This window comes from Podarcis muralis, chromosome 2, assembly GCF_964188315.1.
Source record: "Podarcis muralis chromosome 2, rPodMur119.hap1.1, whole genome shotgun sequence".
Lineage (NCBI taxonomy): Eukaryota > Metazoa > Chordata > Lepidosauria > Squamata > Lacertidae > Podarcis > Podarcis muralis.
In genome coordinates, this window is record NC_135656.1 from 117,493,444 (window position 1) to 117,615,339 (window position 121,896).

General features: G+C 47.3%; 6 protein-coding genes across 8 annotated transcripts; 2 read left to right on the top strand and 4 right to left on the bottom strand.

Moving 5' to 3' along the window:
• Positions 1-3,731: 3,731 nt before the first annotated feature.
• Positions 3,732-14,269, bottom strand: LOC144326142 (zinc finger protein RFP-like). Of its 2 annotated transcripts, none has more exons than XM_077922334.1 (6): positions 13,724-14,269; positions 12,757-12,852; positions 11,659-11,886; positions 9,990-10,012; positions 8,631-8,749; positions 3,732-5,174 (listed from the first exon to the last, which is right to left on the bottom strand). In XM_077922334.1, exons 1-6 carry the CDS (start codon positions 14,147-14,149, stop codon positions 4,657-4,659), a joined length of 1,410 nt encoding a protein of 469 aa, XP_077778460.1. In that variant the 5' UTR covers positions 14,150-14,269; the 3' UTR covers positions 3,732-4,656. The 2 variants fall into 2 exon arrangements, with proteins under 2 accessions (XP_077778460.1, XP_077778462.1); XM_077922336.1 differs by lacking the exon at positions 3,732-5,174 and adding an exon at positions 6,389-8,227 and having other exon boundaries at positions 13,724-14,259.
• Positions 14,270-22,935: 8,666 nt separating this feature from the next.
• On the bottom strand, positions 22,936-33,468 carry LOC114592304 (zinc finger protein RFP-like). Of its 2 annotated transcripts, XM_077922257.1 has the most exons (7): positions 32,930-33,468; positions 31,964-32,059; positions 30,866-31,093; positions 29,197-29,219; positions 27,838-27,956; positions 27,402-27,434; positions 22,936-24,381 (listed from the first exon to the last, which is right to left on the bottom strand). In XM_077922257.1, exons 1-7 carry the CDS (start codon positions 33,353-33,355, stop codon positions 23,861-23,863), a joined length of 1,446 nt encoding a protein of 481 aa, XP_077778383.1. In that variant the 5' UTR covers positions 33,356-33,468; the 3' UTR covers positions 22,936-23,860. The 2 variants fall into 2 exon arrangements, with proteins under 2 accessions (XP_077778383.1, XP_077778388.1); XM_077922262.1 differs by lacking the exon at positions 27,402-27,434 and having other exon boundaries at positions 32,930-33,458.
• Positions 33,469-58,148: 24,680 nt separating this feature from the next.
• Positions 58,149-78,603, bottom strand: LOC114592393 (zinc finger protein RFP-like). Its single transcript, XM_077922465.1, has 7 exons — positions 77,510-78,603; positions 76,572-76,667; positions 75,381-75,611; positions 74,109-74,131; positions 73,371-73,489; positions 72,975-73,007; positions 58,149-59,570 (listed from the first exon to the last, which is right to left on the bottom strand). Exons 1-7 carry the CDS (start codon positions 77,693-77,695, stop codon positions 59,053-59,055), a joined length of 1,206 nt encoding a protein of 401 aa, XP_077778591.1. The 5' UTR covers positions 77,696-78,603; the 3' UTR covers positions 58,149-59,052.
• Positions 78,604-79,779: 1,176 nt separating this feature from the next.
• On the bottom strand, positions 79,780-89,184 carry LOC114592217 (uncharacterized). The gene is made up of 4 exons (XM_077921794.1): positions 89,121-89,184; positions 86,174-87,102; positions 83,941-84,064; positions 79,780-82,880 (listed from the first exon to the last, which is right to left on the bottom strand). The coding sequence occupies exons 2-4, from the start codon at positions 86,879-86,881 to the stop codon at positions 81,871-81,873; spliced, it is 1,842 nt and encodes a 613-aa protein (XP_077777920.1). The 5' UTR covers positions 86,882-87,102; positions 89,121-89,184; the 3' UTR covers positions 79,780-81,870.
• Positions 89,185-92,540: 3,356 nt separating this feature from the next.
• LOC114592159 (uncharacterized) lies at positions 92,541-98,661 on the top strand. Its single transcript, XM_077921228.1, has 3 exons — positions 92,541-93,450; positions 94,619-94,739; positions 96,236-98,661. Exons 1-3 carry the CDS (start codon positions 92,692-92,694, stop codon positions 97,783-97,785), a joined length of 2,430 nt encoding a protein of 809 aa, XP_077777354.1. The 5' UTR covers positions 92,541-92,691; the 3' UTR covers positions 97,786-98,661.
• Positions 98,662-106,585: 7,924 nt separating this feature from the next.
• On the top strand, positions 106,586-121,087 carry LOC114592363 (uncharacterized). Its single transcript, XM_077921027.1, has 4 exons — positions 106,586-106,689; positions 111,296-112,302; positions 113,933-114,062; positions 117,886-121,087. Exons 2-4 carry the CDS (start codon positions 111,499-111,501, stop codon positions 120,348-120,350), a joined length of 3,399 nt encoding a protein of 1,132 aa, XP_077777153.1. The 5' UTR covers positions 106,586-106,689; positions 111,296-111,498; the 3' UTR covers positions 120,351-121,087.
• The last annotated feature ends 809 nt before the right edge of the window (positions 121,088-121,896 follow it).

The following is a 121,896-nucleotide window of genomic DNA, read 5'->3' on the forward strand; positions in this document are numbered from 1 at the left end:
TTCCATATGGATAACAAATTCCATATGTTATCCGGCTGCCTCAAGAAACCAGCTGTTGTTGTTAATTCAAGAAAGTTCCCTATCGAGGCTTCCTGTCCCAGGAGGGGACAAACAAACTGCCCACCCCCTGCTCTGGTGCCCATGATAAAGGCAGGGAGGCAGAGACACATTATCTCCGCATTGCAGATCCTCATAGCAGTAGAAGTTGTGGCCCTCCAAGAAAGCTGAATGTTGGGAGATCCAGGACAGATAAAAGCATTTCGTTGTGCAACACATAATTGAGCTATGGAACTCACTGCCACTGGAGGCAGAGATGGCAACCAACGTAAAATCATGGAATTGCAGAGTTGAAAGGGACCACAAGGGTCACCTAGTCCAGATCTGTGCAATGCAGGAATCTTTTGCCCAACGTGGTGCTCAAGCCGGTGACCCTTAGCTTAAGACGACTGTGCTCCACCCACCGAGCTGGGGAGATGACAAGGGGACAAATTCATGGAGCACTAGGCTGTGAATGGTTCTTAAGCCCAATGGCTCTGCTCTGCCTCCACAGTTCAGAGGCAGCAGGCTTCTAAATCTCAGATGATAGATACTGCCGGGGGGAAGGGGCAAGGCTGCTTTTGCTCTCTGGTCCTGCTTGGAGGTTTCCCACAGGCCTCTCTTGGGCGCTGGACCAAATGGGACACTTTTTTGTGTCCTTCCACAGGGTGAGTGGAAGCTCACAGGGAACTTATGATGACACACAAACGTCGCCAGCATCATGTAGGGGATGGAGGAAGGGGAGACGGCCCTTAGGCGGGGGGGGGGGGGGAGGAGGTGTATTCATTCTGTTTTTTTTTATATATATAAATTTTTATTGAGTTTTCAGAGTTTTGTAACAACAAAAAGAACAAAACAAAAACAAAAAAAACAAAAAAGAAAAGAAAAAAAGAAGAAGAATACAAATAGATTCTTTCATCACCCTCTTTCTTGACTTCCCCCCACCCCACCCCATGCATCCCAATTCTCCTGTATAATTCAGCAAGTTCTTATTTCACTCCTTCAACCTGTTCTTATTATACTTAAACTTAATTCCCTTTGCTAGGCCCAATTTAATTATCTAGTTCTCTTATAAACATTAAATCCATTTTCTAAGATCGATCCAGGTTCTTATACCATAAATTCCACTTTTTCATATTAGAATCTAAATTAAGATAATAAAACCCAAAAATCATAAGATGAAGTGAGATTTCCCCCCCCTCCTCCCCGCCCTGGTATCTGTCCCTTCCCAGATCCCTGTCCTCTTGTAGCACTCTTAGCCCGGATTTCTCACATCAGAGGCTTTTAAGTCCCTTTGAGTCTCTCTCCGCCTGTTCTGTTGGTAGTCCTTCTTGTGGGTATCCAAGTCTCGAGGGATGTTAAACACAGTCTCTTCACCTTCTCTCCAATCACCTTCCAATCGGGTTTGCTGCCAGAGTTCTAACAAAAGTTCCTTGAAATCACAGTCAACAAGGCCAGAAAAAAGGAGAAAGTCACAGTTATGTTTCTTTATTCCTTTGACTTTAACTCCATGATGTCCATGGGCTTTCTCCTTTGCTTTTCTTCTCTTGTAACTTGTAATCCAAAAGAATTCTCTGTTCCCTGGCTGCACAAGTTCATATTCCTGCACTTTTTCCCCTCCAGACTCCTTTTCCACCAACTCCAAAGATATTTTTTCTGGTTCAATTGTAAAATCTTTCAAGGTCAAGTCCTCACTCCCATCCGCAGGGTTGTTTATTTTAGAGATCAAGGTCATCAGCTGCTTTTCCATAACCATCTCTTGCTCTTGTAGAGTTCCCACAAGACAAAGAGTTCTTTCTATTTCTGCTAGTAGTTTTCCTTCCGCAACCATTGTAATATCACTGGTTTCCCCTAGGGGGATTTCCATTTTTCAAAGTTCCTCACCAACAGTCCTGTACTTTATTGTTACTTGTTGTTACTTTATTTCCAATCCCTTCTAGTTAAATGTAACACCTCTGTGTCGGAGAGATATAAGGATACAGTTCTTATCTTGATCTAGCCGTTTGACAGCTCAGTTGACAGCTGTCAAACTCCCGTTCTTTCACGCTAAGTTAATACAGGACACACCAGGGTCCCGGAGGGGGGGGGGGTCCGTAAAAACTTTCCAAAAAAAAACAAAAAAACACACCTCTTCTCTCCAGCACCGCTTTGAAATAAAAAGTAAAAGCTTATTCTCACAAATTTATGGAATCTCTTGTCAGTCCAAAAAGGCACAAAAAGATTTTTTAATCCGATCTTAGGTTTTCGTTCCTTGCTTCCAATTATCTGCATGAAAAAGGGGGGGTGCGGACTTCCCTTTAGCACTACCCCCCCGTTCGTTCCAGATTAAGGATATTAATTTCTTCTAAAGTCCGAATTTCGTTCTACTTACGGGGTATTTGTTTCCAGTCCAATTGTCGGGAAAAAAGTTGACGCTCTCCGGTAATGGCTTGCGGCTTCGCTCCGCTGAGGTAGCGGTCTACTCTCAGCACCACGCCACTCCTCGTACCTTCTCCGCAGCCTTTAAAAAGGCTCTTCGACTGTCAAGAAGGGCGTTTGAGGTGCCCACCGAGTCACCAAGTCCACAGGCATCCGCGCCTGTGGTTTCTAAGGGTCCCCGCGTCGCCGGCACGGTAAGACCCGTCCTCAGCAGAGCCGATTCCCTCCGGAGCTCGGAGGGAATCCGCCATTAGCCGATCGCGTCAACCCGGAAGTCCTCGGAGGTGTATTCATTCTGACATCTGCCACGACCACGTGGAAAACGCAGGACTGGTCAGTAGATTGATAACAGATGAAAATATAAAGTTATAATGTGTTAAGATATTGGATTAAGATTAAAACAAAGAGGGAAAGGATTTGCTGAACTAAATAATGTGAATTGGAATACAGAAAAGGGAGGTGTGAGGGAGTCAGGGAAATAAGTAAAGGAAGTATAAGGTATGAAAAGATGGATTTGTTTTTAAGTGTTTTTTTTCTTTTCTTCTATATTTCGTATTTTGAAATTTTTTCCTTGTATTTTTGTATTTTTCTTATTTTGTTTTTCTTTTTTTATTCTTATTTCGTGTGTCATATATTATGTAACCTTTTTTGTTTTGTAAAACCTTAATAAATATATTTTTTTTTTATAAAAGTAGTCAGCGGCCCTGATAGTGGAGCCAGAGAGAGTCCGGTCTGATCTTTCAGAGGGGTCAATTCCATAGGCATTTGTTTTTCTAGCTCTTAGTATCCCAGGAGAGAAATCAGATGCAGCTGGTGCTGAAAAGTCGCTCCTTGGGGGAGCATTGTGTATTTGGGGGGGGGCCCTGAGGAACACAGGGATGGTGTCCTGAGAAATGTATAGGGCAGTACAGCCCATGGGGCCCCCTCTGGAAGCTGCCGGACTGCAACTCCCATCCTCTCTGACCCCTGGCCATACTGATGGGTCAGAGGGGAGTTGGAGTCCAGCACTATCAAGAGGACACCCCATTAGGTGCCCCGATATACAGAATCCAGCTTGTAAATAAGGAACATTAATGCATCCACTCGAAACACATTTAACAGGAGGAAATGAGAATGCAGTTTCACCAATCAATGAAAAACAAGCCAAAATAGGTGACATAAAAGGAAAGGGGAATGGGAAGGGAGGAGGAAAGGAACAAGCTCAGGTACTGTAGCAAGGATATAAGGAATACCTGTTGCCCACTCAAAATATGCTCAAGAATCAACAGACACGGCAGTGGAGAAAAAGAAAGTAAAAATTTATTGCTGAGCAATAAAGAGCCAGTGGAACGTTTTCCAGAGCCTGGGCCCAGAGTCCTGGGGGCTTTGGGTTTATATACCTTGTTCCAAACAGCATTAAACATTACATATTCATATATTGCAGCAAAATCAAACTAATGAACAGGGACGAAGCCCTTCCTATGTCCAAGTAAATAAGGAACGTTAATGCATCCACACGAAACACATAGAACTGGGCCGAAGCCCCACTCAATGCAAGGAGGTTTATTTCTGTCAAAATGTGGAGATGGAGAGGCTGTATTTGCAGAGGGCATTTGAAGCTGACACCTTGTTCAATTTCTTTTTCATTTTCTTCCCATCTAAGGTCTCCAGAGCAAGGAACTATCCTGCCTGACGTAGGTAAAGGGGTTCATTTTTCAGTCATCTATTAATCCAATGGTGCATGAATTTTCACAGCTGCATGAGGTCTTGTGGGGAGAGGAAGGTTTCCTAGAATTGCAGAGTTGAGTGTCCTCTGGTCCCACCCGCTGCAGCGCAGGAAACTTTTGCCCCTCGTGGGACTCAAACCCACATCCTGGGGTTAAGAGTCTTGTGCTCTGCCAAATCAGACATCTCAAAAGGAAAAGAAGGTTGAAGGTAAGGGAGCCCCTTTGAGGATAAGATTATTTGTTGGGACTATTAAAAGTGTGACTGTCTCTCTAAGAAGTGAGCTGCAGAGGGAATTCTGGGAAAAGGAAGGAAAATGCAAAGCAAGAGCAACCCATTTTTCTTTTGTTATTTCTGCTGATTTTGACTGGAATGAATCCTCTCAAAGGGCCCTTGGAAAACTGCCCAACCTGCTCTTGGCGGGTAAATGTCTTTTATGTCAGTCACTCTGGTCTGGAGAGAAACTCCTGCTGGGCCTGAGAGGCAGATTTAGTCTCCTCAGGAGATACTGAGGTGGGTTTCATATTCCCACAGACAAAAGAAAGGGAGGAGGGTCTCTCCAGAGAACGAGGCTCCTGGGAACGTGTAGAGTTCGGCTCCTGAGTCGGCGTCAGAAAAAGACACACGTCCCCCTTCATAGTCCAGAGTCACCCGGATCCTCCTGGGCTCCCAAAACAGGGACAGAAGAGAGTGAAAATAGGAGGTGCAGGCAAAGTATTCCCCTCCCCACTTCTCCACAGCCCAGATCCCTCTCTCAGGGAATAAGGGAAAGCTGCCCTTTCTCCTCACAGACTTCCTGGCGACCCCCACAACCCACTTTCCCCCACTTCCCACAGTGACTTCCCAGAAATGTCTGCCTGCTGTGAATCCCTCACGTCCCAACACACAATGCCGCTTGTTGAATCTCTCAGGATTATCAGGAAGGGCTTGACGTTTGTCTCCATTTCTCACGCTTTTCCCATCCTCAGACAGGATGAGGCAGGGATGGGCTGTGTCTGGATCCAGAGTGACATTTTCTGTTGGGGAGAAGATGAGGGGAAGAGAAGAGAGGCAGAGTCAGCCGAGAGACAGAAATGGACACCTTGATAGATAAATAAATAACACCCAAAAACCCCAGATTCCCTTTCAGATCAAGGGGATTTCTTTGCATCGCATGCAAGACTGAGACTCCTCCTTGCAGACTCTCATCAGAATAAATATCTTCCTTGATGGTTTTTAAATCAGTTTTCTTCACTTTCTTATATTCAATGTGTATTATTCCTGCCCTCCTCTCAACCCAGGCATTTTCTAAGGGGAAAAACCACCCAGTAAAACTTTTACTCAGCTCTTCTGTGTTATCTAAGGGGAAAGAGGGGAGAATTGGAGGAGGCAGGAGAGGAGAGAAGCTGCTTTCCTCTGACAATCTCTGGGAATTGGCCTTTGGGGACCTCTGGTTGGGGTGGGGGAGGAGGACCCCCCTCTTCTAACAACAACAGCAAAAATGAATTATATTTGCATACTGCCCTTCATCCATAGGTCTCAGGGTGGTTCACAGCATAAAACTGCAACACAAAACCACATATAGGCCTCCCCTTACTTTCGCGGGGGTCACGTTCTGGGCCCTCGTGCCCACAAGTCAAAACTGTGTTAAGTGGGGAGCCTGTTTATTCCTGCTCTCCATCTCTCACCCACTTGGTCTCTCCTTGCCTTCCTCTCTACCATTTTGGAAGTTTAGGCCTTGCCGCCAGGGAAGAGGAGGCAGGTGGCAGGGCAATTTTACAAAGGACTGCTTATTCCACGCTTCTCTTTTGGATTTAATATATACCATAAGACGAGTTCCCTGGGGGAAGAGGGGGATAACTCAAAAGGTTACCAGACAGTCATGATAGGCAAGTGTGGGGTTGCCATATTTTGAAGAGCAAATAAGAGGACACATTGGCCAACTTCTACTTTTAACTACAGATGGCTATGACGACTCTCATTTTAAATACACCTACTCTATGTAGGCTATACAAGCTGTGATATATTGCTAGTAAAGGTAAAGGGTAAAGGGACCCCTGACCGTTAGGTCCAGTTGCGGACGACTCTGGGGTTGCGGCGCTCATCTCGCTTTATTGGCCAAGGGAGCCGGCGTACAGCTTCCGGGTCATGTGGCCAGCATGACTAAGCCACTTCTGGAGAACCAGAGCAGCGCACAGAAACGCCGTTTACCTTCCCGCCAGAGTGGTACCTATTTATCTACTTGCACTTTGACGTGCTTTCGAACTGCTAAGTTGGCAGGAGCAAGGACCGAGCAACGGGAGCTCACCCCATCATGGGGATTCGAACTACCAACCTTCTGATCAGCAAGCCCTAGGCTCTGTGGTTTAAACCACAGCACCACCCGCGTCCCATATTGCTAGTAGCAATGTTCTTAACTTTCAACAAAAAAAGAATAATAATAATACCTATCGCCCCCTTGCTTGCCACATGAAAGTATTTGGGCTCATGTTCACATCTTGGTGAACATAAGTGTGCACAGAACAATTTATTAAACTGTTTAACATCTGCATATGGACTCTCCTGAAGGGCAGAGGGATATTAACTCTTGCCCTCCTGGACTCCTTCTCCAAGATCTTGTAGCTGAGCCAGCGTCCTTTTAGTTCAGCCACAAGAGAAGGGTTTTTGCTAGCTTAAGATGCTGCTCTGTCGTGATTCTCTGCTGCAGATTAGTTTAGCCGGGTGCCTTAGTCTAACACAATAGAAAACTTTTCATGGGTTACTGTAAACCAAAAGAAAGAAAGAAAGAAAGAAAGAAAATTGGGATATTCTGCCAAATTTTAAAAATGTGCCCAGCAGAAATTTTAATCCTGAAAAAAGAAGACGTATCCGGGGGAACGAGGACATGTGGCAACCAGGCCTGAAAAAGTGACACGGAAAAGCAACCCAACTATCTCTAGGCAGAAATAAAACTCTTCCTTGCTCAGTCTGTTCCTTCTGGGCAGTTTCTCTCCCCACCTTCTGCACAGCAGGGCTAGAGTCTAGCTGTGGATGGTTCTCAACATAGAGAAGAGACTCTTGACCCCCCATGAAACACTAGTCCCCACCCCTCCTGTGAATTGGGGTCTCCATGTGAAATTTATCTCTCTGGAGATTTCTGAATGACTGAACATCTGAGGAACCAAAAGGACAGGCTTAATGGGCTACACTGCAAAAACTCAAAGAAAATCTTTTTACAAAACATCACCATAACATAGCATCTCTTGTTTCCTTATATCAAGCAAAAGATGAAATCACAGAACAAAGAACTGCAAAAACGACAACTGTAGGCCTAAGGAATTAAAACAACTAACGTGTTTAGCTGTGATTCCTGCATTGCAGGGGGCTGGGCTAGATGATCCTTGGGATCCTCTCAAACTCTCTTATTCCATGATTCCATGAGAATATCAGAAATGGTAAACCATACTAGGAAATGGCAAAATAAATCATTCAAAATCCACGAATGAAATGGGGCTCTGTATTGGAGGGCTGGAGGAAGGTTTAACATCTGCCCCAAGTGAACTGGTGGGAAGAAGATGTTGAAACTGGAATTTCCAAGCATGTTGACAAACCAGATTGCAGAGGAAGAAGCTGCAGAGCTTTGCCATGTACTTCCAAGGGCCTCGTGCAATGGGAAGTCCTCCCTCCTGGAATGGGGCTGATCGCATAAGAACTATGGGAACTCTGAGGAGATGGGGATGGCTGAAGCACGAGAAATGGTTGGTGAGGTTGAAACTCTGAGGAAGAGGCGGCTCAGGCCTTGCTCTGCTGGAGGAGGATACTAGTGTATAGGCAAGAATGGAACTCAGACTGGTGTGTGGGTTCTTCGCACGGACAAGCTCTGCCCCCAATCCAAGCCTTCAACCTCCCTCCCAGTTCATTCATGGGACATGGAAAGAACCCAAACGCCACTAGAGGACTGTTTCCCAGAGTGACGCCATTGATGGGGGTCCCAAAGTCTGCAGAGCAGACGATTCAACACCCATGAGATATCAGTCCCCATCCCTCCTGTGAAATTGTTCCTCTCCTGGAAATTTACTTTTCTGAAACTGTTTTCTGAATAACACAGCATCTGAGGAAGCAAAAAGATACAAAGCGTAAGGGCAACACTCTTCCACCTGAAATAAATCTCCATATAAAAGTAACACTTCATAATGTAGCATCCTTAAATTGACTCCATTCAGAGCAAGAGAACCTCCAGAAGGACAACCCCAGATTGTGTTGACTGGTAACCAAAAGGAAAAGGAGGCTCCATATCACTGAAAACAGATACACTCTGGTTCAGGCTTTCTTTACAGGATCCAGCGTCACAATATACATGGGCCATTTGGGGGGACAGGAAATGAAGGCTGGAGCACCAAGAAGGAAGGGGTCCTGGGGTTATTCAATTCCATGCAATAAGAGCCTGGCATGTTCAGTTCTGAAGAAGTAACAGAATTCCCAGTGTGAAATCCTGGCCGACCAATTTTAATTACCTTTCCATTGTTTCATTGCATCCTCCGCAAGGTGATTTAGATCACAGGATTCCAAGACCCTGTTCCTCAGTTCTGGAGGGAAAGGCAGTGGCTTCTCTGGACTCTCTCTTTTCTCATACCTGGTGAAAAGAAAAACAATGTCAGCCCATTCAAATCCACAATTTCTGTTAAAGGAAAAAAAAGGAATGGAGAGGAATTCAGCTGGAAGAAGCCTAGAGGGACAGGCAGGCACTGAGTGGGGAGTTTCTTCCTCACTACGGACTCCTCAGCCAGACCCCCAAGGGCCAAAACAGCAACCCCAGGCCTCTGGGTCTCCCCACTGGTGTCTATTCAAAGAAGAAGCAGAATCATATGGTATTAAGGGGCAGGAATTGTCTGAGGGTGGTGAGAGCACAGCACACATTTCCTTTCTCTAGATGTCCCCAGAGAAGGGGTGAGGAAGAAAAAGAGATGCACTTCTGTTGGGAAACAAGAAATGTTCCTTAAAACCTCTACTCTGAACCTGAGAGACACCTTGAATTGAAATACTGCAGCCGGAATATGGTCAGAAAATAGCCAATTCCTGCTCCTTGGTGAGAAATTGCCCCCTCCCAAGGGGCTCTATGGGGCAGGAGTTTGCTTGGGACAGCGTGGGGTGGCCGGCAGAGTGACTATACTGGTCAGTCTAGAAGGAACCAACTAAGGCAGGCACGTCCAACTCCCAAGAGACTGCGATCTACTCACAGTATAAAAAGACCGACTGTGATCTACCCATTGTCATTGCCAGGAGTTGTTGAGCTTTTTAGGGGGGAGGGTTGGCCAAAGTTGTTTGACCTTTTGGGGGGGTTCTAAAAGGAATACTAAAAGGATCGCAATCGACCTGTTGGACACGCCTGAACTAAGGCAATAGTTGCTCCCAGGAATGTCACTTGGCCTTGTTGTGTGTGCCAGTAACACAGCCTTCTCTTAGTGACACTTGAGTAAATTCAGAATATTTGTTTCTGGAGTTTGGGGATCTCTTGCTTTGATATATTAGATAACCTCTGCTCTAGAATCAGATGTTTGCAGACGTTGAGACAGATCTTCCACAGGTGCACAAACAAATCAAATGATTCATCCAAAGGACATTCGGACCAAAACAAAACAAATTATACACATGGCAAAAGTAAAACCAAACCTCACAAAGGAAATGGTGCTAATTCAGTGGGGAGAATTGGGGGGCCACAAGTTCAGAAGAGGGGCCCCTGCTTTTACCTTTGAGGTGCTGCAGGGAGTGAGTCCTACAGTCTCCCCCCTGCAGCCCCTGGAGGGCCATGTCTGAGATTCCTGCATCTCAGCTTCAAAGAGTGATGCTAATGGAAATGAGCCAGATCCACTTACCTCTGCAAGGTCCTTCTCACATCCTAGAGGGGAAAAGAGAAGGGAATTCACTGCACACCACAGGCCACACTAGGAAGACCCCCTTCTGACCCTGCCCCTCAGATGTCAGTCTGCCTGGCACACGCCAAGGTTTTGGGTAGGGATGGCGGAATCAGCCAGTTTTGGTTTCTCACAGCTTTTATTTTTCCAGTCTGAAATTATATCAAGTTCTCAATATGAAGTTCTCCACATTTCCACATCAGTTTGCAATTCTTGTTTAAAATCCTTATGAAAATCCACCAGCATTTAAGGGAATCTCACATTTATGGATTCAATAGAAGATTCCAACCCATCTCATGTCTTAGATTATAATTTATTAAATCCAATTTGCATTCATAGAATCATAGAATCATAGGGTTGGAAGAGACCACAAGGGCCATCGAGTCCAACCCCCTGCCAAGCAGGAAACACCATCAGAGCACTCCTGACATATGGTTGTCAAGCCTCTGCTTAAAGACCTCCAAAGAAGGAGACTCCACCACACTCCTTGGCAGCAAATTCCACTGTCAAACAGCTCTTACTGTCAGGAAGTTCTTCCTAATGTTTAGGTGGAATCTTTTTTCTTGTAGTTTGGAACAATTGCTCCGTGTCCGCTTCTCTGGAGCAGCAGAAAACAAGCTTTCTCCCTCCTCTATGTGACATCCTTTTATATATTTGAACATGGCTATCATATCACCCCTTAACCTCCTCTTCTCCAGGCTAAACATGCCCAGCTCCCTTAGCCGTTCCTCATAAGGCATCGTTTCCAGGGCTTTGACCATTTTGGTTGCCCTCCTCTGGACACGTTCCAGTTTGTCAGTGTCCTTCTTGCATTGTGCAATTCAGACGTAAGTAAGCCTACAGGATAATCCTACCAGGGAACTGTCCCAAATTGTCTTTCATAGAAGTCCCCAATTTTCAAATTCTACTTTCCACCTGGAAATTTAAAAAGCACCTGCAGCATAAAATGCCTCCAAAGGGGTAATAAAACAGCTCAGTGTTTCTTTGGGCTCATCCACACTTCTGCTTTTCCTGTGCCTAGAAAACAGGAGTCCAAGTGGTTTTGCCTTTGCCCTGCCGCTTTCCCTCAGGAAAAACCTGCTCCTTAGTGCAACATCAAAGCAAACATCAGTCTGGAGAAAACCTGGCTGAGGTTTGCTCTAATTCAGCAGTAAACAGCGGGTTTTCCTGGAGGAAAGGGGTGGGACAAGCAGCAGTCTGGATGAGTCCCTCTGTCTTGCTCTTTGGTCACTGTGACTGAGCACCATTTTGGGCCGATCTGTATCCATGGGGAAGGGGAACAATGAGAAGTTGTGGAGGGAATAGGGAGAGAAGCTTGGTCAAGAGACCGGCTCATGTCGGAAGGAGGCCTGAATCTTTGGTGAAGCCCCTCAAAGGGCAGGAAGGCAGCACTGCCAAGACAGAAGAGCAGAAGATCAGCTCCCGTTCCATCAAGAACACGGAAGAATCTCTAGTCTGCATTCAGGTGAGTTAAGCATCCCAGGTCTCTTGGGTCTTCCTGTCCATTACATACCTGACTAGAGGCTCCATCATCTGAGCCCCTGCACTCCTTGCATACATGAAAGGGGCACATGAAGGATTGGAGGCAGCCTTCTCCTGGAGCCTTGGGCTGTTCCTGCCATCGTCTTACTTGCGGGAGTTCACTCGCTGGCTGCTGACTTTTCTCCTCCATCTCCTGGATGATCCTTTCAAGAGAGGAGAGATTCCTGAAGAGTCTGTCCAGTTGCTCATCCATTCTCTCTGCAATCTTCTTCACCTCTTTCACATCATTCAGCAGACGTTTCACTTTTTCTTCCAGTAACTTGTGCAGTTCTCTGAACTTCTCCACAGCCTCCATCATCTCCGTTTCTCTTAATTTCTGCAAGAAAAGAGTAGGTCTGAGTGTGGAAGGTGCTCAGCCTTCAAAACCTCATGAAGAGCATGATGGGAATTCCACAGGGAGGACACTTCTGATTTTTCAGAGACATGAAACCTCCAGTGGCTAAAGAAGTAAACCTATATTTTGAGGGGAGGCCCACTCCATTGCTGTTTCCGTTGATATCTATTTCACAGAGAGGTACAGCCTAAAGGAAGGAGCTCCTTTTCTAGCCATGGATGTTCCCTGCATGTTTTGGGGCATGGCATAACCAGAGTTCACCCATAGACATAAAACACCCCTCAGTTTAGACTGGGGCCATTTAGGTGTAGGAAGGCAAGAGAAACAGAGGAGGACAAAGTGCAGAGTTCATCCCCACAGCTCCCCCGTTTTCTTTAAAGGTTCAAAATGGCCCGAGTTTCCTAAAAATGAACAAGAGCAACGTTTAGAAAGACAATTCTTTAGTAATATTTATGGTAAATCAGGATCTGGATTGAATTGCTTCCACCCTTTCAGCTCCCAAGTCCTCAGGCTTCTCCTTGATTGCTATTCACATAATAAATGACAAGGGGAAAGAAACTCAATTTAGCGGCATTCAAAGGTGAACAACTATTTTCAAGGTTGACCAAGCCAGGTAATATTCACACACAAAAATGTATTTATGAGGGTAAAGTACAGATCAGAATATTTATACAAGGAGGTAGCTACCCTAACATCTGATTCATTTTCAGAATAATAAATTACTAAACAGACTGATATGGAGAAGTGAGAAATGGGAAGAAGCTGAAATGGGCAGATTTCCCCATCCCTCCTCAGTCCTGACTCAATTCTTCAAGTGCTTGTTCCCTCCCTAATAATTAGAGTGGCACTTACAAGGAGGTCTTCTCTTTCCTTGTCCAGGGCTGCTAGATAGGCCAGAATTTCCTCTCTCTCTTTCCTCAGAATCTCCAGGCGGCGACAGATCTTTTCCTAAAGAGAAAAGGAAAAACTCAGGTTTGATTGAGACACACAGAGAGGAGGTGAATAGTATGCTAGCTTCTTGCGCCCACTGGCCTTGCTATAATAGCAGAGTAGTTTTTTCGAGGAAATAAAAGTCCAGAGGTTTTTTGGGTCCATGGCTCCCTGGACCCGCTACCTTTTTTCTGTGCCAGCCCTGTGGGGCTCAGGGACCCAGTTACCGTATTTTTCGCCCTATAGGACGCACTTTTTCCTCTCCAAAAATGAAGGGGAAATGTGTGTGCATCCTATGGGGCGAATGCAGGCTTTCGCTGAAGCCTGGAGAGCGAGAGGCGTCGGTGCGCACTGACCCCTCTCGCTCTCCGGGCTTCAGGAAGCTATCCGCAAGCCTTGGGAGCAGCAGCCTGCAGCCCGAAGCACGGGGCGCGCTGTGGAGCACAGCCCGTGCTTCGGGCAGATGTCCGCAAGCCTGTTCTGGGGGCTGGGGTCGGGGGAAGCTCGGGCTTCCCCTGCCCCAGCCCCACGCCTGGGGGGGGGAAATAATATTTTCCCCCTTTATTCCCCCCACACAAAAAATCTAGGTGCATCCTATAGGGCGAAAAATACGGTAGGTCACCCCTTGCTTACAGACTTCTACCTAGTCTTTGCAGATGCTACTCAGGGATATCAAGGGAGATCCCTTTGTCCCCCTGGAAGAGAGAAAGACTTCAATTCCCTCCTCCCAGTCATCCCAGGAGCCCTCAGGCTTCCCCTGGGCTGCTTTTTACATAATAAACAAGGATGAATTCATGCCATGCCTACATTGGACCTGAGAATTAAGAAGGAAACCTCCCAAGAAGAATCCACAGCTATTTCTCCCCCTCAAGATCCAGGGATCTCCTACCTTGTATTCCTTGGAAGCCTCCTCCAGAGGAATCACCTTGTGGTGTTTGTGCTCCTTGGATCTGTCGCACACCAGGCAGATGGGGGCTTCATCCTCCTTGCAGAAGAGCTTCAGGGGCTCCTGGTGCTTCTCACAGACTTCTCCTTTCCCTCCTTCCTCCTTTCCCTCTTGAACGCTGAGATTCTCGATTAATTCTTCTAAGTTTGCCGGTTGCCGGTTAGGGATGAGGCTCCTTCTCTGGACTGTTTTTCTGCACTGAGGGCAGGAAGCCTCTGCCTCCGATTCCCCCCAGAACAGGATCAGGCAGGATCGGCAGAAGTTGTGCCCACACTCTGGGATGGTCACTGGATCCTTAAAATATTCCAGGCAGATGGAGCACGTGGCTTCATCACGGAGATTCTCGACGGGACGCCCAGATGCAGCCATGGCTCCTTCACGCAAAAGACCCGAGTTAAGTTTCACTTACTCTCTTTTCAGCTACTGGGAGTTTCCTTTCCTGGAAATGACTCAGTGACCACGTGATCTTTACGTTTTTAAAAAATATGTCTCCAGGTCTTTGCATTTGCTGAATATTTTCTCAAGTAGCAGCGAATGCCGATTCCCAATTTTGATAGCTTCCCATTCTTTTCATTACACCTCCACACAAGCTCACACATACCTAGTAAGTTGTGGTATTCATATTGTAACATTTTCATTCGTAGGCTTCCTTGTCAGTTTTGAATTGGTGAAAATCTGCCGCTGCCCTAAATGGACGGGAGTTTTGATTTAGAAAATGGGACTTGATTCCGTGAAAAGAACTCCTAAAAGTCTCGTTGCTAATTTTAACTTAATTCATTTTTAGCATTCTGGCAAAGAGCTTCAGATTGAAAAGGACACTTTCAGCATTGCCAACCTGGAGCCCTCTGTTCGCTTCAGACTACAATTCCCATCATCCCTGGCCAGGACACCTGCAGGTATGGCTAGGAAGGCCCCCTGCCTGGAGACCCTGCAGAGCAGCTGCCAGTCAGTGGAGGCAATATTGGTCTCGATGGACCAATGAGGTGGCCTGGCAGAAGGCACCATCTGTGGTGCGGCAGACAAGTTATGGAGCTCCTTCCCTAGATAGGAATGCCTGGTGCGATCTTGGCTATTATTACTCCACATTGTGAAGTCTTCCTATATTCCTGATAAAGTGTGGTCCCTTGCAATGGCTGAAAAATCTGGAGGAAGAAAAGGATTAGATAAAATTCCTGGAGGATAAGACTTTGGATGCTTATATGATCTGCCTCCATAGTTAGAAGCAGGAATCCTCCTGAATAGCAGTTGCTGGAGACTCTAGAAGGGGAGGGGATCTTGTTCCCAGGTCCTGCTTAGGGGTTTCCCACACGCATAATGCTTAAAAAAATAATAATTCACCATCACCTGCAGGTAAAAGGAGAGAGATCAAGACGGAGAAATCCCACCAAAGGGAAGTCCTTTCCTTGGAGAAATAACCCTAATAAACTTTTCTTTGTTAGCTGAGATTCCAGATGAAAAGCAGGAGTCCAAAGGACACCAGGGAGCAAATGAACAGAGCCATCTCCCAGAAGTCCAGTTCGCTTTAGTGGAAGCCCAATGCAGTTTGGAGCAGAAAGCCCTTCTCCTCAAATCATGGGAGGAACAACCAGCACAGTTTGGGGCTGGGGAGGCTGAATGCCGAAGAGCACCCTTACGAATGCCCTGTGTGTGGGGAGAGCTTCCGGGGAGGATCCGCCCAGGCTGAACACCAGAGGAGGCACATGGGAGAGGAACTGTGCGAAGGGTCTGAGGGCAAGGAGCCCTTTCCCCAGCGAGAGATCTGGGTGCGCCATCAGAGTGGCTCATGGAAGAGAAACCATAGTTTCCCGAGTGTGAGAAGAGGTTCCGTTGCATCGGAGGATCCATACTGAGCAGAAAGCACACAAGTGCTCTCACTGTGGGAAACTAGAGAGATACATGATGGAGTCCCCAGAGGGACCCACACATGGGGGAAGCCATGCAAATGCCCGATTGGGGGAGAATTTCTAACCATCTGTGCAGCTTAAGAGAACACCAGAAAAAGAGGCCTTTGTGATTTGAGCAGAGAGAAAATGGAGGAAAGAATGCAAACTGCTTGCTCCACTGGGCGAGAGAAGCAGCTCCCAGTTGCTTAGCATTTGAAGAAATTAAACTCAGGAGTGCCTAATTCAGATGACTTGGAGGATAAAGCTCCCCACTTATTCTTATCCTTGCTATGAATCAGTCCGTTACCCCAAGGTTCCAGTACAGGTTACAACCACTAAAGACAATAATTAAAAGCAATTTAAAACAACTTACTGTAAATAAAATAAGGTGGGTCCTAACAGTATGTGGAAGCAGGTAAATGCAACACTTTTCAGCTGGCCCTCAGGAATCAAGAGATAACTGGCAAGTTTGGCCATGGAATTCAAAACGAAGCAGGGCAAAGGCTAATAGAGTTCTGTCAAGAGAACAAGCTCGTCATCACAAACACGCTTTTCCAACAACACAAGAGACGACTCTACACATGGACATCACCAGATGGGCAACATCGAAATCAGATTGGTTATATTCTCTGCAGCCAAAGATGGAGCTCTATACAGTCAGCAAAAACAAGACCTGGAGCTGACTGTGGCTCAGATCATCAGCTTCTTATAGCAAATGTGACTCATTCTCCTTATAAGTAGCAGCCATCTTCTCTCACTGTTCTCTGTAAGATTTCAGTCAGAGTCAGTACGTAATCTCAGTCAAACTGTTTGGAACCAGGTTGTTTATGAAGAAGTTTACAGTCATACCTCAAGTTTAATGTGCTTCAGGTTGAACGCTTTTGGGTTGCGCTCCACAGCGACCCAGAAGTAATGGAACGCGTTACTTCCAGGTTTTGCCGCTCGCACATGCGCTGATGGTAAAAATGACATCACGCGCATGTGTGGAAGTGGCGAATCGTGACCCGCGCACGCACCGACGCGCAGTCGCGGGTTGCGTTCGCTTCAGGATGCGAACGGGGCTCCGGAACGGATCCAGTGCGCATCCTGAGGTACCACTGTATTTTAAATCAGTAAAGCTCTAATTCTTTCACTTAAAAACTCTGCATTATTGATTTACGCTGAGCGTCAGGACTAAGGGTATGAGTCTTATGCCTACTGATTGATTTCATGTAATATGTAATTTATTTATTTTGATCCCATTATAAAATTTAGAAAATATTCATCTTTATTATTTTGTAGGCCTATATTATGATTTACTAGTGCAATTCCCTATTATCCCCACTTGCTACTATAATACTATATATAAATATTATAATTATATTAAGTATTTTACTTACAGTTTCTAAAATGTCAACCAGAAGTTACAAAAGTGGAAACCAAAAGAGGAAGGAGAAGCAGAAAGCTGAAGAAGACCTTAGCAAATGACCAAAATTAGATAGCTTCTTTACAAAGACAGATAAGGGGCCTGATGAACCCAAAGACTATACCACAGCGAGTCGTCCCATTCCTGATACAGAACCTGGTACATCTAGTTCTATAGAATCTGCTTCAATGACTGAAGCAAGAAGTATTCAGATTGACCAACCAGAAAGTAGTACAAGCACAGAAGATTTAACATCAAAATACAAACAGAATGGTGTTGGGCTATGGGGTGATTTAAGCAAGGATGACATTGTATACTGGGTAGAAAAAGGTCCGTCAGAGTGTCAGCACTCAGATGGTTTATTTGCAAAGTCAAAGAGGTCTTTTGCAAACCAAGACAGATGTTTTTCAAAGAGCTTGTTCTATCCCAAACGACTAATGGCGAAAAATACTGCAGAGAATGGTTAGTATATTCACCAGAAACTGGTTTTGTGTGCAAGCTCTTTTCAGATTCTTCCACGCCATTATCATCAGATGGATTTTCTGATTGGCGCAACACCTATTTAGTTCCAAGTCATGAAAACTCTGGAGACCATAGAACAGCTTCAGTAGCATATCTTACAAGAAGAAAATGCGGCTCAACAATTGACTGTCAACTAGCAGAACAGATACATAATGAACGGCAGGACTGGAAACATGTTCTTGAATGAGTTGTTGCAGGCATAATAACTCAGGCAGAGCATGAGGGGATGAGGAAAGATTTGGTTCTCCCCACAATGGGAATTACATTGGATTACTTGAACTCACTGGAAGGACAGATCCTGAAGCTGAGGCTCCAATAGTTTTGCCACATCATGAGAAGCCTCCCTGGAAAAGACCCTGATGTTGGGAAAGATGGAGGGCACAAGGAGAAGGGGATGACAGAGGACGAGATGGTTGGAGAGTGTTGTTGAAGCTACCAGCATGAGTTTGACCAAACTGCGGAGGCAGTGGAAGACAGGAGTGTAGGGATGATCGCGGAGTGGGGAGTGGGGTCCGGAGGGAGCACACTCCCTGCCCGCAGGCAGCCTCAGCCTGCCTGCACATGTGACCTTGGGGTGCGGAGCACACACACCCCTCACAGACAAAGCCACGGTTGTCTGAACATCGTTGTGTCTGTCTAACCTTTTGCGGTCTCAGTAGTCTGCGGTGTCCTTTCTGTAACCTTTTGTCCCCTTCGTCATACACTGTGCAAGGGGAAAATGACGTGGTGAAAACAGGTGCCAAAAGAACTTTGTACCATCCCATGATCTCGGGACCGGAAGATGTGTAAAGGTCACAGCCCAAAATGTATCTGCCTGGTTTGCATATTTGTCTCAATAAAAGGAGGCTCCACAGGGCTGGCCAGCAGCTCGCTTTCAGCTCACCTGTGCGGAGCTCACCTGCATTATCAACTCCTGCCTCATGTCCCTCACTTCATCTGGAGCCCAACGTGGGGCTGGTTTTACTCACTTCACTCGGCAAGAGCTACAGACGCGTCCCTGCATCCTTTACAGGATTCCGGTGAGTATCGGAAGGAAGGAACGTGAGTATGGGGAGTTCCCTTTCTGCGCAACAGCTGAAACATCGTAAGGAGTTGCAGTGCCTGCTTTTAAAGGCAAAGCACCGCTGTTCGTGTGCAGACTTAAATGTGTGCAGACTTAAAAGTAATTCATACCCAATGTCCGTGGTACCCTGAGGCTGGTTCCTTTAGGCTCCAGGATTGGGAACAAATAGGACAGACCCTGCACTCAGAGCCCAAAGCCCGAGTGCGAGTCCTGCAGGTTTGGCATTTCTGCCGAGATGCCATTCAGCATTTCGCTCAAATTCAGCATTCTGCTGGTATTCAGCATTTTGCTCCCATAGAAAGAAAGGCTTTGCTTTGGGTTGTTAGGCCACCATCCACAGAAGTTCAGCCTGTACTTTCTCTTATCAATCCACCATCTCTTCTTTCCACCCTGCCAAGGTTGTTGGTGACAACGCCACTGAACCTGGTTTTTAAGAAGCCAGCGTCTGAGAAGCCAGTTTCTGAGGCTTCTCAGCAATCCCCTCTCTTATCTCAGCCCAATCTTTCCTGTGACACCTCATTTCAGCCCTCAAGTCTGCCTGACTTGGCAGGCATAGCAGTGCCTCCTGAGTCGGTAAAGGCTCAGAAGGCAAACATCTCTGCTGTCCGGCAAATGGTTAAGGAGGCAAAAGCATCTTCTCACCTAACTGTGGAAGAGCTTGCTGACCTAAACATGCTGTGTCCGGTTACATGGGCACCGGATGGTCAGGGCCAACAGGTTAGCCGTTGGGACCCTCTGCCTTATTCTGTTATCAGAGAGGTGAAAAAAGCTGATAATGAAAGGATTTGACCAGTACCTATCTACGTGGACTGGAGGAGGGCGAGTCCTCAAATTTTGCCTTGATTCCTTATGATTGGAAAGCCCTGATGAAAGTCGTTGTGAATCTGGAGACACAATTGCCACAGGAACATTTTCCTGTGATTTCTACATGCGCCCTACATGCCTTTCAAGCTCATAAAAGTAGTGCGCTTACAGGTGCTTTGCGTCACTCGAGGAACAGCCAGTAATCGGGTCACCCTCTGGCCCAGGACCAAAAAAGGGGGGAGATGTTTTCCTGCTCTAATAGCCCCACGGCCAGTAACAGCTTTGAAAAACCTGCCACCAACGGCAATGCGGGGCTGTATTTAATTATGCAGGAAGACACTATTTTCCATCTACCCAGGGACGTTCATCTCATTCCCATTCAGGTCCTGGGGCTCCTTTTCCCTTGGAACTGTGGGTTTGATCCTCCACGGGTCCCACACAGTCTCTGCAAAAGGGACAACTGATTCTGTCTACATAGGCATTCTCAGAACACAAGCGTGGCCACAGACTCTGCTAAAGGGAGTCTGCTGCACAGCTACTTCTTTTCCTGTGCTTGCAGCTGCAGACACTCACCGAGAAGCGGGGTTTCCAGCCCTTCCGGCTTCTTCCTTAGTTGCGTTCAAACCCTGAAATCAATGTCTGATTTTTGTCTCAGCGTTGCCTTTAAAGTGCCTGACGCAAGAGCCTATTTGGATGGACCAATGGCCAATCTCAGGGCAAAAATTAAATGCTTTATTTGCCCTGGTATCAGATGAACTTGAAGTTCTGACTAGGTCCTGGAATCTGCTCCTGCTTGCCCAGTTAGGATTTCCCAAACCTTTATAAGTTACCCACTGCACAATTGCAGCCTCTGCTGAATTGCTAAGAGATGCAAAAGCCCCTTCAGAGGGTATTTCCATAACTGCTAGCCATTGAACATGTTTAGCTGAACTAAATTTGATCCTTTTCTAGCAAACCATATAAAAGAACTTGGAAATGGAGGATCAGGTGTCACATCCTACCTTTCTAAAACAATATGTGATGAATTTATCCAAATGATGGCCTTTAAAGTAAGAGGATCAATTTTAGAGGATTTAAAAACTGAAGGGTACTTCAGTTTATCCGTCCTGTCCCATGCTGATCAGCTCACTGTTATTGTAAGGTATGTCTCACCAGATGATGGGCTCCCTATGGAACATTTTCTAACCTTCCTAGAGATGGGCAGCCTGTTAGGATTCTTGCTCCATGTTTGCAATCATGGGATTGTTGTCTATCACATGACGGTGTATGTTTTCATTCCACAGTGTGGGAAGTGACGGAGACAGGATGTTTTGTACTACTGTGTTCCATGATGATCTTGGTTTAGTGATTGTAACATTGTGACTGGTCTGTATCATTTAGCTGCATGTTCCTTTCTGGGGCTCTAAATGGGGTCTTATTCTGAGTGTGACTTTTGGATGTGAATACAGTGGTACCTCGGGTTAAGTACTTAATTCGTTCCGGAGGTCCGTGCTTAACCTGAAACAGTTCTTAACCTGAAGCACCACTTTAGCTAATGGGGCCTCCCGCCGCCGCTGCACGATTTCAGTTCTCATCCTGAAGCAAAGTTCTTAACCCAAGGTATTATTTCTGGGTTAGCAGAGTCTGTAACCTAAAGTGTATGTAACCCAAGGTACCACTGTATATGAACTTGTCAGACTCCTTATTAGTTCCTTTTCACCTAACATAGGAATTAATTGGGATTTCAGAAAGTTAAACAAATAGTATAAAGAAGGTCATGAGCATTGCTTCAAAAATGGGGAAGAGCTGCGACTCAGGGAGACAGAGTTTGCTTGGCATGGAAAAGCTTCCAGCTTCAATCCCTTGCATCTCCCATTTCAGACTGGGAAAGGTGCCGGTCTGAAATCCAGGAGAGCCACAGCCACTCAGTGTAGACACTGCAGAGCAAGATGATACACACACACACACACACACACACGCCAGTGCATGGCATCTCCAAGTTTCACTTTCTGTTCCCACAGTTCAGGGAGGCTGGAGCTGAGAGATGTTGTGTTGCGTTTGAGAGGCCTGCTCCTTCCTGATTTGTTATCTGGCTGCCTCAAGAAACCAGCTGTTGTTGTTGTTAATTCAAGAAAGTTCCCTATCGAGGCTTCCTGCCCCAGGAGGGGACAAACAAACTGCCCACCCCCTGCTCTGGTCCCCATGATAAAGGCAGGGAGGCAGAGACACATTATCTCCACATTGCAGATCCTCATAGCAGTAGAAGTTGTGGCCCTCCAAGAAAGCTGAATGTTGGGAGATCCAGGACAGATAAAAGCATTTCGTTGTGCAACACATAATTGAGCTATGGAACTCACTGCCACTGGAGGCAGAGATGGCAACCAACTTAAAATCATGGAATTGCAGAGTTGGAAGGGACCACAAGGGTCACCTAGTCCTGATCTTTGCAATGCAGGAATCTTTTGCCCAACATGGTGCTCAAGCCGGTGACCCTTAGATTAAGACGATTGTGCTCCACCCACCGAGCTGGGGAGAAGACAAGGGGACAAATTCATGGAGCACTAGGCTGTGAATGGTTCTTAAGCACAATGGCTCTGCTCTGCTTCCACGGTTCAGAGGCAGCAGGCTTCTAAATCTCAGACGCTAGAAACTGCCGGGGGGAGGGAGAGGGAAAGGCTGGTTTTCCTCTCTGGTCCTGCTTGGAGCGCTGGACCAAATGGGACACTTTTTGTGTCCTTCCACGGGGTGAGTGGAGGCTCACAGGGAACCTATGACGACACAGAAAGGAGACCAACATCATGTAGGGGATGGAGGAAGGGGAGACAGCGCTCAGGCAGATGGGGGAGGAGGTGTATTTATTCTGACATCTGCCACCACTCTGTGGGAAACGCAGGAAAAGGAGATCAGGCTGCACCGGTCAGTAGTCAGCGGCCCTGATAGTGGAGCCAGAGAGAGTCCGGTCTGATCTTTGAGAGGGGTCAATTCCATAGGCATTTGTTGTTCTAGCTCTTAGTATCCCAGGAGAGAAATCAGATGCAGCTGGTGCCGAATGCTTGGGGGAGCATTGTGCATTTGGGGTGGGGCTGAGGAACACAGGGAAGGGGCCCTGCGTAATGTATAGGGCAGCACAGCCCATGGGGCCCCTTCCGGAAGCTGCCGGACTGCAACTCCCATCCTCTCTGACCCCTGGCCATACTGATGGGTCAGAGGGGAGTTGGAGTCCAGCACTATCCAGAGGACACCCCATTTGCTGCCCCCGATATACAGAATCCAGCTTGTAAATAAGGAACGTTAATGCATCCACTCGAAACACATTTAACCGGAGGAAATGAGAATGCAGTTTCACCGATCAATGAAAAACAAGCCAAAATAGGTGACATAAAAAGGAAAGGGGGATGGGGAGGGAGGAGGAAAGGAACAAGCTCAGGTACTGTAGCAAGGATATAAGGAATACCTGTTGCCCACTCAAAATATGCTCAAGGATCGACAGACACGGCAGTGGAGAAAAAGAAAGTAAAAATTTATTGCTGAGCAATAAAGAGCCAGTGGAACGTTTTCCAGAGCCTGGGCCCAGAGTCCTGGGGGCTTTGGGTTTATATACCTTGTTCCAAACAGCATTAAACATTACATATTCATATATTGCAGCAAAATCAAACTAATGAACAGGGACGAAGCCCTTCCTATGTCCAAGTAAATAAGGAACGTTAATGCATCCACACGAAACACATAGAACTGGGCCGAAGCCCCACTCAATGCAAGGAGGTTTATTTCTGTCAAAATGTGGAGATGGAGAGGCTGTATTTGCAGAGGGCATTTGAAGCTGACACCTTGTTCAATTTCTTTTTCATTTTCTTCCCATCTAAGGTCTCCAGAGCAAGGAACTATCCTGCCTGACGTAGGTAAAGGGGTTCATTTTTCAGTCATCTATTAATCCAATGGTGCATGAATTTTCACAGCTGCATGAGGTCTTGTGGGGAGAGGAAGGTTTCCTAGAATTGCAGAGTTGAGTGTCCTCTGGTCCCACCCGCTGCAGCGCAGGAAACTTTTGCCCCTCGTGGGACTCAAACCCACATCCTGGGGTTAAGAGTCTTGTGCTCTGCCAAATCAGACATCTCAAAAGGAAAAGAAGGTTGAAGGTAAGGGAGCCCCTTTGAGGATAAGATTATTTGTTGGGACTATTAAAAGTGTGACTGTCTCTTTAAGAAGTGAGCTGCAGAGGGAATTCTGGGAAAAGGAAGGAAAATGCAAAGCAAGAGCAACCCATTTTTCTTTTGTTATTTCTGCTGATTTTGACTGGAATGAATCCTCTCAAAGGGCCCTTGGAAAACTGCCCAACCTGCTCTTGGCGGGTAAATGTCTTTTATGTCAGTCACTCTGGTCTGGAGAGAAACTCCTGCTGGGCCTGAGAGGCAGATTTAGTCCCCTCAGGAGATACTGAGCTGGGTTTTATAATTTCCCTCCAGGTCAAAGAAAGGGAGGAGGGTCTCTCCAGAGAACGAGGCTCCTGAGAACGTGTAGAGTTCGGCTCCTGAGTCGGCGTCATAAAAAGACACACGTCCCCCTTCATAGTCCAGAGTCACCCGGATCCTCCTGGGCTCCCAAAACAGGGACAGAAGAGAGTGAAAATAGGAGGTGCAGGCAAAGTATTCCCCTCCCCACTTCTCCACAGCCCAGATCCCTCTCTCAGGGAATAAGGGAAAGCTGCCCTTTCTCCTCACAGACTTCCTGGCGACCCCCACAACCCACTTTCCCCCACTTCCCACAGTGACTTCCCAGAAATGTCTGCCTGCTGTGAATCCCTCACATCCCAACACACAATGCCGCTTGTTGAATCTCTCAGGATTATCAGGAAGGGCTTGACGTTTGTCTCCATTTCTCACGCTTTTCCCATCCTCAGACAGGATGAGGCAGGGATGGGCTGTGTCTGGATCCAGAGTGACATTTTCTGTTGGGGAGAAGATGAGGGGAAGAGAAGAGAGGCAGAGTCAGCCGAGAGACAGAAATGGACACCTTGATAGATAAATAAATAACACCCAAAAACCCCAGATTCCCTTTCAGATCAAGGGGATTTCTTTGCATCGCATGCAAGACTGAGACTCCTCCTTGCAGACTCTCATCAGAATAAATATCTTCCTTGATGGTTTTTAAATCAGTTTTCTTCACTTTCTTATATTCAATGCATATTGTGCCTGCCCTCATCTCAACCCAGGCATTTTCTAAGGGGAAAAACCACCCAGTAAAACTTTTACTCAGCTCTTCTGTGTTATCTAAGGGGAAAGAGGGGAGAATTGGAGGAGGCAGGAGAGGAGAGAAGCTGCTTTCCTCTGACAATCTCTGGGAATTGGCCTTTGGGGACCTCTGGTTGGGGTGGGGGAGGAGGACCCCCCTCTTCTAACAACAACAGCAAAAATGAATTATATTTGCATACTGCCCTTCATCCATAGGTCTCAGGGTGGTTCACAGCATAAAACTGCAACACAAAACCACATATAGGCCTCCCCTTACTTTCGCGGGGGTCACGTTCTGGGCCCTCGTGCCCACAAGTCAAAACTGTGTTAAGTGGGGAGCCTGTTTATTCCTGCTCTCCATCTCTCACCCACTTGGTCTCTCCTTGCCTTCCTCTCTACCATTTTGGAAGTTTAGGCCTTGCCGCCAGGGAAGAGGAGGCAGGTGGCAGGGCAATTTTACAAAGGACTGCTTATTCCACGCTTCTCTTTTGGATTTAATATATACCATAAGACGAGTTCCCTGGGGGAAGAGGGGGATAACTCAAAAGGTTACCAGACAGTCATGATAGGCAAGTGTGGGGTTGCCATATTTTGAAGAGCAAATAAGAGGACACATTGGCCAACTTCTACTTTTAACTACAGATGGCTATGACGACTCTCATTTTAAATACACCTACTCTATGTAGGCTATACAAGCTGTGATATATTGCTAGTAAAGGTAAAGGGTAAAGGGACCCCTGACCGTTAGGTCCAGTTGCGGACGACTCTGGGGTTGCGGCGCTCATCTCGCTTTATTGGCCAAGGGAGCCGGCGTACAGCTTCCGGGTCATGTGGCCAGCATGACTAAGCCACTTCTGGAGAACCAGAGCAGCGCACAGAAACGCCGTTTACCTTCCCGCCGGAGTGGTACCTATTTATCTACTTGCACTTTGACGTGCTTTCGAACTGCTAAGTTGGCAGGAGCAAGGACCGAGCAACGGGAGCTCACCCCATCATGGGGATTCGAACTACCAACCTTCTGATCAGCAAGCCCTAGGCTCTGTGGTTTAAACCACAGCACCACCCGCGTCCCATATTGCTAGTAGCAATGTTCTTAACTTTCAACAAAAAAAGAATAATAATAATACCTATCGCCCCCTTGCTTGCCACATGAAAGTATTTGGGCTCATGTTCACATCTTGGTGAACATAAGTGTGCACAGAACAATTTATTAAACTGTTTAACATCTGCATATGGACTCTCCTGAAGGGCAGAGGGATATTAACTCTTGCCCTCCTGGACTCCTTCTCCAAGATCTTGTAGCTGAGCCAGCGTCCTTTTAGTTCAGCCACAAGAGAAGGGTTTTTGCTAGCTTAAGATGCTGCTCTGTCGTGATTCTCTGCTGCAGATTAGTTTAGCCGGGTGCCTTAGTCTAACACAATAGAAAACTTTTCATGGGTTACTGTAAACCAAAAGAAAGAAAGAAAGAAAGAAAGAAAATTGGGATATTCTGCCAAATTTTAAAAATGTGCCCAGCAGAAATTTTAATCCTGAAAAAAGAAGACGTATCCGGGGGAACGAGGACATGTGGCAACCAGGCCTGAAAAAGTGACACGGAAAAGCAACCCAACTATCTCTAGGCAGAAATAAAACTCTTCCTTGCTCAGTCTGTTCCTTCTGGGCAGTTTCTCTCCCCACCTTCTGCACAGCAGGGCTAGAGTCTAGCTGTGGATGGTTCTCAACATAGAGAAGAGACTCTTGACCCCCCATGAAACACTAGTCCCCACCCCTCCTGTGAATTGGGGTCTCCATGTGAAATTTATCTCTCTGGAGATTTCTGAATGACTGAACATCTGAGGAACCAAAAGGACAGGCTTAATGGGCTACACTGCAAAAACTCAAAGAAAATCTTTTTACAAAACATCACCATAACATAGCATCTCTTGTTTCCTTATATCAAGCAAAAGATGAAATCACAGAACAAAGAACTGCAAAAACGACAACTGTAGGCCTAAGGAATTAAAACAACTAACGTGTTTAGCTGTGATTCCTGCATTGCAGGGGGCTGGGCTAGATGATCCTTGGGATCCTCTCAAACTCTCTTATTCCATGATTCCATGAGAATATCAGAAATGGTAAACCATACTAGGAAATGGCAAAATAAATCATTCAAAATCCACGAATGAAATGGGGCTCTGTATTGGAGGGCTGGAGGAAGGTTTAACATCTGCCCCAAGTGAACTGGTGGGAAGAAGATGTTGAAACTGGAATTTCCAAGCATGTTGACAAACCAGATTGCAGAGGAAGAAGCTGCAGAGCTTTGCCATGTACTTCCAAGGGCCTCGTGCAATGGGAAGTCCTCCCTCCTGGAATGGGGCTGATCGCATAAGAACTATGGGAACTCTGAGGAGATGGGGATGGCTGAAGCACGAGAAATGGTTGGTGAGGTTGAAACTCTGAGGAAGAGGCGGCTCAGGCCTTGCTCTGCTGGAGGAGGATACTAGTGTATAGGCAAGAATGGAACTCAGACTGGTGTGTGGGTTCTTCGCACGGACAAGCTCTGCCCCCAATCCAAGCCTTCAACCTCCCTCCCAGTTCATTCATGGGACATGGAAAGAACCCAAACGCCACTAGAGGACTGTTTCCCAGAGTGACGCCATTGATGGGGGTCCCAAAGTCTGCAGAGCAGACGATTCAACACCCATGAGATATCAGTCCCCATCCCTCCTGTGAAATTGTTCCTCTCCTGGAAATTTACTTTTCTGAAACTGTTTTCTGAATAACACAGCATCTGAGGAAGCAAAAAGATACAAAGCGTAAGGGCAACACTCTTCCACCTGAAATAAATCTCCATATAAAAGTAACACTTCATAATGTAGCATCCTTAAATTGACTCCATTCAGAGCAAGAGAACCTCCAGAAGGACAACCCCAGATTGTGTTGACTGGTAACCAAAAGGAAAAGGAGGCTCCATATCACTGAAAACAGATACACTCTGGTTCAGGCTTTCTTTACAGGATCCAGCGTCACAATATACATGGGCCATTTGGGGGGACAGGAAATGAAGGCTGGAGCACCAAGAAGGAAGGGGTCCTGGGGTTATTCAATTCCATGCAATAAGAGCCTGGCATGTTCAGTTCTGAAGAAGTAACAGAATTCCCAGTGTGAAATCCTGGCCGACCAATTTTAATTACCTTTCCATTGTTTCATTGCATCCTCCGCAAGGTGATTTAGATCACAGGATTCCAAGACCCTGTTCCTCAGTTCTGGAGGGAAAGGCAGTGGCTTCTCTGGACTCTCTCTTTTCTCATACCTGGTGAAAAGAAAAACAATGTCAGCCCATTCAAATCCACAATTTCTGTTAAAGGAAAAAAAAGGAATGGAGAGGAATTCAGCTGGAAGAAGCCTAGAGGGACAGGCAGGCACTGAGTGGGGAGTTTCTTCCTCACTACGGACTCCTCAGCCAGACCCCCAAGGGCCAAAACAGCAACCCCAGGCCTCTGGGTCTCCCCACTGGTGTCTATTCAAAGAAGAAGCAGAATCATATGGTATTAAGGGGCAGGAATTGTCTGAGGGTGGTGAGAGCACAGCACACATTTCCTTTCTCTAGATGTCCCCAGAGAAGGGGTGAGGAAGAAAAAGAGATGCACTTCTGTTGGGAAACAAGAAATGTTCCTTAAAACCTCTACTCTGAACCTGAGAGACACCTTGAATTGAAATACTGCAGCCGGAATATGGTCAGAAAATAGCCAATTCCTGCTCCTTGGTGAGAAATTGCCCCCTCCCAAGGGGCTCTATGGGGCAGGAGTTTGCTTGGGACAGCGTGGGGTGGCCGGCAGAGTGACTATACTGGTCAGTCTAGAAGGAACCAACTAAGGCAGGCACGTCCAACTCCCAAGAGACTGCGATCTACTCACAGTATAAAAAGACCGACTGTGATCTACCCATTGTCATTGCCAGGAGTTGTTGAGCTTTTTAGGGGGGAGGGTTGGCCAAAGTTGTTTGACCTTTTGGGGGGATCTAAAAGGAATACTAAAAGGATCGCAATCGACCTGTTGGACACGCCTGAACTAAGGCAATAGTTGCTCCCAGGAATGTAACTTGGCCTTGTTGTGTGTGCCAGTAAAACAGCCTTCTCTTAGTGACACTTGAGTAAATTCAGAATATTTGTTTCTGGAGTTTGGGGATCTCTTGCTTTGATATATTAGATAACCTCTGCTCTAGAATCAGATGTTTGCAGACGTTGAGACAGATCTTCCACAGGTGCACAACCAAATCAAATGATTCATCCAAAGGACATTCAGACCAAAACAAAACAAATTATACACATGGCAAAAGTAAAACCAAACCTCACAAAGGAAATGGCGCTAATTCAGTGGGGAGAATTGGGGGTGCTACAAGTTCCAAAGAGGGGGCCCTGCTTTTACCTGTGAGGTGCTGCAGGGAGTGAGTCCTACAGTCTCCCCCCTGCAGCCCCTGGGGGGCCATGTCTGAGGTTCCTGCATCTCAGCTTCAAAGAGTGATGCTAATGGAAATGAGCCAGATCCACTTACCTCTGCAAGGTCCTTCTCACATCCTAGAGGGGAAAAGAGAAGGGAATTCACTGCACACCACAGGCCACACTAGGAAGACCCCCTTCTGACCCTGCCCCTCAGATGTCAGTCTGCCTGGCACACGCCAAGGTTTTGGGTAGGGATGGCGGAATCAGCCAGTTTTGGTTTCTCACAGCTTTTATTTTTCCAGTCTGAAATTATATCAAGTTCTCAGTATGAAGTTCTCCACATTTCCACATCAGTTTGCAATTTTTGTTTAAAATCCTTATGAAAATCCACCAGCATTTAAGGGAATCTCACATTTATGGATTCAATAGAAGATTCCAACCTATCTCATGTCTTAGATTATAATTTATTAAATCCAATTTGCATTCATAGAATCATAGAATCATAGGGTTGGAAGAGACCACAAGGGCCATCGAGTCCAACCCCCTGCCAAGCAGGAAACACCATCAGAGCACTCCTGACATATGGTTGTCAAGCCTCTGCTTAAAGACCTCCAAAGAAGGAGACTCCACCACACTCCTTGGCAGCAAATTCCACTGTCAAACAGCTCTTACTGTCAGGAAGTTCTTCCTAATGTTTAGGTGGAATCTTTTTTCTTGTAGTTTGGAACAATTGCTCCGTGTCCGCTTCTCTGGAGCAGCAGAAAACAAGCTTTCTCCCTCCTCTATGTGACATCCTTTTATATATTTGAACATGGCTATCATATCACCCCTTAACCTCCTCTTCTCCAGGCTAAACATGCCCAGCTCCCTTAGCCGTTCCTCATAAGGCATCGTTTCCAGGGCTTTGACCATTTTGGTTGCCCTCCTCTGGACACGTTCCAGTTTGTCAGTGTCCTTCTTGCATTGTGCAATTCAGACGTAAGTAAGCCTACAGGATAATCCTACCAGGGAACTGTCCCAAATTGTCTTTCATAGAAGTCCCCAATTTTCAAATTCTACTTTCCACCTGGAAATTTAAAAAGCACCTGCAGCATAAAATGCCTCCAAAGGGGTAATAAAACAGCTCAGTGTTTCTTTGGGCTCATCCACACTTCTGCTTTTCCTGTGCCTAGAAAACAGGAGTCCAAGTGGTTTTGCCTTTGCCCTGCCGCTTTCCCTCAGGAAAAACCTGCTCCTTGGTGCAACATCAAAGCAAACGTCAATCCGGAGAAAACCTGGCTGAGGTTTGCTCTAATTCAGCAGTAAACAGCGGGTTTTCCTGGAGGAAAGGGGTGGGACAAGCAGCAGTCTGGATGAGTCCCTCTGTCTTGCTCTTTGGTCACTGTGACTGAGCACCATTTTGGGCTGATCTGGATCCATTGTGAAGGGGATCAACCAGAAGTTGTGGAGGAAACGGGAAGAGAAGCTTGGCCAAGAGACTGGCTCATGTCGGAAGGAGACCTGAATCCTTGGTGAAGCCCCTCAAAGGGCAGGAAGGCAGCACTGCCAAGACAGAAGAGCAGAAGATCAGCTCCCGTTCCATCAAGAACACAGAAGAATCTCTAGTCTGCATTCAGGTGAGTTAAGCATCCCAGGTCTCTTGGGTCTTCCTGTCCATTACATACCTGACTAGAGGCTCCATCATCTGAGCCCCTGCACTCCTTGCATACATGAAAGGGGCACATGAAGGATTGGAGGCAGCCTTCTCCTGGAGCCTTGGGCTGTTCCTGCCATCGTCTTACCTGCGGGAGTTCACTCGCTGGCTGCTGACTTTTCTCCTCCATCTCCTGGATGATCCTTTCAAGAGAGGAGAGATTCCTGAAGAGTCTGTCCAGTTGCTCATCCATTCTCTCTGCAATCTTCTTCACCTCTTTCACATCATTCAGCAGACGTTTCACTTTTTCTTCCAGTAACTTGTGCAGTTCTCTGAACTTCTCCACAGCCTCCATCATCTCCGTTTCTCTTAATTTCTGCAAGAAAAGAGTAGGTCTGAGTGTGGAAGGTGCTCAGCCTTCAAAACCTCATGAAGAGCATGATGGGAATTCCACAGGGAGGACACTTCTGATTTTTCAGAGACATGAAACCTCCAGTGGCTAAAGAAGTAAACCTATATTTTGAGGGGAGGCCCACTCCATTGCTGTTTCCGTTGATATCTATTTCACAGAGAGGTACAGCCTAAAGGAAGGAGCTCCTTTTCTAGCCATGGATGTTCCCTGCATGTTTTGGGGCATGGCATAACCAGAGTTCACCCATAGACATAAAACACCCCTCAGTTTAGACTGGGGCCATTTAGGTGTAGGAAGGCAAGAGAAACAGAGGAGGACAAAGTGCAGAGTTCATCCCCACAGCTCCCCCGTTTTCTTTAAAGGTTCAAAATGGCCCGAGTTTCCTAAAAATGAACAAGAGCAACATTTAGAAAGACAATTCTTTAGCAATATTTATGGTAAATCAGGATCTGGATTGAATTGCTTCCACCCTTTCAGCTCCCAAGTCCTCAGGCTTCTCCTTGATTGCTATTCACATAATAAATGACAAGGGGAAAGAAACTCAATTTAGCGGCATTCAAAGGTGAACAACTATTTTCAAGGTTGACCAAGCCAGGTAATATTCACACAAAAAAATGTATTTATGAGGGTAAAGTACAGATCAGAATATTTATACAAGGAGGTAGCTACCCTAACATCTGATTCATTTTCAGAATAATAAATTACTAAACAGACTGATATGGAGAAGTGAGAAATGGGAAGAAGCTGAAATGGGCAGATTTCCCCATCCCTCCTCAGTCCTGACTCAATTCTTCAAGTGCTTGTTCCCTCCCTAATAATAAGAGTGGCACTTACAAGGAGGTCTTCGCTTTCCTTGTCCAGGGCTGCTAGATAGGCCAGAATTTCCTCTCTCTCTTTCCTCAGAATCTCCAGGCGGCGACAGATCTTTTCCTAAAGAGAAAAGGAAAAACTCAGGTTTGATTGAGACACACAGAGAGGAGGTGAATAGTATGCTAGCTTCTTGCGCCCACTGGCCTTGCTATAATAGCAGAGTAGTTTTTTCGAGGAAATAAAAGTCCAGAGGTTTTTTGGGTCCATGGCTCCCTGGACCCGCTACCTTTTTTCTGTGCCAGCCCTGTGGGGCTCAGGGACCCAGTTACCGTATTTTTCGCCCTATAGGACGCACTTTTTCCTCTCCAAAAATGAAGGGGAAATGTGTGTGCATCCTATGGGGCGAATGCAGGCTTTCGCTGAAGCCTGGAGAGCGAGAGGCGTCGGTGCGCACTGACCCCTCTCGCTCTCCGGGCTTCAGGAAGCTATCCGCAAGCCTTGGGAGCAGCAGCCTGCAGCCCGAAGCACGGGGCGCGCTGCGGAGCACGGCCCGTGCTTCGGGCAGATGTCCGCAAGCCTGTTCTGGGGGCTGGGGTCGGGGGAAGCTCGGGCTTCCCCTGCCCCAGCCCCACGCCTGGGGGGGGGAATAATATTTTCCCCCTTTATTCCCCCCACACAAAAAATCTAGGTGCGTCCTATAGGGAGAAAAATACGGTAGGTCACCCCTTGCTTACAGACTTCCATCTAGTCTTTGCAGATGCTACTCAGGGATATCAAGGGAGATCCCTTTGTCCCCCTGGAAGAGAGAAAGACTTCAATTCCCTCCTCCCAGTCATCCCAGGAGCCCTCAGGCTTCCCCTGGGCTGCTTTTTACATAATAAACAAGGATGAATTCATGCCATGCCTACATTGGACCTGAGAATTAAGAAGGAAACCTCCCAAGAAGAATCCACAGCTATTTCTCGCCCTCCAGATCCAGGGATCTCCTACCTTGTATTCCTTGGAAGCCTCCTCCAGAGGAATCACCTTGTGGTGTTTGTGCTCCTTGGATCTGTCGCACACCAGGCAGATGGGGGCTTCATCCTCCTTGCAGAAGAGCTTCAGGGGCTCCTGGTGCTTCTCACAGACTTCTCCTTTCCCTCCTTCCTCCTTTCCCTCTTGAAGGCTGAGATTCTCGATTAATTCTTCTAAGTTTGCCGGTTGCTGGTTAGGGATGAGGCTCCTTCTCTGGACTGTTTTTCTGCACTGAGGGCAGGAAGCCTCTGCCTCCGATTCCCCCCAGAACAGGATCAGGCAGGATCGGCAGAAGTTGTGCCCACACTCTGGGATGGTCACTGGATCCTTAAAATATTCCAGGCAGATGGAGCACGTGGCTTCATCACGGAGATTCTCGACGGGACGCCCAGATGCAGCCATGGCTCCTTCACGCAAAAGACCCGAGTTAAGTTTCACTTACTCTCTTTTCAGCTACTGGGAGTTTCCTTTCCTGGAAATGACTCAGTGACCACGTGATCTTTACGTTTTTAAAAAATATGTCTCCAGGTCTTTGCATTTGCTGAATATTTTCTCAAGTAGCAGCGAATGCCGATTCCCAATTTTGATAGCTTCCCATTCTTTTCATTACACCTCCACACAAGCTCACACATACCTAGTAAGTTGTGGTATTCATATTGTAACATTTTCATTCGTAGGCTTCCTTGTCATTTTTGAATTGGTGAAAATCTGCCGCTGCCCTAAATGGACGGGAGTTTTGATTTAGAAAATGGGACTTGATTCCGTGAAGAGAACTCCTAAAAGTCTCGTTGCTAATTTTAACTTAATTCATTTTTAGCATTCTGGCAAAGAACTTCAGATTGAAAAGGACACTTTCAGCATTGCCAACCTGGAGCCCTCTGTTTGCTTCAGACTACAATTCCCATCATCCCTGGCCAGTACATCTGCAGGTATGGCTAGGAAGGCCCCCTGCCTGGAGACCCTGCAGAGCAGCTGCCAGTCAGTGGAGGCAATATTGACCTCGATTGACCAAGGGGCTGGCCTGGCAGAAGGCACCATCTGTGGTGCGGCAGACAAGTTATGGAGCTCCTTCCCTAGATAGGAATGCCTGGTGCGATCTTGGCTATTATTACTCCACATTGTGAAGTCTTCCTATATTCCTGATAAAGTGTGGTCCCTTGCAATGGCTGAAAAATCTGGAGGAAGAAAAGGATTAGATAAAATTCCTGGAGGATAAGACTTTGGATGCTTATATGATCTGCCTCCATAGTTAGAAGCAGGAATCCTCCTGAATAGCGGTTGCTGGAGACTCTAGAAGGAGAGGGGATCTTGTTCCCAGGTCCTGCTTAGGGGTTTCCCACACGCATAATGCTTAAAAAAATAATAATTCACCATCACCTGCAGGTAAAAGGAGAGAGATCAAGACGGAGAAATCCCACCGAGGGGAAGTCCTTTCCTTGGGGAAATATCCCTAAGGAACCTTCCTTTGTTAGCTGAGATTCCAGATCAAAAGCAGGAGTCCAAAGGACACCAGGGAGCAAATGAACACAGCCATCTCCCAGAAGTCCAGTTCCCTTTAATGAAACCCCAATGCACTTTGGAGCAGAAAGCCCTTCTCCTCAAATCATGGGAGGAACAACCAGCACAGTTTGGGGCTGGGGAGGCTGAACGGCAAAGAGCACCCTTACGAATGCCCCGTGTGTGGGGAGAGCTTCCGGGGAGGATCCACCCTGGCTGAACACCAGAGGAGGCACATGGGAGAGTAAGCATACGAATGGTCTGTGGGCGAGAAGCCCTTTCCCCAGTAAGAGATCTGGGTGCGCCATCAGAGCGGCCTCGTGGAAGAGAAACCATAGTTTCCTGAGTGCGCAAAGAGGTTCAGTTGCATCGGAGGATCCATACTGAGCAGAAAGCGCACAAGTGCTTCCACTGTGGGAAACTAGAGAGATGGAGTCCCCAGAGGGACCCACACATAGGGGAAGCCATGCAAATGCCCCGATTGGGGGAGAATTTCTAACCATCTGCGCAGCTTAAGAGAACACCAGAAAAAGAGGCCTTTATGATTTGAGCAGAGAGAAAACGGAGAAAAGAATGCAAACTGCTTGCTCCACTGGGCGAGAGAAGCAGCTCCCAGGTGCTTATCCTTTTAAGAAATTAAACTCAGAGTGCCTAATTCAGATGACTTGGAGGTGAGTCCTAACAGTATGTGGAAGCAGGTAAATGCATCACTTTTCAGCCAGCCCCTGTTGACTTTGGGCGGCAGAGAGGGGGGAGACAACCAGGTGCCTAGAAACTTGGGCTTGGGGAGAGTTGGGTTCAAGTCCCTTTTTAGCTTTAGGAATTCAGAATCCCCTGGACCAGTTGCTGTTCCTGATACCAGTCAACCTCACAGAGCTGTTTTGGGGATAAAAAGTGGGGTGAGGGGGGAATAAGCCATTTCACCAGCACTAGGGACCCACATTGCTAGCACCTGCTCACACACCTTGCCGCAATTTAAGCTGTGTTTCCAACAGTCATAGCAGATTGTTTCTCTGCTCCACACATCACTACGGTTTGAAAACTTGCTGGTTGCAGCAATGCTTGATTTAGTGTGAATGTGCTTCTCAAACCACTTTCTTTGACACAGGCATCTGTTTGTGAGGAAATAAGAATGCAGCTTCAGATCAATGAAAAACAAGCTAAAATACAGTAGGTGACATAAAAGGAAAGGGGAATGGGAAGGGAGGAAGAAAGGAACAAGCTCAGGTTCCAGTTCTTCAAGTTATAATGACCAGTTGGGGTACAAACAGTGCAGGGAGCTTGATGGAGTGAATGTTACTCGGTGACAGTTGCTGAAGAGGCCAAGGCAGCTCTGAGGCGCAGGGAGAGACTAACCCTTATTGGTTTCTCTCTCTCTCTCTCTGCTCTGCAACCTCATGCAATATTGGCATTTGCTCAGTTCTATGTATGTCTATTCCCAGCATGGCCTACTTTAAAAAGGGTTCAGTCTAAGCCCTGATGTTTCATCCATTGTGTCTTTTTAAGACACACTGTGTTGTGCGCCTTCAAACAGCATTCTTGAACATGCTTATTGCTCCCATTGTTTTTCTGCATTCTGACTGCCAATGCAAGAGAAATGTGTTAGGGACACAGCCAACAACATTTGTGTGTTTTGGGGGGGCGTTGTCCATTCTAGGCAAAATGGCCAGTCCAGTCAGCTTCTACCTGGGGTGCACAACGTGGCCTTTGGCCCCTCCCATTTGTAATGAGGGCTGCTTTTTTGACCAAGGATGGTGTGGAGGGGGCTGCGTGGTGCTGCCTGTCAGCAGTGGGGGTGGGCCTCGGGCCAGAACCCCAGCTCAGGGTGCCCGGGGAAAGGGGTGCGTGCCACCACCAAGTAGCAGGGGAAGGTGCTGGAGGTGACCGAGGGATAAAACCAAGCAGAAGGTGGAGAGGATCAGGGCTTATCTGCCCCCCCAAAGAAAGAAAGGTTTATTCGAGTTGGTGCTCATGCTTGTAAAATTGGTTGCTGGCGGCTGCAGGGGGGGGGGGGGAGCAAGGCTGCTTTTGCTCTCTGGTCCTCCTTGCAGGTTTTCCCAGGCGTCTGGGTGGCCCCTCTTGGGCGCTGGACCAAATGGGACACTTTTCTGTCTTCCTTCTACGGGGTAGTGGAGGCTCACAGGGAAACATACGACGACACACAAACATCGTTTCCATTATCCTTGTAGGTTGATTGACCACCAGAAGATTCACACGGGAGAGAAGCCTCACAAATGCCCTGAGTGCGGGAAGAACTTTTCTCGGCGAGATACGCTGATCAAACACCAAAGGACCCACATGGAGGAGAAACCTTATGAATGCCCTGAGTGTGGGAAAAGCTTCATTCAGAAGAAGGCATTCATCAGACACCAGATAATTCATTTAGGGAATACGTCCAGCTAATATTCTTGAAAAGTGCCACATTCCACAGGAAAAAAAAGGGAGAAGTGTTGGTTACATCCTGATTTGCAGTGGAGAAGCCACACCTTATCTACGTCACAAGACATAGGCGGGTGACAACAGAGAAACCTAGGAAAAACAGGCTGAAATAAATAAATTGATTCAGCAGGAAGTTTAAAGTAATAATTGATTAAAAATAGAAATTGGACTAATATTTTCAGTTATCACAAGAAGATTTTTAAAAAGGAGGAGAAACAGTTGGCATCATAGGTATTAATTTAGAAGATATAGATGATCCGATTAGAAAAATAATGTGCACCCTGGGGGTTGATAACAAAATGGATTGTGTTTTGTTGATGAATAGCTATTATTTCTTTTAAAGAAGCAAGACTCCACCCCAAGTTAATTAGTTAAGTCCCCAAATGTTCTAGACTCCATTACTAAACATGTTGGCTTGATGGTGCAGAACGAAGGCCAGGGACACATCACAAGGGCAGCCACAGACCCACACTGACAACAACAGCTCCCAATGACTCACGCTGTATTATACAGATGTGGAAGTGTGAACTCCACAAATGGGAGGAATAGGACTACACTCTTTTCGCATACTTGGCAAAGAAAATAAGGGGATCCTTGTTGGATCAGGCCAAATGTCCATTTATTCCCAGACGGTGGAAGATTCCAGACTGAGAAATGAAAGTAAAACTCTGGAACTCCCTCACATAAGAGGCAGGGAAGGCCACCAGTTTGGCTGGCTTTAGAAGACTTGGAAGACTAGACCTATTCAGGGATGGCTACGTGGGGCCTCCACTGTCGGAGGCAGCAGGTGCCTTTGAGCTTCAGTTGTGGGGAATCCCCGGGTTGGGGGAGAGTAGGGGTGTTGCTCTCAGGTCTTCTTGGGGGCTTCCCACAGGGCATCTGATCAGCCACAGGGAGAAGAGGAACCTGGACTAGATGGGCCTCTGGGTCTGCACTGCCTTGTCGTGAAGACCTTTTAAGATAAGAGGAGACCGTTTTCTGTTCAACTCTTGGTTTAGTGACTGTAGCATTGTGACTGGTCTGTATCATTTAGCTGCATGTTCCTCTCTGGGGCTCTGAGGTGGTACCTCGGGTTAAGTACTTAATTCGTTCCGGAGGTCCGTGCTTAACCTGAAACAGTTCTTAACCTGAAGCACCACTTTAGCTAATGGGGCCTCCTGCTGCTGCTGCACGATTTCAGTTCTCATCCTGAAGCAAAGTTCTTAACCCAAGGTATTATTTCTGGGTTAGCAGAGTCTGTAACCTGAAGCGTATGTCACCGAAGGTAGCACTGTATATGAACTTGTCGGACTCCTTATTAATCCCTTTTCACCTAACATAAGAATTAATTGGGATTTCAGAAAGTTAAACAAATAGTATAAATAAGGTCATGAGCATTACTTCAAAAATGGGGAAGAGCTGCAGCTCAGGGGAACAGTGTTTGCTTGTGTTGTAAATAAAAATATGCTCTTTTCCCTTATGGGGTATCCAAGAGCCCATTTAGAGTCCTTACATAGGTTCCCTATTGGTAGGAGAAAATAACAGAGGCCAACCAGAGAATATTGAGAAGCAAAGCAGCTAGTAAGCTTGATCTTTATTGATCTGTTGCAACAGGGTGCTCCCCTCACACGCAGGAGAGAAAGAGGACCCCCCAAAATGCCGTGCAAGGGCTTATAAAGACTTTTGAAATTCCCATTCTCTAGATCCAGACCACCCCCAGAAACATTATGCATACATCACAGAAGGGGTGTAACCTAAGACCACCCCTCAGATACATCCCACCTACATCACAGAAATTTAAATGTTGTTTTTCTCCTGTCACAGTTTATCTCCTGTCTGGCAAGTTACTTGATTGGATTGCCTGGGGAGCCTGGCCATTCTTTTGTAGTGGTAAAAAACTTATTTCCTGAGTCAGGTCACAGGCTCACACCTTATTCATATCTTAAATGTGTCCTTAAGACAGGATTTGTGAGGAAAGAGACAATGGGGAGACTTTTCCAGTTTGACCTTGCAGAGAAAACATTTGGTCAGTTTAGGAATCAAAATGGTTCCAGGTTGGTCTTCCTGTGTTGATCTATGTATGTGCAGTTATGAACATTGCCATATATCTAAGACCGTAAAATTCCTATCACACTTGGCATGGAAAAGCTTCCAGGTTCAATCCCTTGCATCTCCCATTTTGGACTGGGAAAGGTGCCGGTCTGAAATCCAGGAGAGCCACAGCCACTCAGTGTAGACAAGGCAGAGCAAGATGACACACACACACACACACACACACACGCCAGTGCATGGCATCTCCAAGATTCACTTTCTGTTTCCCCAGTTCAGGGAGGCTGGAGCTGAGAGATGTTGTGCTGTGTTTGAGAGGCCTGCTCCTTCCTGATATGTTATCCGGCTGCCTCAAGAAACCAGCTGTTGTTGTTAATTCAAGAAAGTTCCCTATCGAGGCTTCCTGCCCCAGGAGGGGACAAACAAACTGCCCACCCCCTGCTCTGGTGCCCATGATAAAGGCAGGGAGGCAGAGACACATTATCTCCACACTGCAGATCCTCATAGCAGTAGAAGTTGTGGCCCTCCAAGAAAGCTGAATGTTGGGAGATCTAGGACAGATAAAAGCATTTCGTTGTGCAACACATAATTGAACTATGGAACTCACTGCCACTGGAGGCAGAGATGGCAACCAACTTAGAATCATGGAATTGCAGAGATGGAAGGTGTTGTAAATAAAAATATGCCCTTTTCCCTTATGGGCTATCCAAGAGCCCATATAGAGTCCTTACATAGGTTCCCTATTGGTAGGAGAAAATAACAGAGGTCAACCAGAGAATATTGAGAAGCAAAGCAGCTAGTAAGCTTGATCTTTATTGATCTGTTGCAACAGGGTGCTCCCCTCACACGCAGGAGAGGAAGAGGACCCCCAAAATTGCTGTGCAAGGGCTTATAAAGATGTTATGTACTGAGTTGAATAGGATCCAAACTGCAGCAGTCTGATTGGTCCTAGAACAATAGGCTCCAAAAGGCAGCAGTCTGATTGGTCCTAGAACAATGCAGCAATATGATTGGTTGGCAGGAACCACCCAATCATGCTCCAGATAGAAGTGAATCCACAACCTGATTGGCTTACAGTAGAATTCCAGAATTAGCCAATCATGTGCAGCCCATTGTGTAAATAATGTATATAAAGCAGATACTTCGAGGGGACATTCATTCATTCCTCCTCACCACTATGAGCTGAATAAAGAGCATGAAATCACTTTGCGACTCTGAGTATATTTCACTGGCAACGAAGGTGGGATCCCGCTGAGCTGACTGCCACACACAGCACCGCAGCACCGCCACCTGCCGCACCGCTGCCTCGCACCGTGTATCCAGGCTTCAGTTCCGGGACCCAAGGAACTCAGAATGGCAACCAACAGCAGCTTCTCACCGTTCAACCCAGCATCTGGAGACTGGGAAGCGTACACCTCCCGTTTCACCTTCCTCCTAGAAGCCAAAGGGATCACCGATGAAGAAGACGCCAAGAAGAGGGCAATATTCTTCAGCGTCTGCGGAGAGGAGACGTTTGAAATCGCCCGGGCTCTCCTTGCACCTGAAGACGTCGCTACGGTTCCATACAAAACAATAATGGAACAGCTGAAGGGGCACTTTTTGCCACAGCCATCAGTGGTGGCTCGTCAAAATGCCTTCTACGCAAAGCGGCAAGCCCCTGGGGAAACCATAACTGGGTTTGTGACCTCTCTCCGCCAAGCTGCCCGGTTCTGCAACTTCTCAGAGCTGGAGAACATGCTTCGTGACCGCCTCGTCGGTGGCCTGAAGGATGAGAAGCTGCAACGACGCCTCTACGCTAAGAAGAACCTAACGTTCCAGGTCGCTCTGGAGGAGGCCCTGGCAACGGAAGCTGCCGAGAGGTCGACGCAAGAGGCACGGCCGAGCCAGCCATCCCAACCGAGGGTCCACCACGAAGACCTCACCAACAACTCAGGATCCGACAGGGAGGAGGTGCACCGAGTACAGCAGCGCACTCAAGCAGCCCACATACCACAGCTGCCTCGACGAGAAGGAGGGAACTGCGCAAGCTGTGGAGAAAGTCATGAGAGGAGGACCTGCCGTTTCCGCAATGCAGAGTGCAGGCAGTGCAGAAAATTGGGACACATCGCCCGGGTGTGTCGGGCTCGGCCCACCCGACACCAGGCATCAGATGACCAATCCAAGAGCCCCAGGTCCCGGGGCCCAACGCACCAAGGCAACTCAACGGAGCTCATGGACTTCCAGGTATACCAGTTGCCCCACCCCAACGTAGAGAAAATTTATGTAGAGGTACGGATAGAGGGAGCCCCATGCCGCATGGAGCTTGACACGGGTTCAACTCTATCCATAATCTCGGCAAGGACCTTAAGGAAACTGTGCCCTACTGGGGGTCCCAAACTCAGGCCGGCCCCATTCACCCTCTGGGACTTCCAGAAACGTAAGGTCCCCACAATGGGGGTGGGGACCTTCAGGGTGCAATACAGAGGGCGGATGCGGCAACTGGACTTGCTTGTGGTCAAGGGCCCCTACATTAGCTTACTGGGATTGGCATGGTTTGGACCACTGGGGCTAGCCATCACCGGGGTGAACCACATGAGCTTACAAGTGGACGTGGACGCCATATGCAAGGAATTTCCAGGGGTTTTCGATGGGAAATTGGGACAGTATACGGGCCCCCCCATTGCTCTACAGCTTGACCCGGCAGTACGACCGGTCAGGCTCAAGGCCCGCCGGGTCCCGTTCGCCCTGAAACCCCGTATAGATGAGGAATTGGACCGACTCGTGGAGCAAGGAGTGCTGGAGCCGGTGCCTAATGCCCCCTGGGAAACCCCAATCGTCATACCCGTCAAGCCTAATGGTTCGGTCCGCATCTGCGCAGACTACAAATGTACCATAAACAAGGCCCTTACAGCCCATGCATACCCAGTGCCAGTGGTCAGCCATGTCCTTGCCACCCTGGCTGGGTCGAAAATTTTTGGCAAGCTGGACTTGGCCCAAGCATATCAACAGCTGCCAGTAGATGAGGCTACAGCAGAGGCACAGACGATTGTGACGCACAGAGGTGCGTTCAGGGTAAAGCGGCTGCAATTCGGGGTCAGCGTGGCACCAGGCATATTCCAGAATCTAATGGACTCTCCTTAAAGGGATTCCTGGTGTCACCCCCTTCTTCGATGATGTGTTGATTGCCGGGCCCACACCCGAGGAGTTTGAGGACCGCCTCCGCACCGTTCTGCATCGTTTCCAGACGGCGGGTCTCAAGGTGAAGCGGGAAAAATGTCTACTAGGAGTGCCTCAGGTGGACTTTCTGGGATTTATGGTGGATGCAGAAGGGGTCCACCCAACTGGGGACAAGGTACGGGCCATTTGTGATGCCCCAGCGCCCAAGAACAAGACTGAACTTCAGGCCTTCTTGGGACTATTGAACTTTTACCATTCCTTCCTTCCCCACAAGGCGGCGGTAGCGGAGCCCCTACACAGACTCCTGGACAAGCGGGCTCCTTGGGTGTGGGGCCAGCGCCAGGAGGCCGCATTCCAGGCAGTCAAGGACTTGCTTGTCTCAAACTCTGTCTTGGCACACTTCGACGAGAGGCTGCCAGTTGTGCTAGCATGCGACGCCTCACCCTATGGCATTGGCGCTGTCCTGGGACACCAACTACCGGATGGAAGAGAGGTACCGGTGGCATACTTTTCCCAGACACTCAACGAAATCGAGCGGAACTACTCGCAAATTGACAAGGAGGGTCTGGCAATCGTGAAGGGAGTAAAAAAATTCAATGATTTATTGCAGCGGCGTAGCGTGGGTTGTCAGCACCCGGGGCAAGGCAAGTAATTTGCGCCCCATAACCCGGGGCAAGGCAAGTAATTTGCGCCCCTAACCCCTAACCTGCCGCCGCTGCCAGCTTCTTGCTGCTGCCTGGGCCGGGTATTCACAGTTCTACAAATCTTTGGCGCTGGCTTGCTCCATTAGTTTAACTTGGGGGGGGGGTGAGAGAGAGATTGCAATCGTGCTATGTGCACCGAGAGGGGGGGCACGGTTGTAACGCAGTGGGGGGGGGGAGAGAAGAAGAGAAACTAGCAGGAGAACCTTGATTTCCCTCTGCAGCTCTGTGGGGAAGGAGGGCGCAGACTGGGCTCCTGCCTCGCCACAAGATCCCTCGGCTGGCCGGGCCCAGGCCCCGCGGGGCTCCTCCGCGCTCCCCTCCCCCGGCCGGCAGCGCCTGCAAAGGCTGCGGGTTCCGCTGCACCTCCGTCTCTCTTTCCACTGGTAGCGAGAGCGGGTGGGAGGAGGCCACCCGGGAGCCGGAAATGGGCGCCAAATAAGGAGAGCAGGGCGGGCCTGGATTGTGGCCTTGTTTGGCGCTTCCCCTCGGCCGGTCGCCCAGCCAAGCCCGCGGCGGCGGCGAGGCGATGTCCGCGCAGGGGGCGCCCACCCCTCGGCCCCCGCCCGGCACTGCCGCCCCAGCACCTGCCCGCTCCTCCCAAGGGGCCTCCTCTCCCTCCCGCCTCTTCGCAGCAGTCCTCGCGGGGCGGACAGGCTCGACTCTCCCCTCCCTCTTGCGCCCCATCCCGCGCCCGATCCTGGCCAGGCTCCGGCTCCGGACCTCCTTGCTGGCGCCTGCTGCTCCCCCTGGTCACCTAGCCCGACCCCTCCTCCCAAAGGAGCTGAGCCCCGAGGCTCTTCGGCGACTCTGGAGGTGGCGAGTGCGCCCCCCCAGATGTTGCGCCCGGTGCGGCCGGCACCCCTTGCACCCCCCACGCTACGCCACTGATTTATTGTACGGGCGGCCCTTCACTGTGGTGACTGACCACAAGCCGTTGCTGGGCTTGTTTGCCCCCGAAAAGCAGACCCCCCCAAGTGCTGTCTCCTCGCGTCCTCAGGTGGTCAATTTTCCTTGCCAGCTACCAGTATGCACTGATTCACCGCCCTGGGAAGGCGATGGGCTACGCGGACACCCTCAGCAGGCTACCACTACCGGAAACAGGCCCCGACCCAGCACCTGCACAAGAGGTTATGAGCCTGGAGGAAAGGAACAAGGCCCATAGAGCTGCAAGGGCAAGCAGGAGAGGCAGAATCAGTAAATACAGAGAGGACCCGTGAGGCCGAAAGGACACTGGAACCAGAACCACGACTGAGCGAGCCGGCTGCGCCAGACCAAACAGCCCCATCACAGCCAGCATCCTTGGAACACGAGCCAGAACCTGAACCCCGGACCAGGAAACACCCCAGCCCGCAACGCACACGTAGGCCGCCGGCGTACCTTGAGGACTATGAATGCAACCTCCCGGGCAGGACTGGAACTTAGAGGGGAGGGGTGTTATGTACTGAGTTGAATAGGATCCAAACTGCAGCAGTCTGATTGGTCCTAGAACAATAGGCTCCAAAAGGCAGCAGTCTGATTGGTCCTAGAACAATGCAGCAATATGATTGGTTGGCAGGAACCACCCAATCATGCTCCAGATAGAAGTGAATCCACAACCTGATTGGCTTACAGTAGAATTCCAGAATTAGCCAATCATGTGCAGCCCATTGTGTAAATAATGTATATAAAGCAGATACTTCGAGGGGACATTCATTCATTCCTCCTCACCACTATGAGCTGAATAAAGAGCATGAAATCACTTTGCGACTCTGAGTATATTTCAAAAGACTTTTGAAATTCCCATCCTGTAGATCAAGACCACCCCCAGAAACATTATCCATACATCACAGAAGGGGTGTAACCTAAGACCACCCCTCAGAAAAGGCAGTCTAAAACAGAACATTTGCATGTTGTTTTCTCCTGTCGCTTTGTTTATTTCCTGTCTGGCAGGTTACTTGATTGGATTTCTTGGGGAGCCTGGGCAGTCTTTTGTAATGATAAGGCTCACACCCTTATTCAAACACAGATTAAGACAGGATTTGTGAAGGAAGAGACACTGCGGAGGCTTTTCCATTTTGACCATGCAGAGAAACATTCTCTCAGTTTAGGAATCAAAATGGTCCCAGGTTGGCTTTCCTGTGCTGATCTATGTATGTGTGGTTTTGAACGTTGCCATATATCTAAGACCATAAAATTCGTATCACAAAGGGACCACAAGGGTCACCTAGTCCAGATCTGTGCAATGCAGGAATCTTTTGCCCAACGTGGTGCTCAAGCCAGTGACCCTTAGCTTAAGACGACTGTGCTCCACCCGCCGAGCTGGGGAGAAGACAAGGGGACAAATTCATGGAGCACTAGGCTGTGAATGGTTCTTAAGCCCAATGGCTCTGCTCTGCCTCCACAGTTCAGAGGCAGCAGGCTTCTAAATCTCAGATGCTAGAACCTGCCGGGGGGAGGGGGAAAGGCTGCTTTTGCTCTCTGGCCCTGCTTGGAGGTTTCCCACAGGCGTCTGGGTGGCCCCTCTTGGGTGCTGGACCAAATGGGACACTTTTTTGTGTCCCTTCCACAGGGTGAGTGGAAGCTCACAGGGAACTTATGACGACACACAAAGGAGGCCAACATCATATAGGGGATGGAGGATGGGGAGGTGGGGCTCAGGCAGGTGGGGGGGGAAGGTGTATTTATTCTGACATCTGCCACCACCACGTGGAAAATGCAGGAAAAGCAGAGCAGGCTGCACCAGTCAGTAGTCAGCAGCCCTGATAGTGGAGCCAGAGTGAGTCCTGCCTGATCTTTGAGGAGTCTATTCCACAGGCATTTGTTGTTCTAGCTGTTGCTATCCCAGGAGAGAAATCAGATGCACCTGCTGCCGAAAAGATGCTCCTTGGGGGAGCATTGTGCATTTGGGGTGGGGCTGAGGAACACAGGGAAGGTGCGCTGCGAAATGTATGGGGCAGCACAGCCCATGGGGCCCCCTCTGGAAGCTTCCAGACTGCAGCTCCCACCCTCTCTGACCCCTGGCCATGCTGGATGGGTTGGAGGGGAGTTGGAGTCCAGCACTATCAAGAGGACAACCCATTAGATGCCCCTGATATACAGAATCCAGCCTGTAAATAAGGAACGTTAATGCATCCACATGTGTTGTTAATGCAACACATTTAACTGGAGGAAATGAGAATGCAGTTTCACAGATCAATGAAAAACAAGCTAAAATGGGTGACATAAAAGGAAAGGGGAATGGGAAGGGTGGAGGAAAGGAACAAGCTCAGGTACTGTAGCAAGGATATAAGGAATACCTGTTGCCCACTCAAAATATGCTCAAGAATCGACAGACACGGCAGTGGAGAAAAAGAAAGTAAAAATTTATTGCTGAGCAATAAAGAGCCAGTGGAATGTTTTCCAGAGCCTGGGCTCAGAGCCCTGGGGGCTTTGGGTTTATATGTTGCTATCAAAGGGTTAAAAGGTAGCAGAAACGCTCTAATCACTGAGCAGCTGGAGGTCATTAGGCTTCCAGGAACATGAGTTTGTATAAATAGTCTCCCATGTGTTTGTTCTTCCCTTCTCCCCTTTTGGGTGTGTTTGCTGAGATGTGTGGTTCCTCGCCAGGGTTGTTTTGTTTTTGTAAATAAACCTTATCTTTGAGTTACAAACCGCATGCTCCAAGACTCCTCTTTGAGAAGATACTGCCTCTCCTGCCCTTCTTAAACTGCTGCGCGAAATGCTCTGCTGTAGTGGGACTTGTGACGATGGAAGCGCACTGGGCATTTACATTAAACTAATTAAAGTTTAATGGGACAGTTTGTTCAGTTTCTGTTTCAGTTTCTGTTAATTGGTTCTCATGGGAAACTTGCAGATTCTAGCTTCGCACAATTAACTCAAGGCAGTGTCAATTTACTCTTGGCAGAAAGCCCAGGTCGGCTTGACCTAGAAACTGCTTACTCTGATTGGTTAACGACCAGCACTCAGCTCTGTTATCAAGGGATTGCTAGCTCAGTTTGATGTGAGGTGTGTTAGGAGTAGAAGTGCTGTGTATGGTTTTGAGAGAGAGAGAGAGAAAGGATTTATTTTGCTTTTATTTGTATGCAGAAACTCTGCTGCTTTTATTTTCTCCTTTTAATAAATCCTGTAAATAGTTATTCTGAGTCTAGCTGACTAGTCATTACTGCCGCAACTAGCTTCTTCGCTGTGCAGGAAAACTCTGCTACGTTTGGGCTAAAGCCAATAGGGCTATGCCTGACACTCCAAAGTTCCATGACAGTTTAATGGGACAGGTTATGGATGTTTGTACGTCAAGAAGGAGATAAGGAGTGCAGTTCAGAGTGATTTATGCAAGGACTGGAGCGAAGACAGAAGCGGTTGCCGACAACGAAAGCCTTCAAAGCAGCTTGAGTCCTGCAACGTGCCTAGAAAAGTTTTAAACAGGCACTGCGCAGTTTGTACTCGCTGGAAGACGTCTTATTCCCCAAGGAGCCACCTCAGCAGCTGGGAGACGGTCTACAGGTGTGTGAGTATCGTTCCTAAGCCCCAGGGAGGATGGCAGAGTCCCAGGAAAGTTTTACTGTCCCGTTTACGCGACTCAATGGGAAAAATTGGCAAGATTGGAAGGCTAGAGTGAGGGTTTGGTTGCAAGCAAAAGAGTTGTGGAGTTGTACTGAAGCACCTCCTTTACAGGCAGCTGCAGACGCGTCTGCAGAAGACAAAGCAGCAGCAGCAGCTTCACAGAAACGCGACAGGAAAGCCCAAGGTCTACTACTTTTGGCAGTGGGACCAGAGCAAATGCCTTATGTTTCTGAGTTAAAGAACACGCATGAGGTCTGGACGGTTCTGCAGCGGTTAAATTCCAGAAACACTGCGGGGGCCAAGATCCATGCTACAAGATGTTTGTTTGATTTACGTCTCCAACCGGGAGCGTGTGTGAAACAACATATTGCCAAAATGGTGTCTGCCTTTAATCAACTAAGACAGTGTTTCCCAACCGGTGACGTTGCCTGGTGTGCCGTGGGAGGGAGGCGGGTGAGTCGGGCGGCGAGAGGCGGGGCGGCGGCGAGGAGAGGCCGCCCAGCACGGGGCTCTCGCCGTCTGCCTGCCTGGCTGCCTGCGTGGCGCTGACGTCACGGGGCTGTAACGTGCCCCACATAGGCACACGCGGGGCGGCGAGCGAGCGAGCTCCCACATCCCATCGCCGGCTCTGCACCAGGCGGTAGAGCTCGGCGAAGTCGTCGCGCTGGAAGGCCAGCAGCACGCGCGCCTTGGCCAGGCTCTCGCCCGCCTGCGCCTCCGGGCACGGCGCCTCGGCGTCGGGCGGCAGCGAGCCCAGGAAGCGGCCCAGCCGGCCGGGGTCGCCCGCCTGCAGCAGCGCCTCGCACCCGCACGAGACCTGCTCCGCCGAGAAGCGCGGCGAGCGCGGAGGATCGGGCGCGGCGGAGGCCAGCCCCGCGCTTGGAGAGGGCGCAGCAGCCGTCGCCAAACCCGATCCTCCTCCTCCTGCTCCGCCGCCGTCCTCTGGCTCTCGGCCGGGAGGAGCCCGCGGCGACGGGGCAGGCGCCGAAGTTGGCAGAAGTTGGCGCGCCTCCTCGGCAGCGCCTTCGTCCTCCTCCTCCTGCCTCTGCTCTCCTCCGGCCGGGGGGCTCGGCGGGGCCCGCGGGGAAGGAGGCCATGTTCGCGGTGCGCGGGATCGCGGCCCCCCTCGCCCGCCTCCGGCCCGCTCCCCTCCCCCTGCACGCTGCCCTAGCCATGCGGGTCTCCTCCCCCTGCGCCGCCGTCCCCTTTCCACATCCTAGGAGCCGCGGTCCGCCTACCGCCCCCGGGCCGCGGCGCGGCTCCCAGCCCGGGCTGGCCTCTGCCTCCTGGGACGCGCGCCCACCCCCGCGGCCCCCCAAACTTCGGAGCAACTCTCCAGACGCTTCTCCCCCGCCTCGATCTCCCTCATTTCCACTTCTCTTCCCCCCTTCCTTCCTTCCCTCTTTCTTTCTCTTTCTCTCCCACCCGCCTTTCCTTCTATTAACTTTCCTTTCCCCTCCCTTCGTCCTTCCTACTTTTACTCCTGGGCTCCTCCCCCCTTTGCGCAGCCACAAATCAATCTCTCTCTCTTTTTTCCCCTCTCTCTCTTCTTTGCTCAGACGCAAAAAAGCGCCGCTTTTTGGAAATCCGGACTGCTGTCCCCACTGAAACGATACTTTAAAAAAGGAAGAACCCACTGGCTCTTATTTCTGTTTAAAGCAGTAGATCCCGAACTCTTTTGGCCCACTGCCCCCTTGGTTCCACATCCCCCAGTGTCCCCTATGCTTACTCTATAGAAAGCATTACAGGGGTTAACGCGGCTCGCTAAGGAAGATATTAATAGAATTCTGCATTTGGGGGGAGACCCTAACAGTCATCTACCATTACCTTCTATGCTGTTACTATTTTTATATTTTTTTTTTACATAAGTAAAAAGTGACCTTTCCCCATCTGGCATGGTGGTGTGCCTCGAGATTTTTTTCATGAAACAAGTGTGCCTTTGCCCAAAAAAGGTTGGGAAACACTGCCTTAGAGACCGTAGGCACAGTGTTCTTGAATTGTTTGCAAACAGAAATTGATGCCTATGTGCTAAAGGGACTGAAGGGGTGTATTTTGTCTGTGTCAGAACTTGATAGAAATGGGTTTAAAACTGTGTTTGAAAATGGGGTTTGCACTATTTCAAAGAATAACGTATCTCTTTTGCAGGTGGAATGCAGAGATGGGTTATATTATTTTGAGACAAGTCCAGATGAAGTTGAACAGGTTCATGCTGGTTGTGTGAACACGCCTACCCATAATTCTTCTGTTCATTTATGGCACCGCCGTCTGGGACATATTAATTTTCAGTATGTTAAAAGGCAACCTGAATTATCAGAAGGGTGCAAAATGAACAAATGTACTAAGTATTTGGATTGTACTGCATGCAAAAGGGCAAAGGTTCATAGATGCAGCTATCCCAGTTCAGATAGGAAATCTGACAAAGTATTCCAACTTGTGCATATGGACCTATGTGGCCCAATGCCTGTTGCTCCATGGGAGGTTCGAGGTATGCACTGTGTCTCTCAGATGACAAAACTAAGGTTACATGGTTTTTTCCTCTCAAAACCAAAGCAGATACTGCAGAAACAGTTAAAAATTGGGTTCATGCAGTAGAACTTGAATTCGGTACTAGAGTACTTGCTTTTCAGACAGACAGAGGGTCAGAATTTACCGGGTCTGTGTTGCAGAATTTCTTTAAGAAAAAGGGAATTAAGCATCGTCTGTCTACACCTTATTCCCCCCAAGAAGGTGTTAGGATATTTCCGTTCCACCTTAAGAGGGAGCAGGCTTTTGTGAGTCACAGAGTCTGCGTATTTCCTGTTACAGGATGTTTATGTTTGCTATTCCTTTCGGTTTTGCCTGTCTGTGTTTGAACGCTGAAGCAGACGGACATGTCTTTCCTTTGTTCTGACCAACGTTGAATAAACTGTAAATATGCTCTCCTGCTGTGCATCTTTTGCTGTGTGAATTCTGCTGAAAGAGTGTGCACTAGCCTAGGAATGTGGATCCAAAGGCTTCATGCCGCTAAATGCTGACACTGCCTGACTGCGTGACTACGGGAGGCAAATGGATCGTCCGGCAGCCGGCTTGGGGGCTCAGATGGACGTTATCTCCCTGGCAGTATCCCAACAACAAGGTTATGGGCCCAGATTCACGGCACTTACAGGAGAGTAAGACAACTGCGTCAGACTGCTGAGGTATGTGGAAAAGCGAAAGCAGAGCCTTTCAGAACTCCGGCTGTCTTAATTAGCCTGGGAGCCGAGCCAAGAGGCTGGGTCTGTGTTGCTTTATTTCAGAAAGCTGCACAGGAAGCGTTTGGAGCCAGGGGAAGACCTTAGAGCCCACGTTTTGCATTTGCAGCATCTCAGACAGGAATTGACTCAGAGAGGTTTCAATATGCCTGAGTCACTGTTTGCAATTCTCATCCTGGACTCCCTGGATGAAAGCTATCATGCCGTGGCAAGTCAGCTGGCGACCCTCCCAGCGCAAGACCTCACTGCTACAAAGGTCTTGGCGACTTTGCAAAACGAATATGATAGGAGAAATGCAGCTGAGTCGGCCTGTGCGCTTCAGGGGGAGCAAGGTGGGACAGCATTCCAGCCTCCAGGGGGAGCCAAAGCGTTGGCAGCTGTGAAGTGCTGGAACTGTGGGAACCAAGGTCATACTCAGAAGTTTTGTCCAAAGACTGGAAATAAACAAAGGAAAAAGCCTGCAGATGGCCCGAAGCAGAAGGGGGGTGGAAAGCCCAAGCCAGGGAAAAACAAAGCGTTGTTTGCTGGCATTGCTTCACCAAAGGCTAAAGGCAAGACTCATGGCCAGGAGCAGGGGGGCAAGCTGCAAAAACCCACGCTGGTGGAAAACAAGGTTTTGCTTGCTGCAAAGACTGCTCCAAAGGATAAGGCCAGGTTTATTGTTGACTCAGGTTGCACGCGCCATTTGGCGAAGGACCGCCATCTGTTTATCTCCTTCAAGCCTCAAGATGGAGAGATCCACCTGGCTGATGGAAGGACGTTGCAAATTGCAGGAGAAGGGACTGTGAAACTTGCAAGTTTGCATACAACCATCAGTAATGTACTGTATGTTCCTGGAGCTGCGGACAATTTGCTTAGCGTCCCACAGCTGACTGGGCGTGGTTTTGAGATATCCTTCAAGAGGAGCGTCTGTGTCATCAGAAAAGGCAAAGAGGACATTTTGCATGCAAAGTTTATAGATGGTTTATTCTGTATAACTTATGATGACAATGCTGTTGTGTCTAATGCTGATTCTTGTTGTGTTGCACAAACTAACAAGGTTCTTCATGCAGGATGCATTCACGATGCACATCGAAGATTTTGTCACATGTCTTGGCAGGCGCTGGCCAAGATGCCAGGGTTGGTTGAAGGTTTGAACATCAAACCCTGTAAATTTCACATGAAATGTGTATCTTGTGCAGAGAACAAGGTGAAGGTTGCTCCAAAAGGCAAAGAGTCTAGCAGGCAGGCTTCCAAACCCTACCAGCTAGTGCACGCAGACCTGGTTGGTCCTCTTGCGCCCTCTTTGGGAGGAGCAAGGTACTTCATGGTTCTAATTGATTCTTTTTCCAGGTACATTCATGTGTTTATGCTCGAGCAGAAGTCACAAGCGTTTCCTAGGTTCAAAGCATTCTGTGCTTGGCTGGAGAATGCTCATGGTAAACGCATCGGCTGTCTGTTTTCTGATCGGGGCGGGGAATTCACTTCTCAGGAGTTTGAAGCTTTCCTGACTGAGAAGGGAATCCAGCATGACTTGACAACGCCTAGATCGCCATGGATGAATGGGCTTGCGGAGCGAGCAAATCAAACGTTGCTGCAAGGAATGAAAACCTTGTTGCATGATGCCAACCTCCCTGATAAGTTTTGGGGGGAAGCTCTGTCAACGGTAGTTTATACCTATAATCGCAGACTGTCATCACCTATTGGTTGTACTCCGTATGAGAAAATGTTTGGAAAAAAGCCGAACATCAAGCACCTGAGAATCTTCGGTTCTGACATGTGGGTACACTCCCCACAGAGCAACAAGCTTGGGAAGCGTGGGGCACATGGTTTGTTCATGGGGTACGAAAAAGGTGCATACAGGGTATGGATGACTGACTCTAAATCCATAAAGTTCACAAGGAGTGTTGAGTACAATCCTAAGTGGGGGGAAAATGTGGGAATTTTCCAGAGTTACCCAGAGGAGGATGAAGGTGATGTGAATAAAGCAGATCATGCTGAGAAAGCTGAGGAAACTGAGGATGAGGATGATGATGATGATGATCAGAGTTCGGATTCCAGTTCAGTGGGCGGCGCTGCTGCTGGTGTCAGTGACAGTGATGACACAGCAGACTACAAGAGCGCAAAGGCCTCAGTCAGACCATCTGATGCGTCTGACAATGAACTGGAAGAACCACTGTTCACCATTGGTCATTTTTCTCCTAAGAAAGAGGAGATGAGTCCAGAAGACGTGCGTCTGGTTCGCAGGTCTGAAAGGGCAACCAAAGGCAGACCTCCAAAGAGATTTGCTGATGAGTTTGCTAAGACAGCAACTGCTGTTCTTAGTAGCTCAGAGAAGGTGTGGGAACCTTCAAGCTTCAAAGAGGTTCAGGAGTTAACCTCTAAAGATGCTGAGCCTTGGCTTAATGCCATGAAGGCTGAAGTTGATTCCTTGAACAGGAACCAAACTTGGGAACTGGTACCGGTAGTCCCAGGTATGAGACTGGTTGGCAGCAAATGGGTCTTCAAGGCCAAGACAGACCAGAATGGCAAGGTTGTCAGACACAAAGCCAGATTGGTTGCCAGAGGTTTTTCACAGGTACCAGGACAGGATTACCACGAGACTTACTCACCCACCGTCAAATATGAGAGCATTCGGCTGATGCTCAAGATCGCTGCGGAGGAGAAACTGCATGTTTCCCATCATGACATTAATACAGCTTTTTTGTACGGGATTTTGAACGAGGAGCTGTTTATGCTTCCACCTGATGGAATGCAGATACAGAAGGGAATGGTCTGTAAACTGCGGAAATCCTTATATGGTCTCAAGCAGAGTGCTAGGTGTTGGAACACAAAACTCACTGAAACGTTGCTTTCTCTAGGTTTTCACCAGGGCAAAGCTGATCCATGTGTGTTTGTCAAGGAGGAGGGACAAAACAAACTGTATTGTTTATGTTTTGTTGATGATCTTCTGATGTTTTGGAAGAATCAGGCTTTCTATCAAAGCACCCTAGCTCAGCTGAAGGAGCACTTTGACATGAAGGATCTTGGTGAGGTATCCAACTATCTTTCTCTGCAGGTGGAGAGGGACCAAGCAGGTAATTTTCTGGTACACCAAACACAGAAAATTGCTGATGTATTAACCAGGTTGAATTTGGTTGATGCAAACCCAGCAGACACACCGATGGTGACAGGTTACCAGGTAGATAGTACTGCTGAAGCGTTTTCTGACACAACACTGTACAGATGCATCCTAGGCAAGTTGAATTTCATTGCTAGATGCTCAAGACCTGACATAGCTGTAAGCACTAACCTGCTTAGCAGACATGCTAACAATCCTACTGTTCAGGATTGGAAAGCTCTGAAGCGCATAGCCCGCTATTTGAAAGGGACTATGCACTACAGGCTGAGGTTCACCAGTCAGAAGACTGGAGGTCTTGAAATCTTTGCAGATGCAAGTTTTGGAAGTGACACCACGGATGGTACAAGCACTTCTGGAGTATGCTACATGTACAACCACTGCCTGTTTGACTGGTTGTGCAGGAAGCAGACGACAGTGAGCCTAAGTTCCTGTGAAGCAGAACTCAATGCGCTGTCATTTTCACTCATGGATTGTGAATGGTTGATGCAACTGTTTAAGGACATTGGGGTTTCTGTGAAATGTCCTATACAAGTGTATCAAGACAATAGATCATGTTTGGCTTTGCTGAACTCGGAGAGTTGCAAGCAGAGAACCAAGTACTTGCAGATTAAGCTACATCGTGCAAGAGAGTGTATTCAAAAAGGACTGATTCGGGTGTCCTACATGGCAGGAAATGAAATTCCTGCTGATCTGTTGTCTAAGGTTGTTAACAGAGAACAACTTAAGGTTTACGTACGGAGGTTGCAATTGGGTTGAACCACAGGTACTACAGGTTACACGGAAAGGGGGAGGATGTTAGGATATTTCCGTTCCACCTTAAGAGGGAGCAGGCTTTTGTGAGTCACAGAGTCTGCGTATTTCCTGTTACAGGATGTTTATGTTTGCTATTCCTTTCGGTTTTGCCTGTCTGTGTTTGAACGCTGAAGCAGACGGACATGTCTTTCCTTTGTTCTGACCAACGTTGAATAAACTGTAAATATGCTCTCCTGCTGTGCATCTTTTGCTGTGTGAATTCTGCTGAAAGAGTGTGCACTAGCCTAGGAATGTGGATCCAAAGGCTTCGTGCCGCTAAATGCTGACACTGCCTGACTGCGTAACTACGGGAGGCAAATGGATCGTCCGGCAGCCGGCTTGGGGGCTCAGATGGACGTTATCTCCCTGGCAGTATCCCAACAGAAGGAGGCGTGGCCGAACGTAAAAACAGGGTTCTGCAAGAGTTGGCAAACTCTATGTTGTTTGATGCTAAACTTCCTCAAAGTTATTGGGCGGAAGCCTGGCAGGCAGCTACTCATATTCTGAACCGAGTATATAATTCTGTAATTGGCACTACCCCTTATTTTGCTTTATATGGGAAGAAGCCCAAAATTAATTACTTTCGGGTGTTTGGATGTCCAGCCTATGTACTTATCCCAAAAGCGTTAAGGAAAAAGGGAGGTCCAAGGGCTAGGAAACTCATCTTTTGTGGGTACGAACCACACGCCAAATCTTGGAGGTTCGTGGACCCAAATGGGGATACTACGAGAGTGGTCCTCAGTAGGAGCGCTGAATTTTGTGAGCAATCCGGATGGACTCACTTATATGCTAACCCTGACATTTTGAGAGATGATTTAGGCATTCATACTGAGAATGAAAGTCCAGAGAGTGGTGAGCCAGAAGGGGATGGTGCACATGGTTCAGATGCAGATTCTGACCAGGCACAAGGTTCTTCTCCTAAGGTAGAAAAGCCAGAATCTAGGAGTGTTCCAACATCGCCAGTCAGTAGGCCTAGCAGACAGCAAAAGCGAAGCAGGTCACCTGCAACACCAAGCCCAAGGGAGGTACCTAAACGGAGATCTTTATCCCTAGGGGCGCGTCCAGATATAAAGTCTGAGACAGATTCTGACAGCCAACGGTCAGACGGGGCACAAGAGGAGCAATTGCGCAGGTCAAATCGTGCCACAAAGGGCAGGCCGCCAGAGCGGTTTAAGGTGACAAGTGTATACGTAAATATGGCACAGTGTGAGCCAGATAGCTATATGGAAGTACAACAGCTTCCAAGCTCAGAAGCCGTAAAGTGGCAGGAAGCAATGGAAAAGGAGATGGCTTCAATGAAGTCTCTTGGTGTGTTTACAAGTACAGAGCTTCCGAAAGGGCAACAAGCTGTAGGTTGTCGATGGGTATATCGTTTAAAGCCCACAACTACTGAAGAGTTGCAATATAAAGCCCGACTAGTTGCAAAAGGGTTTTCGCAGCGCAAAGGTGTTCACTATTCTCAAATCTATGCCCCTACTTCAAGATCGGAGTCACTAAGAATGCTTTTAGCCTCTTCAGCTAAGAAGGGAAATAAGCTGTTTCATTTTGATGTCAATGTGGCTTATTTAAATGCAGACTTACAGGAGGAAGTCTATATGACACCACCACCAGGTTTTGAGGGAGACAAGCCAAACCAGGTCTGGCGCCTACGCAAATCCATTTATGGGTTGAAACAGTCTGCCCGTAATTGGAATTCCTGCTTAAACGATGCTCTAGAGAGCATGGGGTTCAGAAAGAGCGCAGCAGATGCGTGTCTTTATCTAAAAGGCTCGGGATGTGAACAAGAAGCAGTCTTGATATTTGTTGACGAATTATTATACAGTGGAAAGGATGATAAACTTGCACAACAATTTGCCACAAAGCTTGGAGAAAGGTTTCAGATAAAATCACTAGGCAATGTATCTGTTTACCTAGGAGTTAAAATTCAGCAAGATGAAAATGGGAACTATTGGCTCAGCCAAGAAGCTAAGATCCAGCAGTTGCTGGAAAGGTTTAAAATGGACAACTGTGCTGGTGTTAAAACCCCTATGGAGTTAAGTTACATAAAGGATGCTCAAACCGAGCAACAGGCAGAGTTCAGTAATCCCGGGGTTTACCAGTCAGCGATAGGCAGTCTACTCCACATTGCACAGTGGATTCGGCCCGATATAACATATGCTGTCAACATGCTGTGTAGACAAGCTGAAAAACCATCAATGCATGCTTGGCAAGGAGTAAAAAGAGTTTTAAGGTATCTCCAAACTACCAAAAGGTTTCGCTTAAAACTATCAGCAGAGGGCAGCACACAACTTGAATGTTGGGCCGACAGCAGTTGGGCAGATGCTGGACCAGATAGAAAATCAGTGTCAGGAATGGCGATAAAATTTGGAAATGCACTAATTGGTTGGAGATCAAGAAAGCAATCACTTATAGCTTTAAGTTCAACTGAATCTGAGTTCAATGCATTATCAGATGTATGTAGAGAACTGGAATTTTATAAGCAACTGGTACAAGAATTGTTTGGAGAATGTTCCCTACCTATCAGAGTGTGGGAAGACAATCAACCTTGTATTAAACTAGCTAAATCAGGTCAATTCAAGGCACACACAAAACACTTGCATATCCGTTATCAAAATGTATGCCAAAGTGTAAAACAAGGTTTAATTGAACTAAAGTATTGTCCAAGCCAAGAAAATCTTGCAGACGGTTTTACAAAAGCTTTGAGTCCGCAATCTCATAAATGTTTCTGTTCAGGTTTAAATTTGAATTAAGGTTGGTACAGCTCAGTGTTACGAGCGAGAGGGGGTGTTGCTATCAAAGGGTTAAAAGGTAGCAGAAACGCTCTAATCACTGAGCAGCTGGAGGTCATTAGGCTTCCAGGAACATGAGTTTGTATAAATAGTCTCCCATGTGTTTGTTCTTCCATTCTCCCCTTTTGGGTGTGTTTGCTGAGATGTGTGGTTCCTCGCCAGGGTTGTTTTGTTTTTGTAAATAAACCTTATCTTTGAGTTACAAACCGCATGCTCCAAGACTCCTCTTTGAGAAGATACTGCCTCTCCTGCCCTTCTTAAACTGCTGCGCGAAATGCTCTGCTGTAGTGGGACTTGTGACGATGGAAGCGCACTGGGCATTTACATTAAACTAATTAAAGTTTAATGGGACATTATATACCTTGTTCCAAACAGCATTAAACATTACATATTCATATATTGCAGCAAAATCAAACCAATGAACAGGGACGAAGCCCTTCCTATGTCCATGTAAATAAGGAACGTTAATGCATCCACACGAAACACATAGAACTGGGCCGAAGCCCCACTCAATGCAAGGAGGTTTATTTCTGTCAAAATGTGGAGATGGAGAGGCTGTATTTGCAGAGGGCATTTGAAGCTGACACCTTGTTCAATTTCTTTTTCATTTTCTTCCCATCTAAGGTCTCCAGAGCAAGGAGCTATCCTGCCTGACGTGGGTGAAGGGGTTCATTTTTGAGTCATCTATTAATCCAATGATGCATGAATTTTAACAGCTGCATGAGGTCTTGTGGGGAGAGGAAGGTTTCCTAGAATTGCAGAGTTGAGGGTCATCTAGTCCCACCTGCTGCAGTGCAGGAAACTTTTGCCTGTCATGGGGCTCAAACCCACATCCCTGGGGTTAAGAGTCTCGAGCTCTGCCAAATCAGACATTGTTAGGGACTTCAGGATATAGACCAGAAATGCAAAAACAGGCAGCAGTAAGTTTAGAAAAACAGTTTTATTCAATTGGATTTTTGTCAGACAAAAATGCAAAAGCAAATGGGAACATTCAGAAAAATTCGAGAGAATGCCCCCGAGGGTTGGGGGCAGATAGTTTTTATAACTTCAAGCAAAGCACAGTTCAGCCCCTCAGCACCCCCCTTTAGCCAATAATTAGCAATTCTTATGCATATTCATTAAAGCACTGCCAATCAGGGTTGGCGTTCGCCTTGGTCTGTTTCAAGCTGCTGCGTCCACTAGATGTCGCTATAGGCTTACTATCTGTCTGACCTGTTTTACAATTCTCAGTAAAACCTCAACCACCTGTTCTCTTAGAAGTGCATCTTGTGGGTCTAACAGTTTTCTGCCTGAGTCTACTTTTGGCCTTCTGCGGTGAGCTAGCTTTCCTGTTTGTCTCAACAGTTTGCTTACAGGTGCCAACTGTCTAACCACACTGGGTTTTGCATAGCTTCAGTCTTGCTTTTGCAGAGAGAGAATATCTTTTAGCTTTTAGCTGGCCCTCTAAGATACTCTAGAAAATGGCTTTTGCTTAAGAAATGGCGTCAGTCTGGTTCATTCACTCCTTCAACATCTCAAAAGGAAAAGAAGGTTGAAGGTAAGGGAGCCTGTTTGAGGATAAGATTATTTGTTGGGACTGTTAAAAGTATTACTGTCTCTCTAAGAAGTGAGCTGCAGAGGGAATTCTGGGAAAAGGAAGGAAAATGCAAAGCAAGAGCAACCCATTTTTCTTTTGTTATTTCTGCTGATTTTGACTGGAAAGAATCCTCTCAAAGGGCCCTTGGAAAACTGCCCAAAGGGCTCTTGGTGGGTAAATGGTTTTTATGTCAGTCACTCTGGTCTGGAGAGAAACTCCTGCTGGGCCTGAGAGGCAGATTTAGTCTCCTCAGGAGATCCTGAGGTGGGTTTCATTTCCCCTCAGACGAAAGTAAGGGAGGAGGGTCTCTCCAGAGAACGAGGCTCCTGGGAACGTGTAGAGTTTGGCTCCTGAGTCAGCATCATAAAAAGACACACGTCCCCCTTCATAGTCCAGAGTCACCCGGATCCTCCTGGGCTTCTCACTCGGAGACAGAAGAGAAGGAAATAGGGATGTCCAGGCCCAGTACTTCCCTTCGAAATGGCACACAGCCCAGATCCCCCTTGTAGGAGTCAAGTTAGAATAGTCCTTTCTCCCCACAGACTTCCTGGCAACCCCCACAAACCACTCTTCCCCACTTTCCACAGTGACTTCCCAGAAATGTCTGCCTGCTGTGAATCTCTCACGTCCCAACACACAAAACTCGTGGCTGAATCTCTCAGGATTATCAGGCAGGGCTTGAGGTTTGTCTCCCACTCTCACGCTTTTCCCATCCTCCGACAGGATGAGTTCAGGATGGGCTGTGTCTGGATCCAGAGTGACATTTGCTGTTGGGAAGAAGATGAGGGAAAGGGAAGATTAGGCAGAGTCAGCTGAGAGAGAGAGAGACGAACATCCTGATAAATAAATAAAAAACACCCCAAAACCCCAGATTCCCTTTCAGATCAAGGGGATTTCTTTGCATCGCATGCTAGACTGAGAACCTTACTCTCATCAAAATAAATATCTTCCTTTATGGTTTATCCTTTACTTTCTTATATTCAATGTATATTGTTCCTGCCCTTCTCTAAACCCAGACATTTTCTAAGGGGAAAAACCACCCAGTAAAACTTTTACTCAGCTCTTCTGTGCTATGTAAGGGGGAAGAGAGGAGAACTGGAGGAGGCAGGAGAGGAGAGAAGCTGCATTCCTCTGACAATCTCTGTGGGAATTGGCCTTTGGGGACATTTGGTTGGGATGGGAAGAGACCCCCCTCTTCTAACAACAACAGCAACAACAAATTATATTTGCCTACTGCCCTTCATCTACAGGTCTCAGGGTGGTTCACAGCATAAAACTACAGCATAAAACCACATATAGGCCTCCCCTCACTTTCACGGAGGTCACGTTCTGGGCCCTCGTGCCCACAAGTCAAAATGGCATTAAGTGGGGAGCCTGTTTATTCCTGCTCTCCATCTCTCTCACCCACTTGGTCTCTCCTTCCTCCCAACCATCTTGGAAGTTTAGGCCTTGCCACCAAGGAAGAGGAGGCAGGTGGCAGGTCAATTTTACAAAGGACTGCTTATTCCACGCTTCTCTTTTGGATTTAATATATACCATAAGACTAGTTCCCTGGGGGAAGGGGGGGATAACTCAAAAGGTTACCGGACAGTCATGATAGGCAAGTGTGAGGCCTCCCCTCACTTTCGCGGGGGTCACGTTCTGGGCCCTTGTGCCCACAAGTGAAAATCGCGTTAAGTGGGGAGCCTGTTTATTCCTGCTCTCCATCTCTCTCACCCACTTGGTCTCTCCTTGCCTTCCTCCCTACCATCTTGGAAGTCTAGGGCAGTGTTTCCCAACCTTTTTTGGGCAAAGGCACACTTGTTTCATGAAAAAAATCTCGAGGCACACCACCATTACAGCCCCGTGATGTCAGCGCGCAGCGTCACGCCGGGAGGGACATGAATTGCTAGCAAATTACATAATCACCTCCTTGAGGGCTGGCTCATCTTCTCCGAAGGCAGAACCCCATTAATTAACAGCACAGACTCACACCATAGCCAAGACGAGGGGGGAAAACCTCAGTCATGCACAGTCATGCACATGTGGGGGCTAAATGAGGACGAAGACCGGACAGAGAGCAGGGTTCAAATCACCCCACCTGGCCAGGACAATCCCTGGGTGCTCCCTTGGGCCACTCGCCTGACCCACCTCGCAGGGCTGTTGTTGCGAGGATAACACGGGGAGAACCACGCACGCCCCCGGGAGCTCCTTGGAGGAGAAAGCGGGCGATGAATGCAATGCACGAAATATATGAGAGGCGACCAGGTTTTGCAGGTGAGGGGCCCCCGCCAGCCTCCGCTTCCAACACCCGGCGCAACGACGCCAAAGTTTCCCCCCGGGCTCGGCTCGGGGAGCAGCGCTGCTCCTCCCCGGCTCCCCTTCGCCCTCCCGGCTCTCTCTGCCGCCCACTGGGGACCCCCCTCACCTGCCAAGTCTGGAGCGCCGGTGGAAGTTGCATGCATGCATGCAGGGCGCCGCGTTGCCATTGCATTGCACTGCACTCCATGCAACGCCTGCACGCATGCATTGCCTTGCATGCCCGCCAAGGGGTCTCCCCGTGGTCCGATGCGTCCCCTCCGGCGCGGATGCAGCATTGCAAAAATAATAAAACCCCGACGCAGCCCTACCTGGGGGGCAGCCTCCGCCTCCGCCGCTCCGCCTCCGCGGGGATCCCCTGGCTCCATCCTGCCGCCCGATCTCCGGGGGGCGCAGGCAGGCTGTGCGGGGTCTGCGCGGAAGAGCCCCTGCCCGCCCGGCCGCCGCCGCCGCGCTCATTCCATGGCCGGGAGAAGAGCGCTTCAAACAAAACGCCCGGCCCGCCAGGCCACGCTGGGAAACGTAGTTCGCGGGCGCGGAGCCCAAGGGCGAGGGGACTACGGATCCTGGCAGCCCCCGCGCCGGGGACGGAGGGGGAGAGGCCGGGTGCAGGGATGGAGGGACGGGTGGGCGAGCGAGTGAGTGAGTGGCAGCTGCCAAGCCTTGGCCGAGAGCCAGGAAGGGCCTCCCCAGAGGAGGAGGAGGAGGAGGGAGGCGCAGAGCGGGAGGGAGGGAGGGAACCCCAGGGGTCATCTAGTGACGGCCCCCCAATCGAAAATTTGACTTAAAAAAAAAATCTTTCAATTTTTTAATTTTTCCCGCGGCACACCAGGCAACATCTCGCGGCACACTAGTGTGCCGCGGAACAGTGGTTGGGAAACACTGGTCTAGGGCTTGCCGCAAAGGAAGAAGAGGCAGATGGCAGGGCAATTTTACAAAGGACTGCTTATTCCACGCTTCTCTTTTGGATATAATATATACCGTAAGACTAGTTCCCTGGGGGAAGGGGGGGATAACTCAAAAGGTTACCGGACAGTCATGATAGGCAAGTGTGGGGTTGCCATATTTTGAAGAGCAAATAAGAAGACACATTGGCCAACTTCTACTTTTAACTACAGATTGCTATGACAACTCTCATTTTAAATACACCTACTCTATGTAGGCTATACAAGCTGTGATATATTGCTAGTAAAGGTAAAGGGTAAAGGGACCCCTGACCGTTAGGTCCAGTTGCGGATGACTCTGGGGTTGCAGTGCTCATCTCGCTTTATTGGTCGAGGGAGCTGGCGTACAGCTTCCAGGTCATGTGGCCAGCATGACCAAGCCACTTCTGGCGAACCAGAGCAGCGCACAGAAATGCTGTTTACCTTCCCGCTGGAGCGGTACCTATTTATCTACTTGCACTTTGACGTGCTTTCTAACTGCTAAGTTGGCAGCAGCTGGGACCGAGCAACAGGAGCTCACCCCGTAGTGGGGATTCAAACTGCCAACCTTCTGATCGGCAAGCCCTAGGCTCTGTGGTTTAGACCACAGCGCCACCTGTGTCCCATATTGCTAGTAGCAATGTTCTTAAGTTTCAACAAAAAAAGAAAAAGAAGAATACCTATTGCTCCCTCGCTTGCCACATGAAAGTATTTGGGCTCATGTTCACATCTTGGTGAACATAAGTGTGCACAGAACAATTTATTAAACTGTTTAACATCTGCATATGGACTCCCCTGAAGGGCAGGGGGATATTTTTTTTAATCCTATAAATTTTTATTCATATTTGCACATATATACAGAAAAAACATAAACAAAAAATCCACCACATACCTTATACAAATTATATTCACTTCACAAATCATAGATAAAATACATAACTGAGTTAATCTCAACTGAGCCTTGGACTTCCCTCCACTCCTTTGGTAAGTATCGAATAAATTATATAATCACGTACTTTTAAACTCTTTTACATAAGCCTTTCCCGCTGTTAGAGTTATTTCAACCCCGCCAGTGTCACCTGAGATTTAGATTCCATATACATTAAATATTTCTTCCAATTATCATGAAATTTCTGTTCGTCTTGGTCCCTTAATCTTCCTGATATTCTATCAAGCTCCGCATAATTTATCATTTTAACCTGCCAGTCATTTATATTGGGTATTATGAAGGGCAGGGGGATATTAACTCTTGCCCTCCCAAACTCCTCCAAGATCTTGTAACTGAGCCAGCATCCTTTTAGTTCTCTGCTGCAGATAAGTTTAGCCAGGTGCCTAAGATCTGAGTCTAACACACTAGAAAACATTTCATGGGTTACTGTAAACCAAAAGAAAAAGAAAAAGAAAGAAAGAATATTGGGATATTCTGCCAAATTTTAAACATGTGCCCAGCAGAAATTTTATTCCTGAAAAAAGAAGATGTATCTGGGGAAAAGAGGACATGTGGCAACTAGGCCTGAAAAAGGTGACATGGAAAATCAACCCAACTCTCTCTAGGCAGAAATAAAACTCTTCCTTGCTCAGTCTCTCCCCCTTCTGCACCTTCAAGTCCACCCTCTCTGCCTTTGTGGTACAAACAGCAGGGCCAGAGTCAAGCTGTGGATGGTTCTCAACAGGGCAGAAGAGACTCTTGACCCCCCCATGAAACTCTAGTCCCCCCCCTCCTGTGAATTGGGGTCTCCATGTGAAATTTATCTCTCTGGAGATTTCTGAATGACTGAACATCTGAGGAAGCAAAAGCACAGGCTTAATGGTCTACACTGCAATAGCTCAAAGAAAATCTTTTTTACAAAACATCACCATAACATAGCATCTCTTGTTTCCTTATATCTTTTTTTTTAAATAAAATAATATTTATTACTTTTAAACCTTACAAAAAGGAGAAAAGAGAAATAGAAAAGCAAAAGAAAATCAAAAGAAAAAACAATACAGTACAATATATAAACAATACACAACACAACATTAACGTTAACACGTTAAACAAAACGAAAGCAAAAACAGTTCAAAAAACATACATCATACCATCTCAATATCCTCTCTTTCATTCCCTTGTTTCATCGACCTCCTCTCACCTCCCTTTTTGTATTCCATTTCTATTAATTATCCCATCGTTCTCTATTTTCTGTCATGTGATTATCTTAACATATTTTAACCTTGTTTTCCATTAATACTATGATACTTATTTATACTTAATTCCTTCCTTAAAGCCATATAATTCCCTTCCAACATTTTTCTAACACTCATTAATTTTACATTATTTCCATATATAAATTTTAAACTTTTTCCAATATTCTTCCACCGTCTCTTCTCCCTGATTTCGGATTCTGCCAGTCATTTCCATCAATTCCTTTTTTTTTTTAATAGTATTTATTAAGATTTAAAAGATTACAAAGAGAAAAAATAGAAAACAGCATATTAAACAGAAAAACAGAACATCATATCACAATAAAGAAAAAGAAATATATATATATATGTATGTATATACAATAAATCTTCCCATAATTTATCTTTCATTTGCTTGTTTCTGTCCATTAAACTTTAATTAGTTTAATGTTAAGTAAACGTCCAGTGCGCTTCCAACGCCTTAAATCTTATCTCAGCAGAGAATTTCGTGCAGCGGTCGAAGGAGGCAGGAGAGGCAGTACCTTTCAATGAAGAATCCTGGAGCAAGCACTTTGGAACTCAGGAAAAAACTTTATTTACAAAAGAAAAACCCTGGCGATAAAGCACACATGCTTTTATCTGCGAGTCAGGTCAAAGAGGGAGGGGAGAGACACACGGTGAACTGACTCTTTATACAAACTAACTCACATTCCTGGATGCTTAATGACTTCCAGCTGCTCAGTGATTAGAGCGACTTGTTACCTCTTAACCCTTTAGTACCAACACCCCCTCTCGCTCGTAACACTGAGCTGTACCAACCTTAATTCAAATTTAAACCTGAACAGAAATATTTATGAGATTGCGGACTCAAAGCTTTTGTAAAACCGTCTGCGAGATTTTCTTTGCTTGGACAATACTTTAGTTCAATTAAACCTTGTTTTACACTTTGGCATACATTTTGATAACGGATATCCAAGTGTTTTGTGTGTGCCTTGAATTGACCTGATTTAGCTAGTTTAATACAAGGTTGATTGTCTTCCCACACTCTGATAGGTAGGGAACATTCTCCAAACAATTCTTGTACCAGTTGCTTATAAAATTCCAGTTCTCTACATACATCTGATAATGCATTGAACTCAGATTCAGTTGAACTTAAAGCTATAAGTGATTGCTTTCTTGATCTCCAACCAATTAGTGCATTTCCAAATTTTATCGCCATTCCTGACACTGATTTTCTATCTGGTCCAGCATCTGCCCAACTGCTGTCGGCCCAACATTCAAGTTGTGTGCTGCCCTCTGCTGATAGTTTTAAGCGAAACCCTTTGGTAGTTTGGAGATACCTTAAAACTCTTTTTACTCCTTGCCAAGCATGCATTGATGGTTTTTCAGCTTGTCTACACAGCATGTTGACGGCATATGTTATATCGGGCCGAGTCCACTGTGCAATGTGCAGTAGACTGCCTATCGCTGACTGGTAAACCTCGGGATTACTGAACTCTGCCTGTTGCTCGGCTTGAGCATCCTTTGTGTAACTTAACTCCATTGGGGTTTTAACACCAGCACAGTTGTCCATTTTAAACCTTTCCAGCAACTGCTGGATCTTAGCTTCTTGGCTGAGCCAATAGTTCCCATTTTCATCTTGCTGAATTTTAACTCCTAGATAAACAGATACAGTGCCTAGTGATTTTATCTGAAACTTTTCTCCAAGCTTTGTGGCAAATTGTTGTGCTAGTTTATCATCCTTTCCACTGTATAATAAATCGTCAACAAATATCAAAACTGATTCTTGTTCACATCCCGAGCCTTTTAGATAAAGACACGCATCTGCTGCGCTCTTTCTGAACCCCATGCTCTCTAGAGCATCGTTTAAACAGGAATTCCAATTACGGGCGGACTGTTTCAACCCATAAATGGATTTGTGTAGGCGCCAGACCTGGTTTGGCTTGTCTCCTTCAAAACCTGGTGGTGGTGTCATATAGACTTCCTCCTGTAAGTCTGCATTTAAATAAGCCACATTGACATCAAAATGAAACAGCTTATTTCCCTTCTTAGCTGAAGAGGCTAGAAGCATTCTTAATGACTCCGATCTTGAAGTAGGGGCATAGATTTGAGAATAGTGAACACCTTTGCACTGCGAAAAACCTTTTGCAACTAGTCGGGCTTTATATTGCAACTCCTCAGCAGTTGTGGGCTTTAAACGATATACCCATCGACAACCTACAGCTTGTTGCCCTTTCGGAAGCTCTGTACTTGTAAACACACCGAGAGACTTCATTGAAGCCATCTCTTTTTCCATTGCTTCCTGCCACTTTACGGCTTCTGAGCTTGGAAGCTGTTGTACCTCTGTATAGCTATCTGGCTCACACTGTGCCATATTTACATATACACTTGTCACCTTAAACCGCTCTGGTGGTTTGCCCTTTGTGGCACGTGTTGATCTGCGCAATTGTTCCTCTTGTGCCCCCTCTGACCGTTGGCTGTCAGAATCTGTCTCAGACTTTATATCTGGATGCGCCCCTAGGGATAAAGACCTCCGTTTAGATACCTCCCTTGGGCTTGGTGTTGCAGGTGATCTGCTTCGCTTTTGCTGTCTGCTAGGCCTACTGACTGGCGATGTTGGAACACTCCTAGATTCTGGCTTTTCTACCTTAGGAGAAGAACCTTGTGCCTGGTCAGAATCTGCATCTGAACCATGTGCACCATCCCCTTCTGGCTCACTACCCTCTGGACTTTCATCCTCAGCATAAATGCCTAAATCATCTCTCAAAATGTCAGGGTTAGCATGTAAGTGTGTCCATCCGGATTGCTCACAAAATTCAGCGCTCCTACTGATGACCACTCTTGTAGTATCCCCATCTGGGTTCACGAACCTCCAAGATTTGGCGTGTGGTTCGTACCCACAAAAGATGAGTTTCCTAGCCCTTGGACTTCCCTTTTTCCTTAACGCTTTTGGGACAAGTACATAGGCTTGAGATCCAAACACCCGAAAGTAATTAACTTTGGGCTTCTTCCCGTATAAAGCAAAATATGGCGTAGTATCAATTACTGAATTATATACTCGGTTCAAAATATGAGTAGCCGTATGCCAGGCTTCCGCCCAGTAACTTTGAGGGAGTTTAGAATCAAACAACATAGAGTTTGCCAACTCTTGCAAAACCCTGTTTTTACGTTCGGCCACGCCTCCTTCTTGGGGGGAATAAGGTGTAGACAGACGATGCTTAATTCCCTTTTTCTTAAAGAAATTCTGCAACACAGACCCGGTAAATTCTGACCCTCTGTCTGTCTGAAAAGCAAGTACTCTAGTACCGAATTCAAGTTCTACTGCATGAACCCAATTTTTAACTGTTTCTGCAGTATCTGCTTTTGTTTTGAGAGGAAAAAACCATGTGACTTTTGTTTTGTCATCCGAGAGACACAGTGCATACCTCGAACCTCCCAAGCTAGCAACAGGCATTGGGCCACATAGGTCCATATGCACAAGTTGGAATACTTTGTCAGATTTCCTATCTGAACTGGGATAGCTGCATCTAAGAACCTTCGCCCTTTTGCATGCAGTACAATCCAAATACTTAGTACATTTGTTCATTTTGCACCCTTCTGATAATTCAGGTTGCCTTTTAACATACTGAAAATTAATATGTCCCAAACGGCGGTGCCATAAATGAACACAAGAATTATGGGTAGGCGAGTTCACACAACCAGCATGAACCTGTTCAACTTCATCTGGACTTGTCTCAAAATAATATAACCCATTTCTGCATTCCACCTGCAAAAGAGATACGTTATTCTTTGAAATAGTGCAAACCCCATTTTCAAACACAGTTTTAAACCCATTTCTATCAAGTTCTGACACAGACAAAATACACCCCTTCATTCCCTTTAGCACATAGGCATCAATTTTTGTATGCAAACAATTCAAGAACACTGTGCCTACGGTCTCTAAGGAACGTTTAGTTGAATCTGCCATTGTCACAACTTTAGGAGTTTGCAAATGCCTGCAATTCTGTAAACGGACACTAGATGGCGCCACCAGGTGGTGAGATGCACCACTGTCGATCAACCAGCGTAGATTGCTGCCTTGGCCACGCCCTTGCATCAACGCCATTGCTGAAGCCATGTGCTGTGTGCTGTGGGAGTAGCCACGACCTCCTCCTCTTCTTCGACGTCCCCTGGAACTCCTTGTCTGGTAACTAGGGGTAACGGCCTTGGTGCTGTCTTGACCTGGTTCACGTGTGCAGTTCCTGATTAAATGGGAAGAGGAACCACAGCGAAAACATTGTCTAGCTGCAAAAGCATTTACTGTGTTCTCAAACTCAGCATCCCCACTCTTAGGCACAGCACAACTCCCCTTTGAAGACAAACCTCTTTCTCTTTGCCTTTTATCCTGTTCATCTGCAAGCCGAGAAGAAATGTATTCAAGGGTTAATTCAGCTGAAGGCATAGCTTCCAAAGTTAAAGCTAGAGTCTCATAGCTTTTATCAAGAGAAGACAACAATATGTATGACTGCTGCTCCATAGAGAAAGGAATGCCCAGCTGTCTTAGTTGATTAAAGGCAGACACCATTTTGGCAATATGTTCTTTCACACACGCTCCCGGTTGGAGACGTAAATCAAACAAACATCTTGTAGCATGGATCTTGGCCCCCGCAGTGTTTCTGGAATTTAGCCGCTGCAGAACCGTCCAGACCTCATGCGTGTTCTTTAACTCAGAAACATAAGGCATTTGCTCTGGTCCCACTGCCAAAACTAATAGACCTTGGGCTTTCCTGTCGCGTTTCTGTGAAGCTGCTGCTGCTGCTTTGTCTTCTGCAGACGCGTCTGCAGCTGCCTGTAAAGGCGGTGCTTCAGTACAACTCCACAACTCTTTCGCTTGCAACCAAACCCTTACTCTAGCCTTCCAATCTAGCCAATTTTTCCCATTGAGTCGCGTAAACGGGACAGCAAAACTTTCCTGGGACTCTGCCATCCTCCCTGGGGCTTAGGAACGATACTCACACACCTGTAGACCGTCTCCCAGCTGCTGAGGTGGCTCCTTGAGGAATAAGACGTCTTCCAGCGAGTACAAACTGCGCAGTGCCTGTTTAAAACTTCCTCTAGGCACGTTGCAGGACTCAAGCTGCTTTGAAGGCTTTCGTTGTCAGCAACCGCTTCTGTCTTTGCTCCAGTCCTTTCATAAATCACTCTGAACTGCACTCCTTATCTCCTTCTTGACGTACAAACAGCCATAACCTGTCCATTAAACTTTAATTAGTTTAATGTTAAGTAAACGTCCAGTGCTCTTCCAACGCCTTAAATCTTATCTCAGCAGAGAATTTCGTGCAGCGGTCGAAGGAGGCAGGAGAGGCAGTACCTTTCAATGAAGAATCCTGGAGCAAGCACTTTGGAACTCAGGAAAAAACTTTATTTACAAAAGAAAAACCCTGGCGATAAAGCACACATGCTTTTATCTGCGAGTCAGGTCAAAGAGGGAGGGGAGAGACACACGGTGAACTGACTCTTTATACAAACTAACTCACATTCCTGGATGCTTAATGACTTCCAGCTGCTCAGTGATTAGAGCGACTTGTTACCTCTTAACCCTTTAGTACCAACAGTTTCCTTGACCTCCTCACACCTCCCTTTTTTTGTATTCTAGTTCAGTTAGCTATTTCAGCAAGTCCTTTCCATCTTTTCCAATTTTTGTCCTCTATTTTATCTTAATATATTGTAACTTTACTTTCCCTCCTTTCCCCATTTAACAATCTATTTTTCCTTAATCCTTTATAGCATTTCTGCTAAAACCGCATTATTTCATTCCAACATCCTTCTAACATTCCTTAATTTTACAATGTTTCTGTAAATAAACTTTAAATTTCTTCCAATCTTCTTCCACCAACTCTTCTCCCTGGTCTCGGATTCTGCCAGTCATTTCCGCCAGTTCCATGTAGTCCATCACCTTCATCTGCCATTCTTCCCGGGTGGGTAGATCTTGTGTCTTCCAATACTTCGCGATGAGTATTCTTGCTGCTGTTGTAGCATACATAAAGAAAGTTCTGTCCTTTTTTTGTACCCATTGGCCGACCATGCCCAGGAGAAAGGCCTCTGGTTTCTTCAGTATTTCCGTCAATTCCATATAGCCCATCAACCTGGTGATCTTCTGTCCGAGGCTCTTAACTCTTTTCCAAGCCCCTTCTGCAAGTCTTCTTCATATTTATACATGCACTTTACTTTGTCTTCTCCTGATCTTGTTCTCATTTTCCTTCCTTTGATGCTGAAAAGTAGATTTCAGGGAAATTCCCATCTAGCAATGTTTTTATTCCTTCTCAACAAGTCAGCCAAATCTCCATAGTTAAAACTGAAATTCAAAAGATATTTCCAGTCGTGTTTCAAAGTTCCTCCGAGTCTGGCGATCCCCACAACTCCAGTCTCCTCCTGACCCAAGTCCAGGTCCCAAAAGTCAATAAATCCCTGCATGAAGGGATCTATCCAACTTTCCTTCTCCAGTCCAAGCGGGGCTCCAATCCTCAAAGTCTGACTTTCTCTGAATTCAGTCTTAAAAGGCATCAACTTATAATCGTCAAATTGCATCTGTAAGGCTGGGGCTCTCTCCCTCTCCACTTGTGCAACTTTAGGTTCCACAATCACAACTTTCTCCCCCGCCTTCTCCTCAATTTGCCATGTCAAAATAGATCCCTGTATCAATTCCTGGATAATTTCTGTGTTAATATTCACTTTTTGTCCCAAATTAGTCACTTTTTGTGCCAAGTTATCAATTTTTATAGTCCTCGCATCCGTCTTCTTATGGAGCTGTTCCAGTGAATCATTAATCTTACATAATGCAACCACTAAGGCTTCTTCTGTCAACATTCTTAACGGTCCAGGGTCAATCCCAGATTCTCACAGTTTTATCTTGCAGGTGGAAATTCCCCAGCTCAGCTCATGTAACAATTTCAAAGGCTTCCTCTAGGGGGAAACAATTTCTATTTGTATTAATCCTTTTAAGCACAGTTCAAACAATAAAGTTAGTTTCAATTTTCAATTACTTTTACTCCTTTTTAAACGCAGAAGGAGACAATGGAAACAATGTATTTCTCTTCTTTGACTTACTGTCAGCAAACGATCTATTCACAGTCAATGAGCATATCCAAGACTTCAGTCTTACTAGCAGCCCGTTTCCAGGTTCAGAGCGGTGGTGATTTGACTTTCTTCACTCTCTCCTGCAGGCTTTACGCGATCTAAAATTTCCCCCCTCTTCTCCTGCTTCCAAGGGGGGTTTGATGGTTTAGCCGATGGAAGTTTAATCCTTTATGAAAGACTTTCCAAGACTTTAGTTTGCAGTCTCTTTGCTTCAGTCTATTTACAAAAGGGGAAGGCGGCCTTTCTGTTCGAAACCTCCCCGTTTCGGTGCCAAATTAAGACGTTTTAAAATCCAATTTTCCGTTCTACTCACGGGTAGTTGTTTTAAGATCAAATTGTCCACAGGAAAAAGGCAGCGCTCTCTGGCAACAGCAATGCGGCTTCACTCCGTGAAAGAAGCAGTCAATTTGAAGCACCGCGCCACTCACCCCACGTCGCTCCGGATCCCCGAAACCGGGTTTCACCGCGAGTAGGGGAGGCGCAAAAGGTGCCAGCCGAATCCCACGTTCACAGGCTTCTCCCGCCTGTGATTTTTGATGGGTCCCCGCCTTTGCCGTGGCGGCCAGACCCTAATTTCCACAAAGCAAATTCCTCCCGATCAGAGGAGTTCAGCCATTATCCGAGGCGCTAACCCGGAGGTTCCTCTTGTTTCCTTATATCAAGCAAAAGATGAAGTCATCGAACAAAGAATTGCAAAGATAACAACTGTAGGCCTAAGGAATTAAAACAACTAACGAGTTTAGCTGTGATTCCTGCATTGCAGGGGGCTGGACTAGATGATCCTTGGGATCCTCTCAAACTCTACTATTCCATGATTCCATGGGAATATCAGAAATGGTAAACCATTCTAGAAAATGGCCAAATTAATCATTCAAAATCCACGAATGAAATGGGGCTCTGGACTGGAGGGCTGGAGGAAGGTTTAACATCTGCCCCAAGTGAACTGGTGGGAAGAAGATGTTGAAAATGGAATTTCCAAGCATGTTGACAAACCAGATTGCAGAGGAAGAATCAGCAGAGCTTTGCCATGTAATTCCAAGGGTCTCGTGCAATGGGGAGTCCTCCCTCATGGAATGGGGCTGATCTCATAAGAACAGTGGGAACTCTCAGGAGATGGCTGAAGCCCGAGAAATGGCTGGTGAGGTTGAAACTGAGGAAAGGGCGGCTCAGGCATTGGCTCTGCTGCTGGGAGACCAGCCTGGGCAGGAGGTGGAGGAGGGACTGGGTGCTTGCGGGTGCCCTTTTTAACTTCACGAGGGAGAAATTGAAGCAAATCTAGAGAAGCCCCAAAAGAACCTCTCCAGATTGTGTGGAGGGAAAACAAAATGTAAGAGAGATTCCTTATACATGAGAACTCGCCAAGATGGACATTGGACTGACCCTGCAGGATTCTCCTTAAGGGCTTTTGTAAGATATTGTAAGGCTCTAAGAAGCAGTATATAGATTTTAGGAAAGAAAGCAAAATCTATAAAATCAAGGGTGAAACCAGGATACTAGTCTATAGGCAGGAATGGAACTCAGACTGGTGTGCAGGTTCTTTGCAGGGACAAGCTTTGCCCCCAGTCCAAGCCTTCAAACCCAGAACAGACGGTTCAACACCATGAAATATCAGTCCCCATCCCTCCTGTCAAATTGTTCCTCCCCTAGAACGATTTGAACAATTCAGAAACTTACCTTTCTGAATCTGCTTTCTGTATAACACAGCATCTGAGGAAGCAAAAAGATATAGAGCGTAAGGGCAACACTCTTCCACCTGAAATAAATCTCCATACAAAAGTAACACTTCATAATGTAGCATCCTTAAATTGACTCCATTCAGAGCAGGAGAACCTCCCGAAGGACAACCCCAGATTGTGTAGACTGGTAACCAAAAGGAAAAGGAGGTTCCATATAATTGAAAACGTCACAATATACATGGGCCATTCTGGGGGACAGGAAATGAAGGCTGGAGCACCAAGAAGGAAGGTATCCTGGGGTTACTCAATTCCATGCAATAAGAGCCTGGCATGTTCAGTTCTGAAGAAATAACAGAATTCCCAGTGTGAAATCCTGCCAACCAATTTTCATTACCTTTCAATTGTTTCATTGCATCCTCCGCAAGGTGATTTAGATCCCAGGATTCGAAGATCCTGTTCCTCAGTTCTGGAGGGAAAGGCAGTGGCTTCTCTGGACTCTCTCTTTTCTCATACCTGGTGAAAAGAAAAACAATGTCAGCCCATTCAAACTCACAATTTCTGTTACAGGAAAAGAAAGGAGTGGAGAGGAAGTCAGCTGGAAGAAGCCTAGAGGGACAGGCAGGCACTGAGTGGGGAGTTTCTTCCTCACTACGGACTCCTCAGCCAGACCCCCAAGGGCCAAAACAGCAACCCCAGGCCTCTGGGTCTCCCCACTGGTGTCAATTCAAAGGAGCAGCAGAATCATATGGTATCAAGGGGCAGGAATTGTCTGAGGGTGGTGACAGCACAGCACACGTTTCCTTTCTCTAGATGTCCCCAGAGAAGCGGTGAGGAAGAAAAGAGATTCACAACCAAATCATATTATTCATCAAAAGGACATTCTGGCCAATACAAAACAAATTATACACATGGCAAAAGTAAAACCAAACATCACAAAGGAAATAGCGCTAATTCACTGGGGAGAATTGGGGTGCTACAAGTTCCAAAGAGGGGGCCCTGCTTTTACCTGTGAGGTGCTGCAGGGAGTGCGTCCTACAGTCTCTCCCCTGCAGCCCCTGGAGGGCCATGTCTGAGGTTCCTGCATCTCAGCTTCAAAGAGTGATGCTAATGGAAATGAGCCAGATCCACTTACCTCTGCAAGGTCCTTCTCACATCCTAGAGGGGAAAAGAGAAGGGAATTCACTGCACACCACAGGCCACACTAGGAAGACCCCTCAGACCCTGGAGTGGAGGAACAGCCTGGCCCTCGGATGTCAGTCTGCCTGGCACATGCCAAGGTTTTGGGTAGGAATAACTGAATCAGCCAGTTTTGGTTTCTCACAGAGTGGCTGGGGAGGCCCAGCCAGATGGGTGGGGTATAAATAATAAATTATTATTATTATTATTATTATTATTATTATTATTATTATTATTATTATTAATTTCCCCAGTATGAAATTATGAATTTTTCCAATATCAAGTTCTCCACATTTCCACATCAGTTTGCAATTCTTGTTTAAAATCCTTTTGAAAATCCACCAGCATTTAAGGGAATCTCACATTTATGGAGATTTCAACCCATCTCATGTCTTAGATTATAATTTATTAAATCCAGTTTGCATTGTGCAATTCAGACGGAAGTAAGACTACAGGATAATCTTACCAGGGAACTGTTCCAAATTGTCTTTCATAGAAGTCCCCAAATTTCAAATTCTACTTTTCAATTGGAAATTTTAAAAGCACCTGCAGCATAAAATGCCTCCAAAAAGGTAATAAAAAAAACAGCTCAGTGTTTCTTTGGGCTCACCCACACTTCTGCTTTTCCTGTGCCCAGAAAACACGGGTCCAAGTGGTTTTGTCATTGCCCTGCCGCTTTCCCTCAGGAAACACCTGCTTCTTGGTGCAACATCAAAGCAAACGTCAATCTGGAGAAAACCTGGCTGAGGTTTGCTCTAATTCAGCAGTAAACAGCGGGTTTTCCTGGAGGAAAGGGGTGGGACAAGCAGCAGTCTGGGTGAGTCCCTCTGTCCTGCTCTTTGGTCACTGTAACTGAGCAACATTTTGGGCTGATCTGGATCCATTGTGAAGGGGATCAACCAGAAGTTGTGGAGGGAACGGGAAGAGAACCTTGGCCAAGAGACTGGCTCATGTCGGAAGGAGGCCTGAATCCTTGGTGAAGCCCCTCAAAGGGTAGGAAGGCAGCATTGCCAAGACGGAAGAGCAGAAGATCAGCTCCCGTTCCATCATGAACACAGAAGAAACTCTAGTCTGCATTCAGGTGAGTTAAGCATCCCAGGTCTCTTGGGTCTTCCTGTCCATTACAAACCTGACTAGAGGCTCCATCAACTCAGCCCCTGCACTCCTTGCACACATGAAAGGGGCAGCCTTTTCTTGGAGCCTTGGGCTGTTCCTGCCACCATCTTACCTGCAGGAGTTCACTCGCTGGCTGCTGACTCTTCTCCTCCATCTCCTGGATGATCCTCTCAAGAGAGGAGAGTTTCCTGGAGAGTCTGGCCAGCTGCTCATCCCTTCTCCCTGCAATCTCCTTCTCCACCTCTTCCACATGAGTCAGCAGACGTTTCTCTTGTTCTTCCAGGAACTGGCGCAGTTGTCTGAACTTCTCCACAGCCTTCAGCCTCTCCATTTCTGTTAACTTCTGCAAGAAAAGAGGAGGTCTGAGTGTGGAAGGTGCTCAGCCTTCAAAACATCAGGAAGAGCATGATGGGAATTTCACAGGGAGGACACTTCTGATTTATCATAGACATGAAACCTCCAGTGGCTAAAGAAGTAAACCTTTATTTTGAGGGGAAGCCCTCTGAATAGCTGTTTCTGTTGACTTCTACTTCCCAGAGGGCTACAGCCTAAAGCAAGGAGCTTTTTTTCTAACCACAGATATTCCCTGCATGTTTTGGGGCCTGGCATAACCAGAGTTCAAAGTTGTTCAGAGAACATTCATGGACATAAAACACCCCTCAGTTTAGACTGGGACCATTTAGGTGTAGGAAGGCAGCAGAAACAGGAGGAGGAGGAGGACAAAGTGCAGAGTTCATCCCCATTGCTCCCCTGTTTTCTTTAAAGGTTCAAAATGGCCCGAGTTTCCTAAAAATGAACAAGAGCAACATTTAGAAAGATAATTCTGTAGTAATATTTATGGTAAATCAGGATCTGGATTGAATTGCTTCCACTCTCTCAGCTCACAAGTCCTCAGGCGTCTCCTTGACTGCTATTCACAAAATAAATGACAAGGGGAAATAAATTCTATTTAGTGGCACTCAAAGGTAAACTTACCTAATTTGCTATTGCTGAAAAAATATGGAGACCAAAACAGAGCAATCCTTTGAAATTCACACCTCTGAATTTTTCAAGGTTGACGAAGCCAGGTAATGTTCACAAAATATGTATGTATGAGGGTAAAGTACAGATCAGAATATTTATACAAGGAGGTAGCTATCCTAACATCTTATTCATTTTCAGAATAATAGATTAATAAACAGACTGATATGGAGAAATGAGAAATGGAGAGAAGCTCAAATGGGCAGATTTCCCCATCCCTTCTGAGTCCTGACTCGACTCTTCAAGTGCCTGTTCCCTCACTAGTAATAAGAGTGGCACTTACAAGGAGGTCTTTGCATTTCTTGACCAGATCTGCTTGATAGGCCAGAATTTCCTCTCTCTCTTTCCTCAGAATCTCCAGGCGGCGACAGATCTCTTCCTAAAGAGAAAAGGGAAAACTCAGGTTTGATTGAGACACACAGAGAGGAGGTGAATAGTATGCTGGCTTCTTGCACCCAGTGGCCTTGCTATAATAGCAGAGTAGTTTATTCGAGGAATTAAAAGTCCAGAGGTTTTCAACCTTTTTGGGTCTTGGCTCCCTGGACCAGCTACCTTTTTTCTGTGCCACCCCTGTGGGGCTCAGGGACCCAATTAGGTCACCCCTTCCTTACAGACTTCTATCTAGTCTTTGCAGATGCTACTCAGGGATATCAAGGGAGATCCCTTTGTCCCCCTGGAAGAGAGAAAGACTTCAATGTCGGTACACCTTTCAACCGATGTCAGTGACTGGGCTCAATAACTGGTTCTGCCCCGACTGGGCTAGGCGACTGGAGCACTTTCAGAGACCCTCCAATCCTGGAAAGCAGGTCTCCGTGCACTGGACCCACAACTCTGAATTGTGAGCACCAGCTAGCTGTGAAGCAAAATCCTTTTATTTCTAGCAGCTACTACAAACTAAAGAACTACTGGCTTGCATGAGTGTTACAGCACCCACTCGGCCATCTAGTCACTACATAGGTCAGTCAGGAGCGGGAGAGTAGAAGAGCAGTTTCTGCCCCTTCTTTTCTCAAAACATCAGATCAGGAGATTATTGCAATCGGATGGGGTGCAAATATCAACATTCAACTCCCTCCTCCCAGCCATGCCAGGAGCCCTCAGGCTTCCCTTTGGCTGCTTTTTACATAATAAACAGCCACCAATTCATGCCATGCCTACTTTGGACCTGAGAAGTAAAAAGAAGAAGCAGCTATTTCTCCCCCTCCAGATCCAGGGATCTCCTACCTTGTATTCCTCAGAAGCCTCCTCCAGAGGAATCACCTTGTGATTTTCATGTTCCTTTGATTTGTCACACACCAGGCAGATGGGGGCTTCATGGACTTTGCAGAAGAGCTTCAGGGGCTCCTGGTGATCCTCACAGACTCCTCCTTTCCTTCCTTCCTCCTTTCCCTCTTGAAGGCTGAGATTCATGGCTATTTCTATGAAGTTTGCCAGTTGCTGGTTGGGGATGAGGCTCCTCCTCTGGACTCTTTCCTGAGTTAAGTTTTGTTTTCTCAGTTTTCAGCCACTGGGCGTTTCCTTTCCTGGAAATGACTCAAACTCAGTGACCACGTGATCTTTATTATTTTTTTAAAAAAATGTCTCCAGGTCTTTGCAGTTGCTGAATATTTTTCAAGTAGCAGCGAATGCTGCTTCCCCATTCTGATAGCTTCCCATGCTTTTCATTACACACCCACACAAACCTAGTAAGTTGTGGTATTCATACCGTAACATTTTCATTCATAGGCTTCCTTGTCATTTTTGAAGTGGAGAAAATCTGCTGCTGCCCTAAATGGATAGCAAATGGGACTTGATTCCGTGAAGAAAAGTCCGAAAAGTCTTCTTGGTTGGACAGTGTTCTCGAAGCTACCAGCATGAGTTTGTCCAAACTGCGGGAGGCAGTGGAAGACAGGAGTGCCTGGCGTGCTCTGGTCCATGGGGTCACGAAGAGTCAGACACGACTAAATGACTAAACAACAACTTGAACTTATTGCAAAATTTGATCCTTTTCTTGCAAACCATGTAAATGAATTTGGAAATGGAGGATCAGGTGTCACATCCTACCTTTCTAAAACAATATGTGATGAATTTACCCAAATGGTGGCATTTAAAGTAAGAGGATCAATTTTAGAGGATTTAAAAACTGCAGAGTACTTCAGTTTATCTGTCCTGTCCCATGTTGATCAGCTCACTGTTATTGTAAGGTATGTCTCACCAGATGATGGGCTCCCTATGGAACATTTTCTAACCTTCCTAGAGATGGGTAGCCTGTTAGGATTCTTGCTCCATGTTTGTAATCATGGGATTGTTGTCTATCACATGACGGTGTATGTTTTCATTCTACAGTGTGGGAAGTGACGGTTTAATCAGGAATGTTTAATCAGGAACGCCTTGTGGGAAGAGATCCATTAAACAAATAATAATCAAGTGGCCCTCAGTCCAATGTCATGCGGCCCTCAGCTTCGTTTCATGTTGGTGAGAAGGAGGGGGAGGTAAGGTAAAGACAAAGGAGAAAGGGGGCTTATCCACCAGCACCCTACCCACCCCTTTGACATCAATGCACCCACTTTCGATTCTGGACCCAACCACCTCAAGAACATGGCTCCCCCACCCTAAAAAGATGTCCACCACTTAGTTCCCCTCTGATGTGTAAAACCTCGGGCCATCAATAAAGGAGCAGCACAAATCAGGTGTAGGGAACCTTTGGTCCTCCAGATGCTGAACTACAGTTCCTATTGGCCACAGCCAGCATGGCCAATGGCTGATGGGAGATGTAGTTCAGGGGCCAAATGTTTGTCCTCCCACCATCTGTGTCAATGATCCTTCTAGGCTCCAGACCTACCGTATTTTTTGCTCTATGACTCACTTTTTCCCTCCTAAAAAGTAAGGGGAAATGTGTGTGCGTCTTATGGAGCGAATGCAGGCTGCGCAGCTATCCCAGAAGCTAGAACAGCAAGAGGGATTGCTGCTTTCACTGCGTAGCGATCCCTCTTGCTGTTCTGGCTTCTGAGATTCAGAATATTTTTTTTCTAGTTTTCCTCCTCCAAAAACTAGGTGCGTCTTGTGGTCTGGTGCGTCTTATACAGCGAAAAATACGGTAATTTTGGTGAACGCTGAAGACACACCTTTTTGCCCTGGCTTTTGACGCCTGTATATTTTAAAGACCTGTCTTATTTTTGTAACTTGTTTTGAATTGTTTTTGATATTGCATTTTAATGGTTGCAACCCTCCCTGGGGCCATGGTGTGAAGGGCAGGTAATAAATTGTTAATAATTAATTATAATAATAATTTAATAATAATAATAATTTCGAAAGCCCCATCAGAAGCTATTTCCCTACACATCCTCATGACTGTCAAAGAAAGGGAGAGAGAAAAGGGGGTGACAGCAGGAGGGGGGAAATGGCCCCTCGCTTTTGGCCTCGCCCAACACCAGGCCCTTTTGGGGGGGCCTGGACACGAAAAAGGTTGCCACTAGCCCCTGAAGCCCACCACCCAGACAGAAAACACGAGACAGGAAGTTTGGAGCTTATTTATTTGGAAGGAAAGGTTTACTGGACGCCCCTCTTGGGCTCAGTTTGCTTACAGGTCACTTCCTTGGTGGTTTTTCACATTTGCACTACGGGTCAAATGTTAACGCGCCGAATATCCACACAAACACCCTTTGCCCAGTAACCACCTTCCAAGCAATATTGTCTCGTTCCTTACTCCATCACTCTTCAAAGCATCTCCTCGCACAAACCCTCTTTCAGCCTTCCTCAAAAGTCAGAGCACAACGCTAAGAAGCCGCACTACGGGTAAGGTTCAAACCACATGCTTAGATGTTGCTGAACTACAACTCCCAACACCCCAATGCTTGCTGGGGCTGATGGGAGTTGTAGTTCAGAAGGATCTAAATGCACGCCCACCTGTGGTACTCTTAAGCTGCCCCTGCCTCAGACAATCTATCTCGTCTTTCCGCTATGGGTTTCGTGCTGACCTACCTTACAGAGTTGTTCTTAAGATAGTCTGGTTCATGTGTCATGCCAAGCCATGGCTTAGCTCTGCGTTTCCCCAACTTGGGTCTCCAGCTGTTTTGGGACTGCAACTCCCATCATCCCTAGCTAGCAGGACCGGCAGTCGGAGATGATGGGAATTGTAGTCCCAAAACAGCTGGAGACTCAAGTTGGGGAAACACTGGATTAGCTTGAATGTGTGGACTCTGGGAGAGGAGATTGCGGCCACTTTCCTTATCCTGTTTGCTTGGCTGCTGTTCTAGACTGAACTTAGGTTTTCAAGCAGAGGTTGGATGGTCGTCTGCCATGGATGCTTCAGTTGTGATTCCTGCATTGCAGGGGCTGGACTAGACGACCCTTAGGGTCCCTTCCAGCTATATGATTAGATGATTGTAAGCCGTAGCTTAGCTTAGCACTCCATCCCAACCTGGGCTTGTGGGTCTAGCTCACGGGTGTCAAACACAAGGCCCGCGGGCCGAATCCGGCCCGCCAGAGCTCTTCATGTGGCCCGTGTAGCCGCCGCCAACCGCCAGCCTTCACCTTTTATTCTCGCTTTTTTTTTTTTACACAAGAAAGCCGCCTCTTCAGCGCATGCGCTGCAGCCTACAAGCCAGAGAATGTATGCCCTCTAGCGGCACCGGCCGTTCTACACGGGAAACCTCCACTTTACATGCATTCAGGAAACCTCCACTTGTTTTTATATTGAGCGCATATTGAGTCCTATCGATACAACCGGCCCTTTGAGGGTGACCAAACTGCTGATGCGGCCCCCGATGAATTTGAGTTTGACACCCCTGGTCTAGCTTGTCCAAACTACAAGCCGTAAACCACAGGCCAAATCATGGTGAGTCTGAACCATGGCTAGTTCAACCACGACCCCTGGTTTGGGGGACACGCCAAGCCAAGCTTAGCTCAGCACAGCTGCAAATTACTGGGCGAGGAGTGAAGCGTCCCTGGGAGCCTGTGTGGCTTGGCTTCGTGCGATGTGCAGACTAGGGTCCTGTACGAGAAGCGCTTTCGACATTTCGAAGTCTTAAATCGGTGGGTCAGCAGCCACACGCACCCCATCCATTTAAAGTGCTACGATAAGACTTCAAGCAATACTGGCTTCAAGGAATTCTGGGAGCTGTGATTCTTTTAAGGATACTGATGAGTTGTTAGTAAACCCTTGGTCCCCCTCAGAGAGTTACAATTCCCTGTGGTTTAACTATTTCTGGGCTAGCAGAGTCTGTAACCTGAAGCATCTGTAACCTGAAGAGTATGTAACCCGAGGTACCACTGTAGTAACTTGAAGTCTGCTGTAAATAATAAACGCACCAATAAGTAACAAGTTACTGGTTCCTGCTTCATCCATCCTGCCTGCAGCTGATTGCTTTCGAGAACTCTGCATATGCTCTGCTAAGGTCTGGCTAAGGTCCTGCAACCGGTCAAAGCTGCAAAACACCAACATAGTCGCCTCTGACTGGACTTAACCATCCAGGGGTCCTTTACCTTTTTCTTTTTTTCCAAGGTGGGAGCTCACCCCTTTGTTGGGATTCGAACCTTTATACCTAGCACTGATTCCTCTTTACACAAACTCCCCCTCTCTCTTTCTTGACCTTCCCCTTCCGGCCCTAACTTTTTCTCGCCGCGTGGATTTTCAGGTGCGTGATGAGCGTCGAGCGGAGGCGGAAGCGCTTCCCGCACTCGGAGCACTCGTACGGCTTCTCCCCCGTGTGGATCCTCAGGTGCCCGGCTAGGAGGGTGCTGACGCCGAAAGTCTTCCCGCACTCCAGGCACTGGTAGGGCTTTTCCCCCGTGTGGACCGCCTGGTGCCGGATGAGCTGCTGGCTGACGGCGAAGCCCTTCCCGCACTCCAGGCACTTGTAGGGTTTTTCCCCGGTGTGGACCCGGCGGTGCGTGATGACCTGTGAGCTGTTGCAGAAGCGCTTCCCGCAGTCCGGGCACTGGTAGGGCTTCTCTCCGGTGTGGGCCCTCTCGTGCCGGATGAGGTCCGAGCTGATGCTGAAGCCCTTGCCGCAGTACGAGCACTTGAAGGGCTTGAGGCCCGTGTGGATCTTCTGGTGGTTCTTGAGGTGCGAGCGCTGGCGGAAGCTCTGCCCGCACTCGGCGCACTGGTAGGGCTTCTCGCCCGAGTGGGTCCTCTCGTGCTCGATGAGCTGCGTGGTCACCGGGAAGCTCTTCCCGCAGGCCTGGCACCGGTAGGGCTTCTCGCCCGTGTGGGTCCTCTGGTGAACCACCAGGGTGGACTTGGAGCGGAAGCTGCGCCCGCAGTGAGGGCACTTGTAGGGCTTCTCGCCCGTGTGCACCCTCTCGTGGGCCAGCAGGCCCGTCCGGCGGCTGAAGCTCTTCCCGCAAACGCCGCAGGTCGTCTCCAGCTTGCCTTGGGGAGGTTTCGGATGGTTCGTGGGTTCGCCGAGGTGGGCAGAGGCGTCTCCACAAGCGACACTCTCCTCAGGGCCCGTTCCCAACTTCCTCTTGGGTCCAGGCTGTGTTGAAGGAGCATCTTCTTCTTCTTCCTCTGTTGTTGGTAGGAAACGCCTTCCTTCCCCCTTGTCTGGCAGCTCAACCGGCTCTGCAATTTTCACCTGTGAATCCTCCATTTCTCTCGTCTGTGTGTCATCTGGGAGTGAAATAATAATAATAACAATTTATTATTTATACCCCACTCATCTGGCTGGGTTTCCCCAGCCACTCTGGGACGCTCCCAACAGAACATTAAAAACCCTATAAAAGATCAAACATTAAAAACTTCCCTAAACAGGGTGGCCTTCAGAGAACTAAGAGAGGTCGATTTGGCAAACTGTTTCCCGCTAGTAGCCTCGTACGCTCAGGGATTCGGCCTGCTCAAGGCCTGGAAACGATGCCTTATGAGGAACGGCTAAGGGAGCTGGGCATGTTTAGCCTGGAGAAGAGGAGGTTAAGGGGTGATATGATAGCCATGTTCAAATATATAAAAGGATGTCACATAGAGGAGGGAGAAAGGTTGTTTTCTGCTGCTCCAGAGAAGCGGACACGGAGCAATGGATCCAAACTACAAGAAAGAAGATTCCACCTAAACATTAGGAAGAACTTCCTGACAGTAAGAGCTGTTCAACAGTGGAATTTGCTGCCAAGGAGTGTGGTGGAGTCTCCTTCTTTGGAGGTCTTTAAGCAGAGGCTTGACAACCATAGGTCAGGAGTGCTCTGATGGTGTTTCCTGCTTGGCAGGGGGTTGGACTCCATGGCCCTTGTGGTCTCTTCCAACTCTATGATTCTATGATTCTTACAAACAAACACATAAAATCTGGTCCATTTTTAAACCACAGGTTAAAAACAGTGCAGTTATGAAACGTTTGTGGTGCCATCTTGAATCAAAATGGCACCGGGTGGTCTGCAAACATAGATGGAAACCTCCTCCTGGATCTCGGGAAATTTGGTTGGAAATGTCACACAATGCTAAACGATACTAAATTATAAAAATAATATTAATATATAATAAAACCGTAAGTACTTGGCAATCGTGATTAGTAAATTTTATGCCATTTTACACACATTTTGCAAAGCAAGCAAAACTGAATTACATTAATCCCACCAAAATATCTTTTGAAGCTCCAAGTCATGTTACAACTTTTTAGCACCCCTGATTTTGGGGGGGTATTTTGAAAACTGGAAAATTCAACGTGCCCTATCAGCACACCTACCCTTGCAGCTGCCACCCCTGTTGCCCTCCTGCTTCACCTCTGCACCAGGCTGCTTCTCTCCTGTCTCTGAAGGCGCCTGATCAGCTTCAAGGGGATTCACGGGCATCTCCTGCTGGTAAACCCCCTGGAAAAAAAGAGAAGCGAGGATTTCCATCACAGGGCCAATGAGGACCTGGTGTTGAGAAGCAGTGCTGCCTCCTCTATAAATACATCTTTAAAAAACTGATTTTATGGCCCCTCCAGACTGGTGTCTTTACATTTATAGCACATGACTCCCCCCCCCCCCAAGAATTTGCCACCACCTCACAGAGCTACAGTTCCCAGCACTCTTGACAAACTACAGCTCCCAGGATTCTTCAAGAGAAGTCCTGTACAGTGGTACCTCGGGTTACAGTGGTACCTAGGGTTACAGACGGCTCCCAATCGAGTGTTAAAAACAATGCAGCATTAAATATTAAAAACTTCCCTAAACAGGGCTGCCTTCAGATGTCTTTTAAAAATAGGATAGCTGCTTATTTCCTTGACATCTGATGGGAGGGCATTCCACAGGGCGGGAGCCACTACCGAGAAGGCTCTCTGCCTGGTTCCCTGTAACCTCACTTCTGGCAGGGAGGGAACCGCCAAAAGGCCCTCGGAGCTGGATCTCAGTGTCCAGGCTGGACAATGGGGGTGGAGACGCTCCTTCAGGTATACAGGACCGAGGCCGTTTAGGGCTTTAAAGGTCAGCACCAACACTTTGAGTTGTGCTCGGAAACGTACTGGGAGCCGATGCAGATCTCTCAGGACCGGTGTTATGTGGTCCCAGCGGCCACATTTATGGACTCAGCCACATTTGTGGTGTATTTATCCTGGACTGCCCATACATCATTCCCAATTTACTAGCTGTTCTGCTGCCCCAATGACACTGTGCTATTGCTGACCAGAAGGGACACTCCTGCGCTACAACACAACAAAAGTGGCACACCCACACCCCAACATTTGCAGTTTTAAAAAGCATTACTGAATTTATTAAGGAAGTTACAGGACATGCGTGGATTGGAAAGGACGCAGCATGTTCACCCGCAAAACATTTCCAGGTGCAAACAGTAATCTCGCTTTCAGGTTGAGGGAGCCGGTGTTTGTCCACAGACAGCTTTCCGGGTCATGTGGCCAGCATGACTAAACCACTTCTAGTGCAACTGAACACCGTGACAGAAACCAGAGCGCACAGAAACGCCGTTTACCTTCCTGTCACAGCGGTACCTATTTATCTACTTGCACTGGCATGCTTTCGAACTGTTAGGTTGGCAGGAGCTGGGGCAGAGCCAGTGCTTTTTTTCTAGGGGGATGCAGAAAATACCCCTAAACATTTTGTGAATGTAAGTTTAGCCTCATTGAGGGGCAGTATTTCAACATGAGTAGGATTTTTTAAAAGACATTTTAAACATTTTTTTAGAAAAAAGCATTGGACAGAGCAATGGGAGCTCACCCCGTCGCAGGGATTTGAACCACCGACCTTCTGACTGGCAAGCCCAAGAGGCTCAGTAGTTTAGACCACAGCACCACCCATAAGGCGGATTGTGTGTCACCACCCTAATACCTTCCAGAGCACAAATCATCATGAATGCATAAGAAAAAGAAAAAGAGTTGCCGTATTTTTCGCTCCATAAGACGCACCTAGTTTTTAGAGGGGGAATGCAAGAAAAAACAATTCTTTAAAGGGAGTGCTGTATGCATCGCAAGCGCTGTTCAGCGCTCCCTTTAAAGAGCCGCGTGGAGCGTGTGTGCGGCGCTTGCAGGCTTTCCCCCGAGAAGGGCAGCCCATCACTGACGGGCTGCCCTTCTTCTTCCTTGGGGAAAAGCCCCCAAAAGCTGCACACACACTCCGTGCGCCTCTTTAAAGGGAGCGCGGCTCTTGGGGGCTTCTCCAGGAGGTGGGGGAAGGGACAGAGCACGGCTAAGCCAGAAGCTAGAACAGCAAGAGGGAGCGCTGCACAGAGATCCCTCTCCCTGTTCTGGCTTCTGGGATAGCTGCGCAGCCTGCATTCGCTCCATAAGACGCACACACATTTCCCCTTACTTTTTGGGAGGGAAAAAGTGAGTCTTATAGAGCAAAAAATACGGTACTTCTCCAAGATGCAATTCTATGGGAAGTGATGGATCAGCGGAATGAAACACATCTGGGAGCAGCCAACTCTCCTTTGCTCTGTTTCTCCATTTCCCAAAGTCTCGTCCAGGACAGATCTGACCTCACCTGTTCCCCGCAACTCCCAGCTTCCCGTTGTCCTTGCAGGAAGCACTCAGCCAGGGCCACTGCCCGGGCGCAGCTCTCGGGCCCTCCTCTCTTCACCCAGGTCTGGATCTCCGGCGGCAGGATGGCCAGGAACTGCTCCAGGATCAGCAGCTCCAGGATCTGCTCCTTGGTGTGCCTCTCCGGCTTCAGCCACCGGTGGCACAGGTACCAGAGCTGGCTGCACACTTCCTGTGGTCCCTCGACCTCCTGGTAGCGGAACTGGCGGAAGTTCAACCGCTGTGTCTCCATGGCGACCGCACCCTTTTCCGAGGGATCCCCCCGTGGGTCTGAGTAGCCCACCTCAGAGTCCAAGCAGCTGGAGGCTGCTTTGGCTTCCCCACCGTGGCCTGGGAGGAGTTGTGTGGCCTGTTCTCTGCTCGGATCGGCCAGCCCATCCAAGGAAGGCAGGCAAGTCTTTGTGACTTCCCATGGGGCTGGAAGCAGGAGTGGTGGGTTGCCCCATTTGGGTCTTCTGACCGCCTGCTCCCCACTGCAGCTCAGGAGGTCCTCATTTCCCCCTCGAAGGTCTGTGTGGTGGAGTTTGTGAGGCCCTTCCAACCTGGCTGCCAAACCCTGACCCTCTGGGTCCACGGGGGGCAGAGCCACATCCTCCGGCGCAGACTGGAAACGGAGGCCCAGGGTTGCCGAGGCTTCCTGTTCTGTAGCCATTTTTGTGTTCGTCCCACCCAAAACCCACCAAGGAAAGATTCAGGCCTCTCTCAGTCCGCTATCCAAGTCCAAGCCTCCAGTCCTGCTGCAATTCCTCAGCGGAGTATGTCAACGAAACTGTTTCATCCTGGGGAACGCCGGGCAAGCTCCCCATTCAGACGAAGCAGAGGGCATCTTCGGGAGTTGATGGTTTTCCAGATGGCTGACAGCAGGGCACTATTCTATAATAATAATAATAATAATAATAATAATAATAATAATAATTTATTTATACCCTGCCCTTACCGGTTCAGAAAACTGGGCTCAGGGCGGCTAACAACAAATTTAAAACACAATTGATGCTACAAAAAACAGCAAAAAAAATACAGTATAAAACGTGAATTACAATAAAATCAAAAATCGATTTAGGGGGGAAATCCATCCAATAAACATTAGATGATCACCAGGGCTAGCTGGCTAAATTAGTCCTATTTGGGCCAGCGAGGAGACCAGGGGAGAAATAGCTGTGGGATCCCAGAGCGGGTAAGGGGAGGGGGAGGGAAGGAAAGGAAAGGGAATAAGTTCAAGTTGAAAGCCAGGCGGAATAGTTCTGTCTTACAGGCCCTGCGGAAGGAAGTTAAATCTTGCAGGGCCCTGGTCTCATGGGACAGAGCATTCCACCAGGTTGGAGCCATCACTGAGAAGGCCCTGGCCCTGGTAGAGAATAATCTGACTTCCTTAGGGCCCGGGACCTCTAAACTATGATTATTCATGGACCTTAAGGTCCTCTGCGGGGCAGACCAGGAGAGGAGGAAGATAGGAATGTGGAAGGAGAAAAACAGGTAAGGCTGCATCAGCAGAAGTATAGTGTCCAGATCAAGGGAAGTAATAGTACCACTCTGTTCTGCCTTAGTCAGACCACACTTGGAATACTGTGTCCAATTCTGGGCACCACAGTTTAAGAACAATATTGAGAAGCTGGAATGTGTGCAGAGGAAGGCAACCATGATGATCAAGGGTCTGGAAACTATACCTTATGAGGAGCGCTTGAAGGAGCTGGGTATGTTTAGCCTGGAAAAGAGGAGACTGAGAGGAGATATGAGAGCCATTTTCAAATATCTTAAGAGCTGTCACATGGAAGAGAGATCATGCTTGTTTTTTCCTGCTCTGGATTGTAGGACTCAAACCAATGGCTGCAGGTCACAAGAAAGGAGATTCCGACTAAACATTTGGAAAAACATTCTGACAGTAAGAGCTGTTCGGCAGTGGAACAGACTCCCACAAGAGGTGGTGGACTCTCCTTCCTTGGAGGTTTTCAAGCAAAGGTTGGATGGCCATCAGTCATGGATGCTTTAGCTGAGATTCCTGCATTGCAGGGGGTTGGAACAGATGACCTTTGGAGTCCCTTCCAACTCAAGATTCTATGATTCTAAGGATGGAAATGAAATATTTTGGTGCATCTCTGAAACTGAGTGCCAAAGAGATGGCAAAACTTACAGGAAGAATTAGAAACCAGGAAGAGGTGGTCTTTAATAAAGAATGGGGAAACTTTATACGTAATTTTTTTGAAAAGCTATTGTAAACAACTACATAGGAGGGTTGACAGAAAACTTGCAGTAAAAATTTGAACTATAGATTGGCAAAGGATTTATTAAAAATAAGAGTTATGATAGAGATGCAGAGGGGAAAATCATTACATTAAGATCCACAATTGGGAGGAGGGGAGGAAGTCAGAAGGTATTATATATTTATGTATTAAATTCATTTGCTTATGTAAAATAGAAAATGCAAAAACAAATTTATACATAAAAAGAAACTTGAGTGCCAAAGTGTGAACGGGGGGAGGGGAGCATGATCGGCAGCATGCAATATTTTTCTCCGTGCAATGAAAGGATTCATCTCCCAACTCCTGCATGTCAAAGGTCTGTTAAAAGGAGAAAGCAAGACCCCTTCCCTCCCCCCACCACCACTGTGGGTCCCCAGATGTTGTTGGACTACAACTCCCATCATCCCTGAGCTCTGGCCTTGCTAGCTAGGGGTGATGGGAGTTCAACAACATCTGGGGACCCACAGGTTGAGAAAGGCTGGTTTAGTTGGTAACCCTTTCCCCCCTAAAAAAATAAAGGCACAGGAGCCCTGCCCAGAATGATGCATCTTCAGCCTGCCTCAAAGGGACTAGCGCCTTTAGCTGATGAGTTTGCTTTGTTCCTCCCCTGCTTCTCCCCTTTGATACCCCTCTCCCCGCGCAAAAGGCTCTCACCTCTGCTGCTCCTTGCAGCCATGCAGAATGTGCAGCTTCCTCTGATGGACAGGAAAGGAAAGGAAAGGAAAGGGCCCTCCCCACCCCCCAAAAACCCCTGTTTGGTCCTCTCTAGCACCCGGAACTCTATTGATCCCGGCTCTTAAAGGGGCCGTTCACACGAGCTGTCGCTGTGCTCCAATGGGTGATGGAGGGAGGCGGGGCAAGGAGCATAGCTGTCAACTCTTCCCTTTCCCTGCGAGGAATCCTATTCGGAATAAGGGAATTTCCCTTGGGAAAAGGGAAACGTTGACAGCTGTGGCAAGGAGGGGGTCAGGACTGGGTGACCCTGTCCCTGATCTCGGCTCTATTGGGTGCACAAGCCCCCAGGCACAGGCAGGATTGGTTTTTGCTAGGGATCAAGAAATTCCTGAGAAAGAAAATGTGTAGAGTAACTATTTATGTGCAAAAAAACAACAACCCAGCAACGTCGGTGATGTAACACAGCATCTGAGCACGTGCAGAAAGCCATGCAATCGAGCGAGGCAACAAGGAAGGCGACCCGCTGCTGAAAACAGCTGAGATTTAATCAGAGTAAATATTGGATGGACAGGACTGGGCTACGTGAGGAATATTGTCAATTGCAACCTTTTCAAGTTCAAAGCCCCCCGGAAGTATTTTTGTTTTTGTTTTTAAGGGGACTTATATCTGCAAAGACATAAAGATAGGATTGCCCTGTGAGAAAGATATCTACAGAAGAAGGTAAGCAACAACAATTATAACAACACTGAATTGATGTAGATGTGAGATAATATTTTTAGGGATATGTTTTTAAATGTTAATCACTAGGAGACTTTTAAGTTTTATTGTCTATTATTAAAATGTATTAGTCGCTTGCTGCCAAAAGGTATCCAAGCGACTAGCATTTATAAACATATACATAAATACAGTATTCTTATTCTTATTTATTCTTATTCTTATTATTATTACTGTATTATTATTATTACCTGTCCTTGGCCAGCAGGTCCCAGAGTGGGTTATAGCAATTTAAAATTCAGAATTTAATCATTTTTATTAATTTTCCAGTAAAAAACATCCAATGAACATATCCAATCATAATCCAATTAAAATAAAACACACACACACACACACACACACACACAAAATTGGGATTATAATTTGGTCTTTTTTAAAAAATTCAGAATTTAAATGAGCCAAAACAAATTCCAGACTTCCAGGAACAAGGTGGACTCTTGACGATAGGGCATATGACATGCTTACCGTATGAGCCAAGCCAAAGGATTGAACAGATCGAGCAGAGCTTCCTAGCAAGGCCAAAAATGAATGGAAAAAGGAATATTTGCAGCTGTGCGCAACAGCGAAGAAAGGGCCTTTCCTGCTGGGAAGCGGCTGCATTAGCAGAAAGGCAAGAAGGCTGTGAGTTGAGCAAGGCTCCTGTTAGAAGGTGAACTGCAATAGGTATCTGCAACCCGCAAGGAAAACTTGTTGCAATATCTTGCAGTATTCTCAGTTTTTAACCGTTTTGATCCCATTGCCAAGGAGGGGCAGGAGAGAGAGGCGGGCAGCCAGGTTGGGTGGGGGTAGGGGTGTCTCAATTATTAGTACTATTTTGATGTTAAAAATAGATGCAGGAGCTCCCTGACTCCAGCTGTCAAATTCTCTCTTCAGAGTGCTCTAGACCACCTGTTTATGGAGCATCCACCCTGCTCAGTTTTGCAGCGAGGCTATTATTAGTAATAATAACATTTGGGCATTCGTTCTGATCTGCTTGCAGGCAGGGTAGTTGGTTCAAAGCAAGTGTTGTGCTATACTTTCCTGTGTGTTTTCCCCATCTCTTACAGCAGAAAAGTCTGGTCTTTTGGAGAAGGGTTTTTTGTTGTGCCAGACCTCCCAGTCAGCTTTGCACAACTGGAATAATAATAATAATAATAATAATAATAATAATAATAATAATAATAATAATTAATTTAAACCCCGCCCTTCCCGGTTCAGAAAACTGGGCTCAGGGCAGCTAACAGCAAATTTAAAACACTTAATTGATGCTACAAAAAACAGCATAAAATACGGTATAAAATGTGAATAACAATAAAATCAAAAATCGATTTAGGGGGGAAATCCATCCAATAAACATTAGATGACCACCAGGGCTAGCTGGCTAAATTGGTCCTATTTGGGCCAGCGAGGAGACCAGGGGAGAATTAGCTGTGGGATCCCAGAGCGGGTAATCTTCATAAAAAAGGGAGGGGGAGGAAAGGAAGGGGAATAAAAAATCAGGCTAAGTTCAAATAGAAAGCCAGGAGGAATAGCTCTGTCTTACAGGCCGTGCGGAAGGAAGTTAAATCCTGCAGGGCCCTGGTTTCATGGGACAGAGCATTCCAGCAGGTCGGAGCCATCACTGAAAAGGCCCTGGCCCTGGTGGAGGATAATCTAACTTCCTTAGGGCCCGGGAATTGGCTGATATGTGACTGAAATAATCCTGCAAATACAGTAAGCCCACAATTTACTCAGGAATTATGTTCCGGGGATTGCGCCTAAAGCCCAAATTGTGTATAGTCAAAACACCTTGGGTTCAATGGTGGATGGAAGTGACAAAACTCGTTTTTACCAGACACCAGTCCCCTTTTAATTTTTTTATATATATTTTTTGCCAAGTGCGTAAAGCTGAATTGTATGCAAATTGTAGGCTGACTATAGTGACAGTCTAGAGTGCCCAGATTTAGAAATTCTGCTGCCCCAAGCTTAATAAATAAGGGTTGATGGAGGAGCAATACTTGGAAGGCCAGAGGTTCCCCACAAAGCAAGTGAAGGATGTCAACTGGACTCTAAATAAGAAATGATGTGGCACTGTGAGGAAATGAAGGTGATCATATGTTCAGAAGAGGAGCGGGAAACCCGATTTTAAGAAATTGTATTAAATTAATTTAAATTGGTTTGATGTGTAATAATCTGGAAAATTAATAAAAATAATTTGTGGAAAAAGAAGTTCCTCACACCTGCCATAATAAATAGACAATTTTTTGTTAAATAGGCCTTTGATTGTTGAATAAGCAGCTTTTGGAAACTGCATGTACAGAGCCTTTTTTCTTTCATGTGTTCCCCCTCATTCCATTCCAAGGGCCTTCTCGGTAGTGGCACCCGTCCTGTGGAAGGCCCTCCCAGCAGATGTCAAGGAAATAAACAACTATCTTGACTTTTAGAAGACATCTGAAGGCAGTCCTGTTTAGAGAAGTTTTTAATTTTTGATCTTTTATTGTGTTTTTAATATCCTGTTGAAAGCAGCCCAGAGTGGCTGGGGAGGCCCAGACAGATGGGCGGGGTATAAGTAATAAATTATTCTTATTCTTATTGTTTTCCTTAGGTAGCTTCCATTCAACCACAAGCCCATTCAACGCAGCAGCTTCAGCTTGCTGAGAGGACAAACTCTGCATAACTGCCTTGTTGCAAAACATTGCGGATGGATTGGAAACCAAAGACTAGTTTTGCCTGCTATGTACGCCATGAAGAAAATAGGAACCGGAGGGTGAAAGGGCAGAGATGGCTTTAGAGGAAGTGGGGACCAGCCCAAGACAAAATGGCTGCCAAGCAGGAAACACCCTTGGGCTCCTCTTCCCAGACTCCTGTAGAGCAGAAGATGCTGCCAAGAAGGAAAATGGAGACTGGAGGCTCAAAGGACTTCAACTCCAGGGAGAGTTTGGAGGAAACGAGCCTTTCTCAGGTCAACGGGGGTGAATTTCGAAACCGAGGGCAGGTCAAAGAGGAGCCGGACGAGGGGTTGGCGCAGCACTGGGAAGCCCAGTGGCAAGAGTTCCTAAAGACGGTGGAGTCGCCTCACTTGCAGTGGGGGAACCCGCAGTTGGAGGAAGCGCCCAGCGTGGCCATGGGCACCCAAGCCCACGTGGCTTCCTTTGAGGGGTCGTCCAGACGAGAAACTCTGTTCCCACCAAGCCTTGATGGGCAGAAGACCTGTGGCTTCTTGGAAGCCGCCGTCATGGCAGATGCTGCACAGGTGAAGGAAGAGAACCTGGACAATATCCCGGACAGCGGGGATGTGTCCCAGCAGCTCTTTAGGCAACTGCGCTGCCGGGAAGGGGACGGGCCGCGCATGGTTTGCACCCGACTGTCCTTCCTTTGTCGTCAGTGGCTGAAGCCGGAAAGGCACTCAAAGGAGCAGATCCTGGACTTGCTGGTCCTGGAGCAGCTCCTGAACATCCTGCCCCCGGAGATGCAGAGCTGGGTCAGGGATCGTGGCGCAAAGACCTGCGCCCAGGCGGTGGCCCTGGCCGAGGACTTCCTGCTAGGGCAGGAAGAGGATGGAAAGCTAGAGGAACGAGTGAGTATGTTAGTTTCATTTAACGTGGTTACCTCAAAGATCTTCTCACCCCCTATATACTCAGTCATGGACCTTCCAAGTGCATAGCCGTCAACGTTTCCCTTTTTTTAAGGGAAATTCCCTTATTCCGAATAGGATTCCTCGCAAGAAAAGGGGAAAGTTGACAGCTATGTGGACCAAGAGTCCCTATTTCCCAGGGACAGTCCCGGTTTTACAGAAGCCGTCTCGGAATAGCCCACTATTCTTTAGGATGTCTATATTCATTCGAGAGATGTTGGAGTTATGCGATCCCTGAGCCAAGGAGATAAGTAATTATATAACCTTTAGAAGACATCTGAAGGCAGCCCTGTATAGGGAAGTTTTTTTATGTTGTATGTTTCATTACGTTTTTATTTTTTATTTTATATAATTTTTGTTAGATTTTCTGTTTTGCAATTTTAAATACTCATTTAAACGTCCTTACTTCCCTTCTTTTTCCATGGTTCATTTTGCATACCATAAATCCCTGCATATTTTACATAAACAAAGCCATTCAGTATTCCATTATGACATCCATCAAAACATATTTACACTGTTGAATTTATCTTAATGCTGCCAGCGTTTTCAGGTGTATGCAATTTCCCCCCATATATTCAATAAACATTTCCCAATCTTCTTTAAACATATGTTCTTCTTGTTCTCTTATTCTATATGTTAAGTCTGCAAGGTGCATGCATTCCAACCGCTTAAGTTGCCATTCTTCTTTAGTTGGGACCTCGCTCGTTTTCCATTTTTGGGTTAACAAAGCACGGGCCACAGTAGTGGAATGAATAAACAAAACATCACATTTTTATATATGTTGGAAGCCGCCCAGAGTGGCTGGGGCAACCCAGTCAGATGGGTGGAGTATTATTATTATTATTATTATTATTATTATTATTATTATTACTGTATTATTATTATTATTATTATTATTATTATTATTAGCCCCTTGTCCTGATCCCTGTATCCAGCAGTGATCCAGAAACAGTGTCATAGGCTTCAGGCGAACCAGAGCTTTATGGCTGAGTGGAGATTTGAACCCTGGTCTCCCACATCTTGGTCCAACACTCTAACCACTGCACTGCACTGCCTCTCATTGCATGTAAATTTGCTTGGTATATAAGGCAACATCTTCTCTCTGTTACAGTACAGAGGGCTAGTCAGGAAGGGCGAATCCATGAATTCCCCCCAAGAAGAGCTGACTCCATCGGACGTGGGCCTCCCTGGGGAGAGCAAGCAGGAGTGCGACAAGGCCAACGAGATAGTCGGTAAGTATTGTTACGTGAGAGTGGAGGAAGTGGGTATCGGATCGCTTTTAGATTGTTTGCGGGTATAACTCGCAAACCAGCACGAATAAGGCTTGGTGCTGTAGAATTATTAATAGTCTGAATAATAGTTAATCTGTTGGGGACGTGGGTGGCGCTGTGGGTAAAAGCCTCAGCGCCTAGGACTTGCCGATCGAAAGGTTGGCGGTTCGAATCGCCGCGGCGGGGTGCGCTCCCGTTGCTCGGTCCCAGCGCCTGCCAACCTAGCAGTTCAAAAGCACCCCCGGGTGCAAGTAGATAAATAGGGACCACTTACCAGCGGGAAGGTAAACGGCATTTCCGTGTGCTGCGCTGGCTCGCCAGATGCAGCTTTGTCACGCTGGCCACGTGACCCGGAAGTGTCTCCGGACAGCGCTGGCCCCCGGCCTCTTAAGTGAGATGGGCGCACAACCCTAGAGTCTGTCAAGACTGGCCCGTACGGGCAGGGGTACCTTTACCTTTAATAGTTAATCATTACAGTTGGCTTCACAAGGGCTGGGATGGATCACTTTGGTTCTTGCAAAGATGGATCGGGTCACGGCCTGTTCATTCCAGCATCTTATTAACTACAGCAACCTACCAGTCAGCAACCGCTCCTTAAGGAGAGATTGTCTCTTGATAAAGAGCTCCCATTCAGCTCTCACATGTATTGTGCACAGTCGTATCCTAGAAGTCAAACGGAGTCCGTGTCTGCTTTATATACAGTGGTACCTCGGGTTAAGTACTTAATTGGTTCCAGAGGTCCGTACTTAACCTGAAACTGTTCTTAACCTGAAGCACCACTTTAGGTAATGGGGCCTCCTGCTGCCGCCACGCCGCCAGAGCACGATTTCTGTTCTCATCCTGAAGCAAAGTTCTTAACCCGAGGTACTACTTCTGGGTTAGTGGAGTCTGTAATCTGAAGCGTCTGTAACCCGAGGAACCACTGTACATTATTTACACAATGGGCCCCACCTGATTGGCTAATTCCGGGATTCTCCTGAAGGCCAATCAGGTTGCGGATTCACTTCCACCTGGAGCTGGATTGGGTGGCTCCTGCGGACCAATCAGACTGCTGCATTCTGAATCCTATTGTTCTAGGACCAATCAGACTGCTGCCTTTGGGATCCTATTCAACTCAGTACATAGCAAGGATCACAGGGTTGGAAGGGTCCCTGAGGATCATCTAGTCCAACCCCCTGCAATGCAGGAATCACAGATTGAACCTGCAACCTTGGCATTATCAGCACTGCTCTCTATCCAACTGAGCTATCCAAGATGATGGACTCAATGGGCCTTTGACCTGATCCCACAAAGCTCTTCTTAAAATATATTTTAAGACTACATAAGCTGTTTTGTTTTCTTTTTGTTAAGTATTACCCTTCCTGAGCCTGGAGGATGTGGGTGAGCTGTCTCTAAATTTAATTACGTACACTTTTTAAGAACGTTTCCTGTTGTGCGGTTCTTTTTCTTCCTTGCAGGAAACGATTGTTCTTCTGCCACAGCAACACTACATGAAAACGAAGAGGAAAACGGTGTCCTTGGATTTTTCGATCGAGTGGAACCATCTAGACCGGCAGCGGGGAAAGGAGAAGCCAGCCTTACCCAGTGCAGGGATCATCACAGTACATTTGAGAGTCAGTCCAGGCCTGAGAGCTGGAGAGGAGACTGCCAAGGGAGTGAAGCAGACCTCCGCAAGAGCTTCAGTGAAACCATGGCCTGGCAGGAGACTCCAGCAGGTGAGAGACAAAAGACTTGCAAAATTTGTGGGGAAAAGTTCAGCTGGAGGACTGATCTCATCAAGCACAAGAGGACTCACACGGGAGAAAAACCTTACAAATGTTTGGACTGTGGGAAGTGTTTCAGCCAGATATCGGACCTTAACATCCACAAGAGAATCCACACGGGAGAAAACCCCTTTGAGTGCTCTCACTGTGGGAAAAGTTTCAGCAGGAGCACAAACCTTATTGTGCATGAGAGGATGCACACAGGAGAGAAGCCCTATAAGTGCTCCTACTGCGAGAAAACCTTCTGCGCCGGCTCGCAGCTTATTAGTCATCAGAGAATCCACACAGGAGACAAGCCCTATAAGTGTTTTGAGTGTGGGAGAACCTTTAGTTGGAGCGCCACTTTTCGAAGACACCAGAGAATCCACATGGGTGAGAAACCATATAAGTGCTTGGAATGCGGCAAAAGTTTCAGTTTCAAGTCTGTCCTTATTGCTCACGAGAGAACTCACACGGGAGATAAGCCCTATAAGTGCTCTGAATGTGGGAAAAGCTTTAGTCAGAGGGCTCACCTTAGTAGTCACCAGAGAATCCACACTGGAGAGAAACCTTTTCAGTGTTCACAGTGTGGAAAAAGTTTTGGTCTGAGGTCAGTCCTGATTGCCCACGAAAATACCCACGTTTTAGAGAAGCCGCACAAGTGTTCAGACTGCGGGAAAAGTTTCAGCAACAAATCACAGCTCACGAATCATCAGAGGCTGCACACGGGAGATAAACCTTACAAATGTTTTGTCTGTGAGAAAACATTCAACTTGAGCTCCCTCCTTACTGGACATTTGAGAACCCACACCGGAGAAAAACCGTATAAATGTTCACACTGTGAGAAGTTCTTTGGTGGCAGATCTACTCTTGTGGCGCATGAGAGGACCCACACGGGAGAGAAGCCGCACAGATGCCCAGATTGTGGGAAAACCTTCAGCCAGAAGACTAATCTCAACAGTCATCAGAGAATCCACACTGGAGAGAAGCCTCATAAATGCCTGGACTGCGGAAAGGGCTTCAGTCAGAAATCACACCTCCTTAATCACCAGAGGGACCACACAGGAGAGAAACCATTCAAATGTGTGTGCTGCGATAAATGCTTTGGCGCCAGGTCCACCCTCGTGGCGCATGAGAGGACCCACACGGGAGAGAAGCCACATGAATGCAAAGACTGCGGTAGGAGCTTCAGTCGGAAAGCGCACCTTGCCAGACATGAGCGAACCCACGGTGCCGGCAAAGCATTCTTGGTGCTCAGTCAGTAGGAAGGTTTCTGGGTGGCCAGAGACCATCAGTGAAAGCAAAACCACCCTTGTAAATAAACTATATAATTTTCGCTGCAGGAACAAAGACGAACTTTGTTAACGTCCTCATCCCATCCACATGTAATTTTGGAATAAATCCCAGAGAGATTGGGGGGGGGGCGGTATTTCCGAGTGACATGCCTAGATTTCGTTGCATGCATGATGTCATCATTTCTGGGAACTTGTTTAGGGATTGTTTTGTGCTTTTTAGGGGGGAGGAAGGAGCCGTAACTCGGCAGTAGAGCACTGAGCATAGTGGTCAGTCCCTGATGTCTCCATTTTAAAGAAAGGATCTAGTAAGCAGGAACCAACTCTGTACTAGAGGGGCCTACAACAAGCATTGCAGTGTGGAAAATGTCCAAAAGCCAAGCCTCTCCATTCCATTCCGCCTCTCCAGTTTCCAGGATTTCACCGCTACCGGTCAGCATTCCGTGGCAACTGAGCATGCTCAGTCCTTAATGGGATTTCATTCCATAGCCTCAGTTTCCAGATTTTCCTCCACCCCACATCCCACAACAGTCTCGACAGCATTCCGTGGCCACTGAGCATGCTCAGTCTTTATTGGGATGTTTTGGAGAGCTTCCCAACACCCCTTAATATTTTGGTTGTTGTTTTTTATTAAAAAAATACTACCATATTTTTCTGTGTGTAAAATGATTTTTTTTCCTTTTTAAAAAATAGGCAGTGGGTGGGTGGGTAAGCTTTTGGTGGCAGCAACCCCTCCCAAAAAAAGCTCAAGAAATATTGATTTATTAATTTTGGGTTCAAAAAAATATACATGGGGGCATCTTATACAGTGATTTCCCCCCTAAAAATAAATAAATAAAATAAAATAAATGTTATGGGGTACTCTCATTTTGACTCAAGAAAATCACCATTTTATAAGTTCAGATAGGGGGAAATAAATACAGTAAATGGACAAAAGTACAAAGATTCACAAAATGTTTAGGAGAACCAGGCAGAGGGCCTTCTTGGTAGTGGCTCCTGCCCTTTGGAACACCCTCCCATCAGATGTCAAAGAAATAAACAACTATATGACATTTAGAAGACATCTGAAGGCAGCCCTGTTTAGGGAAGTTTTGAATGACTGATGTTTTAATGTATTTTTAACCTTCTGTTGGAAGCCACCCAGAGTGGCTGGGGAAACCCAGCCAGATGGGCGGGGTAGAAATAATAAATTGTTGTTGTTGTTGTAGTAGTAGTAGTAGTAGTAGTAGTAGTAGTAGTAGGGGTATGTGTACCCCTGCATACCCCCCACTCATCTTATACATAGAAAAATATGGTATTTTGTACTTCTGTAACCCTTGGCGATTACCCAAGTTTGCTGATGGCTCTTCTCTTTCGTACAAGGCTTACCTCTCTTGAATAAAGAGAGAATGACAAAAGACATTGATGAAGAAAGTATCTGGGGCTCTCTCTCTTTCAACGTGTGTGCGTGATTGTGTGTGTGTGTGTGTGTCTGTCTGTCTGTCTGTCTGTCTGTCTGTCTGTCTGTCTGTCTGTCTGTCTGTCTTCTGAAACCTCTCATTGATTGACACAATAATAGTGCATTAGTGGCAGAGTTATAGCGGACCGTCCACACGTCATTCCACTTCATTAGTTGTTCTGTGCTGCTTCCTCAGTGTTACAGCATTAATGCCATCCGGAGGGGGACACTCTTCGGCTGTATCACAACGTTAACAGAATAAAAGGGAATAAACCAGAGTGTTTGTGGTATAAAAAGCGACGGGATTTCGTCAGGAAGTGACAGGTCGTGCTGCAATTGGAAATGAGTTTATGCAACAATTTATAGTCAAAAGGGAAGGAAACAGGCAGTTTTCAGCTATCGCAGTGGAAAGGATCTGCTAATTCAGTGGTACCTTGGTTCTCGAACTTAATCCGTTCCGGGAGTCCGTTCGACTCCTGAAACCGTTCAAAAACCATGGCACAGCTTCCAATTAGCTACAGGCGGAAGCTGCGTCAGACATTTGGCTTCTGAAAAATGTTCGCAAACCAGAACACTTACTTCTGGGTTTGCAGTGTTCGGGAGCCAATTTATTCGGCAACTCAGCCGTTCGAGAACCAAGGTACGGCTGTATTACTAACAGCTTGCCAGTGTTTCACCAGGGGGGGCCTACGTTTACAATGGAACATGACACAGAACCCACAAGTTGAATAAAAAGTTGTCCCGTCAACCAATTATTATTCTGTGGGCATCTGCCCTTAGTGCATGTAACCCATTAACCGGGACACGGGTGGCGCTGTGGGTAAAACCTCAGCGCCTAGGACTTGCCGATTGCATGGTCGGCGGTTCGAATCCCCGCGGCGGGGTGCGCTCCCGTTGCTCGGTCCCAGCGCCTGCCAACCTAGCAGTTCGAAAGCACCACCGGGTGCAAGTAGATAAATAGGGACCGCTTACTGGCGGGAAGGTAAACGGCATTTCCGTGTGCTGCGCTGGCTCGCCAGATGCAGCTTCGTCACGCTGGCCACGTGACCCGGAAGTGTCTGCGGACAGCGCTGGCTCCCGGCCTATAGGGTGAGATGAGCGCACAACCCTAGAGTCTGTCAAGACTGGCCCGTACGGGCAGGGGTACCTTTACCTTTACCTTTAACCCATTAACGCAGATGGCGCTGTGGGTTAAACCACAGAGCCTAGGACTTGCCGATCAGAAGGTCGGCAGTTCAAATCCCCACGACGGGGTGAGCTCCCATTGCTCGGTCCCTGCTCCTGCCAACCTAGCAGTTTGAAAGCACGTCAAAGTGCAAGTAGATAAATAGGTACCACTCCGGCGGGAAGGTAAACGGTGTTTCCGTGCGCTGCTCTGGTTCACCAGAAGCAGCTTAGTCATGCTGGCCACATGACCCGGAAGCTATACGCCGGCTCCCTCAGCCAATAAAGCGAGATGAGCACCACAACCCCAGAGTCGATCACGACTGGACCTAATCGTCGAGGGTCCCTTTACCTTTACCTCATTAAAATGAAATGGATTTAATGTTTTGACATCACAGCGTTGGTGTCTGTTTATAATGGAAGGTAACTTGGGTGCATTTGAGTTGCATGAGCAAAGGACAAATGAGTCCCTGCCCCATTTTTAAGACTCTGGATGTATGTTTGGGGGGATGCAATAAAGAGAAGAGGCTCCATAAGTAGGGAACCAGTGTGATTTTTATTTCCCGGCAGGGCTCTTCACGGCTATATGGAAGTCACATATTAATTCAACTAAAGCGCTTTTTTCCCCCAGCACGGAAATTGAATTGCAGGAAAGGCTTTGCTTCAAGGTCGAGAAACCTGAGGAATGCAACTCTCTGGACCTCTCCCCCAGGCCACATTTCCCCGGTGGCTCTGCTCCGCATAGTCCTTGATAATTTCGCCTGACTGGAACGAGTCCTTGAACTCTGAGCATGCTTCTTGCTTTCCCAGAGAGGAGATAGAAGCTTGTATGTGAGAGCATGTGCAGAAACTAGCCTAACATTAAAACCCAGCGAGAGCCTGGCTGCAGGATCAGGCCAATAGTCTAGTCCAGCTTCCTTCCCCCATCCCAGTGGCTAATCAGATGCCTCAGTGGGAAGCAAGCACCCCCATCGTTCAGCCCAGACCTGAGGTCCAGCTCCAAGGGCCTTCTGGCAGTTCCCTCACTGCGAGAAGTAAGGTTACAGGGGACGAAGAAGAAGAGTTTGGATTTGATATCCCGCCTTTCACTCCCTTTTAAGGAGTCTCAAAGCGGCTCACATTCTCCTTTCCCTTCCTCCCCCACAACAAATACTCTGTGAGGTGAGTGGGGCTGAGAGACTTCAGAGAAGTGTGACTGGCCCAAGGTCACCCAGCAGCTGCATGTGGAGGAGCGGAGACGCGAACCCGGTTCCCCAGATTGCGAGACCACCGCTCTTAACCACTACACCACACTGGCTCCAGGCCACACTGGGACCAGGCAGAGGGCCTTCTCGGTAGTGGCGCCTGCCTCGTGGAATGTCATCCCATCAGATGTCAAGGAAATAAAAGGCAGCCCTGTTTAGGGAAGTTTTTAATGGTTGATGTTTTATTATATTTTTAATATTTTGTGGGGAGCTGCCCAGAGTGGCTGGGGAAACCCAGCCAGATGGGTGGGGTATAAATAAATAGCTGTTGTTGTTTAGTCGTTTAGTTGTGTCCGACTCTTTGTGACCCCCTGGACCAGAGCACGCCAGGCACTCCTGTCTTCCACTGCCTCCCGCAGTTTGGTCAGACTCATGTTGGTAGCTTCAAGAACACTATCCAACCATCTCGTCCTCTGTCGTCCCCTTCTCCTTGTGCCCTCCATCTTTCCCAACATCAGGGTCTTTTCCAGGGAGTCTTCTCTTCTCATGAGGTGGCCAAAGTATTGGAGCCTCAGCTTCAGGATCTGTCCTTCCAGTGAGAACTCAGGGCTGATTTCCTTCAGAATGGAGAGGTTGGATCTTCTTGCAGTCCATGGGACTCTCAAGAGTCTCCTCCAGCACCATAATTCAAAAGCATATTATTATTAGTATTATTATTAGGGCCCAGCAAAGGCAAAACCTGCATTCTTGGCTCCATCTGTTTTTGACTTTGGCCCAGGCTCACGCTGTCACCTGGCCCCCAGAAGGTTGTTTACAAGAGAATGAGGCGCTTGGGCCGAAAAAGGTTCCTTACCTCTGCATTACTGTATGCTCCAGTGGGACATTGTTAAGAGCATTGCAGAGAATTGTAGAGTCGGAAGGGACCCCTAGAGTCATCTAGTCCTTCACGGACTAGGACCCTTGTACCTACAGGACTGCCTCTCCTGATATGCCCCATGGAGGACCTTAATAAATAAATATTAAGTGTTGCATAAATAGCAACACCCTAGAGGTCCTGGGCCCTAAGGAAGTTAGATTAGCCTCAACCAGAGCCAAGGCCTTTTCAACACTGGCTCCGGCCTGGTGGAACTCTCTGCCTCATGAGACCAGGGCCCTGCAGAATCTGATTTCTTTCGGCAGGGCCTGTAAGACAGAGTTGGTCCGCCTGGCCTTTGGCTTAGAATCAGTTTGATTCCCTCCCCTTCTTTCTTTTTCCTTTCTCCTCCTGTGAAGAGGCTGCATCCTAATGTTTTAATGTTGTATTTTAATCTTGTTTTTAAAATTGTATATTAATCAACTTGTTTTTATTATTGGTTGTTAGCCGCCCTGAGCCCGGTCTTGGCTGGGGAGGGCGGGGTATAAATAAAAATTATTATTATTATTATTATTATTATTATTATTATTATTATTAGTCCAACCCCCTGCAATGCAGGAATCTCAACTAGAGCATCCGTTTTCCCGCAGATGTGAAATGTGGATGGGGGCACTAGCATTGCAGGAAGGGGCGTTCGCATGTAGAGCCATCTTTTTGCGGTGGCGGAAAAAAAGGGGCCTACTAACACAGCATGTGCCTTTTTGGGGTGGAATCAGGACTTGGTTTTACAACACACACACCCCTCAACCTTTGGGAGTGGGGGGACCTTTTTACGCAAATACACAATTTACTGGTTCCAGAGGGAACTGCCAGGTTGGTGGGCTGGGGCAGAGTTTTTTTGGGGCGGGAAGCTGCTCACAGATTTGGAGTGGTTCCTGTCTGCCCCTTATGGGCCTACCTTACCCCACTTGGCCAAATCTCATAGGGACAGCTTTTTATTATTATTGAGACAGCAAGAAAAGAAAAAAGAGAAAACACAAATACCAAATTACACACAAGAACAACAATAAATACTGAATTTTCTTAACAAACAATAAGACATAAATTGGTCTTAACACTAAAGACCCAACCTCCCGTCTATTCCATATTTCAATTTTATATAACTTATTGCCAGTACACACTTTTATCATTATTAAACTTTTTCTTAATATATCTTTGTTATGTACTGAAGTTCTCACCCTGGGCCAGCAGGGGGATACTGTAGATAGTTTTCACTCAGGTCCACATATGCAAATAAGGAATTGAAAGTGACGTTCAGTGATTGGATAGTTACAGAAAGTTGTACTGTTGCATTGTAGTGGAGCTCTATATAAGCAGGCTGGCTGAACCCTTCAGTTCAGTTCAATTCAGTTCAATTCTGTGCCTGTGAATAAACAAGAGCTGTTTGAAGAATCGCTGTGTCGTTTGATATGTACACCCACAACTTAACAATCTTAATTGTTATATCTGCCTTGCAACTATTACTGAAGTTCCACGAATGCTGCAACCGAGTTTAAACTACTATATTTGTATTTCAAATATACTTTGAAAACCTCCCATTTTGAAACAATTCCCTGTTTCGATTTATTCTTTATTTTTTTCTGATAGACCATCTAATTCTGCATATTCTGTCAGCTTTTGGATCCAATCTTGTATAGAGGGGATTTCATTACTCTTCCATTTTCTCATTGGAACGGCTTTGCGGTGGCCCCATTGAAATGGGAAAGAACGGGATGGGGTGTGGGGCTGGAGACACGATTGGAGCGAGGGGCATAGCTTTTTTTAAGGGAAATTCCCTTATTCCGAATAGGATTCCTCGCAAGAAAAGAGAAAAGTTGACAGCTATGGCAAGGGGTGCAGGCCAGGTTGGGTGGGGGAGGGTGGAGCACACTTTTGCAGTATTTCAGGTTATTAAAGTACAAGACTGCTAATGTCAAAACACAAAACAAAAGCATCCGTGACAGATGGCCCTCCAACCTCTGCTTAAAAACTTCCAAGGAAAAAGAGTCCACCACCTCCAGAGGGAATCCATTCCACTGTCGGACAGCTCTTACTGTCAGGAAGTTTTCCCCTCTGTCGGAATCTCCCTTCTTGTAACTTTAAGCCTTTGGTTTGAGTCCTACCCTCCTGAGCCGGAGAAAACAAGCCTTGAAATTTGCCTTAATAATAAACAATAAATGGAGGAGGAATACAAGCAACTCAATTTAAACAAGTTTAAATATAAATGATGAGCAGCATCCTGCTAGAGTTACACACTTTTACCGTAATTTCAGGCCTAGACAGCATCTTGAGAAGTAGAGACGTCACCTTGCCAACAAAGGTCCGTATAGTTAAAGCCATGGTTTTCCCAGTAGTGATGTATTGAAGTGAGAGCTGGACCATAAAGAAGGCTGATCGCCGAAGAATTGATGCTTTTGAATTATGGTGCTGGAGAAGACTCTTGAGAGTCCCATGGACTGCAAGAAGATCAAACGCATCCATTCTTAAGGAAATCAGCCCTGAGTGCTCACTGGAAGGACAGATCGTGAAGCTGAGGCTCCAAGACTTTGGCCATCTCATGAGAAGAGAAGACTCCCTGGAAAAGACCCTGATGCTGGGAAAGATGGAGGGCACAAGGAGAAGGGGACGACAGAGGACGAGATGGTTGGATAGTGTTTTCGAGGTTACCAGCATGAGTTTGACCAAGCTGCGGGAGGCAGTGGAAGACAGGAGTGCCTGGCGTGCTCTGGTCTATGGGGTCCCGAAGAGTCGAACACGACTAAACGACTAAACAACAACAACAAACCGTAATTTCCATTTATTTCGCCGGGTGTTTGTGTGTCTCTGCTACAGGCAAGGCCACAGGCAAATCTCGTTTAACCAAACCTACGGCACCCAGTTAGGAAACCAGATGCCTCAGGGAAGCCTGCAAACAAGGGACCTTTGAATATTTGCAAATTTTGTTTCTGATCATTTCCTTGGTGAAATTGATTCAAATAGCATTTGCCCCACCCACAACCCTCTGGGTTTGTTTATTTCATCCCTTTCCTCCGCCTGCTTGCTTATATATCTTCCTTATATATCTTCCTACAATCCTCCTGAAAGACTCCACGCATTTTTAGGAGGCTTTGGATGAGATGTTGTTGTTGTTTAGTCATGTCCGACTCTCTGTGACCCCATGGACCAGAGCATGCCAGGCACTCTTATCTTCCACTGCCTCCCGCAGTTTGGTCAAACTCATGCTGGTAGCTTCGAGAACACTGTCCAACCATCTCGTCCTCTGTCGTCCCCTTCTTCTTGTGCCCTCCACCTTTCCCAACATCAGGGTCATTTCCAGGGAGTCTTCTCTTCTCATGAGGTGGCCAAAGTCTTGGAGCCTCAGCTTCAGGATCTGTCCTTCCAGTGAGAACTCAGGGCTGGTTTCCTTAAGAATGGAGAGGTTTGATCTTCTTGCAGTCCATGGGACTCTCAAGAGTCTCCTCCAGCATCAATTCTTCAGCGATCAGCCTTCTTTATGGTCCAGCTCTCACTTCCATACATCACTACTGGGAAAACCATGTCTTTCACTATACGGACCTTTGTTGGCGAGGTGATGTCTCTGCTTTTTAAGATGCTGTCTAGGTTTGCCATCACTTTTCTCCCAAGAAGCAGGCGTCTTTTAATTTTGTGGCTGCTGTCACCATCTGCAGTGATCATGGAGCCCAAGAAAGTAAAATCTCTCACTGCCCCCATTTCTTCCCCTTCTATTTGCCAGGAGGTGATGGGCCCAGTGGCCATGATCTTCGTTTTTTTGATGTTGAGCTTCAGACCATATTTTGCGCTCTCCTCTTTCACCCTCATTAAAAGGTTCTTTAATTCCTCCTCACTTTCTGCCATCAAGGTTGTGTCATCTGCATATCTGATATATACCTCAGATGTGCTTGCTTATATATCTGCCTACAATCCTCCTGAAGACTCCGCGCATTTTTACGAGGTTTTGGATGAGATAATAACCCGCAGCTTCCATCGCACGCAGCTCTTCATCGCGGCTCTCTAAGGGTTAAGGAGAACGAGCTGCGGCTCCTAGAGAAGCCCCGGAAGAACGTGTCTGCTTGGGGAAAGGGGGCGAGAGAGAGAAAAAACGCGAAAGTTCCTTCCTGTTTGAATTGCCTTCAGCGGCGGATGAATGGAGGAAGGAGCCGAGCGAGGGAAAGCGGCTTGCGATGGTAGAGGGGAGGATGGTGAGTACGCAGCATTGGAGGGAGCCAGGCTTTCTCCTCCCTGGGGGTTCTGCGCTTTCTGACAGCTGGGTGGCAGGCAGAAATCCAACAGGGGAAGCTTTTATCTCTTTCTTTTTCTTCTTTCCCCCTGCTCCCTTGGCGTTCAAGTTTCTCCCCGCAAAATCAGCCGCTGAAACCGGGGAATGAAAGGGGAAAGCGCCAAGAACAAAGAAGCCACCGAGGCATTTAAACACTTAAGCAAAATATTATTAAATTAATAATAATAATAATAATAATAATAATTTATTTGTACCCCACCCATCTGGCTGGGTTTCCCCAGCCACTCTGGGCGGCTTCCAACAAAGATAAAAAATACACTAAAATGTCACATATTAAAAACTTCCCTGAACAGGGCTGCCTTCAGATGTCTTCTGAATGTCAGGTAGTTGTTTATCGCTTTGACATCTGGTGGGAGGGCGTTCCACAGGGCGGGTGCCACTACCGAGAAGGCCCTCTGCCTGGTTCCCTGTAGCTTGGCCTCTCGCAGTGAAATTTATTACTTATACCCCGCCCATCTGGCCGGGCCTCCTCAGCCACTCTGGGCGGCTTCCAACAGAATAGGAAAAACGCAATCAAATACCAAACATTAAAAAACTTCCCCAAAAGAGAACGTCGCTTTGCTGTTAAGCAAACGGAGGCGCAAGCAGGGTTGGCCCCGTGCAAACCGAGGAAAGGACTCCCACGCCTTTTTAAATGATGCAGAAGAGGGGGTTTCAGCAGGGTGGAGCTTTGCCCGAAATTTTGTTGCTGTGCACTTACCCTCCAAAATGAAAGGTTGGGCTTCAGTTTGAAGATCTGGTTTTGGGGGGCCCAGCTATTTTTTCCTGTGTCCCCGATTTTGATAGCAGTGGCATGTATGTATGCATGTGTTTTATATACAGTGGTACCTCAGGTTAAGTACTTAATTCGTTCTGGAGGTCCGTTCTTAATCTGAAACTGTTCTTAACCTGAAGCACCACTTTCGCTAATGGGGCCTCCTGCTGCCGCCGCACCGCCAGAGCACGATTTCTGTTCTTATCCTGAAGCAAAGTTCTTAACCCAAGGTGCTATTTCTGGGTTAATGGAGTCTGTAACCTGAAGCGTATGTAACCCGAGGTACCACTGTATTGCTCTCTCATGGCCACCAAGCTTTAAAAGGTGATCAGCCACATTCAGGCAAGATAAGGCTACCAGTGGTTGCTGCCACAATGGTGATCCTCGACCTCTGCTGTTAGGAGGCAGCCTGTGCCCCTGAATAACAGCTGCTGGAATTCAGAAGCGTGGAGAGTGTGGCTGTTGCCCTCAGATCCCACTTGTGGGTTTCCCATTGGGGCATCTGGTTAGCCTCTGTGAAAGCCGGATGTTGGGCCTGATCCTGCAGGGCTGTTCTTACAGTGTCCACCCATCAGCTGAGGAGTGGGACTATGTCAGGCATCCCCAAACTCGGGTCTCCAGATGTTTTGGGACTACAGTTCCCATCATCCCTAGCTAACAGGACCAGTGGTCAGGGATGCTGGGAATTGTAGTCCCAAAACATCTGGAGGGCCAAGTTTGGGGGTGCCTGGACTATGTGCAAGTGTGGAATATGTAACCCAGGATGGTGGCCAGGGGTGAATCAGCCTTTCAAGCCCCCTCCTCAAAGGTCTGCCAACCATGATGACTCTCCTCTTTTTGCAAATTGGCACCAGTTCCCAAAGTCACACCCGCACCATACTGTTTATCTGGTGAGCCGGTGAGCATCACTGCACACCAGGCCAAATCCTGACCAAAACACCAACATTCATTGGATTCTGATCAAGGTTTGATTTTGTTGTAGCAGCCCAGTGGAATAGAGATGTAGACCTTTTCTGTCTCGGTGAAGTCAGACCACTGCGTTAGCAGTACCAAAGTAACCTCTCCGGGGTTCAAGTCTGGGCGGTGTGTCTGGAGGTCCTGGGCTGCCCAGACGACAAGACCCCCCTCAGCCTCGCTGATGTGGTCCAAATGAAAGCAGAGCAACACATTTGACACCAGCTGGGCTGCAGGAGTTGCAGGACAGAGCTGTGCAGTCATACCTCTTGTTACGTTTGCTTCAGGTTAATTTTTTTCATTACTGGAAAAGGTTACTTCCGGGTTTCGCCTCTTGCGCATGCGCAGACGCTCAAAATGATGTCACGCGCATGTGCAGAAGCAGCGTATCGCGACATGTGCAGACGTGGGTTGCATTCTGCTCATGTTGCGAACGGGGCTTCGGAACGGATCCCGTTCGCAACCAGAGGTACCACTGTACAAGACACCATCCAACTGTCTTAGGGACTCCACTCCAGATTTGTGCAGGGTTTACTCCTGAGCCTTTTCTTTCCCCGAAGATATCCTTCAAGGCAGTGGGGACATAGGATCTGAGTTTCCCTTCTCCTAAATGGGCTTCCTTCCTGGTTGGACAATCCTCATCTGCCCCTCACTTCCCTCTACAGCACATGCAGAAACTGCCTTCTTGACCATTGGACCCATGATTAGTCTCGTCCGCTCAATCTGCCGGAGCCTGTCTGCGCATGCAGGGAAAGTTCCTAACTCACTGAGGGTTTGAGGCCCATCGGCTGCCCTCACCTTGTTTAGATGGCTATTTGAAGTCGTTCCCTGGGATTGTGGCCGCTGTCACACGCTGACAGCTTCTAGGAGCCACAGGTGAGAGTTGAGTGCAGGTGGGGACCAGAGGTGCACAAACTGCCCCACAAGGATCAAAATGGTCAAAGGCCTGGAAACGATGCCTTACGAGGAACGGCTAAGGGAGCTGGGCATGTTTAGCCTGGAGAAGAGGAGGTTAAGGGGTGATATGATAGCCATGTTCAAATATATAAAAGGATGTCATATAGAGGAAGGAGAAAGGTTGTTTTCTGCTGCTCCAGAGAAGCGGACACGGAGCAATGGATCCAAACTACAAGAAAGAAGATTCCACCTAAACATTAGGAAGAACTTCCTGACAGTAAGAGCTGTTCGACAGTGGAATTTGCTGCCAAGGAGTGTGGTGGAGTCTCCTTCTTTGGAGGTCTTTAAGCAGAGGCTTGACAACCATATGTCAGGAGTGCTCTGATGGTGTTTCCTGCTTGGCAGGGGGTTGGACTCGATGGCCCTTGTGGTCTATTCCAACTCTATGATTCTAAGGAGCACAATGTGTCCCCCACCAGAGTCCCCACCCCTCTCCTGAAGCTTGCACAACGGGGGGGGGGGGAGAAACCCATAGACTATTGAATGTAATACAGGTGGTTCTAAACCGAGGGTGAGGTGAGATCAGGCCCTGCCAGGAAGGCTTAATGTGGGCTTCCCTGTCTGGCCCTTCCCAGGCCACACTTCTCACTGGTCATGTTCTGAACCTCCCATCTGGAATGTGCCACAAAATTCTGAAAATGCCTCTTGCTTTCCAATCGTGTAGGTGTCAAAATCTTTGGGTTCTTGCATGGCTGGAATGTGCCCTGCTCTTCAAAGGAAAGAGTTGCCTCCTTTGCCACACCCATTTTTTACTTTGGCCACGCCCACTTCTGTCATGGGAGGACCTCTTTCCCGGAAGCCTGCCTGCCTGTCAAGAGAATGTGAAACCTCAGTCTGGAGATAATAATAACAAATAAAAGATGGTTCCCTAGTGCTGCTGCTCTAATCCAAGGTTTCCTAGCGCTGCACTGAGCTGCAATTCAGCCACGTTTCCAAACAAGAATATTAATTTGGCAATGAAGCAAATGAACTGCCCACGGCTCCCAAGGTTCTGGCAAAATGTTTCTAGCAACTCTGGCAGGTGTGGAGCAGCAGGAAATTTGTGCAGGCTTTGCCTTGGCTATCCTTTCTCTTTTCCTTGGCATTCAGAAGTGTTTCTGCCTTCCATTGTGGAGGCAGAGTTAGTGGCCGTTCATAGCCATACCTTCCATGAACTTGCCTGATTTCCTTTTGTAGCCATAAACCATCATTCGGAGCGGATAACATGGTTTAACTCTATTCTTTTGCCTTTTCTGAATCTCCCAAACTCCTCCTTCGCATGTCTGCAATTTCTAGTACTATGAGAGAGAGAAATCTTTTATAGAATTGCAGAATTGGAAGGGACCCCAAGGGTCATCTAGTCCAGCCCCCTGCAATGCAGGAATCTCAGCTAAAGCATCCATGACAGATTCATCCTCTGCTTAAAAACTTCCAAGGAAGGAGAGTCCACAACCGTGCATAATTTTATACTCCTCTGACATCTCCCATGCCCATGCTCAGAATCTAATTTGAAGTTTGTATAAAGATCTATACATTTATAAGGTTTTTAAAATCAGTATCAGGTGTGGAAGAACCTGTGACCCTCCAGCTGATGCTGAATTCAAACTCCCATCATCCCTAGCTGATGCCAGGGCTGATAGGATTTAAAGTTCAGCAACATCTGGAGGGCCAAAAGTTCCCCACTCCTGATCTGTGTCTTGTCCAACATCCTCTTTGCCTGGTCTACTTCATAGGGTTGTTGCGAGGACAAAATGGAGAGGGGAAGAACCATGTTACTGCCTTGAGATTTTGGAAGAAAGGAGGGGTATAAATGCAAGATCATATTAGTTATTCTCATTTCTGGTTTACTTCTCTCCCATCCCAGAGAGAGCCCTTTCCGCTCATCCGGAACGTCTACCTATCTAAACGTTAGCCAAGAAGAAGACCTGATTCATCTCTGCTGCCTGTTGAATGACACCTTTCCACCTTAACATGGCATACTGGATCTAAGGAGAGGCTGGATATTTGTTCCGACTTTCAGCGAGGAAGCAAGAAGTTCTCTGGGATAAAGAGGGAGACTGAACTCGGATGAGGCCATTCTGGGCCCGAGACAAGATGGCCGTCAGGGAAGGGACACAGTCTGGCTTTGGCCTGCGGTTCCACGCAGAGCTTGAGCAAGGAGTCCCCCAGCAGATCAAAATGGAGGAGGAGGATACCTCGGATTCCACCTCGGGGGAAGGGTTGGAAGAAACCCCTTACATCATCCAGGCCGGAAGCATCCGCAAATTCCTGCAGAGGCCTCCCGGGGACCAGGAAACTGGCAACGGGCTGCTTTGGGAAACCCAGTGGCAGGACTTTCTGAAGACTCTGGAATACCCACCACAGATCCTCGAGGAACCCACCCCGTGGGACAACACCAAGTCTTTCCTGGCCTCCTTTGAGCAAGTGGCTGAAGCGTGCCGGTGGCCCCGAGATGACTGGATGGCCCATCTTCTGCCAGCCCTCAGCGGGGAAGCTGAGCAGATCTTCAGCAACCTGGACACCAGAGACAGGATTAACTACGACAAGGTCAAGGCGGCCATCTTGCGTGGGGATGCCATCATCAGGGAGAGGCAGCGCCAGAACTTCCGCTGCTTCTGCTACCAGGAGGCCGAGGGGCCAAGAGGCGTTTACGGGCGGCTCCAGCAGCTGTGCGGTCAGTGGCTGAAGGTGGAGAGGCACTCCAAGGAGCAGATCCTGGAGCTGCTGATCCTGGAGCAGTTCCTGAGCATCCTGCCGCCCGAGATGCAGAGCTGGGTCGGGGAACATGGGCCGGAGACCTGCTCCCAAGCGGTGGCCTTGGCCGAGGACTTCCTGCAGAGGGCATATGCTGGAGAGAGTTGGGAAGAGCAGGTGAGAGTCTAGATTTTCCAGCTTTGACTTAGGTAAGTTTCTCTCTTCAAGGTTACACCCCTGCTCTCAACAGCAGTGCCTGATGAGCTTGTTCAGGTATGATGAAAGCAGACAAATATCCTAGGCAGAGGAGATGGGGGTTGCTTGCTCTGCAACAAAACGTTACAGCATGGTTTGTTCCTTGTTCTGGTTTCTAGACACTCTTTTCCACTGCGTTTTTTGGGGGGTGGGCAGAGATTCACTGTATTTACCGTATTTTTCGCTCTATAGGACGCATCAGACCATAGGACACACTGGACTATAGGAGGGGGAGAACAGGAAGAAAAAAAATTCTCCCCCTCTCTGCTCAGCGTCCCTTCAGCGAAGCGGCAGGAGAAACGGAGCCCCTTCCATTTCTCCTCCCACTTTACTGAAGGGGCGCTGCGCAGAGAGGGAAAACTGTGCAGCGCCACTCCAGCGAACCGAAGCCTGGAGAGCAAGAGGGATCGGTGTGCACCGACCCCTCTCGCTCTCCAGGCTTCAGGCAGCTATCCGCAAGCCTTCAGAGCGCAGCGGGAACTCCTGCTGCACTCCGAAGGCTTGCGGATAGCTGCCTGAAGCCCCCGGAGCGCAGTGGGAGTTCTCTGCGCTCCGGGGGCTTCAGGTGGCTTCAGCGAAAGCAACGCGAAGCCTCCGGAGCGTGGGTGGAGCTTTCCCTCTGCGCTTCGGTGGCTTCGCATTGCTATCGCTGAAGCCAAGGAGCCTGCATTCGCTCCATAGGACGCATACATATTTCCCCTTCATTTTTGGAGGGGGGAAAGTGTGTCCTACAGAGCGAAAAATACGGTATTTATTACCTTCATAGACCACCTTTTCCTCCAAGGAGCTCAAGGTTCTTGCCTCTCTATTTTATCCTCATAACCACCCTGTGAGGTCAGTTAGACTGAGAGACAGGGATTGGTCTCAGGTCGGCCAGTGAATTGCATGGCTACATTTGAACCCTGGTCTCTCTCACTGACTACTACACCACACTGGCTCTCCCAGTGTATTTAGAAACCTTTATATGGACGAACCCTGGAATTATGCTCTAAAAGTAGAATCTTGATAAAGTTGTCCATTTAACTCAGTTTGGTTGGCCAGAAAAGCTTAGCCTGTCAGGCATGTGTACCAAGAAATGTCGTAAAAATAAAGAGCAAATAAAACCATGAAACACGCACCGGGAAACGACATAAGCACGCTCTTAAGAGTTCGAGGAATTTAAGAGACGTAAGCAAGTTTGTAGAGTAAAAGATGAGGCATGGAGCATGTGAGGGAGGAAGTGAGCTAATATCCAGGGCTTTTCTTCAGCTGGAACTCAGTTTCGACACCTCTCAGGCGGGAGCCATTGCCATTCTAAGAGAGTGAGGGAGGTGTTTGTGAGGGGTTCCCACGTCTCTTTTTCTAGAAAAATAGCACTGGTTAGATCAATATTGGAAGGGATCTTGGCATCAAAATCCTAAAAGAGGTTCCATCTTAGTGTGTGAAGGCCATGACTGCTTGAACAAGGCAGGTGTCCCTTTGGCCCCACAGCACCAGCTGAGGAGGAGGCCTCACTCTGCCCATTTTATTTTATTTTATTTTATTTTTATTTTATTTATTTTATTTATTTCAGGAGTTGGGACCAATTGAGGAGGTCGCTCTGGATTTCTCTGAGGAAGAAGAGACCCCACTGAATGGGGAGCAGAGCCCTGGTTACACAGAGGCCAATAGGGAGGATGACGACAGCGACGCCACCTCACTAGGTGAGGATGACTATTGATTTTCACTTAAAAATACCACCAATGGCTTCTCTCCAGCAAACTGAGACTGGCCAGCAGTAAAACCATGGGCCCCATCCTAGTCCTCCTCAGAATAGGCCCATTACACTTAATGGGCATGACTGACTTAGGTTGGCTAATTGCAGTGGGTCTAAAGGTAAAGGGACCCCCGACCATTAGGTCCAGTCGTGACCAACTCTGGGGTTGCAGTGCTCATCTCTCTTTATTGGCCGAGGGAGCCGGTGTACAGCTTCCGGGTCATGTGGCCAGCACGACTAAGCCGCTTCTGGCAAACCAGAGCAGCGCACGGAAATGCCGTTTACCTTCCTGCCGGAGCGGTACCTATTTATCTACTTGCACTTTGACGTGCTTTCGAACTGCTAGGTTGGCAGGAGCAGGGACTGAGCAACGGGAGCTTACCCCGTCGCGGGGATTCGAACCGCCGACCTTCTGATCGGCAAGTCCTAGGCTCTCTGGTTTAACCCACAGCGCCACCTGCGTCCCTGCAGTGGGTCCACTCTGTGTCTACTCCTTAAAATGTATAATAACCAATTGCTGTAAAAACAACAGCAGCAGTTGACCATTGCAGTGGTCACGGAAACAAGTAAAACACAAACAGGTGGCAGTAAGCAAGTGTCAGGATAGGAAGGAGCTATTTCTGCTGCTGCCGCTGCCGCTGCCGCCACCCACTCCCCATCATTGCAGGGGGTTGGACTAGATGACCCTTGGCTCCCTTCCAAGTCCTAAGATTCTATGATTCTGCATCCAGACCTGCTGGATAGCTCAGTTGGTTAGAGCATGGCGCTGATAATGCCAAGGCGTCAGGTTCAATCCCAGTAAGGGACGGCTGCATATTTCTGCATTGCAAGGGGTTGGACTAGATGGTCCCTTCCAACTTTATGATTCCATGATAACAGCAGTAGCAAGTAACCAAGGACTAGTAAACATGTAAAATATATGAAACAAAGGAGAATTTTAAAAAATAAATAAATCTATGTGACTTTCTCAAGGATTTCTCTCCATCTTTGAACGGGCCTTCTCAGCAGTGGCTCCTTGTCTGTGGAATCCTCTCCCCAGGGAAGTTTGCCTATTTAACCAGGCCTTTGTTTGATTTGATTGACATCCTATGCCCTTTTAAAATGTGGGTTTTTGGGGGGAGGGGTGTTGTTATTTTTATTATGGATTTTGTGGTTTTATATTTTAGTCTGTAAACCGCTCTGAGAACAGCAGGTATAGGGCGGTACAGTGGTGCCCCGCAAGACGAATGCCTCGCAAGATGAAAAACTCGCTAGACGAAAGAGTTTTCCGTTTTTGAGGCGCTTCGCAAGACGAATTTCCCTATGGGCTTGCTTCGCAAGACGAAAACGTCTTGCGAGTTCTTGCGAGTTTTTTCCTCCCCCCCCCCTTTTTCTAAGCCGCTAAGAGCCACTAAGCCGCTAATAGCGCTAATCCGCTAAGCCGCTAATGGCCGTGCATCGCAAGACGAGAAAACCGCTAGACGAAGAGACTCGCGGAACGAATTATTTTCGTCCTGCGAGGCACCACTGTATATAAATTCAATTAATAATAATAGTAGTAGTATTAGTGCTTTTCCAGCTGCATTGGCTCCTGGTGGAGTACAGTGGTACCTCGCAAGACGAATGCCTCGCAAGACAAAAAACTCGCTAGACGAAAGGTTTTTCCGTTTTCGATTTGCCTCGCAAGACGAATTTCCCCTATGGGCTTGCTTCGCAAGACGAAAACGTCTCGCGACTTTGTTTTCTTTGTCTAAAAACAAAGATATGTTTTGTTTATAAAGTTAATTTATTTTCCCTTCAATTTTTGAACTGCTCTTTACAGTATGTGTGACTTTAAAGAGCAGTTAATAAACTGTTGTTGTACCAAATTTGGCTTTGTTTGGACTTTTTTTGACCATAGGAACGCATTAATTGATTTTCAATGCATTCCTATGGGATTTCGTGCTTCGCAAGACGAAAAATTCGCTAGACGACAAAAATTGCGGAACGAATTAATTTCGTCTTGCGGGGCACCACTGTACAGGGTCATATTTAAGGTGCTGGTTTTGACCTTTAAAGCCCTTCACAGCCTAGGACCCTCGTACCTACGGGACCGTCTCTCCTGGCATGCCCCGCGGAGGACCTTAAGGTCCATATATAGCAACACCCTAGAGGTCCCAAGCCCTAAGGAAGTTAGATTAGCCTCAACCAGAGCCAGGGCCTTCTCAACACTGGCTCCAGCCTGGTGGAATGCTCTGTCTCATGAGACCAGGGCCCTGCAGGATGTGATTTCTTTCCTCAGGGCCTGTAAGACAGAGTTGTTCCGCCTGGCCTTTGGCTTGGAATCAGTTTTATTCCCTCCCCCTCTTTCTTTTTTCCTTTCTCCTCCTGTGAAGAGGCTGCATCTTAATGTTTTAATGTTGTATCTTAATCTTTTAAATTGTATTTTAATCAACTTGTTTTTATTATTGGTTGTTAGCCGCCCTGAGCCCGGTCTTGGCTGGGGAGGGCAGGGTATAAATAAAAATATTATTATTATTATTATTATTATTATTATTATTATTATTATTTATTATAGTAGTAGTTGTAGAATGGTAGAATAGTTCTACCATTGGCCCATCTATCCCAGCATCCTGTTCTCACAATGGCCAATCAGATGACCCAATGAGAAGCCTGCAAACAGGACCTATGTGGAACAGTATTTCCAATTCTTAGCAACTGGTACTCAGGGAGAGCATGATCATCTCTGCTAGTAGCTGTTGATGGCCTTATCTTGTGGTTTAACAGTCAGTTCCTCCAATCAGGGAACTCTGGGAATCGTAGCTCTTCGGGGGGGGGGGGGACAGGGGTGCCTTCTAATAACTCTCAGCACCCTGAACAAATTACAGCTCCCAGGATTCTCTGTGGGCAGCCTTGACTGATTAAAGTGGTGTGATACTGCTTTAAATGTGTGGTCCACGTGGGGACTGAGAGAGATAACGAGAGAGAATGAGAGAGAAGGGCAAGTATTTGGCCTCGCTTTCTTCTTTATTTCCCCAGCCACTCTGGGCGGCTCCCAACAGAATATTAAAAACACAATAAAACATCAAACACTAAAAACTTCCCTGTACAGGGTTGCCTTCAGATGTCTTCTAAAAGTCAGATAGTTGTTTATTTCCTTGACATCTGATGGGAGGGCATTCACAGGGTGGGTGCCAACACCGAGAAGGCCCTCTGCCTGGTTCCCTATAACCTCACTTCTTGCAGTGAGGGAACCGCCAGAAGGCCCTCGGAGCTGGACCTCAGCGTCATGAGATGTTTCATGAGTGTAGTGGCTATTGACTTTTGACACTTGAGGGTTATATTTTTAGCACCCACCTTATTTTTAGCAATTGTCAGTTGCTATAAATTGCTTTTGGTGTTTTGTTTTAACGCTGTAACTCACCCTGCAACCTTGGGGTGTAAAGGTAAAGGTAAAGGTACCCCTGCCCGTACGGGCCAGTCTTGACAGACTCTAGGGTTCTCATCTCACACCTCCGGGTCATGTGGCCAGTGTGACATAGCTGCTCTGGCGACCTGCAACCTTGGGGTGATGGGCAGATGATGATGATGATGATGATGATGATAATAATATAGTGGAATGGCTGTATGGATCTTCAGGAGCAGAGGCAGTGTACCTCTAAATGCCAGCTGCTTGGGGTGCTTCCCAGAGGCATCTTATTGGCCAACTACAGGAAACAGGAAGCTGGGCTAGGTGGACCATTGGTCCAGTCCAGCAGGGCACTCATTTGTTTTTTTCTTCCATGTTTAAAATGTCCCCTTTGTTGTGGCAGGTGAAGATTGGGTGAGTGCCACTGAGACGGAGACACCCCAGTCAGAAGGATTTTATCAAGCCTACCCAAACGGGACTCCGAACGGAAGGAGAGAAGAAAGCAAGGCTTCATGTTTTCGTGAGCAGGAAGAGCACCACCCTGAGACGAAAGAGGAAAATGGCCCACCAGAGAGAGCAGAAACATGTGTGATTTGGGAGGGTGATGAACTCCTTGAGGAAAGCAGGGAAGCACAGGGGATCCACATGCCAAAGAAGAAGGGCATGTTCAAGGTTGATGGATGGCGCTTCAGGCAGAGGACAGACCCTATTAAACGTGAGAGAACCAACACAGTGGAGCAGCCCTACAAATGCTCTGATGGTGGGAAAAGCTTCAAGGTGATCTCTCACTCCATTTCTCGTAAAAGAAGACATGGGGAAAGGAAGCAACACAGGTGCCCGGACTGTGGGAAATCCTTCATTGGCAAAGCACACCTTATCAATCATCAGAGAACCCACACTGGAGAGAAGCCGTTCAAGTGCCTGGCCTGTGGGAAGACTTTTGCCCAGAGTTCCAACCTCAGTGTCCATCAGAGAATCCACACAGGAGTGAAGCCGTTCCAGTGCTCTGACTGTGGGAAAAACTTCTGTTCCAGCGCCAACCTTACCAAACACCAGAGCACCCATGTGAAGGGGGCCCCATATAAATGTTTAGTGTGTGGGAAGAGCTTCAAGGTGCACTCTCACTTTATCACCCACAAAAGAATCCACGCAGGAAGGAAATCCCACACATGCTCAGACTGTGGGAAGAACTTCCTTGCTGCATCACACCTCATAATTCATCGGCGAGTTCATACTGGAGAGAGACCCTATAAATGTGTGGAATGTGGGAAAGCCTTTATTCAGAAGGCTCACCTTAAGGTCCACCAACGAACGCACAAAAGAGGAAAATCGTTCCAGTGTTCTGAGTGTGGAGAAAACTTCAGTTCCAGGATCAGCCTTATCCAACATCAAATAATCCACCCTGGAGTGAGCCCCTATAAATGCTATGAATGTGGGAAAACCTTCAGGGTGAATTCCCACCTTATTGCTCACAAGAGGAACCACGCAGCCAAGAAACCCCATAAGTGTTCATACTGTGGGAAATCCTTCTTTACCAAATCGTACTTTATCATCCATCAGAGAATCCACACAGGAGAGAGACCGTTCAAATGCTTGGCCTGCGGGAAAGGTTTTAGCCAGATTTCGCACCTTAATGTTCATAAACGAACCCACATTGGGGTGAAGACATTCCAGTGTTCTGACTGTGGGAAAAGTTTCAGTTCGAGCTCAAACCTTATTAAGCATCAGAGCATCCACACAAGAGGAAACCTCTATATATGCTCTGACTGTGGGAAAAGCTTCAAAGGCCATTCCCACCTTATTGCTCACAAGAGAATCCACACAGCCAAGAAGACCCACAAGTGTTCGTACTGCGGGAAGTCCTTTTTTGGCAAATCGTACCTCATAACCCACCAGAGGATCCACACGGGAGAGAGGCCATACAAATGTTTGACCTGTGGGAAAAGCTTCACGCAGAGCTCCCACCTTACCGCTCATCAAAGGACTCACAAAGGAAAAAAGTCATTATGTTGCTCAGACTGTGGGAAAAGCTTCAGGGTCAGCTCTCACCTTATTGCACACAAGAGGATTCATGAGGCAAAGAAAGCCCATAAGTGTTCCTACTGCAGCAAATCCTTCATTTTCAAGTCCTACCTTATCATACACGAGAGAATGCACACGGGAGAGAGACCTTACAAATGTTTGGTTTGTGGCAAAAGCTTTAGTCAGAATTCACACCTTACTGTTCATCAGAGAACTCATGTGGGGAAGAAACCACTCAGGAAAAGCTTTAGGGTGAGCTCTCAGCTTATTGCCCATAAGAGAATCCACACAACAAAGAAGCTGCACAACAACAACAACAACAACAACAACAACAACAACAACGGGAATAGTACTAAGTGTTTGGATTGTGGGAAATCTTTCATATCCAAATCATATCTGATCATCCATCAGAGAATACACACAGGAGAGAGACCCTACAAGTGCACGGCCTGTGGGAAATGTTTCAGCCAGAGCTCTCATCTGACAGTCCACCAGAGAACCCACAAGGGAGAGAAGTTGTTCCCGTGTTCAGACTGTGAGGAAAAATTCCGTTCCAGGATGAAGCTTCTTAAGCATCAGAGAATCCACATGAAGGGGAATCCATTTAAATGCTTGGACTGTGGGAAATCGTTTGTCACCAAATCACAGCTTGTGGTACACCAGAGAAGCCACACTGGGGAGAGGCCGTATAAATGTTTGGACTGTGGGAAAGGGTTCAGCCAGAGCTCAAACCTCATTAGGCACCAGAGGATTCATTCGGGGGAGAACCCCTATAAATGCTCAGACTGTGGGAAAAGCTTCTGTTCAGGTGAGAACCTTACTAAGCATCAGAGAATCCACACTTAAGGAAGCAGGATCCCGAATTATGTGCCCATACACTTCGAGAAGGCCATAAAAGTGTATGGACTTAAACAACAGTGGATTTTATTAGTCAGTAGGTGGTGGCGAGGAAAATATATTTGGCAAAACACCATGCTTCAGACAGCGTTTTTGGTCATTACTCAAAAATTTGCTGTTCACCAGTGAAGCCATGGAGGAATCAGCTGAGGTAAATGCTTTAGACAAAGGGAAGCATCCCTTGTGAGCTCAGATCTTTCCGTCGAAAAGGCGGAACTTGAATCTGCATCAGGTTTTGAACTCAGGACATATGGGATGCGAGGGTGATTCGACAGCTGCATCATCACCTTCTTCTGGCCAAAATAGGGCATTTTAAGGAAAACTGCCCGAACTTGTAAGGATGAGCAACAGTGGGCCAAGTGGTGGTGTTTCTAGACAACTCTAAAAGATTCCAGGTCGCCCTCAGTAAGTTGCTCTCCTTGTGACAGATTGCGTTGGCTCATCTTTTGCACCCTCCTTCATCAACCTAACAGGAGCAGAGTCAGAATCCTAGACTGGGTGGAGTGGAGTGGGGTCTCACTGAAGCTGCCTTTCAGTTTATTTGTCCATCCAGCCCTTTATTTTCTTTTCTGATTGGCTGCAGCATTCCAAGATCTTGGGGGGATAAAGACTTTCCCATCGCTTACGAACAGAAGAACCCAAGAATAGCCACTTGCTACTTGAGGCCATTTTTTAAAACAAAACAATGAATTGATCCTGGAGCCATTCAAAGCCAGGTTCTGCTCCTGAGCTCCAGAAAATCTTCTACAGCTACTGAAATTTCTACATATGGAACAAGTGGTGCAAGAGAAAGACACTGCTTAGGTCTTAAAATATATCTGTGTCAGAAAATCCACATGGGAAAGAAGCCATAGAAACACTCAGATTCATAGCTGTCAACTTTTCCCTTTTCTTGTGAAAATAAGAATAAGGGAAGTTCCCTTAAAAAATGGGAAACGTTGACAGCTATGCTCAGATTGCCGCTGAAACTCTTAGTTTGAGTAAACCTTGGAGTAAACCCTGGAATCTGTGCAGGACAGAATGTTTTTATGTTGTATAAGGAACCAGACACCTCTTAAAAAGGAGAGAGAGAAATCCAGGCTGCTGACCAATCTAGGGCTTTTTTAAAAAACAATTTTTCATTTTTCAATATTTTATGGGTCTGTTGGCAGAGCGGACTTTCCGTTATCCTAAGAAACAACCAAGTGGTCCCTCTCTGGCTGTGCAACTTGCTGCCAGGAACAAGTCCCAAGTTACTTCCTTCCAAATTATTGTGAGAATGATGTGGGGAGACCTGTTTGTGTTATGTGGGGGGGGGGGGGGATGTGCTTGGCTTTCTGTTCTCACAGCTGATGTTGGGAAATCCTGTCTTTCTCAGTCTTTCGCCCCATGGCTGGCAGCCACCGTCCAATCTCCTGCACATACTTGTCCCAAGGCTAGCAGAGGTTGCCCTGCAGAGAAAAGTGGACTAACCTGACTTGCTGTGAATGTGTGCGTCCAGAATTGCTCAGCCCCC

Bases quoted from the DNA above. Each gene is read 5' to 3' on its own strand.
- LOC114592217 (XM_077921794.1), bottom strand. From the start codon at position 86,881: ATGGCTACAGAACAGGAAGCCTCGGCAACCCTGGGCCTCCGTTTCCAG. The intron at 84,065-86,173 runs GTGAGGTCAGAT...CTTTTTTTCCAG, and splicing joins CTGGGAGTTGCGGGGAACAG to GGGGTTTACCAGCAGGAGAT. The intron at 82,881-83,940 runs GTAGGTGTGCTG...TTTCACTCCCAG, and splicing joins CAGGGGTGGCAGCTGCAAGG to ATGACACACAGACGAGAGAA.
- LOC114592363 (XM_077921027.1), top strand. From the start codon at position 111,499: ATGAGGCCATTCTGGGCCCGAGACAAGATGGCCGTCAGGGAAGGGACA. The intron at 112,303-113,932 runs GTGAGAGTCTAG...TATTTATTTCAG, and splicing joins GAGAGAGTTGGGAAGAGCAG to GAGTTGGGACCAATTGAGGA. The intron at 114,063-117,885 runs GTGAGGATGACT...TTGTTGTGGCAG, and splicing joins CAGCGACGCCACCTCACTAG to GTGAAGATTGGGTGAGTGCC.
- LOC144326142 (XM_077922334.1), bottom strand. From the start codon at position 14,149: ATGGCTGCATCTGGGCGTCCCGTCGAGAATCTCCGTGATGAAGCCACG. The intron at 10,013-11,658 runs GTAAGACGATGG...TTTCCCCTCTAG, and splicing joins CAGCGAGTGAACTCCCGCAA to GATGTGAGAAGGACCTTGCA. The intron at 8,750-9,989 runs GTAAGTGGATCT...TCTTTTCACCAG, and splicing joins GTGAGAAGGACCTTGCAGAG to GTATGAGAAAAGAGAGAGTC.
- LOC114592159 (XM_077921228.1), top strand. From the start codon at position 92,692: ATGGCTGCCAAGCAGGAAACACCCTTGGGCTCCTCTTCCCAGACTCCT. The intron at 93,451-94,618 runs GTGAGTATGTTA...TCTCTGTTACAG, and splicing joins ATGGAAAGCTAGAGGAACGA to TACAGAGGGCTAGTCAGGAA. The intron at 94,740-96,235 runs GTAAGTATTGTT...TCTTCCTTGCAG, and splicing joins CAAGGCCAACGAGATAGTCG to GAAACGATTGTTCTTCTGCC.
- LOC114592393 (XM_077922465.1), bottom strand. From the start codon at position 77,695: ATGAATCTCAGCCTTCAAGAGGGAAAGGAGGAAGGAAGGAAAGGAGGA. The intron at 74,132-75,380 runs GTAAGATGGTGG...TTTCCCCTCTAG, and splicing joins CAGCGAGTGAACTCCTGCAG to GATGTGAGAAGGACCTTGCA. The intron at 73,490-74,108 runs GTAAGTGGATCT...TCTTTTCACCAG, and splicing joins GTGAGAAGGACCTTGCAGAG to GTATGAGAAAAGAGAGAGTC.
- LOC114592304 (XM_077922257.1), bottom strand. From the start codon at position 33,355: ATGGCTGCATCTGGGCGTCCCGTCGAGAATCTCCGTGATGAAGCCACG. The intron at 29,220-30,865 runs GTAAGACGATGG...TTTCCCCTCTAG, and splicing joins CAGCGAGTGAACTCCCGCAG to GATGTGAGAAGGACCTTGCA. The intron at 27,957-29,196 runs GTAAGTGGATCT...TCTTTTCACCAG, and splicing joins GTGAGAAGGACCTTGCAGAG to GTATGAGAAAAGAGAGAGTC.